The sequence below is a fragment of the Xenopus laevis genome, chromosome 4L (genome assembly GCF_017654675.1).
Source record: "Xenopus laevis strain J_2021 chromosome 4L, Xenopus_laevis_v10.1, whole genome shotgun sequence".
NCBI classification, from domain to species: Eukaryota; Metazoa; Chordata; class Amphibia; order Anura; family Pipidae; genus Xenopus; species Xenopus laevis.
The window spans coordinates 94,809,885-94,954,063 of NC_054377.1; the positions used below are offsets into that span (position 1 = coordinate 94,809,885).

The 144,179-nt window shown below is 38.3% G+C and overlaps 2 protein-coding genes across 2 annotated transcripts in view; both read right to left on the minus strand.

Moving 5' to 3' along the window:
• Positions 1-16,580: 16,580 nt before the first annotated feature.
• Positions 16,581-98,295, minus strand: sec16b.L (SEC16 homolog B, endoplasmic reticulum export factor L homeolog). Its single transcript, XM_018258482.2, has 26 exons — positions 98,196-98,295; positions 96,187-96,511; positions 95,044-95,150; positions 94,874-94,946; positions 91,355-91,424; positions 90,546-90,666; positions 89,214-89,371; positions 81,838-81,899; positions 81,234-81,369; positions 80,145-80,372; positions 78,042-78,139; positions 71,275-71,356; positions 71,050-71,167; positions 70,271-70,382; positions 68,232-68,337; positions 67,304-67,438; positions 62,856-62,969; positions 53,244-53,313; positions 52,803-53,027; positions 38,384-38,460; positions 35,718-35,837; positions 34,479-34,568; positions 30,110-30,185; positions 27,823-27,902; positions 27,661-27,744; positions 16,581-17,384 (listed from the first exon to the last, which is right to left on the minus strand). The coding sequence occupies exons 2-26, from the start codon at positions 96,480-96,482 to the stop codon at positions 17,310-17,312; spliced, it is 2,913 nt and encodes a 970-aa protein (XP_018113971.1). The 5' UTR covers positions 96,483-96,511; positions 98,196-98,295; the 3' UTR covers positions 16,581-17,309.
• A 21,631-nt stretch (positions 98,296-119,926) lies between these two features.
• Positions 119,927-144,179, minus strand: part of LOC108714350 (histo-blood group ABO system transferase 2) — a 29,475-nt gene continuing 5,222 nt past the window's right edge. The window contains exons 2-4 of the mRNA XM_018258487.2: positions 124,169-124,297; positions 122,598-122,729; positions 119,927-120,785 (exon numbers count right to left, since the gene is read on the minus strand). Of these exons, the coding sequence (XP_018113976.1) occupies positions 120,101-120,785; positions 122,598-122,729; positions 124,169-124,297 (946 nt within the window). The 3' untranslated portion in view covers positions 119,927-120,100. The remainder of the gene's footprint in view (positions 120,786-122,597; positions 122,730-124,168; positions 124,298-144,179) is intronic.

The window sequence follows — 144,179 nt, forward strand, 5'->3', positions numbered from 1 at the left end:
ACATAAAACTTGATCCTAAAACCCCCAGATATGTGTTCAGACTTTTAATAACCTGCCAAATTTTGTAAAATGGTTGGGATATTTAGGGGGCGTGGTCAAAAAGATTTTGAAGCACAGCAGATCTTTTTGTCGCTCTTTCTTTTTTTCAAATGTTGGGAGATATGCTATGAGAAATCCTGCCCATCCCTTAAATCAGCAAGGTGCCCTCCCAAAGATACCAGGCTCTATGACTCCCACATATATACCTGATGGAGACCTTGATTAAAGTGGTTGTTTACCTTTAAAATGACCTTTAGTATTCTGAGATCATTTGCAATTGTTTTTAATTTTTGATTATTTGTGGTTTTTGAGTTATTTCTCTTTTTTTTTTTTTAAAGATGTTTATTTCTGGTTTTTAAAACACACAACAAAAACAGACACATACAAGGCTTTTATCAAACTTTGTGGGTGAACCTCTGGCAATGTAGGTCAATTTAATAAGTGGTAGCGTCTTATTTATTAATTCCCGCCACTGTTTGATATTGGGAGGGTATGGACTCATCCACCTCATCACCACCAGCTTTTTGGCATAAAAGAGTGTAGCCCGTAAAAGATTCCTGGTTTTGTTCAGAGGCACCAACTCCTCTACCACCCCCGGGAGATCAAGATTTTGGCTTAAATATTGGACAACCTCTGACCAAAAGCGAGAAACTACCTCACATTCCCACACTATGTGAAAGAATCCTGCATTGAGGGTTTGACATCTATGACATTTTCCATCCGCCGACCTACCCATTTGTTTCAATCTAAGAGGAGTAATGTATAGCTGGTGTATAGCCTTAAATTGTATCATTTTGTCCCGAGTGGATATCAAGGACCCATATATACTCCCAGTAGCCTCCTCCCATTTCTCATGATCAAGTTCTGGGATATATTGAGACCATTTAGGATAGGACTTAGTTGGGTCCAGGAGTAGCCTATATATATATCAGAGAGCAGTTTCTTGGTTTGTGGATCCCATAGTCTAGATTCAAGTTTTGAGCTTACCCAAGTGACAGTTAAGGAACCAAATTGAGCCTTAAAGGCATGTCGCAATTGCAGATAGCGATAAAGTTGAATGGTAGGATTGAGTAACTTCCCACTTAGCTGTTCTAATGACATGAACAACTCTCCATTGATTAGGTCACCGATATGTCTGACGCCCAAGGTCGGCCAATACTGGAAATCTGGCAAACTGTTGAAATGAGGGAGATTAGTGTTCTTCCACAGAGGAAGTTTAGGAGAAATATGTGAAGGGGGCAGATCTGCAGGTTTATATCGTTTCCCCCATAAGCGTATGGGGAGTGCCATAACCTCTGGTAGGTGAGGGGAGGAGTTATTTCTCTTTTTATTCCATTTTTGATTATTTGTAGTTTTTGAGTTATTTCTCTTTTTACTCCAGTCGGCAATTTAAGCAGTCTGGATGCTACTAAAAAGTAGCAAATGACTATAATTTTTTAGCCTTACAGAGCATCTGTTGTTTAGGTGGGGGTCAGTGACCCCCATTTGGCTACGAACAGTCAGAAGGAGAAGTCAATAATTTAAAAAACTATAAAAGAAAAAGAAGAAAATGAATGCCAATTGAAAATATGCTTATAATAAGCCATTATATAACATACTAAAAGTTAACTTCATGTTGAAGCACCCCTTTAATGTACTGTTAATATAGGCATCCACAATTAGCACTGTATAAATATATACTGTACATACAAGTCAAATCCAAAGTAGGCTGAAGGCAGGTATGTTTGCTTACAGTTTTTGAGATAAGCATATTTGTTATAAAAACATAATTTTAGCTGTGGATTTTTCAGAAACATTCGCTATAGTTGTAATTTGCTAATGTTTTTCCACAAAACCTTTCAAAGCAGGTTGTTTCATTATTAATATGTATTAAGTGAAACATTGGAAGTATTTTACAGGTAGAATATGCTTAATCTTTTTAGAAGAATTAGAGATAATATGATATGATTTTTTTGTGTTTTTACCGTTTTTTTACCCTTTTGTAGTCACTCATACATAAAACTACGCTTGCCTCATTCAGATAAGGGAAATGTAATTCGAGATAGTACTAGTTGAATATAATATACCCCTATATGATCCCCATTTTCTTCTTCTTCCTACCTATTCTATTTACTTTGGAGTTAACTGCTTAAGCAGGGAGGGAACATCCTGTACTCTGTCAGTTATAAGTAAGGTTTTTAAGATGCAAAATGAAAAAGATGTTCCCAATGACTCTATTACGTCAGTGTTATACAGTGATCGTTGGAAAGCTATTTACCTCTCACAAATCCCAGTAGCTTTCAATTATCCAGGTTGAGGGCATGACATCTTGTTCGAATGGCCTCTTCTTTCTGCAGCATTCATGTTTCCATTATGTTTCTTCTCTGCTTATTCTCCGGCCAAAAGTCTCTTTTCCCTGGGGTCTGTGATCTGGTGTTAGCTCTTGTCTTAGAAATAACCTGACATGTCAAGGCCAGATAGATGTGTCACTGCTATGAAAAAGACAAGGCAGCTGCTAAAAGAATTGGTGAAAAACCAATAGAAATAATAGTGATCTAATTTTGGCTGCACACAGAATAAACGTATTTATCCTTAAGCCTTAACTGTACAGTCCTGCAATGTGTTGGGTACCCACGGGAGACTCAAGGAGCAGTGGTTGCAGGGGCATTGCATTTACAAGTGAAGTGAGATGAAGTTGTTGGTAGTGTACAAATACAACTAAATTTAAATGCAAGTGAAGTGAGATATCAAAACCTGCCAAAGCTCTTTTCTCTGCTCTTAAATGTTGTGCCAGTTCACCCTTCCTTTGACTGCTCCTTCTTTCCTCATGCTCTCCAGTCATATCATAACTGGTTTCAGTTTGGCACTGGGTAGCAGGACATGTGTTATGAAATGTCACCTTACAATCATATTTTAGTATCATGAATACCAGTAAACCCCAAATTTCCCTGTGGTGAATCACCAAGGAGAAACACAAACCATTCTTCAGGATCTGACTGTACTTATTGAGATGCATGCAAAAACGAACATAGGTGGAAACCATCAAGTTCATCTTCATTCACAGCAGTTGAAATGTCTGTGTCTAAGGGCCTTACTCACTTATAGATGTCTAAGGGCCCTAACAAAATGGGCCTGATTAGCCAGGCCAGTCAGTTTGAAGGATGGGAGGAAGACAGACAAGAGTCTTGTGTTGTACTGCTCCTTGAAGCAATAAAAAACTGCCTTTGTTTTCCATATACTGCTGCTGCATTAAATAAAAGTAATTTATTTCTCTTTAAGAGACTAGATTTTTGCTGTCCTGGTAAATTGCTTTGTGGGAAGACTGACAACAAGAAGACCTAGGAACTCACAAAGTATGAAGTGAGGTCAGGTTTTACATCGTATAAAGGCTTTCTGCTGGAAGTTCACTAGGGTTTAGATGCAACCTCCAATTAAAGAAGACCTGTCACCCTACGAAATAATTCCAAATTATTTTTTATGTTAGCTGAGCTAAATAAAACTTACTTACACTACATTTATTATTTAAATTTTGTTTCCCTTAGTCTTGGAATTACACAATCACATTTTGTGGACACTGTTATTAAGACAAGCTGTGTATCACCCCAAAAATCTTGTTTATGCTCCTGAATGGGGACCTAATGCCCATACACTTTTCCCTACACAGTTATAGAGTGGGAATATGGGGAGAGCAATGACATCTAGGAAGTGCTGAATGGATGTGAAAGTAATTGACTGCCCCACCTTTATGCCTCAGGCATCGAGGCGGGACAGGTAATATTTGATTGACAGCTCAGATATTTAAACACCTTTATAACAGGTATGGATGCTTTAATGAAAAAAACTATTTTGATTCCCATGTTTAATTTGCAAACTAAATTTGTTATATAACTTTTTATGTGTAGGTGACAAGTCCACTTTAACACAGAGCAGTTGAGCATAATGAACAGCTCTAGGGATAGTCACAGGAACCTTAACATAAGTATATATATCTAGCCTGCTTGAATAGGAAAGAGGTAAGTCAAAAGGCTGCAATACTGTATGCCAGATACTTGGATCAAACCCAACAGAGGGAAGGGCAGGGGAATGATACCTTACATTATCTCAGAGGTGGCAAAAACTGAGTGACAGACTAGAAATGCCAATGTAAAAAATGCCTTTTCATGAATATAGCATTAAGTGACAAAATATTGCAATCAATGTTTCATAAATGTGCAAAATGTTGACAGGTCCAAAATGTTGAAATTTGACATTCACTAAACCTTGCCAAATAGATCATTTATCCAGAAAGGCCCATGGTATGGAAGGCTCCTACATGTAAATCTGCCTAGCAAATGAAAAGGGTAAATATCCAAAAGTGGAAATAAGTTGCCTGTGAGCTAAAACAAAAATCTGTTCCAAGAAAGTCAAAACCAGTGTTATAAACAATAATATATGATTATTTGCCTAGCTCATATTAATTGATCAATTTTCATCATACATCTCATAATAAACACCTAAACCATATGATATACATGTGTAGAAAACAAAAAATTGCCGTTTTAAAAAGAAGAGTCTGTTTCGGAAGAATACGTTTAATAAAGTCTTATAGATTAATTTATGGGCAATAGTCAAGATGAGAAGATATCTTTTGACTGCCCAAACAAAGAGAAGTACATTTGTCCCCTTCATTATCAAATACAGAGGGGTAGCAAATGTCCCTGGTACATCCTAAAGACCGATTCTGTACTCCATAGATATGTGGTAGGTGAAGTTTAAAATGCAAATTCAAAATCAACATTTTTGTCCAGTCTAACCTCTTTTTGACACTTTTTGAAACCAATCATAGTCTTGCTGTTTAAGAAACACTACCTCTTAAAAGATTGCTCAAACACTGGAATTAATGGGACAATTATGAATATCAGTTAAGGTTTAAGGAAATAATAAATGCAACACAGGTTTTTCTTTGTGTGCAAAAGAAAAAACAAGCATTCTATCCTTCTTGTAATAATTTGGCCTTTAGATGGCAATTAATATTCTAGGATAATTAAGGAGAGATATTTGCTAACTATAACGGCGATCCTTATTATAGAGGCAAAACAATCTTGTTGGGTTTACGAAATGTTTAAATGATTCTTAAGTAGATTTAAGTTATGCAGATCCAGATTACTGAAAGATACTTTATCCAGAAAGCCCCAGGTACCATGCATTCTGGATGACAGGCTACTTACCCGTAGTAAAAATGTGAGGCAGACAATGAATGGCATATGTGGACAATGGATGCAGAGCATGTAGGATCATACGCCATCCAGCTAATCAACTTGTAGTCAAATATGTTTCCTAAAGACTAAGAACCAGCAACCATTGGCTTTTTAGTGGCTGGTGAACTGCAACTGAATGCACTGCAGATAGTCAATGGCTTTGGTGTATGTCAGGAAGATGCAGTTCATCAACAGCTGAAGAGCCAATGATGCCAGATGCTTAACATATGTAAGGCATACATTTAGTTTTATTGATTTCTTTGAAACCCATAGAGGTATTTGTAATGCCAAGAGCATACATCTTTGAGTGGCTAATTAGGGCCCATCTGGCATGACATGGATTGTTTAACCAATTTGCTAATAGCATTTCCCATATCAAAACATTTAAAAAACAGTAATGAAAAGATTAGCGATGAAGAACATCAGAATGTGACACTCTGAGTCTCAGTTCAGTGCTTAAGAGTCATTAAATTTAATCAATGGTAATACACTCTTCTTTTAAAAAAAAAAAATCAGTATTCCACTGGAGTTTCTTCTAAAATGTGTTTTTTTTTTAAATATCCATACTGTATGTAATTGAAAGTTACTTTCTATTCTGTAATAAGACTCATTTATTCCTTTTCAAAACCATTTGGAACCCTTTAAAGTTTACAGAGGATAGTAATTATACTACAACTTCCAGCACACGCCAACCGACTACCTGGAATAGCAACATAATGGGAGGGAACGTCCAGCACAATCAGGATTGCATTCTTAAAGCAACATTGGTTAACAAAACTTGTTCCAAGCTCTTAGGGGCTGGTGGTCCACTTACAGACTTGAGTATCTGACCTGTGTACACTTGGATCTTTGAATGTTGCAAAGCATTTTAATTAAGGAAGGGTTTACATAAAAAGTGGCAAGCTTCCAGAATCTGTGCTCATTTTGTGGCTTGATATGGAACCCTGTACCTACTGCCTATGGAGTTTTGCAGTCCCAACCCCACATTGTCAGAAGAGTAGTGGTAACTATACCTATTGTGCAGCTCAATGATAAGCAGCCAACTGTGGCAGCCAACTGTGGCAGACCAAAAGTCTTTAGAGGAAAAATTGCTTTTGTTTCACTCAGCAGCACTGAGAATGTAAACCAAAGCCATGTTTTCATTACAAAAACAGTTTAAAAATAGCTAAGCAGCATAATATACAAATTCAGTATTTCTATCCACCTCCTATCAGGTCACAATGTACACACAGCCAGAGTTTCATATGCATTTAGCCCTCTCTCCCTATGTCTTAATCCCTGCAAAACTGACCGAGTATGGGTGCAAGCTTAATGTTATTAGACACATGAGGTTAATCAAATCCAACAGGTCAATATGTAGCATTTTACTCTGTTAAAACATCTTATTACCCCACTGTGGGGGTTTGTTAAGGTAAATCACCCCCAACAACACTATTTGGTGCTACAGTACACAAATTATTTTGGCAGATATTATTGGCACAGCATATCCTGTAATATAGAGGTAGCCTACCTAAGGACTCTTACACACAGGCATTTTGATATGCGTTTGATACAAAGGTTTGACCACAACTTAATGCATTAGCTAATTGATTACATTATACTCTGCCTAGTTTTACTCATGAGTGTTCAGAGTTGATCTTTTTTCAAAAACGCACTTATCTGCTTCTACCAAGCATGCATTGAAGACACGTAGAAAAACGCCCACATGTAAGAGGCCTTAGGCATGAAATGGGGTAATGTTTAGTGATGGGCGAATTTGCGCCGTTACGCTTCGCCGAAAAATTTGTGAATTTCGTGCGAAATTCGCAAAACGGTGAAAAATTCGCAAAAAAAAAAATTGCGCAAATCGCGCAAATTCGCGCCTGGCGAATAAATTCGCCCATCACTAGTAATGTTACAATTGCCTTGCCCCATTAATAGACAAATAGGAGATATCGGTAAAGAACAGACAGACCTAGCAGTGTTACCATGGAACTGTACCAATAAAATAAGAGGTTCAAATGCAATGTGAGAAACATAAAATTAAGGTTACTCCATTTGGTAGCAAAAACAGGGCAAACAAGAAAAATCAGGGTTAAGAATAAGAAGGTAGTGCTTGGAATAAAGTGCATTGTGGCAAATATGATATTATTCTGTTAGCTGCCTAGTGGATCAGGTAAGATAATGGGTAGAGCCGATGGGGAAATTCCTGCCTTGTTGGCAGTCTGACACTTTCAAATGAATGGTGTTAAAATATAAGATGTACAGTATATGTACAAATGGATGTACAGAAATCTAACTGTATTCCCAGGCATAACGGCTAAACTGCAAGGGCAGTAAAACTTTACAGATGCTAATACAACTGCTTAGACAAATGTTGCCATTTTGAAAATTGTTGGTCAAAATTTGCCCATCAGTATGTTACTCACAAAGGAACATGAGTCTATGGTCTATACTTGATGCTCATGCATAGTGATGAATCTGCCCTGTTTTACTTCACAGGAATATTCACAAAACTTCTGAAAAATTTCAAAGTAGCAAAAAATTTGCAGAACAATAAAGTCTATGGGCAACTTTTTTTGTTTTAAATAGTTGAAAGAGAACAAGGTGCTCCAGAATGAGATATAAAGTGACTCACCGAACAGTGAAAGTGGTCGGGGTGCACCAGACCCCCAGTACAGCAACGAATATGGAAGCAGAGCTGACCGGCACTCAAAACGGATCCACAGGACCAAAGGAATTCAGTTAAAAAATACTTTTATTTGTAGAAAAGTTAAAAGTATATCAGCATCTCCATATACCCTACGCGTTTTGCACCCCTAAGAGCACATAGTCATGGGCCTTTTTTTGTTGTGGCAACAACTTTTTGTAGCAGAATTTAACCCTTTCAGAGCTTTAATTCAGCCACAGCAAAACTAATTTGTTTTGTATGCACATTGAGGCAATCAAAAAGCAAACACAACTTGTATGCAGTTTAACAAGATGGACATAGATTTGGGTGAGCATTGTAAGAAAGTAGCAGTGCATACTGCTTTGCCACTATAATGCTGGAATAAGCTGCCTTGCTTGTATATAACATGGCAAATTGGGTGCAAATTTAGTACACTGCATATAACACTTGCTTTATAAATAAACCCTTGCTTTGCAAAATTACAGCCAAGGAACTTTTAATACAACTTCAACAAAAAAGTAAATAAGGCGTATTTACTCAGAATGACCATAATTTATTGGCTAGACATTTATTCCTGCACTGTTGTCTATTTTGTGATTGGATATGGCTGCTTAATGAATGGCCCCAAGGCCTCAAACTAGTGCAATACTTTACACAAGAAAATTAGCAATTAGCAATTAAATTGTGGCTTTCTTTGTGTATATGGATGGAATGGAATATTTAAGGGCTTGTTTAACATGCAAATTGTGGCAATTTGCACTCGTTTAGTAAATTAACCTTTTAGTGTTTAAAATATTGGTCTATGGAAATGTTACATTAACTTAAATCACAATTTGGCAAGTTAAGCCTTCAAAACAACCCTCAGTGAAATTTGATTTTAGTTAAGCAAATAGAGAAAATATGAGGCACCACTGATCAACTGCAACATTCAAAAAAGGCAACTAAAAAAGGAATAGCTCTTGAAATATTTTCCATCTATGTCCTGTGTTCCTATACTCACCTTGTATGTGGTTCATCCTTAACCTCATCATATGTTGAGCTCCAGGTAGCATGATCCTTGACATTTTGTTTGAAAGGGCAAAGTAAGTAGAAGTGTCCTTTGCAGTCTAGGGATAACTTTTTTGGATGCAAATTCATCCACCTAAATGTGTCAACCTTGCAGGGAAATTTTGACAAAATTGGTTTATGGGTGGCTAAAAGAAAGATGACATTAAGGGTTTTTTTTTTTTATCAAAGGTCAAGTTATGTTTTTCCTGAAGAATTCGAGTTTTTTGGCATAGTTTCAGTAAAAACTTGGACCAAGAAAACCTACAATTTTTCAAGATTTATTATGCCCTGAAGCTGCAAAAAGCTTGAATCTGAAAATTCTGTCATAAATTAATATTTATGACAGAATATTCCGAATAACCTGTTAAGGTCACATAGAAGTCATTTGCAGAGTTTCCTTGAACCATATGAAGATGTTTTTTCGATGGTTTGCGCTCGAAAACTCTATCAATTTGAGCTATTCGATCTTTTTTTAGATCAATTCGAGTATTCCAGTCCCCCCCCCGTTTGCATTGATTTGAGTTTTTACATTCAGCTTTTTTCATAAATAAGCAAACATTCAAGTCGTGAGTTTATTTGAGTTAGAAAAACCCTCACAAACTCAGCCTTTGATAAATAAACCCCTTAATGTTGGCAAATAGAAGAGGTCATTTTCGACCGCAGGAGCAGTAAGCAAAGTGCAAATTTAAATGCTATCTCCATGGTTTTTGTACTATGATTTAAGCACAATTACAGATTTCAACACAAATCATATCCAATTGCATTGTTGTTTTCTGCAAAGTTGTACATCAGGCTGTTGTCCTATTCTTTTGACACAACTTCACTATGGCAATTTACGAAGCCTACAGTGGGAACCCTGGTGCTACCATCTGGTTAGGAGGTGGCAACAGGTGCAACAGTGTTGGATTCAGAACAGTAGTCGAGCAAAATGCAGAAGTGCAACAAGTGCATGTTGATGAAAGTACCTTTAATGGATGGGTTTTTTTGCTCAACTTATAGAAGAGAAAATTATCAGCCCCACAACTGCATTTGTCATCATAAATGACCCATTATGCATTTGGAACTTACAAATATGCAAGCCACTTATATCTTTTATTCAATTAAGTTAAGCAAATGCTTATTGGAGAAGAACACAGGGTACTTTTACAAACAAATGCTGGCAAAGTAGGGATTGTTTATACTGGAGACGAGATTCTTATGAGGGGGATATGATAAATGTGTATAAATATATTAGGGGATCATACACAAACTAATTTTGGGTTAGATCGTTTTGCTTAGTGTGTGTAAAAACAAAGTTAGATTGGGCAGTATGGCAGTGCCAGTGTGTAGATATGTCAGAGTAAGGGGCTGATTTACTAATAGATTCAGATTTCTATTTTTTTCAAGAATACTGTTTTTTTCCTCAAAATGTGAGAGTTATTAAGTGTAAAAACCATGAAAAACTAATACAACCCTACCACAATAAAACCAGTTGAAGCCCTATGGTAGTCAGTGGGAGCTGTGCTGATCCTATTGGGCCTTTTTTTCAACCATTCAGACTTTGAGGTTTCTGTATTGTTTACATAGTTACATAGTTACATAGTTAAATTGGGTTGAAAAAAGACAAAGTCCATCAAGTTCAACCCCCTCCAAATGAAAACCCAGCATCCATACACACACCCCTCCCTACTTTTAATTAAATTCTATATACCCATACCTATACTAACTATAGAGCTTAGTATCACAATAGCTTTTGATATTATGTCTGTCCAAAAAATCATCCAAGCCATTCTTAAAGGCATTAACTGAATCAGCCATCACAACATCACCTGGCAGTGCATTCCACAACCTCACTGTCCTGACTGTGAAGAAACCCCTACGTTGCTTCAAATGAAAGTTCTTTTCTTCTAGTCTGAAGGGGTGGCCTCTGGTACGGTGATCCACTTTATGGGTAAAAAGGTCCCCTGCCATTTGTCTATAATGTTCTCTAATGTACTTGTAAAGTGTAATCATGTCCCCTCGCAAGCGCCTTTTTTCCAGAGAAAACAACCCCAACCTTGACAGTCTACCCTCATAATTTAAGTCTTCCGTCCCCCTAACCAATTTAGTTGCACGTTGAGTGCAGCGTTCAGCGTTTTTTCCCATTCATACTTTCATGGCATTTGTAATTAGTTTAATTATTGTTTCAAAAAGCTCTAATAACACTAAAATGTAACCTTTAATAAATGTGCCTCCGTGTGTAGGTGTGCATCAGTGCGCATGCATTAGACAGTGCTCTTGTGTGTCAGTTTGTGTGTCTTTCATAAACAAATCAAGGCTCTGCGGTACCCCAAGATGTCTGCAGGTAGCATACCCACCAAATTTCTAATGTATGGCAATAAATTTAAACACAATATGAGACTGGATGCATTACTAAGTATTTTTGAAGAAATCCTGAGTATTGAGTTTGTAAGCTATTGCCACACATATAAACTGTAATCACGCTTCACAAAAAGTGCAGTGAAATCTGTAGATCTGGTATCAGGCATTATAACACTTTTAAAAGTAAAACCTCATCAACAATTAGTTAGGCTTAATTAACTTCAATAATGAGAAATCTTTAGTTTAATCAAAGTTTTGTTTTACACAGAAGGAATATCCAGCTTTTTGTCTAGAGCACACCATTTACTGGGATTTCATCTCATTTGATCAATCCCCTTTATCTCTTTTGATATGACATTAGAAAAAAAGAACAGGAAAGTAAGAGTTTGTTTCAGATTGTTCTCTTTGAGGTATATATCACTCACACTGCCGAGAGGTCTGCAGACATGCTATTGAAAACAGCAAAGTTGCCTCCCATGACTACTCTATGCTGCCTGGCAGCAAGTTAAACAAGAGAACAAAGGGGCGTGGCCTAACCGATGATGTAGTGAGACCAGAGCTCCGGTGCAATTGATCCGATACAGCCGATCCTGTGGACCCTATGGGCACCAATTTACCTCAGAGGGTGCTGGTACTACCCGCAGATGGTACTAGATCGGAGACATTAAAAAACCAGCCGACACAGCGGCCAACAAGCTGGACAAATATGTGCGACATTCGAACCAAGATGGAGCAGCTTGAGCAGAGTTGACCCGCCACCTACACCCACTCCAGATCCGTCTGGGCCTGAATTTTCACAGCCACCAGAACCGACTCTCCAGGAGGTCCTACAGGCAATTCGATATACACGGACCACAGTGGAGGTAAAGATTGACACTACGGTGGAGGAGGTGAAGATTGATCTGGTGCTGCTTCGCCAAGATCTCCAAAATCTGAGAGAGCGAACAGCTGAGTCGGAACACCCAATCTCTGACCTAGAGGATGATACGAGAGAGGTTCCACATGCGATCGCTGAACTCCAGAACCAGTTGAAACTCTGCAAGACGCAGGCGGACAACCTAGAGGGGGGGCAGAGACGCAATAACATACGCATTGTCGGAATACCCGAAAAACAGGAAGGCGCTGCTCCTGAACTATACCTGGAAAACTTTTTTAGAAACCATCTGGGTGCTGACCAACTATCACAGATGTTCCTGGTCGAACAGGCTCATCGTATCCCGTCACGCCAAACTCCTCAACTACAGGGATCGTGACACCATTTTGAGGCTGATGCGCACCAAAGAGGACCTGCAGGTCAGAGATGCCAAGATCATGATCTACCCTGATTACACCATGGAAGTTCAGTGACAAAGAGCCAAATATAATATATTTTAATATACTGAAGTCCAGAGGAAGCTCAGAGAAAAGGGCATTCTTTATTCTACAATTTTCCCAGCTAAGCTTAGAGTGGTGGATGGCAACAACACCAGATTTTTTGTGATGCCACTGGAGGCAATGCATTGGCTGGAAAGAAGATAAGCCACCCATGCATACCATTCGCTACTTGGTGTGTGAGTAACTCTGGGGAAACATGGCTATTCCGCAGTTGAGGTGTTTCTGCCCTTTGGGATCGTGAGTATACAACCTTATAATATGATGTGCCAACCTGTGTTCCTATTTACCCACTACCACTTATACCTCAACCAGAAAGATCTTCCATTGATACCAGCTGATTGCCAGTGGGGACATTAGCCAAAGCCCGGAGGACTGGGGGGGCGAGTGCTAATGCTGAAACTTTTGTTTAATTGAAGTGTGTTTATGCTATAGTCGCCATGTCCCAGGCGGTGGCTATATGGGTTCTGTTAGGGGTCAAGGCCCACCCCAGGTTCCAGGGTGGGCAGGGAGGGCTAGGGCATTATGGGCTTCCCTGTGGTTTTTCCCCTTTCACTCCTACCCTTTTATGTATATATACAGCACCAAGATACTGGTGCAGTGTAAAATCTTCTTATTTAACTATGGCTAAGGTAAACTTGATTTCATGGAATAAAATGAAGAGGGCCCTCTTATTCAATGCATTGAAACAATGGTCCCTGGCGATTGTGTGCCTCCAAGAAACCTCCATTTAACTGGCCAGAAAGTCCTAGCGCTAAAGAGGGCATGGGTCGCTCAGGCGTACCATGCCACCTTTTCCACTCATGCGAGAGGGGTCTCTATCTTAATTAAAAAAGGCCTTCACTTTGCACTCCATCACATACATGTGGATCACTATGGTAGATATCTTATTATGCATTGTACCTTTTGCTAAACAGTTGCTCAGAGTCAAGCAAGCCAAATGGAGATGGACAGTGCAATGAACAGTGAAGGTAAATAAGAGAGTATGGTTGTGCTTCCCCAGCTTGTCTGTAGTAGACTGGAAGGGTGGATAGGGTTAGACTCTGCAGGGATACACTATTGAGTTCCTATTGAAAGCAAAATGGGTCAAGTGTGGAATGCACGGCTAGAAACCTTCACTAACCTCTTGATTATATCCCTTTCCAAAGCCATAAATCATGTGTGTTAACATAAGTTAAGTGCACATCCCCCAATCTGCCTGCTGTCAGCAGTGGGATAGAATAAAATAAACTTGACTAAGCCCTGGCACAGCACACACACAGAATAAAGAGAGAAGGCGCACACCCTTAAATCAAACTACGGGGTGCTAATCCATAGGTGACTCCCCATAAGGCTCTGCCTTTTTTATTTTTTTTTATTTTGTGCCCCTGAGTTAGACCCTTAAGATCGAAACGCGTTGGGCTCACCTTCTGTTTTTCAATTATATTTTGTATATTATTTTTGCTTATTTTTTTCTTCTTTTTGTAATAAATTTATTTGCTTTTCAAATCGGTTGTGCTATCCATTATTTTTAATACTGGCACAGCACACGACTGATAGATCTGCCAGTCATTATCAATATTGAAACCCACTTTGTGGGAGCAACACTAAAGTAGAAGATTATTGCCTGGGTAATGAATAGAATATACTCAAGAATTTTTGTCTCAGAATATATAACAATATTCCTGAACACCGTAATCCGAATGTGGACCCAAATTCATTTTAGTTGATAGCACTGTTAAGACCCTTTTTTTTTAGATAACCCATATGATTCTCATAATTTTTTTTTACGTCTACTAGTTCTGTCCTGTATATGCAAGCATATCGTTATCATGAACATTCATTTTATGGACTGTTTTTTTTGTTAAACTACAGTTGTGAATATGATGATCCATACTTGATGCACCTTACAGGAAAGCATAGTCAACATGAGATTATAATGCTTAGACAACCCATAATGTAAACCTTTTGCTAGCTTTATGCCAGCTTTATGGATTGTTCATTCTTCTTATTGGTTGATTTCTTTTAGGTGCAATACAAGTAGTGTGGCAACCAATCCAGGCCATACATGAAAATTGGAGTATCACAGGATTCTGTCCAAGTGCTAATCGCGCCAAAAAATTTTAGGGGACCATATACTTGCCTCTAAAAGTGCCAGGCTTAATATATCCATTTTTTTTTACAAATTCCAGAGGTTTACCAGGGGTAAAGTAATTCTATATAGACAGTAATGCAATGGGTCTTCAGACGAGTATCATGAATCCCCAATAAACTTTTACAAAGAAATGAGCTGATATTTCTGTTCTGTGAATAATATGATCATGCTATGAAGCCAGAATATTCTTTGAGAAGACTTTAGAAGGATATCAAATACTAAATCTAAATTATTACTTGAACAGGCATTAGAAAAAAAAGTTGACTTTCATTATATGGATTTAACATTCTTCATAAATCTAAAGGATACAATTGTCTCATTAATGTGTAACGGAGTGATTTATACAGGGTTTCTAGTTTGCATTGCTTGGATATTTCTTTGGAAGTTTCTGAAAGTAAATATATAACTCCCCATTCAATTATAGTATAAACTGCTAAGGGAGTTATTGAATATTGTGACTATATATAGGGAGGTATTTATTGAAGGTCGAATTTTAGTGGTATTAGAGATTTTCGAAAACCATGAAAAACTCATTTCCACGAATGTCAGCCATTTTTCAAAAGATCCAAACTAAAAAAGCACAAGTGGGAAAAACTTGCAAACCACAACTTTTTCACATTGTCGCACAAAAGTCAGCTTCAAAAACACTAATAATAAATAAACAAAATAATATATAAAAGTGTTTTAGATAGGAACATTTGTCTTTAGAATCATATGAAACAGTAAAATGTCCAGATCATGTGGTTTTAGCTCTCTTATTTTTGTTCTTTATTTGTATGCTGTATGTTTAATTCCAGTCTGGACTCTTCTCCCTTCTCGGACACCACTATGTGTATCAATCCACCTGTCCTTTCAGGTTATGTATGATAGTGCCATTGTTTTGCATAATGTAAGCATATGCCTGGCACTTTGTTGAAGAGCTTATGAAGAAGAAAGAGGGAAATGGCACTTTGGAAAATACAAATTTGAAACCCAAAAAAATAAGTTTAAAATGGTGATCTGACTAGATCCTTAAAATAAAAGGAAAAGCATGTCTTTAGAATTAAATGTGAACAATGACATGTCCAATAATGTTTCTCTCTATCTTATTGTTCTTTAATTGCATTTATATGAACAGAAGTGTAAGTTCAATTCCAGTCTTGCTTCTCTGAAACCCCCGTATCAATCTGCCTGCCTTTCAAAGGTTATGTGTAATAGTGTCTACAATTCTGCATAACATAAATATACACCTTTGAGTACGACCACTTCTAGCACTCTGTTGTACCTAACTGAAGGTATAGGGAAATGCTTTATTTGTTTTTTAACAATTTTATTCCTTAACAAAAGCACAAGGTGATGTATCCTGTAGAAAATGCTGTGATCCTAGGACAATGGCATGTGGACATTTTCACGACATTTGAAAACACCAAAAAATAGCTTTTTATTGTATTGTACCTGTTTCTAGCCAGCTGAATCTAATAATTGTACAAAAATGGGGAAGGAAGCATTTTAATTTTCAATGCTATTCACCTTGCTAAAAAAACAGTTATTTCAAGGGTGTCAATACAAAAGTATTTTCAGTTGTTTTGTCACCCAAAACATGCTGTGTGCCATTGCTAACAAGTTAAATAAATACTGAGATAGATACAGCCAGCTCATAGCACCCTTCTACTGCCAACAGCTAGACAAACTCTAGTTTGACTCAGTATTGGGCATATACAAAATATGCAGAATGAGCCTGCCAAAATCTTGGGTCAGAGATGTGCAAACAGCATTCTGGAAGAAATTGTAGGAAATGTTAGTATTTAGTATTATATAACTTTAATACATTCTGAATGATGTATCTGGTAGGCTCCTTATTTAAATTTAATACAGTAGCACTTCTATTTAATTGGTTGGTCAAAGTACAGTTATATTTTATAAATTAGACCACAGAATAAATACACTGAAATAAGATGTGATTTTTGCAGCACAGCCTGCATTGCAGTGTATTTGCTAGGGTGCCATCTTGTATAAAAGAATCAATTAATACATGCAGGCACAAAAGAACAAATAAAGAAACAACCAACTTTTTCAGAATTCATACAGTACCTGGCAAATGTATCATTTAGCTGGCCCAATTGAATATGAAAATAATAAATCTATATACTCAACAATTTTTAAAAATAATAGCAATCCTGCTTCTTCTGGTCAAAACAGCAAAGTTAAAATGGTAAAGGGTAAAAATAATTGCTTTTTAAAATTTGTATATACCTGTACCATATTTGCAAAAAGGAGGGTTTAATTTCCCTATATATTGTAGTAATGTGACATAGGTTCTTCTGCATGGTAAAACATGCAGAAGTTCTTTGGTACTTTTGTGTGTCTTGAAACATTTTGAATGCTACATATAAAGTAAATGTTAATCATAATTTAATAGCTTTATAGAATAAAACCCATTGTTCTTTATGCTGTGTCAAGTACAACAAAATCATTGCACATTCTTTTTCGAAAATGTCTATATTGCAGTCCATGGTGATCTCTGAAGTTGGTATCACTGGGGCTGTACCGGGTACCGTCTTTGAATCAGGCGCTTGGGATTGTTTACAGTTTGCCTATCCAAAGGAAACTTTAAGAGAAAAAGATAGTATAATAAGATAAATAATATCATAATTTCTGAGCAGCAAACCTCTTGTACAATGAGCATGTTTTATAATAAAATTGCAGTGGCAAGCATCAGTCAGCATTCTGGTTCTCAGTAATATTGCATATGCCCTAGGGCTTGTACAAAATACTGTGCCAATGTGCAGCATTAAGTATCCCTTAGTATCCTTCAAAGGAATGCAACTAATAACCACCTGACTTAAAGGGGACCCGTTACCCAAAAAAAATTATTAAAAATCCTATTTTAATACATTAGTCAAGAAAAATGAACTTTAATTACACTGTATACATTATTTGAATCTTGTTTCCTTTAGTCTGGGAATTCATAATTATAGCAAGCAGGCAGGAGCCATTTTGTGGCTGTTATTAAGACAAGCCTTGCATCATCTCTGAATCTTGTTTGTGCACCAGAATGGGGGACCCGATGTCCATCCCCATGCCCTGGCTACACAATTAAATGGTGAAGAGAATGGGGGAATGTGTGGAGAGCAGTGACATCTAGGAAGTGCTGAATGGAAAGTGAAAGTAATTGTCTGCCCCGCCTCTATGCCTAAGGCATAGAGGAGGGGCAGACAATATTTGATTGCAGCTGAGATTTTTAAATGAGCTTACCACAGCTATAACTGCTTTAGTAAAAAATAGAAATTGGATGTCATGTTTAATTTGAAAAGGATGTCTATTATACAGAATTTTGTGTCTGGGTGACAGGTCCACTTTAATGTACATGAGAACTAAGTAAATGAAGAAGAGTCCAATGAATCACATGTAACAGCCAAGCAGTGATGCAGGGAAACTCACAAATTTTAACTTACAGAAGTTGCAGTTTTATCAACACTTGAATTCAATTTTTTTGTGTGAAAAGTCACAAACTGGAATTTGATTTTTTACGTGTCAAAAAGCTTTGGCATCTAAAAGCTGGCGACTTCATGTTGAAGTCAAAAGGAGTTTCTGTAGGCCAAATTTAGGCAATATTTTTCAATTTACATTTTTCAATTTAGTTGGTAGAAAATGATGAGTAGAATTAATTTCTTCATGTTTCATCGATTGAGTTTGAGATTAGAATTGTTTTCAGAAATAAGCACACATTTGAGTCTGGCAAGTTTTCAAGTGTTTCTGATTGAAAACTTGGAAATTGAAACATTTGATTTGTAAAATATGCCTCAATATATTCTCACCTTACCATTTTACTTATACAATATTCATAAATATATTCCAGTTGACTTAAATTCTATTTTTATAAACATTCCATTTACCTCAAAATGTTTATGTGGTATTTCTTTTTCATTAAATATTCCTTTTACTTTAGGAAAATGTTAATATGTACAGTCTTTTGCACTAAACACTCCATTTACCTTTACATAAAATTTAAGTGATATTATATTTTATTAAACATTCCATGTAATTAAGATCATATTTACCTCAACATTGAAATCTAAGCACAGACCTTTCTTAAATTAAACTACTCGGCACTTGGACCAATTCATAAAACCTTCCATTTACTGAACATTGGATTTCACTAAATATAGGACTTTTGATTCAGTTTATCTGGATATTTGATTTAACTAATCTCGTTTGGCACAATTTTCCTATTTGTTTTTACCAAATTATTTATTTGCCAGAATATTCCAGCATTCTCTTGTTTTTTAATTCTGAAGTATCTGTAATTTCCATCTGGGAAAATATTAATTTTGCCTGAACATTCAATTTCACAAAAAATATTGGTTCCCTCTTATCTCTATATTTTGTTTACCTAACCATTCCATTTACATAAACAATTGATTTGATTAAACATTCCTTTATTAATAGGGGCTGATTTATCAAAGGTCAAATGTTAGAGTTTTTTTGACCTCAAATGAACTCAAATGACCTCAAAACTCGAATTGTATCTTAAAATTTGAATGGCAAAAACATGAATGTGCAAGCTTGGGTTTCGTAACTCGAAAACTCGAATTGATCGAATTAGGTTCTTGGCCATAACCCTCTGAAAAAAACTTGAGCATCAAGCAGGCTGTTGACCTTTTCAGGGACCTCTGCAATAGACTTCTACAGAACCTGGACAGGTTTTACATGGCGTATTTTAAGATTTGAGCTATTTCCAGGGCCAATTTTTCACCCGAAATTGTGAGTTTTGACCAAAAATACTCAAATTTTCATGGAAAAACAACCAAATTAAATCTTAATAAATCTGCCTCATAATATGCAAATTAGATAAAGAGCCAAACACCAGAAAATAAAGAAAATGTGACATTACACATCATTGGTACAAACTGCATGTGTTTCTTCAGAAACTATAATATGATTTATAAAAACGAAGCTTCTGCATAGCCATGGGAGCAGCCATCTAAGGCTCCATTTACAAATCAGGAAAGGGAATCTGTAATTCAAAAACCCATTATCTAGAAAGCTTCTAATTACGGGAAGATGGTTTCTCATAGTCTCCATTTTAAACAAGTAATTCAATTTTTTACAAATGAAAGTATCTTGTTTTTGATCCCCACTAACATATAATTAATCCTTATTGGATTAATCATATCTTATCCTACTGAGTTTAATTAATGCTTTAGTGATTTTTTAGTAGAATTAGGGGGTATTAATAAAACTTGAATATTTCTCATTATTTTAAAAATAAATGTTTGACCTAACTCCCAACCACAATTTGGCCTAATTTACTAAAAAATCATAAAGAAAATTGTGTGAAAATACCCCCAAAAGTGTGCACTGACTGGCTGATCCTATGCCTATTAATGCATACAGAATGAGACAGACAATCTGAAAGTAGGGAGGGAACTGAGAAGGGAAATGCCATGTGATGCTTCCTGCTTTAGTAAATTAAGCTTTAGTAAATTAAGCTTTGCCCAACATATCTAAGGTTGTTTTATTTGTTTTTATCAAGTTTCGAATTTCAAATTCATGTGTTTCTCTGAAAAAAACTTAAATGTCAGGAAGGCTACAAACATCTCCAAATTGGTCACTGGACCTCTCCCTTTGACTTATACATGAATTCGGCAGGTTTTAGGTGGCTAATAGTCGAATTTGAATTCTAAAATGGCCAGAGTATGATAAATCTCGAAATATGAATTACAACTTTTTTAAAAAACTCGAATTGAGTTTGGATAATTAAAAAAAATAATTAAAAAATTTTCATTTGAATTTTTAATTCGAGCCTTAATAAATCTGCCCTTTAAGGTATAGTGATCCAAATAACAGACTATAAAAACATTTCAGATGGAAAATGTAGGTCCCAAACAGAAAATAGATCCTATACCCAGATTATCAATGCTAAAACTGATGTGGGGATCTGTTATCCAGAAACTCAATATCCAGAAAGCTCCAAATTAGAGGAAGACCATATACCATATACTAAATAAAACATTTGAAACGTACTTCCTTTTGCTCTGTAATAATCAAATAGTACCTTATACTTGACCCTAGCTAACATATAATTAATCCTTATTGGAGGCAGAATAATGCTATTGGGTTTAACTAATGCTTAAATAATTTTTTAGTAGACTTAAGATACAGAGATCTAAGTGCCAGACAGATCCCTTATCTGGAAAACCCCAGGTCTCGAGCATTCTGGCTCTATACAGGCCCTATACCTGTAGTGTATTTGTCAGTGACTTTACCACTGAATTAATATAGAGGGTGCTTTGCTGCACCTGCAGTAGTTTCTCTCCAATGCCTGTTCTGCTATGTCTCTCTCTCCCTCACACTCTCTCTCATGTGCAGGGCTGCACCCTGATGTTTGGTGTGTTAAGTTAGATATTCCTTGCTGAATAAACATGCAGAAAGTTGTTGCTAATGTGCCACTTGTTTCTGGAGCCTAAAGGGCAAATTCACTAAAAGGCAAATTTTCGCCAGCGAACGCTCCACCACACTTTGCTCCACTTCACCAGTCATAAATTTGTTACCGATACACTAATTCACTAAAATGTAAAGTTGCGTCTCAGCAGCCGAATGCTGGTGAAGTTTCACTAGCCTTAATTCATCAGCACAAGCATTTCTTAGTGATCTTTCACTAGCATTCAATTCTGCCTAGCGAAACTTCGTTAGTACTCTTACACTTAGGTCAGTTTGAACAGGGCGGGTACATATAGCTCGTATAGACGTCTTTATTAGAGATGTTAGTTAAAATGCTTGAAGTGGCTACTTATTATTATACATGTCCAAGGAAGCAAAATAAAGAATAAAGAGATCCTAGCCTAGACATGAGACAAAAAGACAAAAATCTTTTATAGTTAGGACTTTTGAAGGCAATCCCACTTTAAAAAATCAAAAAAACGCCAACGTTTTTTACAACTTTTATGAGTTTCCGGCATACAGAATATGATGTCACTGACATAAGATTGAGGAAGATAGAGCTTTATTTTATCAGTTTGCCTGGTCTAAGGTGGAGAAGGAGACTCTGGTGAAAGAGGTAGGGTTCTGTAAAATTTGCACTCTAGTGAATCAGCAGAGTAACGGTTGTTCACCTGAGTGAAAATTTGCCTGGCGATAGGGTGCAATACGGCGGTCTCTTTTGCTAGAGAAGTGTCATCTACACCTGTTAGTAAATTAGCGATGTCCCTGCAGATGAGATTTCTGTTGATCTGTCTAAATTACAAAACTGCTCAGAAGAGCACTCTTCAACACATTCCATCTACTCTAGCATTCTGATTATCCGTACATTCCATATGACTACACATTCCATTTGACTAAACATTCAATTTAATTAAGAAATCTTTGTACTTTATTATTACATTTTCGTAAAAAAATAGTCACTATATTCAGTTTTTTTTCCGCAATACATTTTACTTTTAATTCTACTTTTCTCCACATTCCATTTTTCTTATTAAGTGTTCTCTGTACCTGAATTTTCCGTTTTATTAAACATATCATTTGCCAGAATATGTAATTAATAATGAAATGTTTTGCTCTAAATATTGTTTTGTAAACTTTCCATGAAAATAAGCATTCCTCTCCACTATCCATTCAATTTACCCACATATTCTGATTAGCCATACATTACATTTTACTAAATATTCAATTTACCTGAATATATGAGATGGGTTAGATTCACTAAAAATGATCAACAGCTACTGCCTAACTATAACACAGAATAGTGTGATCCTTCAGATCACAACTCCCAATTTATTTGTTTGGATATACCATAGAGAAGTGAAAGGGAATAGGCGCTTTGTAACCTGACATACACATGTAAGATGTTTGACATAAACAAGAATTAGGTATCTGGCCACTTAGATGATTTAAGTGGACAGTATACTCCCTTATGCATCAATAGTTCAATAAATAGGTTTGTGATAAACAACTTTTTGTTTTTATTAATATCTAAAATGTTTGCTTTAAACAAAGTAACATATGAAAGTGAAAATTAGGTTGAAGATTTAAGGAGCATTGGCTCCACTGCTCTAAGTTTTTTTTGGAGGCTGATAGAGATGGATCCACTCCCTTCCGCGGCTCTGTTTGTCTTATCTGAACACTACAACTTCTGTTTGAGTGCTTGAGATCAGCCAGAAGAAAGTAGGCATTTTTAAGTCAAACTCTGCATACCTGCACGCACTTTTCAGTGCGCATAAACTGAGCTGTGGAAGGAGGTGGATCCACTTCTCTCAGACTGCAGAAAAAATGCAAGCTTGTTATCTTTTTCGATAAAGAGTTCATTGTACAGAGACTTTGCCCATAGGAACCAGGACTTTTCCCATAGGAAACAGGAAGTAGAATATTACTTTTGTTTTATTTTCAAATTTTGTACTTTCTTAACAAGTTCTAAATAAAAACAATAGACAATGTCCTTTTAATGAGAGAACTCAAATAAGAGATGAATAAAAAGATATGTTAAAGGCATGGACCTAAACCTTATTAGTTTGTGCATCCATTTTTTAAAGCATTGAGAAGAGCTACAGGAGAGAAAACACTGGTGCAAAACAGCAAGAATAAGATTTATATCAGAAAAAATGCAGTATGTAGGAGAGGCACGTTTTAGCATTAGATTTTTTTTCATTTCTACAGTAAATACTGTAAATAAATACTTTTTTGACCTTTTCTTGATGTATCTCACTGAGTTCGGCTCTAATCACATCTATTGAACTAGGAAATTTAACTTGGTGAGCCATCCTAAACAGCAAATAAATTTAGAGCTTTTCACACAAGTAAATTATGTTGACATTTTACTCTGTGCTATCAAAGGTAAGGCCACATGCGATTTCTGCCCAAAAGTGCCCTCTTCAGGACTCTGGAGGGGGTAATTAACATTTGTGCTAATGTGCACCACTGCATTTACTTATAGCAACCAATTAATTACTGCCCATGCAGTAACTGAAATCAGCAGCAAACTTGGTCACTCCAGTCAGAAGAGTGGTGTAATGCCATATGAATGTATGGGTCTTAAAAAATCCCATAGAACAAGAAATTAATCTGGCTGTTTATACAGTCCTTTCTGGTCCATATATGGTGCAGTTATAAACCAATGGTTAAACAGCTGGATTACCACAATTTGGGCACTGTTTCTTGTATGGTCTTCTTGTACACACCAAGGTGAAATGTAATACGGCAAAAATACTGTAGATCATACAATACCATTTTAGAGGTATGGGACCTTTTATCCGGAATGCCTAGGACCTGGGGTCTTCCTGGATAAGGGATCTTTCCGTAATTTGGATATTCTACTAGAAAATCCTATAAACATAAACCATAAACTCAAAAGGCTGGTTTTGCTTCCAATAAGGAATAAAGTTTGGATAAAGTGCAAGGTACTGTTTTATTATTACAGAAAAAAAGTAAATAATTTTTTAATATTTGAATTATTTGGATAAAATGGAATCTATGGGAGACAGCCATTCCATAATTCTGGATAACGGGTTTACGTAGAACATATCCCATACCTTTTATGAATTTCTGGTTAAGTAAAGCTATTTTAGGGGTTACTTCATGTGAATAATACAAGTAGAAGATAAAACCAAATAACATGTTATAAACATTATTAGAAAGGAGGAAGGGTTAACTTTTGCCTCTGATCAACATAAACTTAACAATGTTTATATTGCATTGGCATTAGAGCTGTATAATATAAAACTGATTCAAATTAGTGATGCATTATGGTGAATTGAGGCATTGAGACAATGTGCAGTTTAATTCTGCAAGGAAATTGGGAGCACTGAGGATGCAGTGCCGTGCATGGACATTGGGGATGTGCCTTTTAATATCCAGTAAATTGTGGAGGCAACTTTCTGTAGACACACTGGGGAATGTACAGTACAATACCATATGATGCCAGAAAGATACAGTGGGCTCAAAAAGAATAAGGAGAATAGGGCATTAGAAATACAATGTGATTATGGAGGTTTGAGTGATATGCACTGGTGATGCATTTGGCTGCTGGTGGGTTTTAAAGAGGTGTTAATATCAGATATACAAGTCCGATGAAACATAAACTGAACAATGTTTCTGGCTGCCTTGAAATTTAAGAATTTATTTTCCCAAACAGTTCCCAAACTACATCTCAAGTAGCTGCAAATTATGCCCACTCCCAGCAAAATGCTGCTTAGTTCTTTGATCTGTATGATTTCAATCAATCAAGCAAGTCAGTCTTTAAAATAATTTTAACCCAATTTTTTTAATCCAGTTGCCAAGGACCCCAGTCAGAGAAACCACTTTCAAATTATCCCCTAGCTATTTAATAATAAAATTAAAAAGCAGGGTCCCATCTACAATGGCTTTATCCTTTATCTCCCCTGAGGACTTACGTATTTGATCAATTCCAAAAATGAAGTCCTGTTTTTAGACTTAAATTCAATCATATCCTTGACTACTGTACTAAAACATAAACCTAAAACTTACATATGTATATTGTGAGGATAGTGTGTATGTGCAATAGTGGAATATTTCTGTCCACTGTGTTTAAAAACACTATAACTATTGGCTAACGTTTATACATTTTCTTATTTTTACCATACAGTTATTGATTTTAATAACATCCATGACACCACAGAGGCATGTGTGGAACAAAACAAAATACACTGAAGAAGTCCACTGCTTGCAAGAGTTATGAGTTTAATAAACAGGCTTGAATTTCATTTTGTTAGGATGAAATTTCCATGTGTTGCTAAGGCAGCCATTTTGCTTCCTAGTTTGAGGTGATCTCTGTCAGTGATTAATGGCCCTGGTGATTGACAGTGATACGTTTCCGATGCCCTCCCACCCCAAACCCCTCTTGTTTTATGTAAGCTAAAAGATTATTGTTCAATTAATCTGGCGTGATTGCTTTTTGTTGAATTCTTAATTATGTTTGCACAGCTAGTCATGTGTTGATTAGCATTTGTAAGACTGCTATCATTGCACAATTTTAATCCTCATTTAAAATCACTCTTTGCTTTTTTCCAGCAAGTTTAAAATAAAAGCAAGCATTGTATATCTTTTAACTGCAATTTATTTTACAGCTCTTAAATATCAATATGTTTTATAAAACCCAGGATTCGTTTCCAAGACATATTTACTGTAGATATTTTGGTCTCACTTGTATTTATGTGACATGCCATATCTTTAGAGAAAAGGGAGATATATACAAATGTATAATGAATAAATCATAAACACAATAAAATGCAAATATTTAACTTGTTAGTGAAGTTGCAGAAGGGGATATTAATAAATTGCATAAGGCGAGGATCCTCATATTATTCTTTAGCTGTTGGCTGTCATTTGGTAGCTGTTGCCCTTCAATAGCCAAATTAAGTGGTTATATAAGCTGATTGCATGCATGCTGTTCATTTTCAATAAAACTGTTATTCATGATCTATTCCTACAACTGGCATTGCAGTAATACCAATCAGAGCAACTGGCCAGCCTTACACCAGTGAGGGCAATATGGGCAGCCCTGTATACAGTGGTTATGCAAAGACTGGTCTTAGCATGACATGATTAAGAGGTAATTCTTTTATGAAGCATTTGCTTGGAGGCACTTGTAATTGATTGTTTACCTTGATCAGACTAACAGAGAAAAGGAAATAATTTAGGAATATCATTCAGTAGTCTGTAATCCCAGCACACAGTATATTAATACATATTTGCTGGACAGACATATGTGTCAACAAGCAGAATGCAATTCCAGGCTTTTGACAAGTTAAGATTCAGTTTTTCCCACGCTCCATTTGCACCCCATGGTTCAAATGGTATTATAGGGACATGGAATAAAATAGCAATACCAAAATTAGAAAATGCTTATTGATCTTAATTTAACTTAATTAATAATGGTGTATGACTAAATTATGAATACTGTTAGATTGTAAGCTCTTTATTTACAGGGCCATTTTTATCGGTTATCAATTTGTATGTTCAATGTATAATACATGTTAATAATGTTATTATTATTAATAATAATATGTACTACTTAATCATGAAGAGGCTTTAATAATAAATAGCAAGCAAGAAGAAGTGAGTAGTATGCTTAAAAAGCAATGAGTACACTAAATGTTAGGAAAAGTTTAATTATGGGCTTTAATAAATAACCTCTTTAATAGGAGAGACTCATATATTAACTCTGGATCGATTAATGGGCGGCATGGCAGTACACTCTATTGCATTGCTAGCTTGGGGCAATGGTATTCTGACTTGAATTGATTGTTCTATATAGGAAGGTTTCCTGACATAATTGGAAAAATCGGAAGAGCGCATGACTATACACGGAAGGAAATTTCAATAAACGGTACAACTCTAGCAAAGTCTTTAAATTGTAGAAATGAATGTGTAATGAGTGAAGATTTGAGGAGTAGATTGTTAGAACAAAACATGGTTTGCTGAATGCTTGAAAATGCATTCAGATGCAACCCACAATGGCAAGTGCTAAAATGGCAGCAATCTGTTGACACAATTGACATGATTTGATGCCATTCATTTAAGGTATTTGTGTCCGAAGCATCATTGCACTTAAACATAGTTGCCTTTGGCATTGCTGTATCCCTCCTGTCTCCTTCTCTGAATTGTGTGCAAGTGTTCCTATTGATGCTGGAGAATCCTCAAGCTACCACTGCCTTGAATGTGGCAGTAACTGCAGGGAAAATACACTGAATTGTGAGAATAAAACATGGCAAGTTGAATCCAAAATTTGCAGAATGCTCATGCACCCATAAATGAGCCCTACAGTGTGAAACATTGCTGTTAACTGCTTTAAATGTTAGGGCTACACACACAAAGCATCAAAATAATTAATCTTACATTCTTTAAGTTCATAACACAACATACAATATTACCTGCCAAGGATTATACAAGGGTACAGCTCCCGAGGGCTGATTAGTTTGCCATTCAGGAACAGATGATGGATGTGTTTGACTCATCTAAATTAATAAAAAATAATAGCTGTCAATATACTCCTCTTAATGACTGAACCCTACAGCACCAAACCAAAACCTTACCATGTTCTCCAGATGACCTTGGTTTTCTGATAATACTGAATTGCTATTGTTGTTCTGTGGCTCTTCAATACCTTTTAAGCCTGCAAGAAGTAGAGTATAGTGTATGAGGTTTCCTTCAATGTGCTTAGATAAAAGGGCAGGACTATATTGTATGTGAAGAGGCTGTCATTATTTTACCTCCCACAGGATCTAGTATGTCAGTGAGTCAAATTTTAAACTCTACATGTCAGCATCAAACTAGAAAATGTCAAAGATAAAGTTCTGCACATCACATCAAAGAAAACTGTTCTTGCGTTTGAGAAATATTTATAAAGATAGTTTATTATGATGTATAAGTTCTAAACAAAATTGGTGCCTAGTGCAGAAGAATTTTGATCTAATCCAAAAATGAGTTGATAATGCTATTAGAATATTTATATGGATTTTTTAAGTTAAGTTGTTGACTCAAGGATGTGTTGGGTAGATGCAGTGGTGGAACTACAAGGAGGTTTGACTGCCATCAGTGCAGCACAAGAACAGAATTGTAATGGATGGGATAGGTTTATCAAAGTGTGTAGGAAGAATTAACATTTTCCCAAATGCATAAACATTCTGTAGCATTTTTTCCTAAGGAGCAGGGAAAAACATTATTTTCTTGTTGCATTGTAATTGTTAGGGCATTTTCCTGTTTTAAGTAAAGGAACACATTTTGCAGGACTATAGATTTTCATGACTCTCCATCTTGGTCAAATAACTGTTTAAAGCCAGACTGTCAAAATGTATTAGATTCAGGAGAAATTTCATAAAATATTTCAGAATTTGGTAAAAGCATTATAAATTATATAAAAATGCAAAGCTCTATCAAGCAAAAAAATCTACCATTAATACATTTCCATTCCAAGAAAGTCCTTCAGGGTATTAAAAAATACGTTTAACATATTTCACCAAGGACAACAAATACTAGGAAAAATGGGATTATTTTCAGACAAATAGAATGTTTTTCATAATAACCAACTGAAGAAAGAAAGTGCACACACCATTAAATTCACAGGTTGCTACATAATATTGCTAGCTCACCACAAAACTGCCACTTTCACATGGAACCCATCATCTTTTTGTGCAACAAGGTGGAATATGTTTTCATGCTCTGGCTATGAGTGATTCTTCTGAATTTAACAACAAACCATAAGTAGCACAACTGTCCCCCTAAATCTCTCTAGAGACCACAGAGGTTAGAAGAGAGATGTCTGTGGTGATCAAAAATGTAAACTTAAATAGACAGGGCATGTATGTCATATTTCAAGTAATGTACAATTAGGTAGGGTTACAGACACAAGTAGGTGGAAATGCTAGTGCAGAAATGCATGAATCGAGGCTCATCTCACCCAATGTGAATATGGACAGTTATTTCTGACTGAATTTGCTTAGATCACTGCACAAACCAAATCTTCTCAGAGTCTTCCTATAATTTGATGGAAGAAGCCTTCGCATCATGGGTATCTTGTATTATATATTTCTAAGATTTATGAATTCATGTTGTGTGGATGAGGTGCCTGGAGCACTTATCATATTTTTATAGCTTTGTTGTTATGTTGCAGAGTTTCTGTATTTTTCTATAGAAATTGTCAGGTCTGAAGAACTTAAGGTCTCTCCCACAATTACTTTGAGCACTGAATGTCAATATTAAATATGAAACAGCATTCTTGCAAGTTGCCTTTTCCCCAAATTGTTCAATAAATATCTTGTGTAAAAAATCTAATGTATTCCTTAATTTTCAGCAGAGCTTGCAATAAGACTTTTCATTTCAGTTTTGTGTTTGTATTGCTACTGAAATATTTCTCTATACTAGAATTGCCTAAGGCCCCATCTTTCCCTGAAGGCCTAAAAATTAATCTGATTATCAGAGTATATTATACTACTCAAAATTATAATGACTTCAGTAGATTCCCGCAAAGATACATAAGGGAAAACTTAGTTCTTAGTCCTTTGTAAAGGAAGAAGGTAGGTACAAACCTATGTAGTCTGGGTACTGAAAACTTTCCAGCAAAATTACATACTGTGCCCAGATTCACAAATTTCATCCTATGAAGCCTTATTTTTTTTAGAATTAACTTTTTTAGAATTAACTTCTAGGTTGCTGTCATGTTGGAAACTTCCAACCTGTCCACAATGCTTTCCAACTCTTCTCACCAAAAAGGTTCTTAAAATATAAAAAATATAATTTTAATTATATTACACCGTAAAACATTTTAAATAATAATTAATAATAATTTTATTCACTTAATTTTTAAATGTCTTTAATTTCTACCTGTGCCTCTGGAGAAGAGGTTGCTTTTGGTAAGTGGTGGCTGTAAAGCTGAAAGACTGGCTGCATTTGGGCTCACCTGAGAAAGGACAGAAATTAAAATATTATACAGTTTGTAGAAAACAGGGGGCACTGAATTTCTGCTGAAGCATTTCAGTCTGCAGGTCACTAATTAAATCCAAGTCCGACCCTTGGAATGCATAGTTGCTAGGAGCGTTGCCTCTTTTAATTGGAGGGTTAAGAAGAACTGTCATCATGATAAAAAGCCATTTAATTGTAGTGAATGTTTCATTCACCTGCCTCACCGTATGTATTATTTTTTTAGAAATATTTACAGGTAATAGATCAACGTAGCAAATCCAGAAAGATCCCTAGCCATTTGATCTACTTATGATTCATCAAAACCTTCCTGACTGTCAAGAACATTTTCCTAAAAATGAATTAAAGTTTGAATGAATTCCAAAGCTGATACTTGTGTCAATCTGACAGAACTGTTTTCAACTGCTTCGAGCAGTCAAATGGTATTCTGCTATATGGGACAGTAAAGCTCATAAGGTCAGGAGAAAAGGAGAAGAGCAGAAAAGAAAACAACATATACAGTGCTGTCTATATATTTATGCTGTAATCCAATTGCATCACCCAGCACAGCCTAACAAACATGTGGCATACATAGTCCTCATCACATAAATAATCAATGACTTTCACAATATCATTTAGTTTATGGCAGGTGTACTTATCTGCTTATAATACACAAAAGCCATGAATATCTTGTAAATTATATCCTTATAAACGGTGAGTAGTGATGTCATCAGTTATAAACGGTGAGTAGTGATGTAATTTCTGTCACATGACTCACTAAAATTTGTGTATTATAATTAATAAAGTACCCCCAGTTGTAAAATATGAGGATATTATAAGTTACCTCGGAGTTCCATGACCTGTATAAAAACACTCGGCCTTCGGCCTCGTGTTTTTATATGGTCATGAAACTCCTCGGTAACTTATAATATCCTTATATTTTACAAGAGGGGGTACTTTATTCACTATATAATACACAAAAGCCATGAATATCCTGTAAATTATATCCTTATAAACGGTGAGTTCTGATGTCATCAGTTATAAACGGTGAGTTCTGATGTCATTTCTGTCACATGACTCATTGAAATTTGTGTATTATAATAAAGTACCCCCAGTTGCAAAATATGAGGATAATAGAAGTTACCTCGGAGTTCCATGACCTGTATAAAAACACTCGGCCTTCGGCCTCGTGTTTTTATATGGTCATGAAACTCCTCGGTATCTTAGAATATCCTTATATTTTACAAGAGGGGGTACTTTATTCACTATATCATCACAACTCTTTACAATATAGCTTGTAGTTATAATGTACACACACCTAGGCACCACAACAACCTCCACACTGATTCCTACTGTGTCAGCTGGATACTTAGACACCACTCTTATGCATATTCATTTGCTAGCAGAAAGATTTTGTAAGGGTCATTGACAACCACAATTGCATCGTGCAAGCTACAATTTTTGGACACAAATCCCCTTGCCACTATTTTCCCAGAATTCCTGCATAATTACAGCCTCATGGGGAGTTGCACATGCAGCAGTTGCATCAAAATGATTGCAATTTCTAGCATTTGGAGTTAATGGGGAGTTAATGGGGAGTCATGGAGAGTTGCATCTGAAGAAATTGCATTATGTCACGGTCGGCACCCAAGACCAGAACAAATGCCAAGCACCCTGGTCTCGGCTCGTGCTTCACCTGTAGTGTGACCACCTTTGGCCTCGGGAGGAGCCCTTAGCTACTTGGATGCCACCAAGACTTAAACGAGAGGTGCAAGGCTAGAGGATCTGGATAGGCAGAGGGGCACGACTGTTAGCAAGAGTCTTTAGGCGAGGGTCACGGTACAAAACAGGAAACCAGAATCATCGTCAGTACAGGCTGGGTAGAGGCAGGCAGATGTCAATCATAATCAGGCATGCAAAGATCAAAACCGGGTAATCAATCAGACATGAGGGTTCAGCAGAAGGGTAGTCGATATTCAGGAAAGGGTCAGATATAGGAGTCAGGATAATCGTACAGCCAGGCAGGGGTCAAAACCAGAATCAGAATCAGAATAATAAGCTCACAAAGCACCAGGAACAAGATCCTATCACAGGCAAGGTCCCACAGCCCTAATGGACTTTAAATAGTGTTTGAATTTTGCGCCATTGCGTGCTGGCTTCATCACGCCAGCGCGCCTGCACCTTTAAATTTCACAAGAGCGTGCCCTAAGTCACTGGCGCCTGCGGCCTAATGGAAGCCGCTTGACGCGTCGGGCGTCCCCGCCGAGGGGGTGGCAGGCGTCCCTGCCGTCCCCCCACTAGACCACCAGATACGTTCCTCACACGCAATCTCTAGCATTTAGTGTTAAAATGATGCTTGTGCGTGATTCTTTGGCACAAATCTGCAAACAATACTTGCATCCATTTAGGTGCATTTTAGTATAGCTGAATATGGGCATATCCGAAAAGTAAATCTCAGCCCTAAATGATTTAGTTTTAAAAATCACAAAAGATATATACATATACCTGTAAATCTTTTGTGATTTTAAAGCTAAGGGGTCATTTATGAATCAAATGCAAATTGCAAGGTGGTAAATCTGCACACAATTTGCCATTTCGTACCAACAATACATCATTTCCCAGATTGCCAGCATAACGTCCAAGTACCCACAAAATAGTGCACACTGCATCATACAAGTTAACTAAATAGTTCCAGCCTTGGTTCCTTTCAAAGATGCCATGGAAAGCACACATTTGCATTGACCCAAATGCTATTCACAATACTTGTGCACAATTTTTACCTTGCACCAAACTGCAGAATGTGTACTCTTTTCTATATAAAGTGCAAAATACAGGGTGCAAGGACAAAAGGGAACCCTAGTCTTGAAGAGGTGTTACTTCTAGGGCTCAAAGACTTGCACTTAATGAAGTAAGGGTGGAAGATGAATAGCAGAAGTCCTAAAAACTAAGTTTAACAATAACATACAGAACTCAGTCTAACATTTTTTTTGGTTGCCACGGAGTGTCCCCAACAAACATGCAGTTTCAGATGTAAGCTGGAAAGAGGCACAGACCATTTGAATATCTACATATAATAGTACCATCTGTAACATACTGAACATTTATTTAAAGGGGTTGTTCACATTTTATATATATATATATATATATATATATAGATATATACATATATATACTCTATTTGTGATTGTTTTGTAATGTTGCTGTTTTATGATTTATTTTTCACCTTTCTGGAGCAGCTCTGGGAGGAGAGTTCACAATTATGTAAACTGTTGATACTTTCTTTATCTTTGGCCCCTAATCCAGGGGTCCCCAACCTTTTTTACCCGTGAGCCATCTTCAATTGTAAAAAGAATTGGGGAGCAACATGAGCATGAAAAAAAGTTCCTGGGTGGTGCAAATAAGGGCTGTGATTGGCTATTTGGTAGCCCCTATGTGGACTGCCAGCTACAGGAGACTCTGTTTGGCAGTACACCTGGTTTTTATGCAACCAAAACTTGCCTCCAAGCCGGGTATTAAAAAATAAACACCTGCTTTGAGGCCACAGGGAGCCCTAATCTTTTAATTTTGGAAAAAACTGTCAAAAATAACTGATAAAAAGTATTTGAAATGTGAACAACCCCTTTAAGGGAGAAGCAAACCCTTAAGTTAAAAAAAAAGCCTACCCCCCCTACCCTACATAGACCCTCCTCCTTCCTCCCCCCCCAGCCTAGCTGCTACCCCAGGCAAATGCCCCTAAGTCTTTACTCTGTGCAGATTCTGTCCAGCGGAGTTCACGGGCGCCATCTTCTTCTCTTCAATAAGAGAACAACTGCACATGTGCCGAAACTCACGGAAATTGCCGGAAGATTACTGAATCGGCTGAAAATGGTGCCGTGAACTCTGCTGGACAGAATCTGCATCAAGTAAAGAGCTAGGGGTAGGTAGCAGCTAGGCTGGTGGAGAGGAGGGCAGGGGGGTCTATGTAGTTTAGGGGTCCTTTAAACATGAGCTTCCTCTTTAGCAACCTAAACATTTTTTCTCTAAAGGTAAATGGATGCAGAAGCCTGGATCTAATTTCCAGCATGTAGTATATCTAAATTACAAAGTTATTTATAATCCTTCATAAATGCATGCTTACAAATCCTCATAATTTTAAAATTAAATACAACCATGTACAACCTCTTATCTGTCAGAGGCAAAAAAAATACCAATAAGATGTATCTCCTTTGTGGCACATTTCCTTTTGTTGTGCTAAACAATACAGATGTTATAACATGTACAGTAGGATTTCTACATAATGTTTAAGCATTCTTACCTCAGGTTTGGTTTCAGATACTTTTGCTGGAATTGCTGATTCTTTGGATGGCTTTGAACGGAACCACCCAAACCAGCCAAAGCTAGAGCCCTGGTTAAGCAGAAAGGGATTCATTGGTTATGTATTGGTACAAGATTCAATAATCATACCATACATGTTATTGACAGTACCAGAAAGGGATTGCCTTATACTTTGTTATCCAGATGCTCTGGACCTGGGGTTTTCTGGATAAGGGGACTTAAAATGAAATCAGATCAAGATACCTTAAGTCTACTAAAAATCATTTAAATAAATAATTAAATAAACTCAACAGGATTTTTTTGCTTCCAATAAGGATTAGTTATTTCTTAGTTTGGATCATGTGCAATCTACTGTTTTATGATTACAGAAAAAAGGAAATAACTTTCAATAGTGTGAATTATTTGATTAAAAATGAGTCTATAGGAGATGGCCTTCCCAGAACTTTCTAGATAACATGTTTCCGGCTAATGGATCCCATATCTGAACAGGAAACTATAAAAAGTAAGCATTGCTGTGACTGTACTGGAAACCTCTCAAGTTCCTATATGGTTCACTGCTTATTTCCAAACTGTTCACTCAGTCATCATCAGAGGGAATCTCAGAAACACCCATGTCCAGCCTTTTCCTACAAGTGGCTGCTGGAAGAACAACGGCTGGAGGAATACACACACTGGGTGCCTGTAATCTAATTAGTATGGAGACGGAAGATAATTGAGTGGAAAAATAAGAGTGCACCAGTGACAGCTAAAGTGAAATGCTTCCACAAGGGAAGAAATTTAACTTACAAATAACCAATATGTCTGCTGCTGGTTTTGTGCTGTTTTTTTTAGCTATTGTATAGTCTTTGATTAATGATTCCCTGTGAGCTTGTTTGGAATAAAAGAACCCATTCCATTTAACAGAGAACATTATGAATGAATTTAAAGATTTATCCAAGTAGCATCTCCCCTCTCGGTGTTGATGTTTGCCTGCATTGTAACATACACAAAGCTATTTAAAATTTAATCACAAACACTGTGCCGCAAACAGAACAAAGGCAAACTCCAGGGAAATGTAATCAATGTTAATTTGGCCCAAAGCAGAAAGGTAACTGAATGAAGAGGATGGAGGCACTTGGAGCATTATTTTGCCGAGTTACATGAACCTTATTGAATATGACAGCATTAACTGCATATGGGAAAAGCTACATATATAAACTTGTAGCACACATTAAATCACCTTCTTTCTGTCAATAGACTCCTTAGATACAGCTTGGTCCTCTGTTTGTTCCTCCCCATTATCTTCTTCCATAGAAACAGTGGAGCTCTCTGACACAGTCCTAATCCTTCCTGATGGGCACTGCAGTAAAATTGTATGTTTACAGAAGCACACCATAAAAATGCTAAAATGTGGCAGTAAGATCTATTGAAAGAACATGTTCATACATTTACAGATGACCTTGAGATAAAATATGTGTAAAATTGCATACGCTATTCTTTCAGAAGACTGGATGAACCATTTTCTGTGGCATTTTCAGAAAAGTACCTGGATGAACCATTTTGTCATGCCTTTTTTCACTGAACATCTGAGCATTTTCCTGGAGACTAAATTGTTCTTCAAGAACTGGTATGTAAATTGCTCCAAAACCATGATAAAAGCAATATAAAACACTCACTCTGCCTGTTAAACCTAAAGATCCATCATGTTATGGAAAAATAAATGTATATCCTTTTTATGTGTCTTTTTAAAATAAATATTACTGTACGTGCATGTCTCTACAAGTCAACAACGCTACTTATTCGTCTTATATGGGATTGCTGTCCCCAAATAGGCTGTAAAATTACTTCCTTAGCTTCTAAAGGTAGGCAGGCGATCTTGATTTTGGAGATTCTCATAATGGAAAATAGAATTAATTATATATAAGTATGAGGCATTGTCCATTTATTTTTTGTAGAAGAGTAAATTATGAGGGCATAGCTATGGGTGTCCATATTTATCATATGGCATCTGAGTGTGGTATAGGTTAACCTCCCTTGCCTCTGCAGAGCCCCTGTCCATAGAAATCAAAAGAACTACTACTAGTAGTGATGAGCGAATCTGTTCTGTTTCACCGAAAAAATTGACAAATTAGCAGGTGATTAAGTGCGGAAATTCACCTCAAATTCATGCCTTGTGAATAATTTTGCCCATCACTATTGCATAGATTTAGCTGAACTAAACACACCGGCATCAAGAAATGGTGTAAACCTTGTGTTATTTAGCAACAGTGTGATAGTCAATGCTGAATACAGGCATACTTTGAATGTGTAAAGTTTGCACGCAGTTGAAGCTCAATTTGCTGGGCAGGGAGGCCTGGGACTGTAAAGGGGGTCCTTTGGAGGGTACAGGGGCCCTGATGTGGCAGCCCTGGTGGACCCTGAACCCCCAGTCCGACCCTGTTGCAATTTATGTCGTTTTTTTGCAATCCAACCAATGTTTTTCCTTGAAGACACAGGGAAGCAGTTCGGGGAGATTAGTCGCCCCAAAGAAGAGGCGATTAGTCGCCAGGCAACTTAATCTCCCCGAATCTCCAGGTGTGCCCTTACCCTTATACTCAAAGTATACCTGCTAGAATAATATTAGAATAATATTAGTGTGTCTTAGTGTGTCTTGCACTGCATGGAGCTAATTCGGGAGTCTTGTCTAGGTCAGACTTTATCTGCAAAAATACATCGGCCTCAATCTGGGCAAGCAGAGATTTTTGGACACTGTAGGTAATGAGATTGGATCCAATCTGCATGCTGTTTGCTAGCAGCTCTCTCTGAGGATCACAGTTATAAATTATTAATGAGACTTGCTTCTTCCTTTATTACTCAACCAGACCAGGAGGGTTTGTGACCTTTACTGCAGTACTACTGACCTCTAGGGAAAACTGGTTGTTTGAAAACACAGGCAACAGGGGCAACAACGTGGCAATAGTAAAGACTGCAAAGTACAGAATATTTTGCTAGCAAAGAACTGAGAATACAGTCAAGAATTGTGCTGTACACTTGACTCACATTCTCGTACTAAAACTCTAGTTCCAGCTTCTGAGTCTGCTAGGCTTTTTATTAGAAACCAATATCATCTGTTGCACTGCTCCAATCTATCCATTTAATGAGATAGCAATTACATCTAAAAATAGAGTTGTGCATGGAGCCTAGCACAGAACAGTGCTCAAGTTAGTGTGTATAAAAGGAAATATAATCAGCATGTTAAGCAGAGCACAGAAACACAAAGATAAAGTAAGTACAGTTCAACACAGTGTCACAAATGGATCAATAGTTATTCCACTGGTAATAAACCATGTTTAATCTTTTTTTTTTCATTTGCTAGCTAATAGTCTTCCATAATACCACAACCTAAAGATTACATTTTACGTGATGACTTTATCAATAGGAGGGCCCTTCAGCAATAACACTTCTCATATTTTCAGCATAATACTACAGTTTTAATATAACTGTTATTGTATTTAAATATCTGAGCAATAATAAGTCCACTTCAGAGCATAGCCGAATGGTTGTTTGTGGGCATTGCTCTGCCACTGTGATCTTTTGGTCTCCAGAACAAGATCTGCTGATCACTGATCACTGTATAATGAACTGTTCCAATACTATCCCAAAAAGCCTATAACATGCCCTTCAACAAATACCACCTATTACTTGTAAATTCCTGTAGTGCATGAATAAAAACATTTGTGATATTTACAATTATTTATGAATGTTAATATAGTTGAACACTTTGTTTTTTCACGATTACCAGTCAACTAAAATGCTAAATTCAACCATTAATGAGAAGTAAAATACAATGAAAATGGTGGGAGCTTTAATTTAGTGCGTCATTGCTGTCAAATAATGTTTATCAGATCTTTCAGAAAATTGTTTTACCTGCACAGAAAGGTTGCTGTTATGAATGTAGCTGCTCTGGCAAACAGACTGTGATAGGCTTTCCATGGCTGTGCTTTCTGGAAAGGAATGGCAAAGAGTTTAGAGGGTCTGTAAGCAAAACATTTTTAGCAGCTTCGGGTATGATAAATCATAAAAAAAGTTAAAAAAAAATCTAGATTTTTCTGAAAAAAACCTTGAACGCCAGGCGAACAAATCTCCCCAAAACGCCCTGTGTGGACTTACCCTCATACTTATTTCTAGATAGCCTCGCTTATTTGTATAGAGCTTCCCCATTATGTATACAATGCTTGACTACCTTGAAGATCATCATTCATAAAAATAACACATCTTGATATAAAATGTACAGTATTTATATAAATATTTAAATGCCCTATGGGGTGAATCACAGGCACAGAAAAGGTCAAAACTGATACTTTGATGATTCTTACAGCAATTTTCTTGAATATGTTTTGTGCTGGCCCAGTGCTGGAAACTCCACAGTCAGAACATTTTATCTCACTATGCTTTTTAATTAAAGGAAGACCTACAATAGAATGCACATGGCTCTGCTCTGAATCTGAAAAGAAATCTCCTACAATTTCCGACGTAGTAACAATTGCCCCTGCACAGTAGGGAAATGAACTTTGCAGCTGCAGCTAAAGAAAGTACAAATGTATGTAAGTGGAAAGATAAAATTGACCACTCCTCCATTAGAACTAGGGATGTCGCGGACTGTTCGCCGGCGAACTTGTTCGCGCGAACATCGACTGTTCGCGCTCGCCGAATGTTCGCGAACGTCGCGCGACGTTCGCCATTTTGGGTTCGCCTTAGCTGGTGCTTTTTTTTGCCCTCTCACCCCAGACCAGCAGATACATGGCAGCCAATCAGGAAGCTCTCCCTCCTGGACCACCCCACACCCCCTGGACCACTCCCCTTCCATATATAAACTGAAGCCCTGCAGCGTTTTTTCATTCTGCCTGTGTGTGCTTGGAAGAGCTAGTGTAGGGAGAGAGCTGTTAGTGATTTGAGGGACAGTTGATAGTAAGTTTGCTGGCTAGTAATCTACTTGATACTGCTCTGTATTGGAGGGACAGAACTCTGCAGGGATTTGAGGGACATTTTAGGTTAGGTAGCTTTGCTGGCTAGTAATCTACCTTCTACTGCAGTGCTCTGTAAGTAGCTGCTGTGGGCACTGATCTCTTCTGATCTCATCTGCTGACTGCTGTAATAACCCAATAGTCCTTGTAAGGACTGCTTTTATTTTCTTTTTGTTTTTTTACTTTGCTACTATAAGAGCCCAGTGCTATTAGTCTAGCTGTGTTGGGGAGTGGGACTGGTGTGCTACTGTGCTGCTCCTAGTAGTTCAGCAGCACCAACCCGAGTAATTTTTTTTTTAATATACATATATATATTTTTTATTTTACTTATCTTACTGTTCTTTAACGTGTCCAGTGCTGTTTGCTGTTCTTCATAGTAGTGCACCAATAGTAGTGCACTTGCAGGCATTATTTGCCCAGTGTGTTCTTCAAACAACTGCCATCTAGCTGTGTGAGCTTTTTCACATTCTGTCTAAATATCAATAATAATACCGTCTCCAGAAACACCACCCGAGTGACGTTTTTCAAGCAGCAATAATATATTCCGTATCCACTGCTGTAGTAGTGTATACGTTGACCTTGTAGGCATTGTTTGCCCAGTGTGTTCTTCAAACAACTGCCATCTAGCTGTGTGAGCTTTTTCACATTCTGTCTAAATATCAATAATAATACCGTCTCCAGAAACACCACCCGAGTGACGTTTTTCAAGCAGCAATAATATATTCCGTATCCACTGCTGTAGTAGTGTATATGTTGACCTTGTAGGCATTGTTTGCCCAGTGTGTTCTTCAAACAACTGCCATCTAGCTGTGTGAGCTTTTTCACATTCTGTCTAAATATCAATAATAATACCGTCTCCAGAAACACCACCTGAGTGACGTTTTTCAAGCAGCAATAATATATTCCGTATCCACTGCTGTAGTGTATACGTTGACCTTGCAGGCATTGTTTCAATTTGTTTGCCCAGTGTGTTCTTCATTTTCAAACAACTGCCACCGAGCTGTGTGAGCTTGTTCACATTCTGTCTAAATATCAATAATAATACCGTCTCCAGAACCACCACCTGAGTGACGTTTTTCAAGCAGCAATAATATATTCCGTATCCACTGCTGTAGTAGTGTATACGTTGACCTTGCAGGCATTGTTTCAATTTGTTTGCCCAGTGTGTTCTTCATTTTCAAACAACTGCCATCTAGCTGTGTGAGCTTTTTCACAATCTGTCTAAATATCAATAATAATACCGTCTCCAGAAACACCACCTGAGTTGTTGTTGTTGTTTTAAAATAATGCCAGGCAAAGGCAGGCTGCCACGCAGAGGCACTAGGGGCCGTGCTGCTATGCTATCCTGTGGCCCTAGGAAATTGCCCAGTTTTAAAAAGGCAATGACCCTGAACTCCCAAAATGCTGAAGAGGTAGTTGACTGGCTTACACAGCACACCCCATCCTCTACCGTTTCTAACTTTACCACAACATCCTCATCCTCCACTGCTATGGGCACCCCACGTAACACTTCCTCCACCACCGGCGCCCCTTCTTCACTGGAGTCAGAGGAGTTATTTTCACATGAGTTTCTTGAACTGAGTGATGCGCAACCATTATTGGCTGAAGAAGATGAAGGAGATGAGGACGTTACACCAGATTTAATTCTGGCAGAGAACACAACAGAGATGGACATAATGAGTGATGAGGAGGTTCCCGCTGCTGCTTCCTTCTGTGAGCTGTTAGAAGAAATTGATGCATCTGAGGAGAATGATGATGAGGAGATTGATGTTTTGTGGGTGCCCAGTAGAAGAGAGCAAGAGGAGGATAGTTCAGATGGAGAGACGGAGAGTCAGAGAGGCAGGAGGAGAATAAGACTTAGAAGAAGCAGGGAGGACAGCTCGCAGTGAACAGTAGGGCAACAACATGTATCGGCACCTGTGGTCAGCCGGCCAACGCACCCGCCATTGCCGCCAACGCCGCCAACTTCTACTGTTACCGCCAGATTGCCAGCTTCAAAAAGGTCAGCAGTGTGGGATTTTTTTTTTAATGTGTGTGCCTCTGACAAAAGCGTTGTAATTTGCAATGAGTGCAGTCAGAAACTGAGTCTTGGGAAGCCCAACAGCCACATAGGTACAACTTCTATGCGAAGGCACATGAACGGCAAGCACAAAGCACTTTGGGAGCAACACCTCAAAGGCAACAGACAAACTAAAAGCCACCCTCCTTCTGGTCCAGCATCTTACTGCTCTACCTCTGCTGTCCTTGACCCGTCTGAACCACCCTCCACTCCGCCTTCCACCTTGACCACCAGTTCCCATTCCCAGTCATCTGCCCCCAGCCAAGTTTCTGTGAGGGCCATGTTTAAGCGTAAGAAGCCAATGTCTGCGAGTCACCCCCTTGCCTGGCGTCTGACAGCTGGCTTGTCTGCACTCTTAGCCCGCCAGCTTTTACCATACCAGCTGGTGGACTCTGAGGCCTTCCGCAAATTTGTAGCAATTGGGACACCGCAGTGGAAGGTACCCAGCCACAATTTTTTTTCAAAAAAGGGAATACCACACCTGTACCACCATGTGCAGAGCCAAGTCACCGCATCTCTGTCACTTAGTGTTGGGCCAAAGGTCCATATGACTACTGACGCATGGTCCTCCAAGCATGGTCAGGGCAGGTATGTCACCTACACTGCCCACTGGGTGAACTTGGTAATGGCTGGGAAGCAGGGAATGTGTGGCTCAACAACAACAGTGGAGTTGGTGTCACCGCCACGGATTGCACGCGGTTCTGCCACCACCTCTACTCCTCCTTCGCTCTCTACCTCGTCTTCTTCCTCTTCTTCCTCCTCTGCTGCTGGGTCCTCCTCCTCCACACCTGTGCACCCCCAGCTCCCCCTAGGCTATTCGACGTGCCAGGTACGCCGTTGTCATGCTGTCTTGGGGATGACGTGCCTGGAAAGCAGAAACCATACCGGATCTGTACTCCTGTCATCTCTGCAGTCACAGGCCGATCGGTGGCTGACCCCACACCAACTGAAGATCGGAAAAGTGGTGTGTGACAACGGAAGCAATCTGTTGGCAGCACTGAGACTGGGCAATTTAACACATGTGCCCTGCATGGCACATGTTCTGAATTTAATAGTCCAACGTTTTGTCTCGAAGTACCCAGGATTCCAGGACATTCTCAGGCAGTCCAGGAAGGTGTCGGCCCATTTCAGACGTTCCTACACAGCCATGGCACGCCTTGCTGACATTCAGCAGCGGTACAACATGCCAGTCAGGCGTTTAATTTGCGACAGCCAGACTCGCTGGAATTCAACGCTCCTCATGTTGGAACGTCTGCTGCAACAACAAAGAGCCGTCAATGAATACCTGTTTGAACTGGGTGGTAGGACTGGATCTGCAGAGCTGGGGATTTTTTTCCCACGTTACTGGGTGCTTATGCGCGATGCCTGCAGGCTCATGCGCCCTTTTGAAGAGGTTACAAACATGGTCAGTCGCACCGAAGGCACCATCAGCGACCTAATACCCTTTGCTTTCTTCCTGGAGCGTGCCGTGCGACGAGTGACAGATGAGGCTGTAGACCAGCGTGACGAGGAGCAGGAAGCGCACGATTTCTGGTCGGAATCACCAGAACGAGCCCAGGCACCTGCTGCAACGCAGGGAGAGGTGTCAGAAGTGGAGTCAGAGGAGGAAGGTGGCTTTGTGGAGGAGGAGGACCAACAGGAGCAGGCTTCCCAGGGGGCTTGTGGTGACCTTTTGGGGACCCCTGGTCTTGTACGTGGCTGGGGGGAGGAGACCGTGGATGATGTAGTCCTTGATAACGAGGAAGCGGAGATGGATACCTCTGCATCCAACCTTGTGAGAATGGGGTCTTTCATGCTGTGATGCCTGTTGAAGGACCCCCGTATCAAGAGGCTTAAGGAGAAGGACCTGTACTGGGTCGCAACGCTACTAGACCCTCGGTACAAGCATAAAGTGTCAGAAATGTTACCAACGTACCACAAGTCCGAAAGGATGCTGCATTTACAAACCAGCCTGCAAAACATGTTGTACAATGCTTTTAAGGGTGATGTCACTTCAGGAACTCATCAACATTCCAGGGGCAGAGGTGCCAGTAATCCTGTCACGAGCGCACCTGCAAGGACAAAGCACTTTGGCCACTCTGTAACGTCAGACATGCAAATGTTTTTCAGTCCAAGGCAGCGCCAGAACCCTTCTGGATCCACCCTCAAAGCTACCTCGACCGGCAGGTAGCGGACTACCTGGCATTAACTGCAGATATCGACACTCTGAGGAGCGATGAACCCCTGGACTACTGGGTGCGCAGGCTTGATCTGTGGCCAGAGCTGTCACAATTTGCCATGAACCTCTTGTCTTGCCCCGCCTCAAGTGTCCTCTCAGAAAGAACCTTCAGTGCAGCAGGAGGGATTGTAACTGAGAAGAGAACTCGCCTAGGTCACAAAAGTGTGGATTACCTGACCTTTATTAAAATGAACGAGGCGTGGATCTCGGAGGGTTACTGCACGCCGGAAGACTTGTTCTGACTCCCCATGCAGCTGTCCTTCTCTGCACGCCTCATGACTCCACACACAGCTGTCCTTTAGCGTCCTCCTCCCTCCGCCACCGTTACAAACTAGGGTGCAAACCCTACTGGTTTCATTTGAATCCAGGTAAATCCTGAGTTTTTCTGGCCTCTGTGCTTCAGTGGCTGCAACCAAAAAAATTTATATTTTCAGCATTTATATGGCATATTTTTTCTGGCCTCTGTGCTTCAGTGGCTGCGACAAAAAAAAATGAATATTTTCAGCATTTATATGGCATATTTTTTCTGGCCTCTGTGCTTCAGTGGCTGCGACAAAATTTTTTTATATTTTCAGCATTTATATGGCATATTTTTTCTGGCCTCTGTGCTGCAGTGGCTGCGACAAAAAAAATGAATATTTTCAGCATTTATATGGCATATTTTTTCTGGCCTCTGTGCTTCAGTGGCTGCGACAAAATTTTTTTATATTTTCAGCATTTATATGGCATATTTTTTCTGGCCTCTGTGCTGCAGTGGCTGCGACAAAAAAAAAATGAATATTTTGAGCATTTATATGGCATATTTTTTCTGGCCTCTGTGCTGCAGTGGCTGCGACAAAAAAAATTTACATTGTTAGCATTTATATGGCATATTTTTTCTGGCCTCTGTGCTTCAGTGGCTGCAACAAAAAAAACATAATTTTTCAGGAAAGTACACATGCCTAATTTTTCAGGGTTCTGCAACAGTGGCAAAATCGCATCTTTTATGGTCACCGCAGGTGATCAATAAAGTAGACCAAAACTGGACCCACACTGCAGAATCAGTGTTTTTTGGTTCACTTCACTGTACATTGAATTACCTCTGCCTGACCGTGCACGTGCGCACAAGCACGGTGACTGCTAAACACACCACTACAGAAATATTGCCACCAACAGGACGAACATCCTGGAGGTGACAAGCTCAACTAGTAATTAACAACTATTATTTGCTCACTTGACGGTATCATTCATTAAAGCTCTTTGCGTTTTTTTGCGTTGCAGTAAGCGCCGCGTTTCGTCTTTGCGTGTGAACAGGCTGTAACCTTTAAAGCAGTTTATTACACAGGTTTAGAAATGTAGTGTGATTTCTGCCCTTTACAGCACAAAACGCAGCGCTGTGTCAACAATGTATTTTTCAGAAACATTGATCCCCCTCTGGCATGCCACTGTCCAGGTCGTTGCACCCTTTAAACAACTTTAAAATCATTTTTCTGGCCAGAAATGTCTTTTTTAGCTTTTAAAATTCGCCTTCCCATTGAAGTCTATGGGGTTCGCGACGTTCGCGAACCGTTCGCATTTTTGACGCAAGTTCGCGAATATGTTCGCGAACTTTTTTTCCGACGTTCGCTACATCCCTAATTAGAACATGAGATAGAATTGAGGAGTCAGCAACAGGCAAGAACAGCTCTAATAACAAAATCAAAGCAGGACAGCTGGGTTTTAAATTAAGCAAAATGAGTTTGCAAACATCATATACAGCAGGAGTTTTTTTTCGGAATAGAGCAGACATTGTACAGATAGATATTATTTAGAGCAAGGGGGAGAAACCTGATGGTGGCACAAAAACAGGAAATAAGTATGAGGTCAGAGATATTTTTGAGGATGTACAGGTATGGGACCTTTTATCCATACCTTAAAGTCTGCTAAAAAAAATGTAAACATTAAATAACCCCAAAAGGATTGTTTTGACTCAAATAAGGATTTGTTATATCTTAGTTTGGATCATGTACAAGGTACTGTTTTATTATTACAGAGAAAAAGAAAATATATGAATTATTTTAACATATTTTGTCTATGGGAGACAACCTTCCCAAAGTTCTGAGCTTTCTTGATTCGGTTTCCGGATAAGGGATCCAATACCTATACTCGTTATTTTATGGAATGGGATGGATAAAGGAGTAAAGTAGGAGTAGAGTAGATGGAAACTGAAGAAGCTAACTCTAGAAGGTTCAAAGACCCGTCAACCAAATTTTCATAAAGCGCAAACAAAGCAATCTTCACAAATTATTATTTTAGGGGCAGATTTATCAAGGGTCGAATTTCGAAGTAAAAAATACTTCGAAATTCGAATATTGAAATCAAAGTATTTTTCACCGAATTTGTCCATCGAATGATCAAAGTAAAATCGATTAAATCGTTGAATCGAATGATTCAAGCGATTTTAGCTTACGATCAAACGATTTTACTTCGATGTGTAAAGACTTAGAAAATAGTTGCAGACGGTCCCCATAGGCTAACATAGCACTTCGGCAAGTTTAATTTGGCAAAGTATTGAAGTCGAAGTTTTTTTAAAGAGACAGTACTTTGATTATCGAATGGTCGAATAGTCAAACTATTTTTACTTCAAATCAAATTCAAAGTAAATTCGAAGTTGTAGTATCCTATTCGATGGTCGAAGTCTCCAAAAAATTACTTTGAATTTCGAATTTTTTTACTTCGAAAATTCCCTCGAATTCACTTCGACCCTAGATAAATCTGCCCCTACGTAGTGTACCATCAATAATGAAAGCCTTTGAAATGTAATTACTTGGCAGTGACGAGAAAGAAAAGTAGGGACTATCCGGAAGCAGAGAGAGACACCCTGATAAAAACTATATCAGGGGAACATAATAAAACTCAGCTTTTGGTGCTTTGTAATAATAAACATTGGTATATAAAAAATAATAAGAAAAGACCACAATTAGAAGAATATCCTGTATTCATCTCTTTACATTTTTTGGAGTTTATGTGGGCACAGAATCTGAAGGTGTACTTTGTGGTCTTCAGTGTCAAGAGCTCCTGAAAGGTCAAGTTGTATTAGAAATGAACAATGGCCTTTATCCTTGGCTGTTTCTAGATCACTGGTAACCATGGCAATGGCTATTTGGAATTATAATGAAACTACTGAAAATACAGTCTAATTTTATACAGGAGTGTTTTGTGATATTCCCTTTTTTCTGAATTCCAAAAACAAATAGATATTTAAAGTATTATCTATGGCAGCGATGTTCCTAGGGTAACAAATTCTTTTGATACTCATACTGTATCAACTTCTGGTAGTTTTGCCATACAGGTTATATTCACCATTTTAATATAACCAGAATCTACAGTGGCTCTTTATTGTTCTGGTTCCTAAGATGTGGTGCTGCCCCCCCCCCCACCAGTGATAGAGGAGGGGTTCAGCCGGAATGCCAGTTCTGGAAAGGTTTGGGGTGAAAGTCTTTCTTTCCTACAGTAGATACTGTATATCAGAAAGCCCAGCTTGAAGGTTAGTTAGGGTGTCCTATATATAATTGGAGCTATGGCTTAAGACCAATACAATGTTAGACAACCACTATCTGGAGATTCAACATTAATCGTCTGCAGATGTTCAGGCACCTTTAAAGGCACCTGATAAAAAAATTTCAATCCTGTCCAATTGATGAGAAGCTATCCAAGGGTTTACCATTATCGGTCGCCTCATATCCTACCATACACCCTGTTAAGGTGGCCATACACAAACATAATATCTGTAGGCATATGCCCACCATAACAGGGAGAGAATCTGAGCCATTTGTAAGGCTTTAAGGGAGGACCAATATATATTGGACTGACCAAGTGTTGGAGAGAATACTTTATACCAGATTTATAGATGATTTATTGTTTATTTGGAAGGGAAATATGGCATAAGTGGAAGAATTGCATTAGGACTATTAACCTTAACGACTGGGATCTCAGGTTTACCTCCAAGATCAATTTAATTAAAATAAATGACCTAGATGTCACTAAATTCATTAAGGATGGTAAAACTAAAAGCAAGCTCTACAGACAGGTACTGAGAGGAATTATTACATGTGGATAGTGGCCAACTTTGCCAGCTCTATAAAACAATATTCAAGAGGACAATTTGTAAGAGCAAGATGGAACTGTTCAAAGAAGAGAATTTGCCAAAATTATGCAGGTAGATTAGTAGAAAAGGGCTCCCAAAAATTTACCAGTTGGGGAAATATCTAATAGAGCTCTATATAGGTGGTACAATTCATCACTAGGCCCAGAGATATATCCTATTTGTAGATACCAGTGATAAGCTAACAGGTAACCTCTTCTTCTCTGGTCTGGGGCAACGTACCTCCTTATTAACATAAGTGCTATTAATTGGGTTTGTGCTGCACATACATAATTTTTGCCTGTCATTTTAATGGAGTTGTTTACCTTTGAGCTAATTTTTAGTACGATATAGAGAGTGATATTCTGCGACAATTTGCAACTGGTTTTTAATTTTTTTTATTTGAGATATTTCGATTTTTATTCAGCAGTTCTCTAGTTTGCAAGTTCAGCAATCTGATTGCTACAGATCAAAGTACCCTAGCAACCATGTATTGATTTGAATAAGAGACTGGAATATGAATAGGAGAGGCCTGACTAGAAAGATGAGTAATAAAAAGTAGAAACATCAATAAATGTGTAGCCTTACAGAGCATACATTTTTAGATGGAGTCAGTGACCCCCATTTTAAAGCTGTAAAATAAATAAATAAAGACCAGTTTAAATGTTGCTTAGAGCTGTCCATTCTATAACTTACAAAAATGTAACTTAAAGGTGATCCACCCCTTTAACCACAAAAAAATCAACATCATTTGTTATGTGTTGAGCTAAACAAGCAAACAGAGAAATTTTAGTCACTCCATAATTGTTCCTTTTGAGGTAAATAATTAGATTACCAGGAAACAAATAATTTCCCTGCATAACTGATTCCAGCTAAATATATAAAATAGTCACAACAGAGGGTCATGGGAGGGAGTTGTATAATGGTGATCTAATTATCTACCTCTCAAAGAACCAAACATGAAGTAACTTCAGTCTACCTGATTGCTCTATTTATATCAAGAAATAACAAATACCATAGTTTTGTTGTGATTTTTTATGATTAGAACAATATGCAACAGCACTAATCATTGACCTTCTGTTGATCAAGAGGGTATACTGCCCCTTTAATCAGCAAGCTTCCGCTACCTCATTTCAGTCAAAACCAAAAGTTCAGAGAAAATAAAAGAGCCAGGCAGACACTATTTTAAAAGGCAATTACGTTCACAAAGAAATTAGTAATTCATGTATACTGGAAATTGCTTTGAATTACATCTTCTTTCTTAATGAAAAAGCAGTTATTGGGTAGAGACCTCTTTAAAGTGAATGAAGAACTGGGTCCAGATGGTACATATTCCAGATACGCAGAGAATTTAATGTAGAAATAGCCTGACTGTTATATTTAATATTCAAGGACTGTATAACCTTTGGCACAGTGCCGCAAAATTGGCAGAAAGCAGAGGTGTTTTTAAAAGGGAGTGAGCTCACTACCTGGGAATCATAATTTGTGAGTTTAACTTCAATACCATTGGAAGGATTGTTGAGGGACACTATTCAGTTAATGGCAGAATATTTGAGGCATCATAGTTTTAGGAGAAGCAGATTATGTGAGATATAGCTTTTCAATTAAATATGTTTAAAAGTGCCCAAAAATTCAAATGACTGAATTACAGAATGAGGGCATATTAAGATATTTACTAAATGAGTGGTCTATGGGACTATAAAAAATCCGGAAATAAGGAGATAAGCTTTTCTTATCAAATTGAATCTGGCTGATTATCTGACTGCTAAATTTAGGTTTAGCAAAGTTTAAATTACTTTTTTTTTTTTAAAGAAAATTTTCATTGCATATTATTAAATATTGACCGCTGCCGCTAATGGGTAAAGGGTACAGGTTAGACATTATTAACTCCAAAATTTAATTGTTTGTTGCCATAACTCCATCTATTATGGGTATGGCCAAGAAGCTTTTAATTGTATTCAATTGTCATAACAAATGCAGAGTGTGTTGGTTCCTAAGATAAGGGACCTAATACCCCAACAATGACATGGTATGGAATTAGCAAGATCAAGTCAAGCTATTACATTATCTAGAGGACCCCCTTGCTTAAACAAAGTGGGTAAAAGGACATACCATGCATGGTTACTACTGGGCTATTTTCTATTTTTATGTTTAATGTGTTGCAGGTATTGGATTGGTGATGGCCAGGCGCGAATTTGTGACAAATTTTCGCGTTTCGCCACCAGGCGAATAAATTAAAAAAAATGCCACGAAAACTTGCCCAAAAAATCGGCGGCATCAACAAATTTTATCGACATTATTCGGACGCCCAATTGACTTTAACCTCGGCATCAAAATTGACGTGAGCTTTAGAATTGACTCGGGCATCAGAATTGACGCAGGCATCAAAATTTACGCTGGCGTCAAAAAAATGGGACAAATCCGCCCATCATTAGATTAGATACCTCATCCAGAAACCTGTTATTCCGAAAACTCAGAATTAAGCGAAGTCCATACCCCATAAAGTTAATTTTAATCAAATAATTCCAATTTTTATTATTTCACTGTGATAATAACACAAAACGTTGTACTTCATCCTTATTGTAGGCAAAACAATTCTATTGGGTTTATTTACTGTTTAAAGGGCAAGTCAACCCCAAAATAAAAACATTGAACATTGTCAGTGGTTTTAAAGGTATTTGTAAAACCAATTGCTATTGAAACCAGCATTTGCTTAACTCCTGTTGTTACTTTTTAAACAAGTTCCCAAGCAAAGACAGGTCTGTTAATCAGCTGCCTTGTCTTACATTGTATCAACAGTCTGAGGCATCAGGGCAGAGAATATTAAGGGACAGACAAACACTGCTTCCAAAAGAAATACATATACAAATAACTTTAAAACAATAGAACATTTGCAATTAATGTAGATTGCAAAGTTGCTTAGAATTCTGTTTTCTTTTATTAAGAAAATTTTTATTTTGGGGTTAACCTTGCCTTTCAAAACGACTTTCATTATGTTGATCCAAATTATGGAAAGGTTCCTTCTCCAGAAAACACAAAGTCCCAAGCAGGCCCGGGTTTGTGGAAAGGCCACCAAGGCCCGGGCCTAGGGCAGCAGGATTTTAGGGGGGGCGGCATGCCTCCCAATCACATCCACATTGGTTTAGAAGCACTGGGGATGTGCAAGAAAAACAATAGTTTTTTTTACAAATTCCTGTGTGCCAATCCCAGTGCTCCAGACCCGATGATGAAAATTTGCATATGTGCATGAATAAATGGGAGGGGACAGGGGCAAAGAACGTTAGCAGGCCTAGGGGCATCCGCTATGTAAATACAGCCCAAGTCCCAAGCATTCTGCATTCTGCATAGCTGTTTTTATAGATCAAGAAATGATACACTTGATAGACAAGTCTCCCAGCCATGCTGTTTTTAAACCTGTTTTTTTGCATTAGTTGCAAAGTAAAATTAACGTTTACCATCATGTAGGCTATAATAGTACAGACATTTTTCAATGTACTGTATTTTTCAAAGCTTTTGTTTTTTTTTTAATTCTTTTACTTTAGCTTTTCCCCAGTACAGAATTGTTGTCTGCTTCCTAGATTTCCAGTTTACCCTAGCAAACAGGCTTTAGTTTGAAAATCAAAAAAGAAAATAAATAAGAGTTTAAATAAAGTGTAGCTGTTTTTTATGCACTTAGTGCAAAAATAAACTGAAAATACTTTCATTGTACACATATCCCACATCATTAGTTTTTCAGATGAGGTGCTTGTTTATCAAATCCCAATGCCGCTGAACCATGTACACTAAACTACAGTTTATTTGGAAGTTTAACACAGGTGGTGATTATTAATAATCCATCCCTAACCTTAAGAGCTATTAACTACAGTTTATTCCTGTTGAGGTATTGCATTTCAAAACAAATGTATAATCCATAAGTGATTTGTGATGTCAAAAGAGAGAGAAGATCAATTAAAAGAATAGGACACAAGCAATAGAACACAAGCAATGAACAAATACGAAACAAAAATTCCAAAAAATACATCATTAGGGATGTAGCGAACTGCCGATTTGGTGTTCGCGAACGCCGTTCGCGAACACCGGCAAAAAATGCGAACGTTCGCGAACTTCGAACACCGCTAAAATCGTTAGATTCGAACGATCGAAAGATTTTAATCGTTCGATCGAAGGATTTTCATTCGAATCGAACGATCGAAGCCATTCGATCGAATGCTTTTCATTCGATCGAATGCTTACAATCGTTCGAACGAATGGAAATCATTAGATTTTTAGCGTTCGAAGGAATTCGAATGGTCGAATGGTCGAACGATCGAACGCGAACTCAAAATGCGAACGTTCCCAAACGTTCGCGAACATTCGGCGGACGCGAACGGTCGAAGTTCGTGCAAACTAGTTCGCGGGCGAACAGTTCGCTACATCCCTAATACATCATTGGGGTGGACTATATGAGGGTCGAGGTGTGCAGACCTAAAACCTACAGCATAAAAAAGGTTTCAAAGGATATTATCACCTTGATTGTATAGGCTGGTGCAAACTGGACCAACAGAAAATTGGTACAATTATTTGTTTAAAGAAAAACAGCCTTGCACATTTGGTGGCAAAAGGTGTACTTAATAATATACCTTGATTGTATAGCTTATACAATCAAGGTGAGAACACAAGCAATCCTACTTATTGTACATTGTTGTACATAGGTGCTTGCTGCTTCTTTAAAAGTAACAGAGAAGTGGAACATGATTGTCCTCGTTCCATTAATATCAGGCTCTCAGAAAACCCGACTGGCGATTGTAGGAAGGTGTATCTAGTGTTGAGAACACTCTGAGAACTATTTAATGGCAAGTGCTGATTGATTTATTCAAGTTAGGCTTCGGTCTCTTGAATTACAACATGCTAACTGTTTTACACAGTAGTTAATGTGTTTAATATGTTTGTAGAATTCACAGTACCTTGCTGGTGCTCCTGTTCATGGGTGCAATTGTGCTGGGGTACTTCAACACTCAGAACTGGCTGAGAAACATCTAAGCTATAATTAGGAACCTCATTAGGTTCAGTGGCTTGGAACTGGGGTGTACTCTGAAGACCATATTCCGCCTCGGCCTCCAAATTCTCTACCTCAGAATTTGGATAAGCCATTTCTTCATTCGGATATACTGCACTGCGATTGACAGGATCTGGAGTATAAGAACAGTAAACAATCCTGTAAGTAAAAATAAATGTCTCTGTTGCGGGTCTGTTTTGTATTTTGTATATTCCAGTCTAGCCAATTTTATTCTTATGTTTTACAAAAAAAAATGTTCACAATTTATTGTTCATGTGTGCATACTATTGGAAGGGATTGCTGGATTGCTGTCAAAGAGAGCAGATTATGTAGATTATACTAGTCTTACCTGCATCTACCACTTTGTTATCTTGGGTAGATTCATTTACAGGGGTTAGTCTTGTTGCAGAAGCATTCAACTGAAAGAATGAAACATAGCATGAAGCAGTAGATAGTGTAAATGCTGCTGCTGACTGTTTAACATTGTAGCTCAATAATAGTGGAGACCAAAACAACATAATCTTGCATTATCCTTCATGCACATAACAATCAGCTCATGTCCCCACAGCTGGTGGTTGCCCCGAAAATTAAACCTCCTTGGTCATGTAAAAAAAGACCCCTGGTCATGTCTATAATATGTTAGAGGACATTATAGACAGTTAGTAAGGTGTGTTTGCACAGAAAAGATTAAGTAAATGAGCCAAAGCATTTGGAATAAAGGCTGAATCAACTCAAATGGTTCTTTACCATGTGGACAGTGAGGCTGTGGAATTTCATGGTTACATTTAGTTTCATATGAATGTGCATTTATTATGGATGCACTGACCCTTGCTTTTCAGGGATTGGACAGATTCCAGCATCCAGAGGGATGGATTTGGCCGAATACCAAACCGAATTTGAACTATTCTTCTGCAGTGGAAAAGCTGGCGCACAGGAAAAAATACCTGATGCGAATGCTAACGCCTAAACGAATGCAAAATCGTAGCTCATCTGTCAATTTTTTTCAGTTATATTGAGTTCAGATTCGGTTCAGCCAGGCTCTTTGTTGGATTCAGCAGAATCCCGATAAAAATAGCTCATATTCATCCGAATCCTGAACTGAATCAGGGATTTGGTGCATCCCTAGTATGTATGTTTCTATGTGTGTAAGCAAAGGGAATGTTGTAGCATCAACAATCACTATGTCACATTTTGGATAACAAAATAAATAATTGAATGTTAATTCTGTGGTCTGGAAAAAAATGTCATATTTTTTTGCAAATAATTGATATTGCAAAATTAGTTGATTCCTAATTCTGAATCTGTGGTTCTCAATATTTTATTGAAATACTGCACCCAGCATTTGCTATACTGTATATCTTGTGGTCCTCAGGCTGCTTTTCATACATATCAATCTATGACAGGCCAAAACCGTCTTTTTGAAATATCAGAAAATTCTAATATTTATAAGTTCAATTAAGTTTGTTAAACAATGCCCTTTGCTTTTATTCCACAGAACATGTAATAGTTATCTGACTGACCTGCATGCAGTGAAAATGTTACCCATCTGTTACTCAGGCTGAAGAGAAATAAAATTGTCTCTATCCATTGTAGAACCTTCTTGATACAAAACCTTTGAAACACATATCTGTGCCTGTTCATGAAAGCTTTAATAATTGCAAATATTCTGTTTCAAACATAACAGTATAAAAAATGTATACAGTGTGTTATTGTCATGAGTAGGGAAACATATTTTCCTGCAACCTTTGGATATTGTTTCGTGGAAGTTCAAAGAATGTTACAACTGTTACAATAAACTCTAGGGAACAACAGAAAACTGTACTGTTTTTGTGTTTGCAGGCTGTTAAAAGAAATAAGTGCACAGAGAACCACAAAGGACAGCAATCATTTTATATATATTTGATATATTGATATATATATAAATCAATAGATCAATAGAGCCTCGTGCACACATTGTATTAGGGTTACAGGCCCTGGTGCCAACAAATAATTATATATTAAAAATAGAAAAAAGCTATTGCACACAGTGACTTAAGCAAAAATCTTTATTTACAATAATTAATTTTAATTTTGTTATATATGTATACAGTATATATATCTATATATAATATCTATCTATCTATAGTGATGGCACTCACAGGATTTGCACAACAAAGTCAATATCATGTGTGTATAAATAAAAGGACACTATATTACAAAAAATGGGAGTACTGAATAAATTATTCCAGTTAATGAGTATATGTTGAAGATTGATCATGCACCCCAAGCAGAAACGAGGATAGAGTTGAAGTCCCAGAGTGCGTCAATTTTGGGGAACTATTTTATACATGTAGCGCTATAGTAAAATGAGTGGCACCGTCTTGGGGCAGCTGGGAAATTGACAATATGTCTAGCCCCATGTCAGATTTCAAAATTGAATATAAAAAATCTGTTTGGTCTTTTGAGAAATGGAGCAGCAATTTTAACTGATTCATTTTGGAAAAAAAAAAATTTCCCATGACAGTATCCCTTTAACCAGAGAACTTAGTTTATTTACAACTTGATCCACACAGTAGTTTATAGAAATAACAGAAACATTGAGCAACATAGGATAGCATATACTCACAGCACCTTAGAACAACATAGTCCCTGCAGGCAAGGGAACACACAGTGAAGTAGCATGTTAAGGTACACCCAGCTTTCAGCCTTTTCCCTAAGTGGAACCCAGGGAAATCTCTACATCCCTAAGTCTGCACACTTAGTCCCTACTTCTGGGCAATTAGTACCCTTGGGCTGCTCAACTAAATAACATATCTGTCACTCCTAGAGTGACCTATTACAGTGTATAGCTTATCCTTTGCTAGGCCTAATGTACCTAGGTTCCAGTGCCCATTCCCTTCCTGCCTGCTCAGGTAAGGGCTAAAGCAAAATGGACCAGACAGCATGGTTCCCAAGATCTTTATACTTTGGCACAGTGCCATCTAGCGTACACTGTGAGAACTACAGGGGCTTACATAAGCAAAGCTAAGACATAAGGTCCCCATTAGGACCCATTTAGGCATCCATATAATGTGCCTACCAGTAATATATGAGGGTGTCTAAATTTTCACATCCCTATATAGAGAGAGAGAGAGAGAGAGAGAGAGAGAGAGAGAGACATAAGGTGCACACCATAGACCATTGTTTTACCCGGGTATCTGAGCTAAGAGACAACACAAGCAATGTAGAAAGAACAGCACTCACAGGACTTGCAGAATCAATCTTGCAAAAGCTTATTTTGCTCAATATACAGTGGTGTGAAAAACTATTTGCCCCCTTCCTGATTTCTTATTATTTTGCATGTTTGTCACACTTAAATGTTTCTGCTCATCAAAAACCGTTAACTATTAGTCAAAGATAACATAATTGAACACAAAATGCAGTTTTTAAATGAAGGTTTACGTTATTAAGGGAGAAAAAAAACTCCAAATCTACATGGGCCTGTGTGAAAAAGTGATTGCCCCCCTTGTTAAAAAATAACTTAACTGTGGTTTATCACACCTGAGTTCAATTTCAAAGGTTATAAAGCCATTTCTAAAGCTTTGGGACTCCAGCGAACCACAGTGAGAGCCATTATCCACAAATGGCAAAAACATGGAACAGTGGTGAACCTTCCCAGGAGTGGCCGGCCGACCAAAATTACCCCAAGAGCGCAGAGACAACTCATCCGAGAGGCCACAAAAGACCCCAGGACAACATCTAAAGAACTGCAGGCCTCACTTGCCTCAATTAAGTTCAGTGTTCACGACTCCACCATAAGAAAGAGACTGGGCAAAAACGGCCTGCATGGCAGATTTCCAAGGCGCAAACCACTTTTAAGCAAAAAGAACATTAAGGCTCGTCTCAATTTTGCTAAAATACATCTCAATGATTGCCAAGACTTTTGGGAAAATACCTTGTGGACCGACGAGACAAAAGTTGAACTTTTTGGAAGGTGCGCGTCCCGTTACATCTGGCGTAAAAGTAACACAGCATTTCAGAAAAAGAACATCATACCAACAGTAAAATATGGTGGTGGTAGTGTGATGGTCTGGGGTTGTTTTGCTGCTTCAGGACCTGGAAGACTTGCTGTGAAAGATGGAACCATGAATTCTACTGTCTACCAAAAAATCCTGAAGGAGAATGTCCGGCCATCTGTTCGTCAACTCAAGCTGAAGCGATCTTGGGTGCTGCAGCAGGACAATGACCCAAAACACACCAGCAAATCCACCTCTGAATGGCTGAAGAAAAACAAAATGAAGACTTTGGAGTGGCCTAGTCAAAGTCCTGACCTGAATCCTATTGAGATGTTGTGGCATGACCTTAAAAAGGCGGTTCATGCTAGAAAACCCTCAAATAAAGCTGAATTACAACAATTCTGCAAAGATGAGTGGGCCAAAATTCCTCCAGAGCGCTGTAAAAGACTCGTTGCAAGTTATCGCAAACGCTTGATTGCAGTTATTGCTGCTAAGGGTGGCCCAACCAGTTATTAGGTTCAGGGGGCAATTACTTTTTCACACAGGTTTGGATTTCTTTTCTCCCTAAATAATAAAAACCCATTTAAAACACTCTTTTAAAAACTGCATTTTGTGTTTACTTGTGTTATCTTTGACTAATAGTTAAATGTGTTTGATGATCAGAAACATTTTGTGTGACAAACATGCAAAAGAATAAGAAATCAGGAAGGGGGCAAATAGTTTTTCACACCACTCACTGTATATATATATATATATATATATATATATATATATATATATATATATATATATATATATATATATATATATATATGTACAGAGGTACATTTATTCTGATATATTATCCATCCTGTATAGGTATGGAATGTTTTACCCAGATCCATTATCTAGAGAGTTCCAAATTACTGGAATGCCCTATTTTTACAAACAATTCTTTTCGGCTGATTTCTTTTTTTCTCTAAAAGTATAAAGCATTGCATTTAACTTGCCTAAGCTTTAATAAATCTGATATGATTTTTGTTTAAATGTTTTTAGTAGAGTTAAGGAATGTTGCTGCCTTGCAGCTCCTGTTTTCTGCCAGGGCACCATTATCATGGATTTGGTATTCCCATGGCTGTATGTTGGTGGATCCAAAGGCACCAAGCTACTACCCTCCTGATATCTGTGTCTCCTCCCACACTCCAATAACATACAAGCAGGTTAACTGATTCCTTATAAAATGGACCCTAGTGTGAGTGAATGTAATAGGGACCTTAGATTGTAAGCTCCACTGGGACAGGGACTGATGTGAATGATGTATAATCTCTGTATCACACTATATAAATAATGAAAAATCATAATAACTACAGAAAGAACCCTATCCTGCAAAGCCCCAGGTCACAGGCATGGCAGACAATAGATATCATACCTGTATATTATTGCTATAATCACATCAGCACTGTGGTTTTATGTGAATTATTAATATCTGTAATTCATATAGTGCTCACATATTCCGCACAGCCCTGGAGGTGCTGTGTGCATAAAATACTTAAGGCTATGCTGTATCTTGCTATATATATATAAGTGTACTTATCATTTACTTAGCTTGATTGTGTGATCTGTGAGTGCCTACTGTTATTTCTTATCACCACTTTGCCATCATGCTAAGCATTAGATAGAATAATGTCAGCCTGCCTGATATGTGGAAGGATATAAGACAGCAAGGTCCCTCGTATATTGCTGAACTATAAATCCTCTCTCTGCCACTGGCCAAAGCCTTTCTAGTCAGGCAGTTATTGGATGTACAGTACTGTACTCAATGTGATGTGAGTTTTTGTAATCACTGGGTTAATAGTGATAAAGGAATGCAGGACCCTAAAGACCAGATCCCAATTTAAATTCCAAACAGCAGAGCTGCAGAAGAGAAAGTTACATCATTAAAAAAAACTAAGCACAATAAAACTAAAAATGTATGTCCAGGTGAACTGCCCCTTTAAATATTCAAATAAAACATGTTCCTTTCTTTATGATCTCTGCATTGATTATGTAGTAATATGTGGCAAGATTGCTGCTATCTTTTTCAAGCTAAGCACTACAAAGCATTTGTCCCTGCTTGAAACATAGCCCAGTTTATTGATCTTGTTCAGTCCACTCACAAATCCTTTCTAAGACATTCAATATACTTCTGGCTGTCTTTTCCTTGACTACCCCAATTTCAGCTGCTGTCCCTGGTCTTCTTGTCTTAAGTGCCTTCTGCTTCTGTAATTAACTCTAAGACCCCAGTAGGCAACCTTGTTCTAGAACTGAAGGCCCTAGAGGGGGGAAAATTATTTGTGAAATATTATTAGGACAAAAAAATTATAAAGAGGTGGTATACAGGTGATTACATTTATTGGCTAACTAAGATAATTATAGCAAGCTTTCAGAACATTTTAGTTCTTTTTTCAAGCTGAATAAGGAACAAAAATGTTCTGAAAGCTTGCTATAATTATCTTAGTTAGCAAATAAAGGTATCACCTTTATACCACCTTTTTGTTATTTATTTGCCCTATGACATGGTACAACAACTTTATCTGAAATATTATTGTTACCCACTCTTGGTAATTTTCAATGCATTAGCTTAGCTGTAACAGACAGTTTTTGCTTCAAAACTCATTTAGAAAATGGAAAAAACTTTTTTTCAGTTTTGTATGAGCTGCTTTTGTATGAGCCGTCTTTTTGCTTCTGCTGCCTACTGAGAAAGGGAAACCAGTCTCCACAGAAAACAGTTCAATCGCAGTCCTTGAAGAACAGATATCCAGATACATTAACATGAAAATGTACATATGATCATATGTTTCTGTTTATTAGCTTACCAGATTCTTCACTGAAGGTAAGAGATGCACCAAATTCTTAATTTTTGGATTTGGCTGAATACTGAATCCATCACAAAGGATTTGTCAGAATACCAGATCAAATCTGAACCCTAATCTGCATTGTCTAATAAAAACATTTGTATAATCTGCAAACAAAGCAATTTTAGCTTCAGACAGGCAATCAGGATTGGGTGCATCCCTACTATATGGGCTTTTTAAAGTGGTTGTTCACCTTTAAGTTAACTTTTAGGGGCACATTTACTATGGGTCGAATATCGAGGGTTAATTAACCCTCGATATTCGACCGTTGAAGTAAAATCCTTCGACTTCGAATATCGAAGTCGAAGGATATACCGCATTTCCTTTGTTCATACGATCGAAGGAAATATCGTTCAGCAATCTGGTTTCTATTGTCCAAATTACCCTAGCAACAATGCATTGATTTGAATAATAGAATGGAAAATGAATAAGATAAGGCCTGAATGGAAAGTGAGTGAGAAATAAAGCAGCGATAACAATTACTTTGTAGCCTTACAGGGCATTTTTAGATGGGGTCAGTGAAGTGCCAGAAGAAGAGGACAAATAATTTAAAAAAAGTATAAAAAATATATATGAAGAGCAAGTCAAAAGTTGCTTAGAATTGGCCAATCTGTAACATACTAAAAGTTAGTTTAAAGGTAAACCACCCCTTTAAAGGAGAAGGAAAGTCATCTTGCACTTGGGGTGTCAAATGTTATTTACTTACTTGAAACCCGGGGCCGGTGCTCCTATCAGCAGAAAACTGCACCGGCCCGGGGTTATACCAGTGAGCACCATGGAGCGATCCTCTTTCATCATTTTCTTTCTTCAAATTTCAGTATATGTTTGTAAATCCATATGCTTCTGACCAACACAGCAACCAGCAGTAGTAAGAATTACACTTATTTTACACTAGGATTAGGCTGCTGCTGCTCCTAAAGAACTGCCTATCTATGTCCGTGCGCTTATTGTGTTTATAAGAGACTTTAAACCATTTAACCCTGTTTGATTAAAATATATAGAAAAGTTGTATAGAATTACATTTTCTTTCATTAGAAATGTATTTTTGGATTAACAACCAACCCCTTTAACGCCTTTCAAGTTAGTAAAAAGGACGTGCTATATCCAATACATTTTCTTTTCTAGCTACAAATCATGATAAAGAAAGCACAATAAACATGAACCATGCAGTTTCTTTCATATAGTACAAAGGAAAAACATGCAAACTGCACCCTTCTGTCTGACACTGTCACAATGTAACCATCAGCACTTTTCATTCAACAACAGTATATTTTTAGATAGAAAGTGCTGAATAAAACCCCACTACGGTTATATTTTAAAGATCCTAACAGCAGTGACCTTCAAACAATTGCTCTTCTGGTGTTTTGGAAGTACCTTTCTCACCATGACATTCCGACATGTATGTGAAGACACGCTGGCAGTTGTAGTTTAGCAACAGATGGGGGTTGTTTTACAGAAAGGCAATTTTATTCAGAATCAACCAGATTAAAATGATTGTGGAATTTATTATAGCAAATATTGAACTCTATAGAATTGGATTCCATTCAGAACCCATCAGAATAAACTTTGAGAATCTGCCTATCAATGTAAAATGCTGTATTATTTCCTGTGAGCAGGCTAGTAAGATTAGCAGATGATGGTGTTTATTACAGCTGAACAGGCATGGCACAGGAAAAAAAAAATAGAATTATATATATTAGTGTCTTAAAAAATACATACCAACCCAATTGGCTTTAATATGCCATGTAATTATTACATTTTATTCACAGAATGCCAACACATTATGCAGTGCTGCACACATGGTGAATTAATCAACACTATTAAAAGAACTCTGCTTTCTACGTATTGCTTTCTGTTTAGGTAATTTATGCAATAATGAGCCAAATATTTTCTGGACAAGAAGTGAAAGAGATTAAAGACAAGAGGACACATGTACGTCTGTAAAAACAGTGAGAAAAGTGCTATTTCCATGTTTTTTTCCCCACAATGCTGCATTTTTTCACAGAATTCCAGCATCATTGTGATCACAAAGGGGCACTGCACTTGATGCCATTGTGTGTGCCTACTGCAATTGCTTCTGATTCTAATTAATGCAACTGCATGTGCACTTTGTGGCAAATCAGGCTCAACTGTGTTGAATGCTTTCAAAGTCTGTCTGACGTCATTTTGTGTGTTTGGTCATTTCTGGTATTTGCTGTGCATGTGCAGCCTATTCTTTTGGTGCAACTGATCTGTGCCAATTAATGCAGAGCACTGAGAAAACCCTGAAGCAACCACCTGATCTGGAGGTGGTGGTAGCTCCAGGGTTGCCCTTTGTCAACAGGCACAGCATCGCTCAGTTTGGAACCAAAGGCAGGAAGGAATAAGTGACTCCAACCATTCAGTAGTGCACAGAGCTCATTTTGATGCAAGTACCTTAATGTAAGTGGTTTTACATGCAACTGACTGCTGGGAAATTGCAGGGATTGTGGACACATACTGTACTTGTGGACATACATGAGTCCTAAGTTGTTTTCCACCTGTATCTGGCACTTGTCTGTGCTAAAATGAGTGCAATCACATAGGAAATACAGATCTGCACTTCTTTATGTGGTTCCTTGCAATGGAATGCATAAAACAACTACCACAAAGAACTGTATGATAAAGCCTTCATCTGTAAGAACCCTAAAGCTGGCAAATTTAATCAATCAAGCTGAATTATAGGTAGATGTCTCATCACAATTTGTTTGGACTTTGTTGGACTTGGAGTCAGACATGTTGGTAGAAAATCTTCAGCCAGAGATCATTTCAGCATGCATGTGTACAAACAGCTGTGAAAGGGATTTATTAGCTACTCATATGATACAGTCTTTTGGGTGACTGTTAAAGGAACCTTGTTATGAGTAATGTGTCCCAACTTGATTGTAGCTAAACTGGTAAATGATCTGCCAGTTCAGCTATTAAATGTAAGTGTAGCGAGCTTTATATAAAAAGTAAAATATAGTTATACTGTTTTCATTAGACAAACACAAACATAAAATACAGAAGGCTAAGGCCCTTTAAACTAAGAAAATATTACATGACATATTGTATTACATTGACATCATTGTATAAAAAAATCAAAATTCAACTTACCTGTAACTGCCTCAAAAGAACCCTAAGCTGACTTAGCCACTCTGGATCCAGGCTTTGTTCTAACTCAGGTTTGTCCAGAAGTCGTGGGTCAGAGTAACGCAAACGATCTGATAGCTGTGTGTAAGACAAAGAGAACCCCATGGCTACACATTGCAATAGTTATTGGTGTTTAAAACAGTTTTTTATACCTTGAAGAATATATACTGTAAATATATGTTTGTGTATGTGTATGTGTATGGTTAAGGTTTGGATTCAGTTTGGCTAAACCCAAAGTCATGTGACTTTAAATGTATATAGACAGGTAAATACAAAAATATTTGTTCACAGATGTATGTAATCTTATAAGACATCTCTGCTATCCCAGCATTCCAGACATTTTATACTTTATAATTACAGTTTTGAATTTTTATTCTGTTTTGGGGTTTTTTTTACATGTAAGCATATTGCATCTTGTCTTCTCTACACCTGGAGTCAATAATAGGAGTGCTGTGTTAGTGCTTGCATTAGACTATTCTAAACACAGATGCTCAACCAAATATAACACTTCCATAGCTTAATTATATGTCCATAAGAATACAGGCAACATCTCTATTTTACTAAATGTAAAAAGGGAAAATAAGAGACAGAGATAAAAAAAAAGTATCAACTAAATGTTTGGCAATAAAATATATTAACCTATTCTCAGTAGATTAATATGTGTGCGTTTGTGCCTGTACATGTTCCAGGTGACTGGATAGAGTTCAAGTGTTAATAAAGGTTCAGGAAGACATAAACACAAGTACATGGCATTTGGTTGTGCATTAATCTTGTTGTTAGACCCTACTAGCAACGGGGAGGAGAATAATAGAACCAGAAATCTACATTTACCAAGATAAAGGTTGGAATATACTGTGAAAGTGCAGAGGAACCTGACATGTTTATTTACACAGATCATAGAATGCAGTTGTGGAGTGTAGTAGATGCACCTAGAACACATGTGTAGGATGAGTATACCATAACTTTCTTACCAATAAGGCTTCTGGTTCCAACTGCATTAAAGGCAGATGATCCTACATTTAGACTGTGAGTGTTTTTTGCAAACACAAATGCCATAACCTACAGTATCTGTAATGGGGGAATGTAATAATAGTTGCCAAGAGAAAAACAATTTGCACCAATAAGAATTACGCAATGTAATACTTTTCCTTAAACTGTTATTGCATTTCGAATTTTAATAGCGCACTTTTAAGAAGTGCTTGAAGGTGTCGTAACCTTTTGTGCAAACATAGCAACTTTTTCAGTGGGAAATTTTATTACATCCACTGTGCATTGGTGCAAACTATAACATTTGCAAACATTCTTCCACTGTCTGAAGAGGCTGCTAAACAGGTTCAGGGTTCGCAAAAGCTATATTAAATTTGTGCAAAGGCATAACTTTCGTATTGCAAATAGTTTTTACATTACCAACTTTTATTACATTCCCCCTTAATTCTACAATAGAAATGTAAAAAGTGTGCCAATTTGTGCCAGTCCATTTACTACTGAAATAATTGTGTAGTATAAAAAGAAGAGACGTGGGGGTATTATATAGATAGACCTATTCTACATTATACAGGTATAAGACCTGTTATGGATAAGGGATCTTTCCATAATTTGGATCTTCATACCTTAGCTCTACTATAAAATGATGTAAACATTAAATAAACCCAATAGGCTGGTTTTGCTTCCAGTAAGGATTAATTATATTTTAGTTGGGACCAAGTACAAGGTACTGTTTTATTATTACAGAGAAAAATGTAAAGAATTTGGATTATTTGGATAAAATGGAGTCTTTGGGAGACAGCCTTTCCGTAATACGGAACTTTCTGGATAACGGGTTTCCGGATAATGGATCCCATATAGGTCTTTGGGAGCCAAATATAAAATATGATCTCAATTTATAAAGGGCCTCGTTGGCCCGGAACATTGCCTTATCTTGTATGATTTAGGCTTAGGGTTGCCACCTTTTCTGGAAAAAAATGCCGGCCTTCTTATATATTTATCTTTTTCCCTGTTAATAACATTGGGATCAACCATCATATTTACCGGCCAGGCCGGTACAATACCAGCCAGGTGGCAACCCTATTTGGGCTGAATAAATCTATTGTGCACTGCTACAACTCACACAGTCTGCTGCTGGTATTTTCTTTGACATATGGATATGACCCTGTGGCAGGAGTGGGTCCTCCAGGACAGCACCTGACACTATAAAAGTGTTTCTTTTTAGAGGTAAGCACTCTACAACGGTGTTTCCACATTCTGTATACATTCCGGCCAGCAGCAGACATTGTTTGGCCCATAAGTGCATACACTGGGAGGTTTTAGCACACAACTGCTAAACTATGCACTTTTGCACCATCACATTTTTATATGTGTGCCATGTTGGAAAACAACAGACAGAGATTGTTCCAGTGCATGTTACTTAATGCAAGGAGGGTCTATTGTTGCTTAGCAATGTGATGTCATGTTTGACCTGTAACCCTGTGTGGTTTTCTTCTTCCTCTTCCTGTGTATTCTCTCTCTGTTGCAGATATGTTTTTCTCAAGTGTTTATGATGAGTTCTATAAAGCAACCAAATTACTGTTCACACAGAAGTTGGTGTGTCTGTCCTCACTTACAGAGAAGCTGCACATGCAGTTCAGATCAACTCTCTGCTAACATGCCACTGGCCTTAGGCTGACAAATTGACATGGATCTGGCTCTTATTCATACCATCAGGTGAAAGTCTGTAAACATCCACTCACTCTCCTTTTCTGTAGAAATAAATGAACATCACCACCAATTATAAAAAAGACAAATGAGCCAGCACCATGGCAGATGAGCAGATTTGACAACCGCAGGAAATCTGCATTACCTTGGGTGACAAATCTGAAAATAACTCTCCTTTCAGTAACATTCAGGTCACCGCATGTATGTTTTTTTACATGCGCCAATCTGTCTTAATTGTGGGAAAATTCCATCTTCTGCATTTTTCTGAGATTAAGCTTAATGGTGGGAGATATCCGAGCAACTCTTCTGCCTGCCTTACTGGTCTCAGACTGTCTGACTCTCTGGGTGCATGTGTGCGTGTTGCACATGTAGGGGGGTAGTTGAGTATGAGGTGGGGATCGTGGGCCTAGTTGGGGCAGCTGCTTGCCTTGGGCACCCTCAAGCTGAAGCCCTGCAGTGCACACAACATAAAGTATTTGCTTATCAAAATTAAGTGCAGGCCACAATTTCCATTTCAGTCTTTTATCTAAGATCTTACCATTTTATATCATAAATACAAAATCCATGGGCCTTCCCCCAATATATTTTAAAATTAAATTCAGATCACTCACACTCAAATGTAAGGCCCTTAAAGGGGACCCGTCACCCAAAAAAATTATTTCAAATCCTATTTTATCATGTTAGTCAAGCAAAATGAACTTTAATTACACTGTATAAATTATTTGACTCTTGTTTCCATCCGTCTGGGACTCATAATTATAGCAAGCAGGCAGGAGCCATTTTGTGGACAGTGTTATAAAGACAAGTCTTGCATCATCTCAGAGTCTTGTTTGTGCACCAGAATGTGGGACCTGATGTCCATCCCCATGCCCTGGCTACACAATTAAATGTTTAAGAGAACTGGGGGAATGTAGGGAGAGCAGTGACATCTAGGAAGTGCTGAATGGAAAGTGATTGCTTGCCCCACCTCTATGCCTAGGCATAGAGGAGGGGCAGGCAATATTTGATTGACAGCTGATATTTTTAAATGAGTTTACAACAGCTATGAAAGCTTTAAAAAAAAAAGAAATTGGATTTCATTTTAATTTGAAAAGGATTTGTATTATACAGATTTTTATGTCTGGGTGACGGGTCCACTTTAAAAACAAAGCCCCTCCCTATATTTCAGCTTTGATCTCAAAAAACTCTTCTCATCTTCACTTGATCCCATTCCCAACTGCAAGACTTCTCTTAAGCTTATTCCTGCCTCTGGAATTCACAGATTCTGCCCTACATTACAATGCCTTCAAATACTATCTTAAGGTCCACTGCTTGAGAAAGGCATTATTCAATACACCCTGACTGATCAGAAATCAAATTGCCAAAAAAATATCACCAATTATATACATCATATAATACATCACCATTTTTTGTGGTCCCCTGAAAGACATTAATTGGGGGTTCTGCTGTATTAGGGGTTTGATTTAGTGGATGATTCAGTGCATCCCTAGTACTGATTCACTTGATACTATGATTTACTGTTATTAGAGAAGTGGCTTCTTTTGTATAAAACAAGTTGGTTGTATTAATGCCTTATTTAAGCACATTATTCTGTAGATAAAGATTACCATTTCTTGCACAGTACATTAGTTGATTACAAAGTAATTTGCATGACCAGCGACAGTAAGTCCGATTGTCAATATAAGCTTATCCACATCTTGCACAGTAAGCATCTGATTCACCTTGATTAGCTCTGATATCAGTACCACAGATCCAGAGTGAGCCAGGACTGCAGAGGCAATACACTCACAGTAGTGCAAAGCTAGAGATGTCAACCCATAATCCATCAGTCGAGCAGCATAAAGCAATTTATACACCTGCAGGGCAACAGAGTAAGATAAATAAGCGAGAGTAATAAACCCAGGGGGGTTAGCACATTTCTATAAAAACAGATCTGCCTTTCTAAATTTTAGTTGTCCGCTTAGGAACAGCACTTCACTTCTTATTACGTCTCTAAAGAAACCTCATGTGGCATCTATAAAAAGACACTTTCAAAATTTCTCTTTCATGAATTTACCTGGCCTCTTTATGCTTTTTAAACAGGCAGTCTTATTTAATAGTTTTACTTTGTTATGCTCCCATTAAAGGGCACATAGCTGGAGGAATGCTAATAGGATTATTCTTGTTCCGTATTATGCATATAATGTGTAATATAAAGCAATAGCAAGAGAAACCTGCTACATTTTCCAACACACCACAGCAGGAGGTTGCAGGGATAGCTTCTCCCTTTGAGAACCTTCTATGAACATGTCTCCTATAGTCCTGTCCTATAAAATGGCTCCAGGCTTACTGACTGTGACATCACCAGGGGTACACAAAATAAGTACTTGGTGTGGGCAAAAACATCAGCAACAACAAATAACACAGTGCAAACACACTGAAATTGCTCTGGGATGATGACTATAGAAATAATAGAAAAGAATATACGGATATATAGATAAAATGGAGTCTATTGGAGATGACCTTTCCGTAATTTAGAGCTTTCTGAATAACAGGTCCCGTAGCTGGATAACCTCAGAACCTGCAGCCCCAATGTGTTAAGCATACCATTGCTGCCTTGGTCAGTGGACTAGTACATGTATCTTGTGCAGTTTACCTTGATAGGTTTACCTGAAAGGAAGGTATACAGTGCATGGATGTCCTCAAGCATTGGCAATATTCCAGAATTTCAGTGCGTTGGATGCTCTGTGAGCTGGCAAACTTCTGAAAAGTCTCACTGAAACAGGAAAGAGAAGTGCAGTGATCACAAAGCAATACTTTGGGGGAAATGGAGGTTATGTAGACATATCATGAGGTGGGGGAGATAAAAAGAGATTGTTGAAACAAGGAAACATGAGAAAGAGAGAAAAGAAACAATCTATGACTATGACAAACATGAGAATGAAACTTCCCCTAGAAGAACAAATCTATAGCTAAGCATTGCCCTCTAATGGTATCAAAGTATAAGGCGATCCTATGCAGCTGTTTTTCAAACTGCTCCTTCATTGAGACATACAGTACATATTTCACGTGATTTTATTATGTTGGTAGGTAAATGCTGCAGAAATACACATTTTCAATAATGTGCAAAATATACATAATATTAATTAATATTAAATGGATATCCAGTGTCCCACGTTCAGCACTGAGATCCATCACTCATTTTCTATCACATTTATTTGTTGGTTTCAAATTTTGAGGGGGTTATTTACTAAAATACGAATTTATCTCATATTTTATTGGAAAAAAACCACAACCAAACTCCCATGCCAGATTTTAGCTTATTTATAAATAAACTCAATTTAATCGGATTGTGGAAGAACTTGATAAAATCGAATGAAACCCTCGGTTTTTCCTTGAATTGCTCAAATATTTGTGTCTTTTTCCCAAATTGCTCAAATATTTCTGGCTTTTTCTCAAATTTCTGCATTTTTTCTGGTTTTACCCGAATTGCTAAAATTTTTCTGGCTTTACCCGAATCGTTCAAATTTTTCTGGCTTTTTCCCAAATTGCTTAAATTTTTCAGGCTTTTTTACAAAATGCTTAATTTTTTTGCGTTTTTGCCAAAAACCCCAGAAAAAGTCAGATTTGCAGGCTCAACCCAACTCAGACCACGAAAACTTCATATTGAGAAAGGTGCCTCTCCCATTGAATTATACAGGACCTCGACAGGTCTGAGATGGCAGATTTTCAGATTCATGCTTTTTATAGCATCGGATTTTAATAAATAACCCCCTGAATTGAAAGTGCTCAAAAGAGGTCACCAACATAATTGTCATCTACGGAGAGGATGAATAGTGTAAAACACAATTCCAATTTTAAAGGAGATTCCTAAAACAATATGCACAAAAAACACAAAAAGGTAATCCCATACTTGAGAAAAGGAAAAGAACACAAAGCAGAGCTAGTGGCAAGACATGGGAGGTAACAAAGGCTTATATTATTTCTCCTGGTATCATATGGAGTATAAACACTAGGGTCAATCACGATTTGCTGTAAAATACTATGTACTTTAAAAGCTTTAGCTTTCAATCATGTAAATCAGCCAATAGAAATATTTATTTTTCTACTACCCTTTTAAAAATAGCTTCCATGTGCAACACGGAGGTGCAGTTTGGATTCCAATCTAAAATAGAATCCCTTATCCCCCAACCTAAAATGAACAGTGAGTTTAATATCAGAGGTGCCTGTGTGAGAGCAACAGTCTGTGTGAAAACAAAATAAAGCAGTGTATCCATACACGTCAAGTCATGTTTACTCGCCCATTATCGAGCTTTCAGGGGACTCGTATTATTGTAATTATTTTGTATGATTGATCAGTGGTGCTGAAAGCACAGTGCAGTTAGCTGGTGGTGATCATATATTATAAGGCTAATCTCAACGCAAGCAGATTCACAATATGACAGATGATGGGATGGGTCAGTGACAGCCATAAATAGAATCAAATAACAACGAAAAGCACTGGCCACTAAAAGCCATAAAGAGGAACTTTGTACCTTGAAAGAACAGCTAACATTTATTAACAAGAAGAAAAGAAATATGAGATTTATAATCAATAGATATATCTAACATGTTTGAAAAAGGGGTCCTTTAGAGCTTCAAGTCTGTATAATAAATATATAGAAGATTAAGTGAAGAAGAAGTGAAAATGATCCAAGGATAGCACTTACTTGTGGCTGCTTCCCAACAAAACAATATGATCTGAATATTCACGTTTATGGCCATAAGCAATTCCAGCTGTCAGGTAGCAGCAATGACCAGCCTCTATAGAGCCTTTGAGAACTGAAAAAAAAATTGTCAGATGATACTGCAGAAATCCATAGTTTCAAAACTGTATTTACAGGAAAATGGGCCAGTCCAGCTAGGCCTTGTAGCATAATAGAAGGATAAATATATTAGAAGAGGCACTTTGCTCATGCAACATAAAAAGGCTGCTTTTTTTCCACTGTCACTGATAATGCAAGAGGGGCTGACCACACCATGTTACAACAAGAGGACAATTAACCTTCAGTTTAAGGATTTTTATTATACAAAAATACTGATATACCAACCAAATATCGATATCTTCAACCAAAACCCAAAGCTCTTTTAGAGGCAAATTACTATTTGCAATTTCTAGAGACGACGTGTTACCTAATCACTTTATAGCTTGTAAATTGACCTCACCTTATTATTGTAGCGTTTATTAAATTAATTTTAGAAACAGAAGGGATCACTTACTTGGTAATATCATACTCCCTAATACATTTAGAGGTCTATGGCTGCAGCGGTATGATTCTCATTTTGTTAGCTGGACTCCCTCACACTGCCTCATCAATTTAAATTAATTAAAAACACCTTTGTGCTGTTTCAATTAGGACTAAAACTCTTTTAAAAAGATTAAAACAATATTCAACCATTACTTATTTCATAAATGTTTATAGCAAATCTTGGCAGGTTGCTTTTTTACCTAAATTGTCTCCCATTGTAATAACAGAACGCTGATTTGTTTCTGAATCTCCAGCTGGATTGGACAGAATAACAGCCAGATGAGGCCTCCAGTCACCCCACTTGGGATCCCCGCAGCTCTGGAAAAATATTGTAAATATTAGTAATAATAGTAATAACATAAGAACGTCTTGGTGTTAGAAGATCAATCAGCTGGTGTACTGTAACATAAAATGACTAGTCTTACCGTAGCTGCCTGGGGTATCCTCCCTGCCATAAACTGGAAGAGTGTTTGCAGGGGGTCGTTCTGAGCTAACGTGCTGGTGAACCTAACAAGCAGTAACAATAAGATCATTACTTTTTACAGAATTGCTGATCATTACTTTTTACAGAAACTGAGGAGGAAACAGGACTGAAAAAAACACATGCTGAATGGTTGAATTCAAATGCAACTAATGTCTGGTCAATTCCACCCTGTGGAAATAATGGTTTTTCAATATTTTCCTGTGCAGTCAATAACCAATCAATTTTCTCAAAAGTAATGGCTTGAACTTTCAAACTATTTTCTTTGTAGGTTATTGCAAATCTTATAACCCTTTCTTGTCAGTCAATCTCTTTCTTTCTGTTTATAAAATAAGGTATAGTGCTCTCCCTTGCTGCGAAAAAAAGAGCTATTATTTCCATCACTTCAGATCATCTGCCAAGTTCAAATTTCTGTCAAGATGTGGACCACAGGAAGAGGTTTAGGCAATATGTTTCAGGATTGGCCTGCCTGCCAGTTTTCTAGATGATCTACCAATATGCCCAAGTTCAAGTGTGCCCCAAGTCTAGGACATCAGCACTTTCATATTTTAACTATAAACCTATTTAACCTCTTCTTGTTAGAGTGGGCCCTGAATGTCAAGTCCTCTGGTGGGCTTTAGAAGGCCTAGTCCAACCTTGGTCTGTTTGAAAATAACCTGTATTGGATTTGCATCATTATGCCATTGGCTTTATACAAGTCTGTACTTTAATGTCACTCAGCTTTTGCCTTCCAAAGTAGTGCCCTGCTGAGAGACACAAAGGGATTTCAGGCTCTCTGCTAAGTACCTGCTGCTGTGAAATATGCCACCTGATATGATTCAAGGAAGGTATTGTACTCCCATTGTTATATCCAGTGTTTCTTGTTACCTTCAGACTTTGAAATGATACTGAAGCTTCCAAGAAATATATATATATATATATATATATATATATATATATATATATATATATATATATACACATAAATATGTATATATATGAACTGAAACTAAGCATTTTAAAACCATTATTTACCTGGGTCAAAGTGAAATGGAGGTTATGAAAATAAGGCAAAGACTTGGGGGCAGATTTACTAAAGTGCGAATTGACTAACGCTGGCAACGATTTGCCAGTGTTACCGCCCGCAGAGACTTCACCAATGGGCGCAGGCATCACTTCGCTAGCAAAGGAGATAGACGCTAGTGGTGATTAGCACTTTTCGCAACTTTCCGCTCTGGCCAATAGACTTTGCTCCGCAAATTCACTAAAATGCGGGTTTTACTGAACATTACCTCTTTCGCCAGACTTGCCTTTGCCAGCTCAGACCAAGCAAAGTGCAATGGAGTGGAGAGAATCGCCTCAATCTTCAGTTATTTATATCATTTATGTGAGTGGAAAAACTTCTAAGTTCCAAAAACGCTGGCGTCTTTTCAGTACCCTAACTAGAGAGGGGCAGGCCCTGGTGCATGACGGGCAGCCGGGCCCCAGCCCCCCTCTGTACGGCCCGCATTTCAGTGGCAGTCGGGCTGCCGTGGGGCCCTGAGGGGGTGCGGGCCCTGGCCCGTTCACACCCCCTGCTCCCCCGGTAGTTCCACCACTGCATCTTTTCCTTTTTTCAGGGTGATAGGCTGCAAAAGTCCTTAAAAAATATTTTTGTGTAACCAGTTTCCCCCATACATTTTCTAACATATGGAACATTATTTTACAGTGGGCTCATGTGTAGGGCATTAAAACAACTCTATTGAATTTATTAAGGTTCCCTGGACATGTCTAGTTATCAGTGTCAATGTAATGTAATAGATGCAACATGTAACAGAAAGAGGTCCATTCAACTTAAAATTTCCCGCCCGTATGCAAATTAGCCTAAGCGCAAGACTTCTTACGAATTAGCACCAGGCAGAATTGAACACTAGCGCATCTTCGCTTTGATTTGATCGCATTGCCAAAGTAACTATAGCGAAAATTCACCAGCGTCAATCAGCCAGGACGAAACTTCACATTATAATAAATTAACATTGTCCCAGCAAATTTTCGCCTAGCAAAGTGGTGTGATGGGTGCGAAGCCGCTGACGGCGAATTTTTGCCGCTAAGTAAATTTACCTCTTGATAGGTTGTAGCATGAATGTAAAGAGTGTCTCCAGTCTGATAGGTCTTTGCCCCACTTACAAGCCTGACATCAGAGAAGGCTTGTCAGCAGAAGTAGTAGAACTGGGGTAACTCTTAGTGCATGCCCGTGTCCTGTCCATGTGTAGTGCCCTACATAGTAGGCACAAGTAGCAGCTAAGTGCAAGCAATTTACTAAAAGGCACAAAACATTTATACCTCTTTTATCTGTCACCAAATTTTTCACTGGCTTCTGGCAGACACAATCAGGTTGGAATTGTTGGGGATATTGTTGCATTATGGGTAAAAACAATCTGCTTATTATTAGCACTTCAGTGCTTTTTGTTAATAAACCATCCTGGGACAGTTTAAATTGTAAAATTTTAGTCTCTGGACCCTGATTTTATAACTTCCCCTAAAGTAGACCTCACACTGGTAAAGTCTGGGCACCCCTATTTTAAAAAGTATATTACATACATTGTAGGATTTAAAAAAAAGTGACACCTGTGTCCCCTCTAATTTCTTCTAGACATTGTACAAAAAAAAATCATTTTTAAAACCACAAGAAAACATTTTCCCTGTACGCTGAGGTGGGTTGCCTAGAATATGTTCCAAAATATGTGTTTTCACACAAAATGAATTGTGCACTCAAAATTCTTTGTTCTTGCACAAGTGTGTAGCTTAAATGGAATCTTGGCTGTAAAAAAAGCTGCTGTGTGCTAGATTCACTTGAAAGCCCTGTTATGTTGGTGTCATAATGCCATGGTTAAAATGCACATTGCCTTATTGTTTTCCTTTTTGAATTGAATAGGCTGGTACAATAACACTGTCACAATAAACTACATTGTATCCAAACTGGCATATTGTTTTCAAATTGCCATGAACGGTAGCACTATACAATGCACTGATGCTTTAAATCACATCTATTGACTGATAATAATATCAGATGTGAGTGCATGATTGTTTGCATTTAGTGTCCTTGGCTTGTAAATGCTCTGAAACTTTTCACGTATTTGGATAAAATAATAAAAGTACTCCTTTTTTTTTTAATAGGTTATAAACCCTCTGGAGAAATTAAGGTAAATATGCTCAGTGTTCTTTTGAGCACTTTTGCAGTTTCATTTCTTTTTTAATCTGTTTCTGAATTATTTAACACTTTATGCTCTTGTTCTCTGGCAGCTTTCGCACAGCAGTTCTCCCTGAGGGAGACATAGGGCTTAAATGAATATTACCGTATATACTCGTGTATAAGCCGACCCGTGTATAAGCCGAGGTACCTAATTTACCTAAGAAAACTGGAAAAATGTATTGACTCGTGTATAAGCCTAGGGGCCCCATGTCAGATTTCAAAATGTGAATGTGACCCAGCCGCAACAATTGGGGGACACTGGGCAGGTACCTGTTACTGTCTGTGACTGACTGTGTCGCCGACCGGATTTCATGTTTGCTTCCCTCTGCCACCCCTATTTCATGTTTGCTTCCCTCTGCCACTTCCCCCCCCATCTGTCGCTCTCCCCACCCTGGCTGCTCTTCCCTCTGTCCTTCCCTCTGTCACCTCTGCTCTTCCCTCTGTCCTTCCCTCTGTCACCTCTGCTCTTCCCTCTGTCCTTCCCTCTGTCACCTCTGCCCCAGCCGGACTGCCTGTGACTGCCTGTGTCGCCGCCCGGAGCAGGTCCAGGAGCTCCGGGCGGCGCGTCCTTCCCTGCCGGCGTTCGCTTTCAAAATGGCGGCGCCCATGGCCGCCACGTGGGTAGCGGCCGGCGCCGCTACCCACGTGGCGGCCATGGGCGCCGCCATTTTGAAAGCGAACGCCGGCAGGGAAGGACGCGCCGCCCGGAGCTCCTGGACCTGCTCCGGGCGGCGACACAGGCAGTCACAGGCAGTCCGGCTGGGGCAGAGGTGACAGAGGGAAGAGCAGAGGTATGACCCGCGTATAAGCCGAGTTTGAGTTTTTCAGCACATTTTGGGTGCTGAAAAACTCGGCTTATACGCGAGTATATACGGTAAGCTCTCCAATGAGAAGTCACCATACATAGCTAGTGCTCTTCCCAATCCCAGCACTTTGCAGAATATCAACACAGAAACAAAATGCTGAGGTGCAATGTATTGGATATGCAGATCAGTTTTATGATATACTGGCGAAGCTGTCTGTATATTCAATTAACCTACTGACACTGCATTCATCATGGAAAGGCAAATCCTGTTCAAACTATTCAAAAGACAGGGTCAGGCCTGGGCACCTGTACTGCCAAGCATCCACCAGGATATCAGGTTCTGGGGATAACAATCATGTTTTTTGTCTTTGCCAGTTTTCCTTTAAATAACTATTTTTTAAATACCTGTATTAGTGGCATGTCAGGATACCATGACTTTTTTTCAATGGGCCCTGACCTTAGTGAGCCTTTTCTGGAGCACATAGTATTAACTGAATTCTAACTTTCCAGGTTCTGCTTATGCTTCATTTATTCCCAGCAGTGAGAAAGATAGGAAAGGGTTAGTTTAGGAGTCTGTGATAGGGTCATAAAACTGACTGAGGCCAAATTTATTGTAGCAGATAAATCGGAGAATACAGGGAGGCTGATAATTATTTTTTTCTCAGAAACAACTACATAGTCTAAGCTGTAACAGTATGGATATAGAGATGTTCCGCATACACACTGGGGCTCATTTATCAACACTGGGCAAGTTTACCCAGGGGCAGTAACCCATGGCAACCAATCAGATTGCTGCATTCATTGTACTGCTTGCAGCTGACTTTAAAAAGCTAATCACTGATTGGTTGCTATAGGTAACAGCCCATGGGTTGATAAATGAGCCCCACTGTCTCTCTGTCTGTACTATACTCTGAAGTCCGTCTGTGTCTACTGTATTGCTCTGTGCTCTTACGCAGCTTGTACCAGCAATAACAATACAAATAAAACACACAGGAGAAGAAAATTGCCCACATAGAATTAGTTCTTAAAGTGGACCTGTCACCCAGACACAAAAAGCTGTATAATAAAAGTAATTTTCAAATTAAACATGAAATCCAATTTAAACGTTTCATTAAAGCATTCATAAATGTAATCTCATTTAAAAATCTCAGCTGTCAATCAAATATTTGCTGTCCCTCCACTGTGCCTTAGGCATATTGGCGGGGCAGACAATTACTTTCACTTTCCATTCAGCATTTCCTAGATGTCACTGCTCTCCACACATTCCCCCGTTCTCTTTACCATTTAATTGTGTAGCCAGTGCATGGGGTTGGACATCAGGTCCCCCATTCTGGTGCACAAACAAGATTCTGAGATGATGCAAGGCTTGTCTTAATAACAGTGTCCACAAAATGGCTCCTCCTAGCTTGCTAGAATTGTGAGTTCCCAGACTGAAGGAAACAATAATTTATATAGTGTAAATCAAAGTTCATTTTGCTTGACTAATGTGATAAAATAGGATTTTGAATAATTTTTTTGGGTGACGGGTCCCCTTTAATGCGTCTTTTTGGAAGCAGCCAATCTGATTGCTGTGATATCTCCATGTATAAATTGTTTCCCAACGTGAAGTGGCTGTATTAATCAGTTACATCTGAACAATGAACTTCTCAAAAATGGGGATACTAGGGTTTTTTCAACAATTAGAAAAGGTTTTAGGTCTTGGTTCTCTGGTGGGCCATTAGTGTCCCAGACTATACTATGCCCCCAGACAGAAGGATATACTTCTGTCTAAGAGTATTTCTGCACTCTGAACCTCTCACCAGATAGAAAATCAGCTGCAAATATCTGCAGTAACAAAGTGCTGGGTGTCGTAGACCAGCCTGTTCTTACTGTGCCTTTTTACAACAGAATATGTCAATAAAAACCAGCGTAAAAACAATGATGGTGTGTATTTTCTTTTTTTGCCACCTTATGGCCTATTTAACATTGTTATCTTTATGGTATAACCCTTTCAAGCTAGTAGGAAAAATTTAGACAAATATTTAGTAAATTCCAGCGGTATAAAAGATACAACAGTGTAAAAAGTGGCCATGGAAGATCACTGTTATTTACAATTTGAAGCATTCACTGCTTTTTATGTTAAAATATTACAGAGAAAAAAAGGAATGGGCAGCTTAATAAATATGCCATTTCTTACACAGAGATGTACTTGATCAGATGTCAATGTGTGGTGTATTTAATTAACATTATCTAACACAGTTTAAAGGGCAAGTCAACCCCAAAATAAAATGTTGCCTATAATTCTAAGCAACTTTCCAATACACATTCATTAAAAATGTTCAGTGCTTTTGAAGTTATTTGTAAAAACAGTTGTTATTGAAACAAGCATTTGCTTGACTCCTGGTTGTTACATTTAAACAATGTTGAACAAGTCCCCAGCAAAGACAGGTCTGTTAATCAGCTGCTTTGTCTTACAGTGTATAAACAGTCTGAGCCACCAGGGCAGAGAATAGAAAGGGACAACCACTGTTTTCACTAGCAATACATATACAAATAACATAAAAACCATAGACAATTTGTAATCATGTACTGTATATTGGAAAGTTGCTTAGAATTCAGTTTTCTTTTATTAGGCAAAATACTATTTTGGGTTGGCATTCCTTTAAAAAATAGGCCTCCAAATAAGTATGTTTATGAGAAATAAAGCAATGCTTACCTCCCCATGACCCAGCTATAGGTTCTTGGATCCATTTTGCTTGATAGAAATAAGGCATGTCCCCACATCTGAGCCTTCATTGCCCAATCTAATGCCTCCTTAAAATGAACAGAATAATAGTTAACAAACTACAGTAAAAACAATAAGTATGATCAGAAAACAAAAAACAATAGCAGCCAACTTGCTTGGAATCACATCTCTCCTAAAAATCAAGATACAGGTAGAGAACCTATTATGTGGAAACCGGGGCCTGTAATTTGGATCACCATACCTTAAGTATGCTAAAAATTATTTAAAGGGATACTGTCATGGGAAAAAACATTTTTTTCAAAAAGAATCAGTTAATAGTGCTGCTCCAGCAGAATTCTGCACTGAAAACCATTTCTTAAATTAGCAAACAGATTTTTTTATATTCAATTTTGAAATCTGACATGGGGCTAGACATATTGTCAATTTCCCAGCTGCCCCAAGTCATGTGACTTGTTCTCTGATAAACTTCAATCCCTCTTTACTGCTGTACTGCAAGTTGGAGTGATATCATCCCCCCTCCCCCCCAGCAGCCAAACAACAGAACAATGGGAGGTAACCAGATAACAGCTCCCTAACACAAGATAACAGCTGCCTGGTAGATCTAAGAACAGCACTCAATAGTAAAAACCCATGTCCCACTGAGACACATTCAGTTACATTCAGTCACAAAAATTGGAGCGCTCACCTCTAAAACAAACACCGTTGAAGTGCCAGGTGCTGAACTAGAAGACCCATTCCTGTCCTCGAGTCACATCAATCCATAGACAAAAAATAGCAGCACACTGTTAAGTTGCAAAAGTGCTCAAGTGCATAATTTACTTAGCCCACAGCATACAAAGGCAACGTTTCGAGCCAACCAGGCCCTTTATCAAGCCGGCTTTGTCTATACATTCAGTTACATTGAGAAGGAAAAACAGCAGCCTGCCAGAAAGCATTTCTCTCCTAAAGTGCAGGCACAAGTCACATGACCAGGGGCAGCTGGGAAATTGACAATATGTCTAGCCCCATGTCAGATTTCAAAATAGAACATAAAAAAATCTGTTTCCTCTTTTGAGAAATGGATTTCAGTGCAGAATTCTGCTGGAGTAGCACTATTAACTGATGCGTTTTGAAAAAAACATTTTTCCGATGACAGGATCCCTTTAAACATCAAATAAACCCAACCTAATTGTTTTGCCAACAAAACAGATTCATGCAGCTTAGTTACCAACTATGACAAAGTACTGTTCTATTATGCAGAAAGATAGAAATTATTTAGCAAAATTAGAATTTGCTTAAAATGAACCGTATGGGAGATGCAGCTTTCTAGATAATAGGTTTCCAGACAAGGGATCCCATACGTGTACATTCTTTATTTTTCTCCCATAATTTTACACTTGTTCACGCTCGTGGCTGAGGAGGGGGCAACATAGGAGCCCTAGGCAACATGGGCAACTTGGTCCAGCACTGGTTACACACCTCCCTGAAACATTTTGTATGGTGTGAATTTGATGTAATGCTGAACTACATGGAATAAAGTACACACTTTTGATAGCAAGTGGAATTACGCATTTTTTTTAGAAATTATTATATGATAAAGTTTCCAAAGGCTTCTATGTATGCAAGCCTGGAATTTTTGTGGAAACTCTTAAGAATGTTTAAAGCAGATTAAACCCGACATGCCCATTGGATTGAATGAATATTGTGATCGCTGCTGAATAAGAAGGAATGAGAAAATTTGAGAAATTGGATATGTATCAACAAATCTTAATTTGCAGGAAACATTTTCCCATATGTTTTTCATTTCTTGTTTATATTTTCATGATCTCAGGATTAGCTCAAATAGATAAAGCATTTCTAATAAACACCGGAAGTCACATTTTCATAACCTAAATAAATGCAGATACCATTCATAAAGAATAAAAAACATGAACATAATGAATAAAAAATCATTGTATATGAAGAAGGTCAATTTGATAAAAGGAGAGCGAAAGGTCACATGTATTGGAAAGAAACAGCTTAACCAAGCATTGAATGTCAGTATGTCAACAGTTGGATGATAAGGTAAACTGTGTATCTAGTAAAATAACTTGCTTTTTTCCTGCCAAAGAACAGCAGCTTGGTAAATTTCTCCACAGATTTTGCATAGGTCTCTGTGGCAGATGGTGTTTCCCCAGTTAAAAGATCAGCTTGGAAGCAGCCTGGTATCAGTTGTGGGTCTTCACTTAAGCTGATGAGGTTGGCACCTTGTTCCTCTCTATGGTACCTTTCCATTTTACAGTCTTCTAGCAGAAGTTCTGCCACATCTGACCCAGCAATACACTAGAGAAAGAAGAAATGCAGGGATTTAGCAATATATCATGCAAATAATAGATACATGGCTTGGGAAAATAGGACTTAAAGCCCTGAACAAAATTCACTGCAGGTGCCCTGTTCAGTTACTGATGCAGGTATAGGATCCCTTATCCGGAAACCAGAAAATTCTAAATTATGAGAAACCATCTCAATTTCAGTAACAATAAACAAAATGGGCTCATTCACTAACTGTAGTGCTTCCATTTCCTAACTGCTTATCAGCTATTTTAGCAATTATGCCCCTCTCTTTCTAAGAATGCATAAAGAACATGTAAGCCTATAGTTAAATGGGGGTGCTCGGGTGCTAAATGCTTCAGCAACTTCCTGCAAAACATAAAAATAATATACTCTTGATCTCTGGGATTGGCCCTCGTGAAGGAAGTGAAGGAAGCAGGGCTGGATTTAATGCTGGTGCATCCCTAGGCCCTCTAAGTGGAACCTCTGTGGGAATATCTCTATCCCTAGGTCAGTAAACTTGAGTCCCTACTGTGGTGGGTGGCACCCATGATTACTAATCCTTATGTATAAAGATGCTCACTAGCTACCTTAATCCTAACTCTCACTAGTGGGGTCCTATTTATCAAAGGTTGGATTTTAGTGGGTTTTGAGGTTTTTGAAACCACAACAAACTCTAAAACTACGAATGTCATGAGATTTATTAAAAAATCTGAATCAAAAAGTATGGATGTAAAATTACACTGAATGATATGCTGAAAACCTTTGACATTAATGTTTCTTTTAGGCGCATCTTTAAAAGCCGTTGGGCTAGGTGAGCTTTACTTTGTATGGTTTGGAGTAGAGACAACATGTAGTGCTGCTTATACATACCCCGTTCTGCCGACACATCTGCAAGAGTATCTGCCATAGCAGAGCTTCATCCCTGCTTCTATTCTCCTGCATCTTGAGGCACTGACTCACATTTTGCTGGCAAAACTTGATAATGTCCACTTTATGTAAATCTTCCCTGTAGAGAGCATGGAACATTAAAAGTCTAGCCCAGAATACATCCTTTTTCTTAGTTGCGCAACAATTTTTGCCGCAGTTCTGCAATTTTATTCGAGGGCGGCGAAGTGCAGAAATTTGCTGCCAAACCATGTCTGCTGAATTTATTCACCAAACACTACTTGTCACCTGTTTAAAAGCAAACATCTTATTGGTTGCTATTGGTTATTGGTCCTGGGCACCCTAACCCCCTTATAAAATAAAAGGCACTAAGTTTGCCCAGGGGCAGTAGCCCATAGCAACCAATAGCATATTTGCTTTTAAACTGGAGACCAGTAAATGCATACAGTTGATTGTTATGGGTTACTGCACCTGGGCAAATTTAGTATCTTTTATTACATAATGCCACTTGTGCCTATTACATATTTTGTTAGTCTTTTCCCGTCTTACTATGTACCTCAAAAATGACATATAATTGGTACAGACCTACCTTTGCACAGGGCCTGGAAAGTTCCTCATTTCCCCCTGTTCTACTGTGTCATGAAGAAGGACCTGCAAGTCCAACATAAAATATGTCTTAAATACTTCACACAGACAAGATCCACATTACATGTTTTAATTTTGGTAACAATGGTTAGAATAACAGTAACATCTTCTGTGTTACAGAATTAAATAACATAGCATTTATACAAAGTTCTGTAAAAACATAAGATTCATATAGACAATAACCCTTTTTAATTTGCGCTGAAGCCTCTATTTCTAATTTCACATTAGAGGTACCAATGGCCTTAAAGGAATTCAGTCATCGTGATTTTTATGGTGACGTTTTTATTACTGTTTTACACTGAGCAAATAATTTATTCTACCAATTAAATTCTACCAATTAAATGTTATTCTTTAGCCGATAAATCAATTTTTTATAGCTTTTTATTTTTTATATTTTTTATATTGGTGTGTAAGCAGCCATCTTAGGTCACTGTTTCTGATCCTGTGCTTTCAGAAAGAGCCAACACCGCACAATATAGCTGCTTTAAGATAAGCTATTGTTTCTCCAGTAGTAAAGCACAACTTAGATTTCTCCTTCCTGGGTGCTATTCTCATATCTACCACTAAGTGGGGCGTGAGAAGACATAATTAGCAATGCAAATGATTTATGAATTTGCTGTGATCTCTATAATGCTAAAAACTTCTTTAGCCATCAGGAAACCTGTTTTTTGGAAGGGTGAGGGGGTGTGGGATGTCAGAAATCATTACCTTTCACTGTATTTAATGTATTTAGGGCAAACGTTCCCACTGCCTCTTGCTGCAGTTATACATATTTGGGGCTAAAGTTCCAACTGCTTCTCACTGTAATTAATGTATTTGGGGCTAAATTTCAAACTACCTCTCACTGTATAATATATTTAGAATCTGGAGTTTTTGTTCACTGAAGTCATTGTACTAATATTTACAAGTGCATTAAGGCTAATAACACAAGGGGCAGTTTTTCCACAGGGTAGAGAAACACATGAAGCCTCCCTAAATTATTTATAGGTAGTTTTGCCTGTTTTCTCACTCACTAAAATTCAGTACCAGCATGTGCTATTAGGGTAATGGCAGACGAGGAGATTAGTCGCCTGTGAGAATATTCTTTTCTGTGGGTCACTCTTCCAAAAGTTTCCCAACTGGAAATAATGCAAATCATCAGTGGGAAAACATATGCAGGTATGGGATCCTTTATCTGGAAATCCGTTATCCAGAAAGCTCCAAATTACTTAAATGTTGCCTCCTATAGACTCCATGTTATCCAAATGATCCAAATTTTTAAAAACGATTTTCCTTTTCTCTGTGATAATAAAACAGTACCTTGTACTTAGTGATGGGCGAATTTGCAGCGTTTTGCTTTGCCGAAAAATTCTCTAAAACGGCGAAAAATTCGCGAAACGGTGCCGGCGTCTCGTTTTTGACGCCGGCGCCGGTTTTTGATGCCGGCGAATTTTCAGCGGTGAAAATTCTCGGGCGTTTCACGAATTCGCGCCTGGCGAATAAATTCGCCCATCACTACTTGTACTTGATCCAAGCTAAGAAATAATTAATCCTTATTGAAAGCACAACCAGCCTATTGGGTTTATTTAATGTTTACATGATTTTCTAGTAGACTAAGGTTGAAATGTAATAAAATGCACAAAGAGAACAAATTCTGAATAAAAATTTGCATGTCACAGTGAAATATTTTTCGTTAGGCTTTTATTGCATTGCAAATCTTAATTGTGCATTGCGAACCTTTAAGACTCGCTTGAAGGTAGCATAAACTTTTGGAGAAAAACGTAACAACTTTTTCATTAAGAAGTTTTATTACATACACTGCACATAATAGCCAACTATACATTTGCAATGGCTATCCTATTGTTGTGTGAGGGCCAAAGTGTTCGCAAAGGCGAAATTGTTCACTTTGCAAACATTTATTGACATTGCGAACAAATTGTGAGCGATGTTTGCGTTAGCAACCAATATTACATTCCCCCTTAAGGTATGAACATCCAAATTATGGAAAGATCTGTTATCTAGAAAACCCTGAGCATTCTGGATACTAGGTCCCATACTTGTAATTGTAATTTACCCTAAAGCACTAGATTTGAGGCTGTTACATCAGATCCCTTATGGAAATAAAGGCACAGAGTGTAAGGTACAGTTTTCCCAGGTGCAGTAACCCATAGCAATCAATAAGATTTGATGGTGTCGTATATAGAATAGACCTGTAGCACACTTTGCACCTTTTAGTATATATAGCCCCACAGAAGGGTTTTGTTCATAGCATTCCACTGTGCCATGCAGGAAAGCTTTTGATAGGATTCCGATTGCTGCTGTACTGCAGTCATTTTTAGGATCAAATATGCACACATGATATGGTACAGAGGAGAGCAGGAAAATGTGCAAGATAATATTTTAAGAGATTGAGAGGAGAAAATGTTTGTACAGATCTGTCAGGTTTCTAGCAATTAGTATGGCAGGTATGCTTTCAGTTTGCACTCATGCTTTTATGCTAGGAAAGCAGAAAATCACTCAGATTCTAGGTCCCTGTCTGTCAGCAACTTAATTGTCAAGTAACTGCCAATCTGGGTACAGAAGCAAGAGCCTTAAAACTGAATAACCAACTGTTTCTGAGTCTCGGTCGTGTCATGTATTTTGCTCTGACCATGTCTTGACAGCTTTATAGCGATCACAGTCAATTTGAGACCAATGAGAAAGATCATAGGTGTGCAGGAGAGATTGAATGCATGGTAAAAAGTCTCTGCATTCTACTGGTGATTAGTGGGGATGTTGTTATTAGTGGAGTATATGCTATAGAGGATAAGTTCAATCTTTTTAGTCATATATTTTATATACGTATGTTGGAGTGGGGTAGACTTTTTTCAATCTGCATGTCATATCCCCATGCTTATTGGCAAATACAAATACATTGGTGCTGGAAAATTTGTGAACCCCTTAGAATGTATTATTTGCCACATACATGCCATTTTTTCTAAATAAATTAATGAACAAGTACATGGTATCTATTATACGGAAACCCATTATCCACAATGATTCAAATTGCAGGGGGGCTATCTCCCATATTTTAATTCTTTTTAATTATATTTTTAAAAATGGTTTCCTTTTTTCTGTAGGAATAAACAGTACTTTGTACTTGATTCCAATTAAGATATAATTAATCCTCATTAGAGGCAAAATAATCCTGTTGGGTTTATTTAATGTTTACATAATTTTTTAGTTTATGGAAATCCCATTACAGTAAGATACCTTACTCAAAAAACCCCAGGCCCTCAACATTCTAGAGAACAAATCCCATACCTGTATAATGTTTTTGACTCATTTATATAATTTGCACCACTGTAAGTCCTGCTTATGCATAAATGGGTGCTTGGACTGTATATTTACTCTACACAGTGTCGGACTGGGATGCCAGGGGCCCACCTGAAATCCTTAGTCAGTTGGCCCACTTTCCAAACTATTATTTCACCTCTCCTCAGTCAACCTCTTTATTTTCCTAGTCTTTTATAACTACTTAATATGCTTTATTATTCCATTATCAAGCCTCTTTTTTACCATAAAGAAATAGTGAATGCCTGTGAAATAGGCCACATGATTAGAAGCAAAAGGGCCCACTGATATCTGGGGCCACTGAGAGGAAGGAGGGTACCCGAAAAAAAAAATTACGATCTTTTTTAGTCTATCACCCTTTAAATAGGAAAAAACGACAAATTTATTTTGAGGAACTCCTATGTACTCTATTGCACTTCATCTGGTCTGAGGTGGCAAAGGCAAGTCTGGCGATAGAGGCAACGGTCAGTAAAATCAAAAACTTATTGAACTTGCATATTAACGCTCTTTTGCCAGACCGAAAATTTGCATGGCGTTAGGGTGCGAAGTTGCGCCAGAATTTATCTCCTTGGCAAAATTATGCCAGCCAAATTACGCCAGCTACCGTTAGTAAATCGGCGAAGTGCCAAAATGACGTCACGTAGTGACTTGCCACTTCGCCCTAAATTGCCCCCTATAAAACCTTGTATTACGTTATTGTGCCTCAGTTATTTAGCAAAATACAGTTCTTGTTACTACAAGGGCATCATCTTTACCAGCACAGTCAAAATGTATCCCCATTAAAATCTCTTCCATGACAAGCTACTAATGAGAATATACAAATCTTTAACCACACAAGTATTTGGTAAATGAATAGCTGCATTTGCCTCACTATAGGGTTCGTTTACTTACCCTGATGCAGCTAGCAAAGTGCTATTTCGGACACAATGCACATTTTTCCCATAATTCCCAGAGGGGTTTCCTGGTCAGGAGGTGACGGTAGCTCCATCTGCACATAGCAGAGCATCAGAAGGAATGATCAGATTGCATTTGGACATAAGTACAGCTATGGGATTCTTTTTTCATTTTTGTTTAGAAGATGAAGAGCAAAGAGGTGGAAAGTGCAAGTTGGCCATTGCATCTATGGACGTAAATGAGCCAAACTATATAACATGCTCTGGATAATGGATAAGTTAAAACTTAGGAACCTTGTATCATAGAGAGGCGCATTCCTTCTATATAGAAGAAGAATAGAAGTGTGTGATGTAGCTGGCAAATTGTTTCAAGGTAAGTACCATATACTGTATGCTTCAGTAGTACAGGAATTTCTCAGCAGTTTATCCTTAAAAACCAAGTCTACACCCTGCTTTGAGCCCTGTAGAAAACAGATTTTAACTAAATCTTAAACCTTATTTAGCTAGAACACTACCTAGGGGGCACATTTATAAATGTTCAAATTCAAGTTTTTACCACAATTCATGTTTTTTTCTACTAAAACTACTAAATGGTAGAATGAATTACTTGCAAAGTACACAGTTTAATTTAGTGATAAAAACTACACCATAAAAATCATGACATAATCCCTTTAACTCTTGTGGACTTATTACTATTTATTACTGCCCAAATTGTTCTCCATGAAACTGAATTAATAAGGTAAAAACAGATAAAGATGTTAAATCTGTTCTTACGAAATATACTGTATACATTTCGATGAGACAAAAATCAAATGTCTGTTATACAAGTATTATAAGAGCAAATTGTTACCTTGGGGATTAGATATAAAGAAACCTAAAAAATTAACAATTTGTAGAATTTGAGGGAAGACGCAAGAAAATATGAAAACAGTTATTAAGGGTGGTTATTTTGGATTGTAAGTAAAAATGTGAAATTTGACTACACTCCAAGGTATCCGCATTATAAATATCATAGGGCCTATTTAAAAAATACAACTAAATTGTAAAAAATCTACTAATTAGAATGTTTCCCATACAAATTATTTTATAATAAATGATATATATTTCAAACTATGAAAGAACAACCTTGGACAAAATTACAAGTTCAAATAGTTAACAAAAGGACATGTCTATGCTTCTGTACAAATCTGGGACCTGGCATAATCATAAATGGAAACCATCACGATAAAATATATTTAACACACAATCATAATCAAGTTCATGTTCACTTGTACCCTGTTATCTGTATCTCTGCACTTGGACCTTTTGTCAGTTTTAACAATGATGTATTAGAGCAAACTGCTGATCCAAAAACTGACTCTGACACAAAGCTGCATGTAGAGAGACAAATTGCTGAGAGGGGGGTGATAGAGAAGAATAAAGGTACAATATTTTTAATTGACTACTTTTATTACGTTTCTAAAATCCATGAGGTGCAGCCTATATTAAATTTGGTTAAGAATGCCTAAAAATCCTAATAAATGTTTTCATGATTTCGAAAAGTGGAAACTACTGTCATGAAGTGTTGATTTTTCAGGATAACATGCCAGTGTACAGTAATAAAATAACTCCTCCCTGTTATGCAAAGGAAATGAAAAAGACGCCTTAAAGGGGAACTGTGATGAAAATAGAAATCTTATATAAGCTTCATCTTATGGAAATAAGAAAAGTTCTAAATATAACTGATTATCAATGGTGTACTGTTTCTGAAATAATAAAGCAATTCAATGCTACTACAGTATGTCCCTCTTAGCAGTCTGTTTCTCTTCATTCTCTCTTCAACAGGAGGCAGACTCAGATTTTTATTGACAGTTAGGTCTAATGTATCCTTTAGGGGCTCCCTTTGCCTAAAAGATGTATTAGAGCTCACTATGACCTATACTAGATATATTAGAGCTCACTCTTTCAAACTAACCAGAAATACTCTATCTCTCTAATTACAGGAATTGTACTGGAGTCAAATATTTTGTTAGATTTTGTTTGTGGTTATTTTGATACCCCCCCTTTTAAAATAAAGTTAGACCTACTCGTCTACTGCATGAAGAGAGAATGAAGAAAGACAGATGCTGAGTAGTGAAGAGTAACTTGCATATTTAAAAAATGGCACAACATTTTAATTGATTATATTTTAAAAGATTCACATTTCCATGAGATAAACTTATATTAAATTTGAATTTTTGATTGTTGTTCTTTTAAGATCCAACGCAAGCCCCCTCCTCTACTCAATTTCCCAGTTTCTTGCTTGTGTGACAGGGACCACACATTGCATCCTGTTCTCAGCCTCTCTGCTCAGCTAATGACTGTGATGCATGTGCAGCGAGAGTCCTACTGCCAAGCAGGACTCCGGGTCCCAATGCATTTAACATCCCAACACAAAGTTATGTCTTAAGGAACAGATGCAGATTACAGACACTTAAAATTACAAAAAGAAAATTACTCTGGGGATTGCCTTTTACAATGTGTCAATTCTCTTCAGAAGTTCCCCTGAATAATATCAAGATTGTCTCATAACAGCATAACAGTCAATGCCCATACATCATGTGTAATATGGTAACTAAGGGGGCCTAACCCAAAAATTACAGATCACCCATGAAGTGGATGACCTGCAATTTCACATGCACCCAAAGGCCTACTACAAAGGAAGCAGAACCTGGCCTGCCCATGGCCACAGGGTCCTCTTTAGTTACAACAGTGATCACGTGATTTACCAATGTTGTGTTTACCCAGGTTTTTCTTAACCATTTTGTGTGCAAATGGTGTTGAAGTGCAAGGTGGCAGCAAATTGGTGGTATCAGCATGTGATTTACTAGGTCAAAGTCAGTTACATATGTAGGTATGACAAGCTAAGGGACCCTGGAAGTAATTTCTCCTCCATCTTCCTAATTGCTTCAAAAGGATATTTACAAATTATTACATTTATCATTAAAAAGGGGCAATTTCATTTTCAAACCATCACGAAAACTGTTAAATCTGAAATGCCCAATATTTCCATTAATAATAAATCTGCCCCTGGTTTATTTACTACTACTGCTGTATTTGTATCTTCTACAGTAAGTGAATGAATTTACTCCATTACCTCAAGGCTGTGTATCTCCACAAGTGCTGGCTGTCCCTCGTCTGGAAAGTTGGGGCACACTCTGACGAGATGCCCTCGGGCACCAAAGCACACAGTAACGTGAGGGAGAGAAAATTTGAAAGGAGCTGTTGGCTGAGGAGTGCATTCTGAGATCTCTTCTAATAAATGCAGTAACACAATAGAAGTACATTAGGACATTAGCAGGAATATTCACCATATGCTTCATCATCCGAACATGGATTAACTGCCAGCATTAACTTGCATCAATTGTTTTCTGCACTGATGGGTTTATTTTCATTCTGTTTGCCTACATGTTGAGTTTATGTTAGACAGCCTTGTTTAGTTTCATATCTGTATTTATTAATACAGTATTTATTACTGGGCTCCCATACTAATACTTGTATATCTAACAATAGAAAATGAATGCTGATCATATGCTGCTTCCAAATTTCAAACTATCATAGAAAATACTTGTTTGGTTTTGCCAAGTATTAACTTCTTAACAAAGCCTTTTTCAAATATGAGAATAGACTTATTTTATTCAACACAGAATTGTCTAATTTACTCATTACAAACCCTAAAACCTGTCAGCATATTGTCTCTTTAAAAAAGTCACTATAACCTCATATGTCCTAAAAATTTTACTTTAGTTAGAATAATGCTGATTTAATTTTAAGGTAGGCTTTAATAGTGAAAACTAAGAGTGATGTCCCTACTATGGAGAGCACTATTTACTACCAGTGGGTCGAGCCAATCAAGCTGGAGACATCAGAGAACTCCTTTCAACTGCTTCTGGATTTTTGTTATGGGTTGTAATACAAATCGGTAGTTATGGCAGGTAATAAGTAAGGTCCTAACCAGCCAGTCAGATGCACAATGGTAGCTTAGGTCCTTTAGGACGCACACAGAACACTCCATCTCCTGTGGTCAATGACGTACCCAACAATACCTGCCCATGTCATTTGTTGGACAAACACAAAATGTTTCAGTGCCCTTGATATATTGAAAATGGATTGAGTGCAGACAAACTCTTGTTTTAGCCTTCAATAAAAATCCACATAGGAGCTTGACCTAGTAATGACTAGCAGAATGAAGCCATAATTGAACTCACCATAGCAGTGACAAATCACTAGATTTTACCTAGGGATTTCAAATAAATACTGTAAATCTATGTCAGAATAAGTATTCCCTACCCAATCCTGCAGAATACTGTAATGGTTTATTCAATGGTATGCAGAAATCCAACTAATGGTATGTTTGAGATTAAGGAAGTCTGTTTGAAATAATTATAGGAGAAATGTGTGCACCAACAGGAAACTGTGCCCCACTTACCTCCTTGCCTTGTGTTCCAGGGATCAGAGTCTTGCATGTACTGGCTTAGCTCATAGCTGCTGGATGACATCCCAGAGTCTCGGTACTGAGATAAAAGACTAGGTGCTGTTGAACTTTGTGACTGAGCAGAAGAATATAAGTATATGAACAAAGATCCTTAAGATTGACAAATATGTTTAGATACATTTAAGTAGACATTTTAGATAAGAACAAGCCAAACATCAACTTTTAGGGGCAGATTTATCAAAGGTCGAATTTCAAATTCATGGGAGTTTTTTAAAAACGACTTCATAAACATGAAGTCTATTAAAAAAATAAAATTATAAAACTCGGCTGAATTGGATCGACCCGAATTCGATTTGCGTTTTAAAAATGTCAGGAAGGCAGCAAAAAACATCAAATTGATCCCAGGACATCTCCCGTTGACTAAAACAGCAATCTGGCAGGTTTTAGATGGTGAATAGCTGAAATTTAGTTCTTAAAAAAGGCAGAGTATGATAAATCTCAAAAATCGAATTAGAATTTTTTAAAAAAACTTGAATCGAATTTTAACGATTCCCTCATCGAATTTGACAGATTTGGTCATAAAAAAACTTGAAAATTCTAATTCAAAATTCTAATTTTTAATTCAACCCTTGATAAATCTGCCCATAAATATTTTTTGATTTGCAGTTCAGAGATGATGATATTAGAAAACAATTGTATATATTGAGAATATTGAGGTGGAAGATAAGAATATCAGTGAATCTGACACCAGGTTGGGTTTCTGCGAAATGTAAAGTATATTTCAACCACGGGTAACATCTCACCTCAGGTTTGTCCTGCACATCTCTGTCTTGTTCTTGCCTTAGGACCCAGCTATCACCATAACCTTGAATCCTGTGTACAAGTTATTAGTCATAAAATGTTATTTTTTTTTCAATGCTGCACAAAAAGCTTAAATCTATGATAATCAACATATTTTACAAAATGGAATTCAGCAGATGTATTTAAACACTGAAAAACCATTCCACTCTGAAAATTGCAACATAATTATCTTAAAAATGATATTCTCCAGAAACAGACTTGACAAGTCAGTAAGTTCAAATAAGTAAATCATGTACCAGGGCTTAGAAAAATATAAAGAGCCCATGGTTTTGTTACTAACTGTGACCTTTGTCTAAGGAAACAAAAGCAAACTGTGGTTTTTGGTTTTGTTTTATCTGCATGGCAGGAATACGGGAAAAGTAAAGCAGGCACAATTTTGATTGCTTGTGCCTTCTGGAAATCAGGTATTGGGGATCATAAACTGCTATTTTTTTTAGAAAGTGCCAGTATCCTTTTAACTGTTCATTGATACAATATGGTCAGCTGGAATGTTTCAGTGTCACTCACAAGTTTAGGGGTATATTTATCAAAAGGTGAAGTTAAAGATCGCCACAGGCCTCTCTGTTCATTTCTATGGGAATTTGAGAGGCATATTTATCAAAGGGTGAACTTTAACTTTCACCCATTATTTTCTCCCACTCTCACCAATTAACACACTTGTTTTAATTCATATTTCTGCATATTTTGTCAAATGTCCCTTTTTTATTTCACTCCTTCTTGACCTTTGCCTTCTTTATTACACCTCTCCATGTCTCTCCATTCCTTCTCTGTCATTCCTTTTTACCGAGTCTCAAACTTATTACTCAGTCTTCTTCCAGAGCTTTACTATTTTTTATCCATATTATCACCCACTTCCCAGTGCAGCCACTTTTTACTTTCACTATATATTCTAATTTATAGTGCCATTTCTGTTCACACACCTTTATTCCTCTTTTCTACTGCTGTACAATTTTTTACCTCTATTTGCTATTGTCTTTCTCGCCTGCTAAATATTCCTTTTCTCTCTTTGTTCTCCACGCCCTCTTTTTTTCTCTTCCCATGCTTATCAATGTCCATCCATGTCCATCTTGTTTCTCTGACAGGACACGGCTATCAGCTGATCAAAGAGCATACATGCACATGCAGCATAACTGTTAAGTGAAATATTCATGCCTAAAAAGAGAGCATGAATAGACAGAACGGAGTATGTCACTTGTGATAAAAGGCAGACAGGGAACAGATGGGAACAAGGCCCAAGCCATGCCAAAACTGATTATACTAGGAGGAAAATGTATTTGGCTAAGGGAGCATTAAGCCTCTTACCAATTAAAAGAGTATTTGTAAATGATTAAATAGATAGTTCACATAACAATTCATTTTGTAGAATGATTTTATATAATCAACTTTGAAATTGGTTTTATTATTTCTAGTTCTCCAATTATTTGTCTTTCTGTTTTACCTCTCTACAAGCTGAAACACTAACTTGTGATAGATGAATTGTAAGGATAGATCTATATAGCAATTATTTGTTTTCTTACTTCATCTTGGCATGGTTAAGGTAATGTGTTCATGACTAGCTAGTGAGAGTGAGTTATACGTCATTTAATAGGTTTTTTTTTTAATGGATATGTTCAAATTCATAAATTCCATTTTAGTTGGCTGTCTGTGTTGGTTGTCTGTGTATAATTTATTAGTAGGAAATAATATGCAATATACCAGTCCCAAGTTCCCGAGCTTGCCTCCTGTTCCAACTTTTGGTCTGGTTCATTATACCCAACAACCAGTGTTGATCAACCCCCTATTAAGGCCAGTAACTGAGAACTGGACTTATTTATATTCCTGGCATGATCTTGCACACTTGTACTACACCAGTCTAAAGGGCGAAGTGGCTAACACTGGCGAAAATTCGCCAGCGTGACATCATTTCGGCACTTCGTCGATTTACTAACGGTAGCTGGCTTAATTTCGCTGGCTTAATTTCGCCAAGGAGATAGACTCTGGCACAACTTCACACTCGAATTTTCTGTCCGGCGAAAGAGCGTTACTATGCAAATTCACTACGTTTTTGATTTTACTGACCGTTACCTCTATCGCCAGACTTGCCTTCGCCACCTTAGACCAGGCGAATTACAATAGAGTAGATATGAGTTCCTCAAAAAGAAGTTGAACATTTTTCTAAGTTCCAAAAAACGCTGGCATTTTTTCCTATTTAAAAAGTGATAGACTGAAAAAGATTGTAAATTTTTTTTTGGGGTACCCTCCTTCCCCCCTACATTTGCTAACATATGGAACCTAAACTATACTGTGGGCACATGTGTAGGGTATTATAACAACTTTATATAATTTTGTTAATGTTCCCTGGCCTTGTGTAGTGTAATGTATTTGCTGCAGCATATACGGCCATTGTTCTTTAACTGCACGCCGTATGCTAACGTTAGCGTAACTTCGAACTGCTGAGCGTAATTTCGTTGGCGTAATTTCGCCAGCATTCGGTACCCTGTGCGCAACTTCAGATCTTCATGAATTAGTGTTGTCCAGGCGAATTTACGACTGGTGAAGTGTTGCAATGTGCGCAAAGCCAGCGCTGGTGAATTTTCGCCGGTTAGTGAATTTGCCCCTATAGCTCCTACAATATGCCACAATTCCATAAGCCCATGTTAGCCAGTATGTGGACACCAATCTGCTATCCAGTTGCTTTATTACACTGATATTAATTTTTCATTTCAAAGCTGAAAAGGGCAGATTTCAACATAAGAGAATTCTAAACAAAATAAAAATGACTAAATAGATTAAAAGCAAACTGTCCTAGTATTACCTTGACAACTTTATATATATATAAAAAATAATTTTGAGGTAAACGTTCCTATTTGCTTAATGATAGCTCTCCTTAAAATGGACATTGTGCTGGCTAATTATAGTCTTTAAACAAAACAGAAGCTATGGAAAGCATTTGTTCTGTGAGTAATACAAGATTAGACCAATGTCAGAAAGAAGAGAAATGATTATTTCAACTGTTTTGTTTGGTAAATGACAGAAGTATTCTTAAACATGTTAGAGGGAAATTTATACTGGGGGGTGCTATAAAAATGTAGCTTTCTATTCAGAATACATTTGAGTTCTGTACTATAGTTCTGCTTATAAATGGGGCATATTTTACTTACTTTATTCCAGTACATTATGAAAGGTAAAACTTCTGCCTTGCAGTGCTGGGGTTCAAAGTTTGATTCTGGGTATGATCTGCAAAGAGTTTTTTATTCCTCCCCTCTTAACCCATAAAGAAAGGTTAACTTTCTCCTGATAAAATTGACCCTAGTGTGTGTAAATGTGATTGGGACCTTAGATTGCAAGCTCCACTGGGTCAGGGACAATCATGATGCCTTATATCTTTAAAGCGAATCATGAAATTAAGTAACAGATAAATAATAATACAATGATGATGATGATGATAATGACAAATCTCTTATAAAGTAAGAGCACTTTACCAGTTCTGAGAATCAGTATGGGAAATATGGGCCCACTGTTCAGTATGTTTTCTTTGGGTTTCTCGCAGCCATTCTGTGGAGAAATTAAAAAAAGTACCTTGTATATAGGATTGTGTTAATTCAAATGCTGGAACACAAGCCTGCTTCTCACACTGTTTTTCATACCGTACCTTCTTCTCTTGGCATAGCCCGGGAGTGGCCATAATAATGGTCTGCGTTGGTATTGTTTCCCCAACCAGTATTTTGAGAAAATACATATCTTTCATCATATCCCTGTCTAAAACAAAAGTATCAAGTCAGAAAAGCTGGGGTATAAAAGGCCAGTTTCTTTCTCAAGGTCAAACTATAATCCAAATAAGAACTAATCTGTAACTGAAACCTATCTGTTATGGTAAATACAATACCATAGGGATGCCAAAATACGAAGATAAATATCCTACATGAATCCCTATGCTGTCTGTAACCGAATGTTATGTATTGCCCGAGTCAGAGACCACACGAGTAGCCAACAGAAATACTCAATAGCACAAAGTGGATAAAGGAGGAACTATTTATACTGATCTGATACTGATATGTATAGTGATACTACTTCTCACACTCAGGATTCCTTGGGATTTCAGACTCAATAAATGTGTGTTTATTATACAGAGTACAGTTATTCTAGAATACTGTAAAAGGGGTTGTTAACCTTTAATACAACTTTTAGTATGTCGTGGAATGGTCCATTCTAAGCAATTTTTCAACTGGTCTTAAGTATTTATTTCCTATATTTTTTGAATTATTTGCCTTTGTTGTCTGACTCTTTCCAGCTTTCAAATGGGGGTCACCGACCCCATCTAATAAACAAATGCTCTGTAAGGCTACAAATGTATTGTTACTGCTACTTTTTACTAGTCTTCCTTTGATTAATGCCTCTCCTATTCATATTCCAGTCTCTTATTCAAATCAGTGCATTGTTGCTAGGGTATTTTAGAACCCTAAAAAATAAATTGTTTAAAATAGGCTCTTTGGGAGATGGCCATCCCATAATTTAGAGCTTACTGGATAGTGTGCTTCAGGATAAGGGATTGCATACCTGTTATGTAAGTTAAATAAGAGCAGATATGTAATAGGTTTTTTTTTACAGACAAGAGATCAGAAGAGGAAAATTACCAGCAAATGAGCAAGTGCAGTAACCACAGAAACAAATTAGCAAATAGCTTTGATTAGTGCAGCCAGAGTAATAATGCAAATGACTAATCGTTTACTCTAGGTTACTGTCCTGGTGCAAGTTACACCTTTGTTTTAAATCATTCCAAACAAAACTATCTTACCTGGACAGCGGCCTATAGGGGATCGTATCACTTCTTTCAGTCATCTCAATCTGAGAGGCTGGGCGACCCCAATTTTCATACATAGGTGCAGCTGTTGCATGCTGGGAATAGTAGTCTGTCCAAGGGGCTGGCCATGGGGGCTGACCATTTCTTGCATGTGGTTGAGGGTAATATCCATATTTGCTGTTTCTAAATTGGTGAGGAACTCCCTGAGGATACATCCCCCTCCAATGATCCATCCCAGCATCTGGCCTGCCTTGAGACGGTCTGAGCCAAGGTGCAGCTCCATGGTCCATTGCAGCCAAACAAATATTTTATATGTATCCTAGAAAAGATGCTGTATATTAGATTGCTTTTCCACAACCACAGTTCCTTCCCAGAAGAAATTATCCTCAATCCTATTATAGGCACAATCTCAACCTACTGCTCATCCACAGCCACAGTCCTTTCCCAGAGGCTGTTACCACCACTGTTATTTAGGGTACCCTCTCCCTCTAATAAACCAGCTACCCCACAACTATAGCCATCATCAGAGGCTGTTATCCCGACTGCTACCATTGACAATATTTGGTGTGCCTGTTTCATCCCTGAAATTCACTTCACTACTACTATAGACACCATCTCATCCAATTATGCCTGACATCACCCCCTTCATTTAGATAATAAGTTCCACAGAGAAGGGCCCCTCTTTACCTCTTGTATTGGTTATTGTTTATATTCTGTATGTAATCTATATGTTCAATGTATACATTGTCTATGAAGACTCTCATTTATCCAGGTCATGATGTACAATATCTAGTAGAATTATGCCAAGGCAACTGGACATTTAAAGTTTTTCTTAAAAAACGTTTCACCTTTAATCCAAGTGGCTTCTTCAGTTCAACTAAAGAGTGCTGAAACATTTTCAAGAAAAACTCTAAGAGGCCCATTTATCAAAGGCTAATATTCTATTGAATGGTTTCAACCCGAAAATGTGAATCGTATTCGATACGATTTTCTCCCGGAAAAAAACTCCTGACTCAAATGTCAGGAAGGCTATAAACATCTCCAAATGGCTCAACAGACCTCTGCCATTGGCTTGTTCATGAACAGGTTTTAGGTGGCAAATATTCAAATTAGGAATGTTTCCATGGTCATGGTGTGATAAATCTTACATTTGAATTTACATTCGAATAGGTGGATCAGAATTCGAATGTTGAATTTTTATACGTAAATATTTCGCATTTGAATTGCCTTGACTTAATTCTACTAGATACACTGATTGATGGTACAGCACTGAAGAATATGTTGGTGCATTTTTATGGTCCTTTTTCAAAAGCTATTGTCACACACTGGTATAAAAGGCACCTTTTTGCCCATCTATACCTGCTATCTCACAATCACAATCTTTTCCCAAAGGCACCATCTTTCCCAATACTAACTTATCCAACCGCCACGGTCCCTTCCCAGAGACTGTTGTCTTCCACTGGACCTAAAGTCACCATCATTCCCAAAATGAAATATTGACACTGCCTGCACAATCATGATGTTTCCAAAACTCCCAGCACTCTTCCTACCTACTCCTACTGAACTGCAAATCCCCACTATTTGCTGGTGGGTCCTCGCAGTTACTTCTGGCCTAACCCCCCCCCCATACTCACACATACACTAAGAGGCATATTTATAATGTGGTGTAAAAAACAGCAGTATAATACACCACATATCACCAGGCTTTGCTGTGTACAAAATGGAGTAAAAAAGAGTGCAACCTTTTTGCTAATTTTTTCTTAAAGCGACTTCCACCAGAAGCAATGAAAAATAACGGCGGCAAATGTAGTGTAAAATAAAATACACCTTGATAAATTCGCAGTTTATTTCACAAAGCTTTTAAACCGTTTTTTGGCAAATTTCGTTTTACACAGCATAATAAATATAGCACATAATATTTGCAGCAGCTAAAAGTAGGAGAATAGTAGGAAGTACGTTCATATTTCTTTTAGTGTAAGAGAAATAATTAGTAAGAAACTTACCTGTATAAGCAAAGGCACAGACTGAATGTGTGTTGTTTCCAAGTCCCCAGTCAAAGTCCGTTTGCCACATGAATGTTTCTTGCTACAATCACTGTGCTTGCTGGATTTACCTATCTGCCTTTTAACATTTGGGTCAAAGTACAGCTAAAAAGCGAAACAGAGACTTGCTGTAAGCCGGTTACTTGTAGCACAGTGAGAAAGTGTCTTATTTCAGTATGAAAAAGCTTTCAGTACATTTTCATTTTTGCTAAAGATCCCCTTTGGTTGGCTTCTTTTTCGCAAAAATAGTTTATTACAATATAGAAAAATATATAAGAAATAGCTGTAAGTATGCATATTGTTTGAATGTGATGCTTTTGAAATAATATCTTAAAACACTTGCATCATCTGTGCTCGGCTCTCCTCGGTGCCCTGGGGAGACAGGAAAGTTGTCATTGCAGGTTTCCATGGTTTGCCATGTGTTATACTGCAGAACAACCTGCAGATGAGGTACAATGTGCCACAGAGAGTGAAATCTGATATGAGTTGAGTATTTCCAAAGGTAATCACTTGATTTCCTATTCACCTGTCTTTATATGTAACTAGTGATGGGCGATTTGTCCAGTTTCGCTTCAAATTTACAGCGAAATTCGCAAAACAGCGAAAAATTCACAAAACGCATTGAAGTCAATGGACGTCAAAATAATGTGAACGCAATGTGAATGCCCGCGACAATTTCTATACCAACGCCTACTCTGTCAAAATGCATTAAAGTCAATGGGTGTCTGAATAATTTTGACTCATGATCATTTTTATGCGCGTGACTATTCTGGCACGCGCCCCATTTTTTTGACGCAGCAGACTGTTCATCTGTGAATTTTTGCCTGCAGTTTCGCAAATTTATTCTCTGGCGGGTCTAGTGAATATATTTGCCCATCACTATATATAACCACCCTATAGATGCAGTTATATGTCTGCATTGTCTAATACAGTGGAAGTATATCCACCATCTCAACATTACAGACCAAGCTTGTGCTGAACATATTTTATGCCTATTGTTTTAATTAAGAAGCAGGTTTGGGGTCCATTATCCATAAACCTGTTATCCAGAAAGCTCAGAACTATAGGAATCTAATTTCATAATCCGTGTGCCCCTAGTTCAGCATTTTTACATGTGTCCCCCCCTCGCTCATAGGACTGGCCAGATATGGGATGACTTTGACGTAGTTGGCCAGCTTAAATATATTGTAATATATGGACAAACAATCCCTGTGTTGTTTAAAGGGTAAGGCAATTTTCAGTAGCAGTATGCACAAAATGTCTCTGTCTTAAATATATTGATAATGGGTTGAGTGCAGAGGACCTCTTGTATTTGTATATATATATATATATATATATATATATATATATATATATATATATATATATATATATATACAGTATATATAGTCGTGTTCCAAGGTATGACGCACTCCAGGACTTCATAATGAGATCAAGCAAAGTGAAGTTTATTTGTCATAAATAAACTTCACTTTGCTTGATCTCATTATGAAGTCCTGGAGTGCGTCATTCCTTGGAAAACGACTATCTGCACTATATATGACAGCACCTAGGCAATAAAACTCTGCTGGATTGGAGTGCACCACAGCCTGAACTGTGTATATATATATATATATATATATATATATATATATATATATATATATATATATATATATAATCCACGAGACAGCCAGCACTCTCGATAACTGATTTAAATTGCCTGGGTGCAGTGTCAAAATTCAGAGACTATGTCTCGCATCTGACAATAAAACTTTTTATTTTTATTTAAGACCTGTGAGTGCGGATCCTCTTCTTGTTTGGTAAATATATATATATATATATATATATATATATATATATATATATATATATATATATATATAATAAAAAACACAATAAACTGCAGCTCATCCCTTTTTTTATTGGGTGCACGTGGGTGAGGCTTGATATACAAATTACACAAAGTTTAACCTCAGCGTGGTGTTTATACAAATGGCCTGTGGGTGTCACTGTGCATACACAGGACTTTCTGTAGATCTTAAAAGTGAAAGTTACAGGGATGAGCTTATTGTGTTTTTTATTTTATAGTATGGGGAGGTGGCTCTCTCCTTAATGCTTGCTCTCCCAACCCCCATTCAATGGTGTCTTTTTATTATTATTTTTTTAAGGCTCATCTCAAAAAGTTCCTGTGATATATACATGGCAAAAAACATTAAATACAGTATATGGCATCTCAGAGATCGGTAAAAATAAGAAAAAACAAACATTTTATTATATAGGGATGGGATCTGTTATCCAGAATACTTGGGCCCTGGGATTTTCAGGATGAGGGAGTTTCCCATAATGTGGACCACCATACCTAACAAAAATGAATTAGGATTATTTTGCTCCCAAAATGGATTTATGCAGCTTAGTTACCATCAAGTACTGTTTTATTATTACAGAAAAAAACTAAATAATTAAAAAAAATATTTGCTTGAAATTGAAACTATGGGTGATGGCCTTCACATTATTTGGAGCTGTCCGCTTAAGAGATACCATACCTATATTTCTAACACATCATCAATGGTCACCTGTAGTAGTTCCACACTAGTAAAAATGACAGCCATGGCCACTATGAGGATGGGGGCAGACAGGAGCCCAGTCCAAGTGGGGGAATTAATTCACAATTAATGTGAAAAAATGATTTACACTATATTACAACCAAACATCGTATTTGGTGTATATATTTGAAATTAACAATTAAATTTCCTCAAAAATTCCAAAGAGGGAGGGGAAATGATGCTGGGTCTAAAAGTCAACTGAACTACTGGGTCTGAAAACGTGAGCAGCGCTGAAGCAAGTAGCGAAAGCGCTACTGACTGGGAGTGGGAGTTTCCCCTTAGTAAACAGTGGCGTAAATTCGCCAGCGTGTTCGCGCCTGGCGTCTTTGCGCAAGAACGGGGGTGACGTCATCGCGCAGCGCCCATGCGCGCCTGTACACAGGAACGGCCTTATAAGGCAGCGCCTCCCACTGAGCTTCCTCTTGGCGCCCATAGCAGCTACACGCACAACTTCCCACCCACCCACCCAGTGATAAATGATTCCACTGTTGTGTTGTTATGTTTTAAAACAAAAAAAAAAAAATAATGATAAAGGGGGACGAGGTCTGATGTTGTTCATTTTAATGTATATATGTTGGATTTCAGTGTTCTTCTCACAGCGTGGCGGTTATTGATCCTTTGCCTGTATTCGGCCTAGTATAAAAGGCGACACCACATGCCCACTGCACACAGTGGCCGGCATTCGGGGTAAGATATATAAGGTCATATACTTGACAGTTAACGAGATACGTTTTGAAATGGCAAGGATCGGGAATTAAATAAATATATACAGTATAAATAAAGCTGTGGCCGACTTTCACCCACTATTCTGTTTCAGTGTGTTTTATTCATAAATTAGCATCAAAGGGCTTATCCCTAGCTGGGGCATAAATGTTAAGTTCCATAGGTTTAAACATCTTCACAGTCTCAGTTTTTTCTCAACTTAAGCTGAACTGGTGTTTAACATTTTACTCCTTTAACAAAAAAATATAATAAACACCTTTATAAAAAAAAAAAGACACTGTGATTATGAATGGTGCCAGGCAGTTATTACAGCTGCTGTGAGATTTTTTATTACATTCATAATAAAAATTTCCATTTGTCAATTCATTTTCTGCATGACATTCAAATTATGTAATCCATCATGCGTTATGGTAGGGTATGAACATAAAGTACCACAGTCACACAAGGCTGCAGCCTCAGCTCAGCAGAACTATAATTACACAGCACTCACTGCTCCAGGTGAACTGAAAGCTTTTGTCACCAACTTACATGTACATAGTTGAATGCTTCCATCCACAGCAGTATTTTTCCTATGTCACGTCATCCGGCAGAACCATTTATACAAAATCTGAAGATCCCATTGGAAACCAGCCAGTGACTGCTAGTAGCCATATTGAGAATGTCAGGGGAAACTTCTCTTTCTGTGCCATTTCCCCTCTAGTTCATCCTTTAATCGCAGCAGAGTTTTAAACCAAAATATATTATTTTAACAATAATGTACTGTTGTAAGCAAAAGATGTTGGTATACAGCGCTTTGGTGTTCCTGTATTAGTTTGTTTGGCATTAATGGCAGAACTCAAATTTTGCTGTAAGGGATTATACTGGTTTGAACCAGCAGTTCCAAATTGTTTATCACTAGCTATGTTTAAATGTGTAAACTTAGGGGGTTATTTACTAAACTCTGAATACAAAAATCACGAAAAAATTCAAGATTTATTTTTTTATAAAATCTGACTTTTAAAAAATCACACATTTTTTGAATTTATTAAACCCAGAGGATGAAGTCAGAATTTGAATATTTAGCATTTCAGACCTGTCGAGGTTGCATATAAGTCACTGGGAGAAGTCTCAATGATTTTTTGATGTGCACTGGGTTTGTGCAATACACTAAAGTTTTCGGAGTTTCTGGGTGAAAATTTCGAAAAATCTGTAAAAATTGGATGGAAAAATTCCTAAAAAAAAAGAAAATAGGATTTTTTCCAGTAAAGCAAATTTTCAAGAAGATGTAATAATAAATAAGTGTAAAAAACCTGAGCGGATTTGAGCAGAAAATATTGAGATAAATAACTTTGATAAATAATTAGGGATGCACCGAATCCACTATTTTGGATTCGGCCGAACCCCCAAATCCTTTGCAAAAGATTCGGCCGAATACCAAACCGAATCCGAATCCTAATTTGCATTTGCAAATTAGGGGTGGGAAGGGGAAAACAGTTTTTACTTCCTTGTTTTGTGACAAAAAGTGACGCGAGTTCCCTCCCCACCCCTAATTTGCATATGCAAATTAGGATTCGGTTCGGCCAGACAGAAGGATCGGACTAATCCGAATTCTGCTGAAAAAGGCCGAATCCTGAACCGAATCCTGGATTCGGTGCATCCCTAGGGAAAATACATTGGAGCTCATCTATAAACTTTGTGCAGTGCAGAATGGTTCGAACAGTGAATATATTTGCCATTTGCATGGTTATATATATAAAGCTGGATAATGGAGGTGTATTTAATGTGCAAGCTGAACTTTTTACATGTGGCAAAAATGACAAATTGCAAATATTTATATGCACACTCTACGTTTGAGTTATGCCACGACTTTGATGGTGGAGAAATTTTAATTACTGTAAACACTATTTTCACACACAACAACCTCACACAGTGGGAGCACTCACGCAAACACCCGCCTCATTTGTAAAAATGTATGCGCAATGTGAATTTGCAAAAAACAGAAAGCCGGGCACAGCAGTGCAATATTTTAGCTTTCAGGGAAAAAAAATGGGCATACAACCAATTTGCGAATAAATATGTGCTGCTCGAACTTTATAAATGACCCCACTGTGTTTGACATAAATAAAGAAAATGTAAACCTAAACAGCTTGCTACTATAATATCAACTGCTTTCAACTGCAAATACATTTCTGTTTATTATGAAACTGTTTGTTATAAGTTTAATTAACTGAGATCTTTTATATTTACTTTCTTGGGGTATAGGCATAGTGGCTTTACATCCATTGAAGAATATTGAATCTAATAAGCATAGACCTGTCTGACTGCAAAACAACTACAACTCAATAACATATGGCTGAGGTGAAATATAGCCGAGGTCCGCTGCTCCCCAGCTCAACCAGAGCTGCTCTGAAACAAGAAATGCTTATTTATTGCATGAACATATGATACAAGCATTATATCAAGCATCCTATATTATAGTAATTAAAGGAATTGTTCAGTGTAAAAATAAAAACTGGGTAAATAGATAGGCTGTGCAAAATAAAAAATGTTTCTAATATAGTTAGTTAGCCAAAAATGTAATGTATAAAGGCTGGAGTGATTTGATGTGTAACATGTCAGTCACAACACTACTTCCTACTTTTCAGCTTTCTTGGTTTCCACTGACTGGTTACCCTGGTTACCAGGCAGTAACCAATCAGAGACTTGAAGGGGGGGCACATGGGTCATATCTGTTGCTTTTGAATCTGAGCTGAATGCTGAGGATCAATTACAAACTCACTGAACAGGAATGTACCATGTGGCCCCCCTTCAAGTCGCTGACTAACTCAGAGTTATAGAGCTGAAAAGCAGGAAGTTGGATTCTGGCTGTTTTATTAGACATCTTTTCACTCCAGCCTTTATATATTACATTTGTGGCTAACTAACTATATTAGAAACATTGTTTATTTTGCACAGACTATTTAATTACACAGTTTTTATTTTCACACTGAACTATTCCTTTAATGGGCAGATTTATCAAGGGTCGAAGAGTAAGTTTGAATTTGAATTAGAATTTTCAAATAGTTTTTTTCGTCAAAACTCAAAAATTCGAATTGTGAATAATCCAAACCTCGATTCAAATTCGAAATTCGAGATTTATCAAACCTTTACCCTGGGATCAAATTCAACTATTCGACTCCTAAAACCTGCCGAGTTCATATATAAGTCAATGGGAGAGATCCAGTGACCCATTTGAAGATGTTAATAGCCTTCCTGACATTCGAGTCAGGAGTTTTTCTTCTGCAAAAAAAACTCGATTCGAGTTTAGTCGTATTCGAATCAAATTTGATTCGAGTTTTCGAGTCGGTAATATTAGTTTGAGTTTTAGACGTTCAAATTTTTTCTTAAACAACCTCCCAATTGAATTTTGAGTATATTCGAATTTATTAGAGTAAAAAAAAATTCACATGAATTCAAAATTCGAACTTTGATAAATGGGCCTCTAAATATATCCCTTTTTTGAGTACAGTGATAAGTTGTTTTGTGGTCCAGTTCAGAGTGCAGGGTAACACTGTATTATATATTAAATACTTTTAAACACTTTCATTTTTTGGTGAATCTGTTCCTTTAACTCGTCAGTAACACAATAAATACTGTATTTCAAAGTAAAACTGACTCCTGTGCTGAGTCCTTGATGAATTTGTTGCTTTAACATGTTTCTCTGATTTTACATTTTCCTTACACTAGTTTTTCCTGGGCCCCTGAACTATATAAAATGAGGGTTCTACTGTACTGTATACACAGTAGCATCACAGACTCAATTGTTCTGCTACTGTACAGATAATTATAATTTAGTCCTACAGGATGTTTTATGTCGCTGCAAGTACCAAGCCATGCCTGTGACAATACAGATTGCCTATGTTTCCCATTTACATGCAATTCAGTCATGCATATAATTAAAGACCCTACACATAAGAGACCCCATGAATTACATTTTGACACAATTATAGATATTTGCAGAAACTGTAACTGGACTAATCAGCAGAAATGTAGTAAATATGTTTTTTTCTTTTGGATAGATTTTGTGTATATATATATATATATATATATATATATATATATATATATATATATATATATATATATATATATATATATATATATATATACTGTATATACCTCAATGGTGCTTGCCTTGTGGGGTTTACAATTTCAATACCCTATCATACACACAAAGACTAAGAACAATAACATCAGGAGCTGGATCAGAGCCCCAGAGTTGAACCAAAATCTGGGCTACAGTAAACACGGCTATCAAAGAATGTAGTCTTATAGAAGCAATTTACTGTTTAACAATACAAATAAAGAGATGATTTGCAGACCAAGTAAAGTGCAAACAATTAGCACAATAAGCCATGTTTTCTGTATGTCCCTGATGAATACAGTACTGCCTGCCTATAGTACAGCTCTGTATTCATGAGGGGCTCCTGTATCTATGATGGGCTCCTTAAAGGGATCCTGTCATCGGAAAACATGTTTTTTTCAAAAAATTTCAGAATTCTGCACTGAAATCCATTTCTCAAAAGAGCAAACAGATTTTTTTATATTCAATTTTGAAATCTGACATGGGGCTAGACATTTTGTCAATTTCCCAGCTGCCCCCAGTCATGTGACTTGTGCCTGCACTTTAGGAGAGAAATGCTTTCTGGCAGGCTGCTGTTTTTCCTTCTCAATGTAACTGAATGTGTCTCAGTGAGACATGGGTTTTTACTATTGAGTGCTGTTCTTAGATCTACCAGGGAGCTGTTATCTTGCGTTAGGGAGCTGCTATCTGGTTACCTTCCCATTGTTCTGTTGTTTGGCTGCTAGGGGGGGGGGATTCATGTTGAAAAATTTTTTTTTTCCCATGACAGTATCCCTTTAACTTAGCGGGCTTAAAAATTGTGGAGTACCAGCAAGCACAGACTAATTACTTGCATGACTCATGGCAGGCAGTAAGGACAGCACTACCATGCACTCATCACCACTGCATTCATCAGCACTGCACTTTTCAACTCATACTGTATTTTTTTTAGGTGTAGAGCAGGGGGTGAATGCAAGAACTCAAATAACACCTGCTACATTGATATGGAGAGTAGAAAGAGACACACGACAGTGGAGAGTTTTAGGGGCAGTATTCCTCTTATTGAATAAATTAGGTTTGTTCTTAACTTTCTGCATATGCTTTTTATTAAGAAATATGTTTAGTTTATTGCACTAAACAAAGCAAATTTGAGTGCACTCAAAACAAAGCCCCATTACACTGTGAAGCCTTCTGTATAAACACACCCCTACCTTAGGGAGAACCACATGATACAGGGAGCTTTTCAGTGTACTGTGGATTTGTTTTTAAATGTACTCATATGAGCAAGAAGTAGAATGTGACTTTATTCTCAACTTCAGAATGCCGTGTTAAACAAAATTTGCCGAAAAACTGGTGTGAAAAGCAGTGTAAAAAAAATGGCAAGTTTATCAAGGTGTGTTTCCAGTGGAAGTCACTCAAAAAAAAAAAAACCTGTAAAAAAAATTACAACATTTTTTACATGGCAAAGCCTGGTGATGCATGCTGTTTTTTACACCAAATAATACATCTGCCCCTCGGTGGCTCTTTTATCATGCTTTGTAAAACACTGGAAAAGAACATAACCGGTGATGTTACCCACAGCAACTAATCAGAAACTAGATTTCAACAGTCACCCTAGTTAGAAAACAATAGCAACGATCTGATTGGTTGCCATGGGCAACATCACCTACATCTCTAGTGTTTTACACAGCATGATAAATAGGCCCCTTAGTGAGAGGTACTTTAGTTCTACTTAAGATGATTATTGTAATCTCTGTTAACATGCACATTCTATAGTAGATGTTCAATACATATTTCTATTCCGCTAAGGCTTAGTTAGTAATCACTGTGATTGTGCCATAGTTCTTAATACTTTCTTAATAAATATTACGTTCTTAATAAATCTAGCAAAATAAAAGTTTCCGTAAAGCAGGTTATTCACAAGACTCAAAACCTGGGGATTTCTGGATAAGGGGTCTTCCCGTAATTTAGATCTCCATACCTTAAGTTTACTAAAACAATCATGTAAATATTAATTAAACCCCATAGGATTGTTTTGCCTCCAACATTATATGTTAGTTAGGATCAAGTACAAAATACAGGTTTCTTCGTTTTTAAAGAAGTTTTTAGACTAAAATAAACTTAATGGGAGATGGCCTTCCTGTAATTCAGAGCTTTCTGGATGATAGGTTTCTGGATAACGGATCCCATACATGGAATAATAGGTACTTTCAGGGAAACACTATTAAAAATTATTTCCCCATTACATTTTTGCCGTATTCTCAAAGATAAGATCAGTGTCACATTTTTTCACATTTTTGTGAAAGCGTTTCAAGTCCTTTCGCCAAAGGCAAAAAAATATTAACAATGTGACTCATCTATCAAACCTTCTTCACACTTTCCTTATTGGTTTTCTCATCAGAAACAAGTCGGTACCAAATTCAGTGGAACATTTGTGACAATTTAAGTCTATCAGGAGCTCAGACTCTTATAAGAAACTGCTCTATCATGTGTGGCCAAATCTAATTTATTTGACAGGTGGGATAGTGTTTACTGGTCATAAATGGCTAAAAGTAGGAAACCTGTTTTTTTGTGTCCATCTTTCTCTGGCCCTGTCTCTCCAATTCAAATCCTTAATCCACCCCAATGCCCACAACCACCATAGACAGCCCCCAGTGAAGCCTAATCGCTACCACAGTAATGTCTAGTCCAATGATGTCCACAACAATATATCATAAACTGAACATACCTTCCTAAAATATTTTCCATGACTTTAAAAATATGACCATATGTACACTGTGCAGCTTTGTATAACTATTTATAGATTTATAGCTACTGTAGATGTAAAATTATTGTTGTTCTTTGCTGACACCTGGTGGACATAATGAATAATTATATTCTTAAAACCAGGCACAGAAAAAAAATACATAGTTGTGCTGGTACCATTTTTCTTTTTTTGTGTCTCCTGAACCTTTGCTACATTTCCCCTACAACACAGAACCTGTTTCTAGATTAGAGGCAAATACATTTTTTTCTTCGCACAAAATATTTGCAACTGGACTGGAAAAAAACAACCCAAACTGAAAAATAGCCTCACTGAAAGAAATGTTTATTCTGCATAATAGCAAAGATGATGTGGGCTAAGGTCCAGGACCGGCAAAATCGTTTCACAACACATACGTGTTAAAATGTGAAAGCTTAGTTCAGCAGCAGAAAGCTCCAAAAATCCTATAAAGTGAACAGGGAGCACTTGAGTTATTCTTTAGTTCTCTATGAAAAACTGGCATTTCACCCTTTGATAAAGAGCAAAATACAATTCAGCCAACACTCACCAGGAACTCAAATCTCCCATTTAGTAGTTTAGGTGCACGTCATTCGGTGTCCACTCCAACCGACTCTGAAAATCCACACACACTGTAGCAGACAGCACCAACAGGAATATCTGTTTAAAAAGCCTTTATTTTGCTTTTCTTAGGCTTAATGATCAGGACAGTTACAACGTTTCAAGCCAAACAATGGCCCTTTATCAAGCTAATGTTACACACATGTTGAAACATTTTATACTATATATCATAGCGCCATCTTGTGGCAAAATACTGGAAAAGCATTATAGTACAATTAAATTTTCAAATATTCACATTTTGGTTGGTGGAACCATTCTATGAAGAAGAAAAAGAAGAAGTGAAATCAAAACACTATTAATCCATAAACACTCACTTCAAAGCAAACTAGTTCAGTGTGGCGCTTATGTAGTATGATTGGCAAAACTGCCTTAAGTAAAACTTAACTTTTAATAAATTAGGCTAAAAAGAGAGAAGAGCGCCCACGAAAGACAAACCCACTGCTAGTAGCCCATAAGGCCCATAAGACTTATGCCCCTGAGGAAGCTGATGTAGTCAGCGAAACGCGTTGGGCGGCATAGGTGGACAGTGGCAGCCTAGCTCCCACTTTGTCCCTACGTAGACAGGCAGGTTCTTGCTGAGAAACTTGGGGCATAAATGGAAGGGTGGGAGCGGGTAGTGTTTGCACTCTAACCCATGGTTTATACTACTACCGTCGAAGTATTTTCTCTATCTGATTAAGATACCACCGTTTCCACCATTTGCTGGTTTTTAATTGAATGTTTTTTAGGGACATTGTTCCTGCACTGCGGCCTTATGGGCTACTAGATAATGCTTTTGTGGATGCTTTCATGTTTAATGTGAAACGTGATGTAGCTGAACTAGAACGAAAATATAGTACCATCGCATAATTTAAGTATAAAAGAATTTGAGGCTTTACAGGAAATTAGAGAGTAAATGATTGGGGAGCACCGCCCATCAAGCACAGAGGATGGTGTGCAGGGTCAAATAGTGATAATAATTACAGAAAGAAAAAAAGAGAGCTGACCCACAAAACTGCACCCTCCCATCCGTAAACACCAAGACTCCAGTGAAGCAAAATTAAAGTAAAAAACAATTTGAGGCTTTACAGGAAATTAAGAATAATCAATCACTGATAATAAAATCGGCAGATAAGGGAGGAGCATTGGTGGTGATGGATAGGGAATTTTACATAAATGAAATTAAACGCCAACTTGGCGATACAGAAACCTATAGAAAAGTCACCACTAATCCTCTTTTCTCTATAAAAAGAAAGATTGAATGTCTGTTAAATCAGGCCTTAGAATTGGAAGTGATAGATCTTACTTTAGCACAATTTCTTCAACAATCTGTTCCGGTTTCACCAATTTTTTATATTTTGCCTAAAATTCATAAATGTTTGGAAAGACCGCCTGGTCGACCAATTGTTTCATGCATTAACTCTATATTATCCCCTTTGTCTATTTTTGTAGATCAAGCTATCAGAATGTTTTTATGACAGTGTCTCCTCTAAGAGCCAAGGATACTATTGGAATTAGTTCTTGTTAGTAAAATGTATAATTAAAATATAACAGAATCTTACACCATAGATCTTTTTTGAAAGCCACTAATGATTTTTTGACAAAATTACATGATATATCTGATTTGCCACAGGATTTTGTGTTGGTGACCTTTGATGTGGAGAGCCTCTACACCTCCATCCCACATGATGGGGGTGTGGAGGCTGTCCGCATCGAGTTGGAACAAGATGAGACCTTAGATGGATCTCAAAAGAACTTTATATTGCAGTATTTGGAAATGATACTGTACAATAACTATTTTTTGTTTCAAGATGATTTTTTTATCCAGATCAAAGGAACGGCACTGGGGTCCAATGTGGCCCCGTCCTATGCAAATATATTTATAACAATTTTGAGGTGAAATATATATATACTAATGAGTTGTTTATGCAACACTGTAAATTATGGTTACGTTTTATCAATGATGTATTTGCGCTGTGGGCGGGGCCACTTGGGACCTTGACAGAGTTTCACCAACAGATTAATTCAAGATTACCACATATAAAATTTACATTGCATAAAAGTGAATCAGAGATAGCCTTCTTGGACACCCTTGTGCTCAATTGTGGTGGTAATTTAAAGGTGGATCTTTTCACCAAACCCACGCTTTTACATTTTGATTCTTTTCATCCGTTTTCAACCAGGAAATCACTTCAAAAAACTCAATTTCTACATGTGAAACGTATTGTGACAGATGAGGATAGATCAAATAGAAGGTTGGATGAAATGCCACAAAAATTTCTTGAGAGAGGATACCCCATCTCCTTGTTAAAAGAACAACGCAGGGATGTGGATAATAATAGAATGGGTATCGAGAACAGAAAATTTAAATCTAAAAATAAAAGAATTCCATTTGTTTCTAAATACACTGTATTGAGCCAAGAGGTGTCCAAGGTAATCAATAGACATTGGAGCTTATTGAGAGATGGCTTACCAAATATTGAGGCTTTTCATAATTCACCCCTCATGTCATATAAGAAAAATCGAACCATTGGATCCATATTGATCAAATCTGATATAGGGGGTAAACGGCTAAAACAAGGTGTACTACGTCCAAAAAATAATGGCACTTTCCCCTGTTTATCTTGTAACTGTTGCTCCAACTGTCAAAAGGGAGACACATTATGTCATCCCCGAAAGGGAACCGATCAAGATCAGGGGATATTATACATGTACATCTACTTTTGTGGTGTATGTTATAAAATGCCCCTGCGGATATTTATATGTGGGACAAACCACACGAATGATAAGAGACAGAATCAGGGAGCACAAATCTGCCATTAGATTAAAAAAGGTAGAGCAGACGGGTTGCATGTCATTTTACAGAGAAAGACCATGGGGTTCAACAACTTAAATTCCAGGTTATAGATAATGTACCGATATTCCATAGAGGAGGTGATAGAAATAAAGAATTACTCAAAAAAGAATCCTGGTGGACACGATATTTAGATACAATGGAACTCCATGGCCTCAATCGGGAATATGATTTACACTCCATATTCCGATAAAATTGTTTTTAATTTGGTTTTATTTATGTTTTGATTTTACAGATATTGGGACACAGGAATCGTCTTGATAATTTGTGGATAGAATGGTTCCACCAACCAAAATGTGAATATTTGAAAATGTATCTGTACTATAATGCTTTTCCAGTATTTTGCCACAAGATGGACTATGATATATAGTATAAAATGTTTCAACATGTGTGTAACATTAGCTTGATAAAGGGCCATTGAAACATTGTAACTGTCCTGATCATTAAGCCTAAGAAAAGCAAAATAAAGGCTTTTTAAACAGATATTCCTGTTGGTGCTGTCTGCTACAGTGTTTGTGGACCCTTTGATAAAGATTCTTTGTGCTGTCAGCTTTAGCCCTGCAAGCTTGAGAGCCTTTCTGAAGTCAATTATCTATTGTTGGTTGTTGTATGATAATGCTTATCATTATAATGCATGCTTCTTATATGGTAGAATACTGCATTTTCGATTAGTCACACTATGGGGCAGATTTACTAAGGCTAAAACGACTTCGAATTTGCTTCGACTTCGATTCGATGTAAAAATTGTTCCACTATTCGACCATTTGATAATCGAAGTACTGTCTCTTTAAAAAAAACAGACTTCAATACTTCGCCAACTTAAACCTGCCGTAGTGCTATGTTAGCCTATGGGGACCTTCCTGAGCAATTTTATAAGTTTTTTATATTCGAAGGAAAATCGTACGATAAAATCGTTTGAATCGTACGATTTGAAGTACGATCGTACTACGATGGGAATACGATCGTACGATGAATAAAATCCTCCGACTTCGAATTCGAAGGATTCTATTCGATGGTCAAATTTCGAAGTATTTTCCACTTCGAAATTTGACCCTTGATAAATCTGCCCCTATATGTTGAAATCTGATTTTAGGAGGATCCTTGTACTAGGGGAGGTGTGTTTATGTTATTGAATTGCCTTTAAATAGGATTTGATGTCAGTAGGTATTATGATGCTTGAGAAAGAGAGGGGAGCCTCGAAACGTTGCAAGATTGTTTGGTAAAATCATTTTTGTTATCCATACAGACAAGTGTCTGCTGATTTTGAAATTTAAAAAATAATAAAAATGTATTGTTCAATCACAGACTGACGTTTCGCCCCCCTCCGGGGCCATTCTCAAAGTGCCTAATTAGGGTTAAACCTGCCTTAAATACATAGACTGGCGGGAAGACAGCTAACAAATTTCTGACATGTCAATATCATCACTACTAAGCGACTCCCCTAAAGGATAAATGTAAAATATAAGCAATGCATAATAAATAAATTCAGAACTTTTATAAAATCCTAGTTAAGACATTCAATTTGTTGCACCTATCTAATTTTCTACCTGAGTATGGATGTGTGAAAACATTGGTACGTATTACACTCGAACATTAATTACATCTCCCACATAAGTACATGCCATCCTTCAATGGTGCCAACAATCTCTGAGGACTACTACTTGTACAACGGACTACTACGTTTGTAAGATAAGAGTGGGGGTTTGTGGAACTCTGAAACATCCAGATATGCCCTCCGTAAATGAGGCCAGTGTTTATGAATAATGTGATGTATCTTACATACGATTGGATGGTATATATAGTTTCCACACATTCCCAAGCAGTAACTAGTTCACTAGCTAATGAAAGCATAGTAATTGCAATATTGGAAATAGTTTTTTCTTTAGAGATTCGAGGAATTTGATATGGTTGTGGAAGGACCCAATTCCCACAATACTTTTAAGAAACTTTAAAGCACAGCAGAGGCTTTGTTGTGTTCTGGCCTATCATGGCAGAATGGACAAGGAAAACTAGAATTTACTGGTAAAGTAAAGAAAAAAAAAATATTTAATGCCGTCAAGTCAACAGTCTCAAGCACAAAGCACTTCTGAATTGGTTGATAACCTTTGTATCAGTGTGTTAAAATTATGCTCATGTGTTTCCATCTTTAACATTTTTGTATATTGAAAATTTATTAGTTCACTTTTTTTTTTAAACAAACACAGTATTCAAGCACAGGTAATAGAACATATCAGCAGGACAAGGTCAAAGTCAACACAATCAGCTCATGTAGTTGGAAATCTAATTTGTCATCCGACCCCACCCATGTTACTTAGGATCTGTCACCCTCTCCTTTTTATGATTGATAGTGACTCCACTCATTCAGCAATTGTGGACATACATGGGTAAAATTGACAAAGGGTAGGATAAAAAAAGGTCATCTAGGGTCTACTTAGATACTATCAAGGGTATAATTGACACCGTCCCTAGCATTCACCCTCTCTCAAATTCCGACCAAAGGAGCTACAGCAACCCATGGTCATAACTCTTGTCCTGAAGTTAAGCCCTGATCAACCTTATCCACTTAACCGAGAAACAAACCCTTTACCAAAAAAAACCCTATTCCCCACCCCACGTAGACCCCCGTCCTCCCCCCCAGCCTAGCTGTCCCACCAGGGAAATGTCCCTAACTTTTTACTTACCCCTCGGTGCAGAGTCACAGCATCTGAGTTCACTGCAGCCATCTTCCGGGTCTTCACGTCTTCTTCAGGCACTTTGAATGGGCCGAAATGGGCAGAAATTGCCACAGTTGTCAAAAAAACTGTAAATTGCTCGAACTGAGCATGCGCCGCTTCGCCGGTCTCCGCCTCAGCTTACTGAAGACCCAGAAGATGACTGTGATGAACTCTGATGCTCTGCACCGAGGGCTAAGTAAAAAGTAAGGGGCAGCTAGGCTGGGGGGAAGGAGGAAGTGGGGTCTATGTGGGGTGGGGGGGTAGGTTTTTTTGGGTAAAGGGTTTGTTTCTCCTTTAATGATGAAGCCAAACATCTTATTTCATCTGTTGCACCAATAATACTTGAATGTAAAAGAGGAGACCTAAGCGATTTGTGCTGAAACCCAATGCATAAAAGAATGCATTCAAGATAATCATGCCCATGGTTTCATTTGGCCTTCCTCCTCTCCTGTTGGGATTGGCTTCTTCTTTGTGAAAAAGAAGGACTGCAGACTTGCATCGATCACACAAGTTAACATGATCAGGATTAAAACTGATGGTCTTTGACCATTAAAATGGAAAAGAATTTTCAACCTTGACATTAAAGGGTACAATTACAATCTATTCCAATATGAGTATATGCTATCTGCCAGGGAGGACTGTGCAAGGGTCCAAAAACATTTAGTTACTTCTCAAATTCAAACAGAAAGCACAGTAACTCACTTCAAACATGTATTACTGTAAAATCAGCACAGCATCAGATACAATATTGTGCAATAATGAAAATGAACATATAAATATTCACTCATATCATACCACAAAACAAACTGTCATGGATTAAAAATGCAGTCACCTGACAAGTGTTGGTATTATGGGGGGCAGATATGTGATACTTACCACATTTTTTGGCTACAAAAAAAGACCACAGTAGTTATAACAACTCAATTAGCCCTTTACACTGTGGTGGGCAATTGTTACTCCATTAACAACCCTGATTTTTCTAGAGGATCTTTATAATGCCATAATCGCTGAAGGGGGTTCTAGTGCCAAAGAACATTCCAGGGTTAAGCATTATGGTCTAATGCAGGTTTTCCACCAAAAGTTTTTCCCATAAGTCTGGTATTGAGTATTCCATACCCCTCCCCATGAAATCCTCTTACTGTAAGGCCCTGCTCTGGATCCATCAGTGTCGTGAAGCAGTTTCATTAAACTGTGTGGCATCATTGTGCTTGGACAAGACCTACCCCATCATTACACCACTGGATCTACATGGATTTTTTGCTACTACACCTTTACGCCTACTTCTCCTTCAGAAAGCACTGACAGGACATACCTGTGCTTTTGCTACTGGGGACGAGAAGTAAGTACAGAGCAAACAACGGGGTGGTTTGCCCCTGCATGATAAACTGCAGTATGGGTTGTTCCTGTGTTAAAAAAAGGCCATATATTTGTAAATTTATACAAATAGTGAGCTGTATGTGTCTTGTGCAGCACAAAGGGATGGATTGTTGCTGCTGTATCTCTTTATGTAACTTATTACAGCATTACCCTATGCCAGTCAGTTTTCAACTACTAAAGGAAAACTTTACCCCCAAAATGAAAACAATTTATATCATACCATATTAAAGAATCTTACAAAACTTTAATTATTTTATATATATATATATATATATATATATATATATATATATATATATATATATATATATATATATATATATATATATATATATAGACAAATACAAGAGTCCTCTGCACTCAACCCATTATCAATATATTTAAGACAGAGACATTTTGTGCATACTGCTACTGAAAAATGCCTTACCCTTTAAACAAAACAGGGATTGTTTGTCCATATATTGCAATATATTTAAGCTGGCCAACTACGTCAAAGTCATCCCATATCTGGCCAGTCCTATGCTCAATTTTCATCTGATTCATTAAGAATTCTATGGTTTAATTATACATTTTATAAAAGGGACGAATATATATAAGTATGTGTATATATATATATATATATATACACATACATACATACACACACATATATATATATATATATATATATGTATATGTGTAAATATTGCCCTTCTACATCTCTTAACACCATTCCGTGATAAAATGTGTGCTGCCTCAGAGATCACCTGACCAGAAATAATGCAGCTCCAATTGCAACAGGAAGAAGCGTAGAAGCAATAGAGAGAACTTTGTCCAGTAATTGGCTCATGTGACCTAACATGTATGGTTTGTTTGTATGCACCGTAAATCATAGGATCCCAGGGCGCAGCCCTTATTTCTTAAAATGGCAATTTTTTGATTTAGGATTACCCAGCGGCACATACTACTACAAAAAACATATTACAGGTATGGAATCCATCATCCAGAAACCCATTATCCAGAAAGCTCCGAATTACAGAAAGCCTGTCTCCCATAGACTCCATTTTATCCAAATTTTTTAATTGATTGCCCTTTTCTTTGTAATAATAAAACAGAATCTTGTATTTGATCCCAACTAAGATATCATTAATCCTTATTGGAGGGAAAACCAAACAGGTTTATTTAATGTTTACATGATATTCTAGTAGATTTATGGTAAGAAGATCCAAATTATGGAAAGATCCGAAAAACCCTGAGCATTCTGGATAACAGGTCGCATACCTGTATTATGAAAATTGTATATTTACATAACGCAGGGTATTACATATGAGCTGTTTTATGCAATAAGTCAAAACAGGGGTACTTATGTTGTATCTTTGAAAAGTTAAGATCAGAGGGCCTGAAATGAGTGTTAAATGGTGGCAGGACAAATATTCCCTGATGAGTTGGAGAGGGTGTGTTCATTGAAGGAGTAAGGTGTTCTTGTATTTTAGTCTAAAGCACATATGTAAGTCTAAAGCTGTCCATAGACGTGCAGACTTTCTACAAAGGATGATTGTTTGTTGTAATCTCCCAACCTACAACTAACGTAATTTAAATAAAGTAGTAAAAAGAACAAATAAAACAAATGAACAAAAAGACAATCATACGAAAGTTATGCATGACTTATAGTAGTGACAGTCACCCATTGATATCATCAGATAGGCACTACATGCAGAGATATTATCAGAAGCCAACAGAAATCTTCTAACCTGTCCGATCGACTAAACGACCAATCGCTACGGTACAAAAAAATGTCGGTACAATCCACACAGTTCAAAAATTGTATGAACTTTTGTTTTCTACATCTCTAGCTTTGCGTCTGTAGCCAGCTTTAGGGGCAGATTTAACAAAGTGTGAAATTAGAACTCACCACTAGGGGTGGGCGAATTTGACCCGTTTCACAACACCTCTACTCTCTCTCTTTATTCCTAGAGGCATATTTATCATAATAAATGAGTCGAGTTCACCATAGGAATGAATAGAGAGTGGAGGAGTAGTGATGGGCAAATTTGGCGCGTTTCGCCGAAAAATTTGATAACTTCCTGAGAAAAATTAGCGAAATGGCGCCGGCGACCATTTTTTACGCCGGCGTCAGTTTTTTCGCGCCTGGCTAATAAATTTGCCCATCACTATGGAGGAGTTTTCCTGTGGTGAGTTCTAAATTCACACTTCGATAAATCTACTTGGCACGCCTGGGAAAGGTAGTAAGAATAGTGTAGTGGTGTTGCATTTCTCTGCTAACCTTGGATATAGTTTAAATAGAAAACAATCGGTAAACACTGCTACAATTCACTGCTAATCTGTATACTCCAACTGGCAGGGTCCAATAGTAAATTGACCGGGTGCGGATATCCCTTGGCGTTCCACGCCATGCAATTTAAAAGAAATGGAGCACCGCAGCACCGGCTACTTTAAAAAAGAGTTGTATTTATTTTTTATATTGTTAAAAAACACACAGCATGGTTTGCCTGATGCATAAAAGTCAAGAATGCTCAGATATATAGATAGAATTTGTAGCCCCATCTATTGACAACTACCAAATATTGTTTAGCACACCTGATAAAAACGTGTATATAGAAAGCAGAATGAAAAAAATAATCATATATAAATATCATAAATAATCCAATACACCTCATGTAGATTCAATGAACATAATGGATCTCCCCTTTTCAAAGGAATACTTACCCTTTCAATAACCTTTACGGCCAAATCGGAGATACCACATTTACTGCACATACTAAAATGTTTTCCAATAGAGGATTTATTATCTCTACTATGGTATTTAAATGCTCCCAAATTCCCTCTTTAAAGAGGTTGTTCACCTTTGAGTTACTATTAGTATGATGTAGACTAGAGTGTAATATTCTTAGACAATTTGCAATTGGTTTCCATTTTTTATTAATTGTGGTTTTTGAGTTTTTTTTTAGCTTTTTATTCAGCAGCTCTCCTGCTTACAGTTTCAGCAGTCCAGTAGCTAGGGTCCGAATTACCCTAGCAACAATGCATTGATTTGAACGAGAGACTGGAATATGACTAGGAAAGGGACTGAATCGAAAGAGGACTAATAAAAAGAAGCAATAACAATACATGTGTAGCCTTACCGAGCATTTGATTTTTAGATGGGGTCAGTGACCCCCATTTGAAAGCTGGAATGAGTCAGAAAAAATAAATAATGAAGACTAATTGAAAAGTTAATTAGAATGGGTCATTCTAGAACATACTAAAAGGTGAACCACCCATTTAAAGGAGAATTCAACCCAACATAACAAAAACCCCTACCCTCCTTAGTCCCCCCCCCGCAGAGATGTTAACATCTGTAAATTAATTTAAGCCTGTAATTACCCCTCATTGCAGAGTGAGCTCATGGGCATCATCTTCCGGCGCTTTGGTAATATTCGGGTCTTCTACCTACTATTCTATAATTTTCGTCACTTTCGGTGCATGTGCAGTTATCACAAATCGCTTACTTACCGAAGATTACAGAAGCGCTGAAGATGGCGCCCATGAGCCATCTCACTCTCAACTTTGAGCACTCATCTTTGTTCTTTTATGCCTATGATTAAGGGCGGAAACACCCAGAATGCATCAAGAGAACCATGCTGTGTGTTTTTATGATATAAAAAATAAAGATACAAGTTTTTTTAAAGTAGTCCCGCGCTGCGGTGCTCCATTCTTTTTCTTGAACCTTGGATATACACCTATTGTCCTCCAGCTCAGAGACATGTTTTTAACAGAAGATTGCCTCTGTATACTTTTTAAGCTAATGGCACATTGTTTGATCCTGGGTGTTTTGCCATCCAAGCATTTAAAGCTTGGCAAGGTGGCAACAAAATTGTTCCCTACTGAAGTTAATGGCAATGTTTCCAAGCTATTGTCACCCAAACCACAAGTGCATTTGTGGATCCAAGTGATAGTCATTAAGTACAATTACATACTGTAATGGCCTAAAAATGCAAGTAAAACACTTAAATCAGAGTATGACTGCACCAGGCATTTTTTTATTCAGCAAAACTCCACTTCTGTGCTAAAATCAACAGTTTTATGGTGGGCAGCATGTTGGGTTGCAGGTAGAGTTGTGAGTCTGAGTTGGTAAAAATGTGGGTCCCTGGACAAGAAATTTTAGTCTTTTTCACTGCCACCGCTATGGGCCTTAGTTCCTGACGTCTATGTGATTCTTGTGCACAGCCAGGAATCTCCTCTTTTTCACCAGGTCACCATTAGGTAAGTTAGTATCCCAGATATATTCAGGAGATAGGACTTTAGTGGGTTTATTAAAGAAAAGATACTTATTGAAATGAGATTCTTCTTGCCACACAGCTTCAATGTTCTTTTTCTTGTCAGCAACAATGCCTTTGTGACAAAATGTGCTAAGTTTATTAATCTCTTCTACTGTCCCCCCATAGAAAGCAGCCATGTAGTAGAAATCTCCTTCTCCATATGGTATATAGGCTGCTGATTCTGGGTTCCGGTCGTAACTCAACTCATTACGTTGAGTAAGGAAAAATCCAGGGTGTATAGTGGCCACCAGGTCCCCTAGGATCTCTACTCCTACATGGTCATTAAATACCATATCCACATCAGCACACACCAAGTAGTCCACCTCCTTTGGCAGCCGATCATGGGTCAAGTTAACCAGGATCTGCATACGCTTCATCGAAATATCCTGCCAGCGTTTATCAGCTTCAACCTCCAGTAGGTTCAAAGTGCGTCCAGCACCCAAACTTATTTTCGGTACTGCTGCAGTGTTGTCAGTGAATGCATAATATGTTACACTGTACCCAACCATAAAATGTTGTTCTGCCGATTCCAAAAATGGAAGGAGAAATCGAATATACCTAAGAAGAGACCACAAAAAGCATTTAGTAGAAAAATTGACTGTACCAGTAAAATTACTATTATGCAATTTGACTCACAGGTTGGGCATTCTGGGAACTGATCACAACGTGTAAACTTGTTGTTTTAATGATTTCAATGACTATTTCATTTTAGAGTTGTATTTCCTGCTGGCGATGAGGCAAACCTGGGGGTTCAAGAGGATTTCTCAGCTATATGACTTATATCAGGAAAATGTTCCTATAATCATATATCAGGAAAATGTTTCTATAATCATAAAGTGAATAATGTAAAATATAAATGATAAAATATAAATGATATAAAGTCACCAAGGAGTTACTCAAGGCCAAGTGCAGGTCATACAGGTCATAGAACTCCAGGGTGACTTTTAATATCCTCATATTTTACGAAAGGGGATACATTATTCATTATAGCACACAAGTTTCGCTGAGTCATGTGGCAGAAATTACATTACTAAGCACCAATTATAACTGATGACATCACTAAGCACTGATTATAAGGATAACATTTACAGGATATTCACAGCTTTCATGTATTATAATACCATAAAAGCTGTGATATTTAGCTTTGTAAAGCATTATCTGCCAGCTAATAAGAAAGCCACTTTGTTTAGTTGGATACCAAAAATATATAATGGGGAAATTCTTTTTGTCAATTTTCCTAATTGTCACCTGCATCTTTCATGTCCAACAACTCAATTCACTGGAAGGGGTACCAACATCATCCCAATTTCAACTGCAATTTCAACTCCAGAGGCTCCACAGCACTCCAGAATTACACCTTTACTGAGCAACATATTGGAATAACAACATAATCAGTAACGTAACTAAGTGGTATCGGGCTGGGTTCAAGCCAAGCTACCAGGCCCCCCACCCCCCTCTCGGAACTATCTTCTGAGCAGATAACGAGCCCCGAGGGGCTCCCCCTGCTCCCCCGATAGTTCCGCCACTAAACATGAATTCTTTAGTCCATAAAGCATATATTCAGTAGGGAGACAGGATATCTGTTGCTTTAAAGGGATACTGTCATGGGAAAAAAAAAAAATTTCAAAATGAATCAGTTAATAGTGCTGCTCCAGCAGAATTCTGCACTGAAATCCATTTCTCAAAAGAGCAAACAGATTTTTTTATATTCAATTTTGAAATCTGACATGGGGCTAGACATTTTGTCAATTTCCCAGCTGCCCCATGTCATGTGACTTGTGCCTGCACTTCAGGAGAGAAATGCTTTCTGGCAGGCTGCTGTTTTTCCTTCTCAATGTAACTGAATGTGTCTCAGTGAGACATGGGTTTTTACTATTGAGTGTTGTTCTTAGATCTACCAGGCAGCTGTTATCTTGTGTTAGGGAGCTGCTATCTGGTTACCTTCCCATTGTTCTTTTATTTGGCTGCTGGGGGGGGAAAGGGAGGGGGTGATAATCACTCCAACTTGCAGTACAGCAGTAAAGAGTGATTGAAGTTTATCAGAGCACAAGTCACATGACATGGGGCAGCTGGGAAATTGACAAAATGTCTAGCCCATTGTCAGATTTCAAAATTGAATATAAAAAAATCTGTTTGCTCTTTTGAGAAATGGATTTCAGTGCAGAATTCTGCTAGAGCAGCACTATTAACTGATTCATTTTGAAAAAAATTTTTTTCCCATGACACTATCCATTTAATGATTAATACCACAAAGGCTCAATAAAGGTTACTTTTTGTAAGGTCTCGAGTGCCCTGGAGTATTTGGAGTGAAATCATTTTTGTGCAGTATAATTTTTATATTCCAACCTAATTTCTGCCTTTTTCTCTTACTTTTTCACTGCAAGCACAAACAGTCCAATCCTTTTGCCTTTAAACTGGTTGTTTAAAATACGAAGGTCATATGTTCCATCCCATATAATAGGTGCGAGCCAGGGAGTGAGGACTTCGAGAGCAGCTTTCCGTCTGAAAATCAAATGAACTGAACAGGTTGGCAATACTTGGAATACATCACATATACTGTATCTGCTTTAGATCAGTGATAATTAATAGGCAACCCAAAAATAATATGCTCATTATGAACTTTCTGTCGTGATTATACGGGTATGTCTTGGAAATTATGGCTAAAAGGAATATCAAAGTGGGAGCGACCTGAAATTTTCAGCACAGTGCAATGTTCAATGACTTTTTAAGGGCCCCAGCAAAGCTCTATATGTTGTTTAGATGACCCTGCTAGTCCACAGATATAGAGATGATAGAGATATATGGCCTGTCGGGGGACTTTTGTGTTTGGTGGCCCCCTGGAGTGAGGTTCTCTGGCAGGCAGGGACCCCAGTCCACCTTGTGTCCATAGGTACTCCTTCCTTCCAGTTCTTGTATGACTTGGAAGTAAGATGCATGCATATGTAGGTCTACGTGAACATTATTTCTCATGTAATTTTATAAATATATATTTTGCATGCTCATAAAACAGGTCATTGGCTAATTTAGCTAAAAAGAAGAAAACATTTGAGTGTTTCATTACACAGTATTTGTTTTGGGTATTATTGGTGGGAAAAGGCACTCCAATTTAAGAAGGAAGGGTTTTATGCCACCAGCTGCAAATAAACCAACTTGGGCTATCAGGAGCAGATGTCAGTGGCTGTCCTGCAGATAACCAGTCTGAAGACAGTTGCCAGAGGTGAGTACGAGACCTCCTTTGGATTCTGTAGGTCTTGGGCACTTGGGGGGCTAAGGAGCCAGTGGTGGAAACAGCAGAAGCCATGGTTGTTGTCAGATAGGCCTACCAAGCTAGAGCAGGAGATAAAAGAGGGCCACACTTTTCAGAGGGCAGTTGGGAGGGTGCAAACAGGTCAATAGGCATGGAAGACCACTGATGACTTAATGGGTTACAGTCTTGGAAGGTGAAGTGTATGTGTGTGTGTGTGATGGGATAGCCCAATATAAATATCAAAAATTGTGCATATCCATGACATGCATGGAATGAGGTTTACTTTTCAAAGGATTTTAATCCAACGATTATCCTTCGACCAAAAAAAATGGTTGAATAGTCGAACGATTTTTAGTTTGAATCCTTCGATTCGAAGTCAAAGTCGTAGTCGAAGGTCGAAGTAGCCCATTCGATGGTCGAAGTAGCCCAAAAAACACTTTGAAATTCGAAGTTTTTTACTTCGAATTCTTCGCTTGAAGTTAATGAATTGGCCCCTTAATGTCATGTATTTTGAACGTACAAAATAAATAGCTGAAGGTATATCAGGCTTCAGAAGTGCTATTTCAAATTCAAAACACAAGTTGCCATTACGTTTTTAAAGGCACTGAATACTCACCAAATTCTGTACAAGGATTTATATTGACTGAAACCAAACAACAAAAGAAAATAGAGTTCTAGACTGGAGACAATGTACCTTATATTTGGGCGACGCAGCAGAAGTTTCCTTTCATTTTGTTTTATTTCCATTAAATGTTCATTCAAATCATCATTTCTGGGGTCTTCTAATTGTTTCTCCTGAAACACAACCCGTGTGTTCTGCATTCTAAATAACACAGAAAAGGAAAAAAAATGTGTTTAGTCACCGAGAACACATGTTGCAGTTAGGGTAAGATACTGTAATACAGTGTACAGGTTTGTCCTATATAAAGAACTACAAATATATAACAAAGTGCTGAAGTAGGTAAAAATATGGTGAGCAGAATAAAGCTGGCTGAATCATCGTACTATCGAACTTTCCTCATCTCCCGACCTGCCACTAACCATTCAGATAAAGTAGAAAAGAACAGGTCAGCCGATGTTCTGCCCCACAGCAATCGTACGAAAGTTAAGTCCGACAAAAGCTGGTGACAGTCTCCCTCTGAAAATCGTACGATCGGCAATATACGCAGAGATATCGGCAGCCAACAGAAATCTTTTAACCTGTCTGGTCGACCAAACGACCGATCTCCGCCGGACGAAAAATGTTGGGACTCTCCACACACTGTCCGAAAATCGTATGAATTCTCGATTTGTACGATCAGATCTTTGCATCTATGGCCAGCCTTAGTCATGTGAACGTCTGCACACGCACAACTGCGAGCACATACACTTTAGCGCAAGGGAACTCTGAGTTCCCAATGCATTTTACTATGCGGCGGGTGGCATGCGGCGGGCGGCATGCCGCCCCTAAAATTCCGCCGCCCTAGGACCAAGCCTTTGTGGCTTAGCCACAAATCTGGGCCTGGTCAGAAGAAGCAAATAATTTGAAAACTATAAAAAAGAAAAAATGAAGAACAATTGTAAATTTGCTTAGCATTGACCACTCTATAACATACTAAAAGTTAACAGAAAGGTGAACCACCCCTTTAAAGATCTTTTCTCTAAGCATGTAATACACAAAACAAAATGAATATTACTTCCTAAGAAGAATATGGGCTATGGCAAAGGATGAGATTTGTCGCACGCAGGAAATCTGTGCAGCAATCCAAAATTTAGTGAGTGGCAAGGCCTTTTCAGGATATGTCACCCGCCATAGTACAGATTTTCAGCAGAAAATATGCTCTTAGGATCCACTAATACTCAATTGTGCAGCAAATAGCTTTGTTGTTTATTGGAGGAAGCACAAGAAACAATGGTCAGTGGCACCTGCTTAGTACTGGAAAATCCCTGGTGAACCCTAGCCTGTTTGGGTTTGCCCCCAATTTATGCAGCACAGAGCATTAATGCAATAGTACCTTTTCCAGGTTCTACTTTTTATGACTATGAAGATTTTCATTCATCCAGGTCATAGTATATCTAGTATAGGTCAATCTAAAAACAACTGGACTTGCTGAGTAATCAATGAAGACGTTTCACTACTCATCCGAGCATCTTCTTCAGTTCAACTGACTGGTGTGGGAAATTCTCGGCATATAAACTCTTCCACTAATCCATTTACAATGGCACATTGTAAGTCTTCAAAGAGGTGACATCTGAAGAAATTCACAGAGGTGTTGATTCTGTGTAGTTGTGATAGGATTATCCAATGTGTCATGCAACTCCTAGATACAGGTGTTACTTGTGAGAGTTGCATGAATGGATGTGTGAAGTGTTCTGAATCCGCCATAGTGTGGCACCAAGGGAGTTAAATAGATAATTTGGGATTTTTTTTAAATTGGGATTTTTTTTCTCCAGCCTTTGTTTTCCCTGATGAATTCTAGACAAGACATACAAGCAATACATATTATGGTGTTTATACAAATGGCCTGTAGGTGTCACTGTGCACAAGAGTTATACTGTGTATACATAGTACTTTCTATACAGTTTAAGGTGTTAGAGTTGAAGTTCCTGTTGAAGTGTAATGGCTGCATGAACATGCTAATGAAGCACAGTTATACTATACTCATCCTCTGCTACCAAAACATAAATTGGCGACAAGATGTCTCTTCTACCTCTGCAGCAGCCTGCAGCTTTTCTTCCAAACTCTGGTGAGCCTACCATAGCTTTTACTGTTTGGATCCATACGTTTTAAAATTACATTATTGCTGCTGAGGGGAGATTTCTGCTGCTGGAACGCGTGCTTTACTTATTCACTGCCTGGGAGCAGAGGGACAGAGTATAATTTATACATTACCATTACCTGATGAGACTTATGAAACTGCACTTACTGCTATAAAGAACATTTTTGTGCTAAGAGTAAATGTGGTTGCTGAAAGATATAAATTCCGCCAATGTGGACAACGTAATGGCGAATCCACAGAACAAATTGTAGAAGCTTTGAGAGAGCTGGTTGTTACCTGTGACTTTGGGAATCTAACAGATAAAAAGCTAAGAGACCAAATAGTGGAAAAAACAAACTCACCTCGCATTAGAGAGAGATTTAACCCTTGCAAAGGCTATTACAGTTGCTAGTCAAATTGAAACAGCAGTGGCAGAGGCTAAAACTCTCAGTCAGGGAACTGCTGGGAATGTACAGACTGTATATTCAGCACTGTGGCCTAAACATATGGAAAGGGATTCCCCTACACAGCAAAACCGTGCAGCAAATACAAATAAAAAATAATGCTTTCATTGTGGTTCAACACAACACACTGCATATTATGCTACATGTCCTGCAAAAGTTGTTCAGTGCTGCAAATGCAAAATAGGACATTTTGCTAAGATCTGCCGTAGTTCTGATAAGGAGGTTTATTAAGTCACTGCTTCAAATGTTACAGTATTAAGTGTGGATAAAGTTGATACATTTATTCCAGACTAGTTTATATGCACTGTTATTGTCAGTACTGCTTCTGCTGACAAGGGACACTCAATTAACCTGGTGCTTGATACAGGTTCAGCTGTTTCTATACTACCAAAGGATATTTTCTTGAAATACTTTGCAAAAGATCCTCTTGTTGCACCTACCTTGAGACTGGTCAGTTACTTAAAGTTACTTTAATCCTTGTGCTTGGTTGCTTACCAATGACTATACAATTCAATTTGAATCAAATACTGCAAAATGTGACTTTTACATTATGAATAAGGGTACTGCTATACTTGGAAGGGATCTCTTTGCTGCATTAAACCTACAATTAGTTGATGGTCTCATTACTACAGCATCAGTGCCTGCCACACAGCCAGTGTCTAAAATTTCACCACAAAGCAACACTTCACTGGGTTGTGCAAAGAACTTTCTACACAAAGTTAAGTTGCGACCAGATGTTAAACCAGTACTGAGGCGATTGCCCTACTCTATAAGGGAGACTGTCTCACAGGAACTAAAGAAACTGGAAGAGCAAGATGTGATTGAAAAATCAGAATCCTCTGAATGGGTTTCACCAATTGTTGTAACAATGAATAAAACTGGAGGTATTCGATTGTGTGTTGATCTCCGTGAACCTAATAAAGAATTTGTTATGGATAATCATTAGTGATGGGCGATTTGCGCCGTTTCGCTTCACCGGAAAATCGCAAAACGGCGAAAAATTTGCAAAACGCCGCCAGCGTCTCGTTTTTGACGCCGGCGCCCGTTTTTGACGCCAGCATTCGTTTTTTTTAAAAATATTTTTTGATGCCGGTGAATTTTTGCAGCGAATTTTCGCGGGCGTTTCGCAAATTTATTCGCTGGCGGCGAATCGTGCAAATTCGCCGCAAATTCGCGCCTGGCGAATAAATTCGCCCATCACTAATAATCATCCCTTGCCACACAGAGGAAATATTTTCAGAACTCCGAGGAGCAAAGTTCTTTTCCACCCTGGACCTTCAGAGTGCTTATCATCAAGTATTACTGCATGAGGAAAGCAGAGACCTCACTACATTTATCACCCACGATGGTTTTTTTCTGTTCAAGCGTGTACCTTATGGTCTGGCTTCAGCACCGAGTTGTTTTCAAAGACTGATGTCTTCTATACTCAATGACATACCTGGTGTACAATGCTACTTGGATGATATAATTGTCTACACTCCAACTATGGATCTTCATGACAAGTACCTAAAACATTTTCTGAAATGCATTGATTCTGCAGGACCAAAACTGAACCTTTCCAAATGCCAAAACAATGTGTACAGGTGGGCAGGGAGAGTAGCTTGATGCGTTTCGTGACCAATACGTCACTTCATCAGAAGCCTAAGCACCTCCCTTCAAAGAGCACATTTATAACCACCACCAGTAAAAGAGTAGACACACCAATTAAAACCATACATTTTTGGAAAATACACATTCTACTGAATCTAAAATGGGTACCCATGCCTTTCTGCTCCAAACTACTGAGTCGCAAGGCTTTCCCAAAATTGGCGGTTTTGGTGAAATATCTGAAAATTGCCTCAAAGCTTCAAATTTCCAGCATCATAGCGCCCATGTATCATTACGTACCACAAAAAAGCACCCATACCATGATTGCAGGGGTCCTCCAAACAGTTCGTTGCCCACTGTGCATAGGTTTACCAAAGTATCTGGCATTTAGAGGCCCCTAAATGAAGTTAGCGCATACAAATAGTCCTGTGGATAACTTTAGCTACTGAAAAATCAACACATGACTGCATTTTTTTGTGGGGTAAAAACACAGAAATATATGTTTACCACCAAAACCATATATTTTTGGATTATGGGTACCCATACCTTTCTGCTCCAAACTACTGAGAGTCGCAAGGCTTTCCCAAATTTGTCAGTTTTGGTAAAATATCTGAAAATTGCCACAAAGCTTCAACTTTCCAGCATATTATTGTCCATGCATCATTACCAGCATAAAACATCCTAAATATGAACACGGGGGTCTACTAAACAGTTTGATGCCCAATATGCATAGATTTAACAAACTAGGTGGCATACAGAGATCCCCCAAGTCCAAATAGTGCATATGAATTTTGACGTATGACACTCTGGCTACCACAATATAAGCTCCTGGTATATGTATTATGTGCCATGAGACCCCTTAACAGTAAGAAAACTATATAATTTCCGAAAGAACACATTCTGACGAATCAAAAGCAGGTAATTACAATTTTCTACTGCAAACTACCAAACTGCAAAGCTATGCTAAACATAAGGCTTTTTTTAAAAAAAATTCTGAAAATAGTCACAAAGTTTGCATTTTAACCTATTACATACCCCATAACATACCAGCAAAAGGCATTCTAAATATGAACACTAGGGGTCTACTAAACGGTTTGATGCCTCATATGAAAAGATTTACCAAAAGAAACAGAGACCCCCAAATGAAAATAGTACATGTGAATTTTCACGTATGACACTCTGCTACAATAAAAGCACCTGGTATGTGTATTATTCTCCATAAGACCCCCTAACAGCATGCAGACCCTAGTAAGCCATATATTTTCAGAAAGTACACATTCTGAGAAATCAAATGTGTTAATATGTGTTTCTGCTTCAAACTGAAAAATGGTAAAGCTATGCTGAATGTAATGACATCAAATTTCTGAAAATGAATTTTACCCCCTTACATGCCCCACATTTAGTAACGTATCATAAAACATCCTAAATATGATCGACAAGGGTCTACTGAACACTTTGATCCCAATATGCATAGATATACCATATATACTATGTGGCATACAGAGACCCCCAAATGACAATAGTGTATATAAATTTTCACAGCGGACACGCTGGGCTCTACAATACAAGGACCAGGTATGTGTGTTATGTGACATACGACCCCCTAACAGTACAGAGACCATATTAATCCATATATTTTCAGAAAGTACACATTCTGACAAATCCAATATGGGTAAATATGTGTTGCTACTCCAAACTATGTGTTTCTATGCTAATCGTAACGGTTTTTATCACATTTCTGAAAATCGTCACAAAGCTTGAATTTTACCCCATTATATGCCCCACATTTCTAACGAATCGGCATAAAACATCCTAAATATGAACAACAGGGGTCTACTGAACACTTTAGTGCCCAATATGCATAGATATACCAAACTATGTGGCGCACAGAGACCCCCAAATGACAATAGTGTATATACATTTTCACAGCTGACTCGCTGGCTGCTGCAATATAAGCACCTGGTGTGTGTATTATGCGACATTAGACCCCCCCAACAGTACAGAGACCCTAGAAAACCATAAATTTTCAGAAAGTACACATTCTGACTAATCCAATTTGGGTAAATGTGTTGATACTGCAAACTGCCAAACTATAAAGCTATGCTGAACGTAACGGTTTTTATCAAATTTCTGAAAATCGTCACAAAGCTTAAATTTTACCCCATTATATGCACCACATTTCGTAATTTATCAGCATTAAACATCCTAAATATGAACGACAGGGGTCTACTGAACACTTTGATGCCCAATATGCATAGATATACCAAACTACTGTATGTGGCGCACAGAGACTACCAATTGACAATAATGTATATACATTGTCACAGCTCACACTCTGGCTGCTTCAATAAAAGCATTCAGTATGTGTATTATGTGCCATAAGACCCTAGTAAAGAGACCCTAGAAAACCATATATTTTCAGAAAGTACAAATATAAAGTCGAGTCCCAGGATTGAGGTCTCCCCAAAGTCCAGCAACGTTTAAGGCTCTCCTCTGCCTTTACAAATAGCTTCACAAAAAAGGAATTGCTGTATCCCTCAAAGGGAGGGGAAACGACAGAAAGTTTATATAGTGTAGTATTCAGACATCAGAATCCCAGATTGAATATTTTAGCCTGGAAAAATAGGTTTTACGGATAGAAATAAGCAAGCAACACTTATGCAGAGCTGAAAATGCAATAAAATGGCTAACAATGCACCAAAATCCCCAATATTTCAATACAATCACTGAAATAACATACAAAAGGTATTGCACAGTACGGTTAGCGAATATGCTATTCGCAAAGGCAATAACAAAAAAAAAAAACTTTCAGCCAAAAACACAATGCGATAAAGAAAAATAAAAAGCCACAAAACGGCGTATGTGTGTATGCAAGTGTGTGTGTGACCCCCCCCAGTGGGTGTGAACTCCCATCCCCCAAAAAAGTATGCGAGTGTGTATAAGTGTAAATCTAAGCATCTATTAGTGTAAATAGTGTGTGTAAGTATATTTTGTGTGTGTTACACTAACCTGGGGTGTGTAGCTGCAGATCTGTGTCCATGATGGCAGGAGGAGTGGAGGAGCAGGAGGGAGTCACCAGAGCCGTTGGGCGTCACTAGAAGAAGGAGGAAGTGCAGCAGCAGCGCACAGACACGTGCGCCTGTTTCATCTATGGGGGCCGTGGATGATCGTGCCCCAGGTGCCCCTTTCCCACCCGCTCCGCTCATTGCCTAGGGGCTTCTGAGCGAGTGGGGAAGGAGTGAGCAGCATTTAAAGCCGCTCCTGCACTCCCCCGCATGCATATACTGCAGAACGTAGAATCTACATTATGTGGCATTTCAAGATACTTTTCCACAGAACGTAGATTCTACGTTCCGTGGCACTTAAAGGGTTAAATAATATTGCAACAATTGTTCAACTAATCTTTGATTTTGCCTAATAGGAAAGAATAGGAATCCAGATTTTGCTATGGAGTGCTATTATCATATATACCAGTAGGAGGGATGCAGGAGAATTTTTAGCAATGCAGGGAGCAGTTATCTGGTTACCTTCTCATTGTTCTTTTCATGGGCTTCCAAAGGGGGGGGGGGTGAAGGGAGGAGGCAATATCACACAAACTCGTAGTGCAGACTGTGTTGCAGGTTACAGCATAAACAGTGACTGAAGTTTATTAGGGCACAAATCACATGATTGAGGGTAATAATGATGCTTGATCTGAATGTTATTAATGGGAGAAAAAACTAAATAATTAGGAAGGCCGGCATTTTTTGCAGCAACACTATTAACTGATATGTTTTTAAAAAATATATGTTTCCTGATAAATACTTTAACCATGGTCGTGATGATGTGAAATGAGGGTATAAAAACTGATCACTTCAACCTTAATAAAGGCCGGACAAACAAATATTTTTGTTTTATTTGCTGAAGACCTGTGAGTGCAGAACTTTTGATGTTTGCATCTGAACGGCTGTTTTTTTACTTTGTTTGGTGTGCACCTCTAATGTGTATATAGTTCCATGTGCAAATTCATTTATTTAAAAAATAAGGTAGCTTATTGTGGCTGTAGAAGGTATATCAGATACTAACTTATATGAACTGATTCGATTATATTTAAAATATCATATGTTATTAAGCATGAGAATGAAAACAGTGGTGTAACTATAGAGGAATGTTGCAGGGGGGATGCAGGCAATGGGGGGGGGTTCCAGACCGCAGGGTCAGCATACTCATAGCATAAAAATTACCCCTCCCCACTGCTCTTCTGTAAATAGATGCACAAGTATTTGGCAGCGCAAGGGGGTTGTATCGTACACAGGATCTATCACCCTTCTATGATATTTGTGATTAAGACTAGGCAGAATAGTAACATGTTACTTTTCCTAAAAGATCTTTACAGTTATTGGAGTACAATAAGACAATTGTGGTCTACATCTAACCTAGAAATTGTGGTTGGAGTTTAGCTTCCTTTGTACCATGAAAGGGCAAACAGGTGTGAGGTACTGCCAGGGCCGATGCGGCCATGAGGCAAGGTGACAATCTTGCCTCAGGCGGCACAGAGCGGCCAGTCACCAAGGGCTGCAAAAAGCCGCCTCTGGTAACTTTAAGAGACGAGTTTCCATTTTTAAAATGGAAATTGGGCTCTTCTAGTGCAGCGGGCACAATAGCACTCACTGCACTAGCGATGCAGCCCGCTCCGACGCTGGAAGTTAGAAGAGCAGAGCAGGAGGGGGGACGGCATTGGGGCTGCTGCATCCGGTCTCATTACCTACAAAAAAAAAAATTATTTTATCACCTACTAGGTCTATCCTTCCCTAACCGGGCCTTAGGTCAGTCTATCTAAATAACCAATTGGGAGCAACAAATAATTATTTTAAGTGTCCCTTTTGTTCAGGCCAGTAGGTGCCTCCATCTTTGGCAAAGGTGGGAAGGTGATGTCTGTTACTCACTTTAACTTTATTCAAGACTGTCACAGATTTTCTAAATTGGATACAGAGATTGCCAAGTATAAACTGATGATAAATAACCCATAGGCAGCAGAAGTTGCTTTTATCTGGGGGGACCAAGAATAAGACAATGTGGCGCACGTAGCATATACTGTACAGTATACTTATAAACAGTAACAGGCAGCAAGGACTTCCTCCCCAAGAACATTATATATTGTGAGAGGCAGTGGGTACCTGCACCACAGCACATTGTATATAGTGAAATGCAAAGGGTACGCCCCTCCCTCCTCATTCCATTTTTCCTGGCCACTCCATATCAGCATTACAACCGGGGATCTCTTCCCATCCCCGCCCATAGACCAGAACATTCCTCCTTACCAAAACCCTTTAACACCAACCCCGAAGCCCATCTGCCTCATCTTTTTTCTTTGTGTCCTTGCTTGACCGGAGGCTTCCTCCTAGTTGGTTATATCCCCTGGGCAAGTAATAAGCTTCCTGAGGTGGATTGGGCATGAGTGCATTTGTCTTCTTCCCTTTCTTGTTTAGGCAGGGATAGATAGGTGGAAGCAGGAACCAGATTCGATTTTGCTGATTTTTACCTAGCTTCCGTATGAGGCCGTGTCATGGAGATGACCTTTCTAGGTAGCCTGTGACACTAAGTTCTGTTTCTCCCCTCCGTCTCCCTTGTGCTGCCAGTGAAACGCCATCCCCGTTTGCTAATCAACAGCAGGAGAGAAGTGCGGCTCTGCTCAATGTTGGCTCTCCCCTTCAGTACAGCGACCGTTTTCCTTAAGGCCCGGGAGCATCTGGGAGGGTCAGGAGCTAGGCCATGGCCGTTTTGCTTGTGGGTTAGGAAAGTCTTTTCCATATTTGGCCAGGCTCTACTACTTGAAAAATGTTTTGCCTTCTTCAAACCGGCACGTTTTTCCTCTCTTTCAAGAGGTCTCTGACCTCATCAGAGCCAAGTGGCAGAAGGCTGCTAAAAAGGTTTATTTTGTGTCTCAGGGGACCAGATTCTCCAAACTGTACCCTTTCAGAGATTTAGAGGTAAAAGAGTGAGTAAAGAAAACCACCCTGCCGATTGAAGACAGTTTGGCTCTGAGGGATCCAATGGACAGGCGGGCAGACTCAGATCTCAGAAAAGGATTTTTAGTAGTAGGAGCTGCATGCAAACCAACGGTAGCTCTTTGTGGCTAAAGCCATGTCCTTTTGGATAGAGGGAATTGATAAAGCCTTGTCAGAGAGTAGACAGGAAAAATTTCCTCTAGCCTGGTGACTGGGTTTATTTCAAAAGAAGCAGTGGATCCCACCAGGTTGGCAGCCAGATCCATGGCTCTGTCCGTAGCCGCTCAATAAGCTATCTGGCTCAGATCCTGGGCAGCAGATGTCTCCTCCAAGAAAAGCCTATGTACCTTGTCCTTTGAAGCACTGTGTCTTCTTGGATCTACACTAGATCATGTTATTGCAAAAGCCTCTGGAAGAAAAAGCCTATTCTTGCCTCAAAAAAACAAAAAGCAGAGGTCTTCTTACTTTAGATCCTACATTTTTCGTGGCTCAGGAAAGACCAGATATGGCCAACAGGTCTCCAGGAGTGGCGGGTTTCAAACCTTTTTCATGGAAAAGGGACAGGCAGCCTTCAGAAGGGATAAGTCTAAGATCTCTCAGTCCACCAAGAAACCCTCCTGACTATCCGTCCACCATAGAGAGGGTAGGAGCCAGGTTGGCGATATTCTCAGGGTATGGCTCCCCCCATTTCAGATCAGTGGTTACTAGATATCCTACGAAGAGGCTATTTTCTGTAATTTGTCTCTGTACCAGCAGATGACCATTTCGTCATTTCTTCATACCCCAGCAAAAGGGAAAAAAGAAAATCCTTGGATCATCATTTACAATGGCTAGTGGAAAAGAATGTTATCACTCCAGTCCTACAGGCAGAAAGATAAAAAGTATTCTTCTGGTAAGAAATATAATTCAGGGGGATGGAGAACCATATTGAATATAAAACTAATCAAGCACCTCAGCATTCAAAAGTTTGAAATGGAATCCATTTTCTCCATCATTGCAGCAATTCTTCCAGGGGATTGGCTTCTGTCCATCAACTTAAGGGATGCATTCCTGCATATTCCGGTGGCAGCCTCACATCAACCTTTCCTTCGCTTCGCCATTGGGGGGGGAAAGACATTTCCGATTTAGATGCCTACCCTTCGGTCTAGCAACCGCTCCCAGGGTTTTCTCATAGATTTTAGTCACCTTAATTGCGGCACTCAGACTAAAGGGAATTTCCATTTGGCATTATCTGGACAACATTCTCTTGTCCACGAGGGACCAAGAAGCACTGCTCAAATATCGAGATCAAGTCCTGAACTTCCTTATCTCTCACGGGTGGCTAAGAAGAGTCAATTATCTCCCATCCCAGTCCCTGATTTATCTAGGACCTGGTTAAACACACGGGAGAATTTGGTATCTCTTCCTCCTCAGAAGATTCATCTCCCAATTCGTTTCAAGGAATCACTTGATTGGTGGACCTCGGAGGAAAATTTGGCGAGAGGTTTTCCGTTAGCTCAACCTGGATGGAAAATCTTAGTCACTGATGAATCAACCTGGGACTGGAGGGCTTGCCTAAATTTGAGATGGGTGCAGGGGAAGTGGCCCTCATGTCAGAGTGGCATTCCCTCGAATATCCTGGAGTTAAGGGCAGTGAAGTTGGCTCTGTTCTCCTTTGCCAAAGTTCTAAAGGGCTCCTCGGTCAAGATTCTAATAGACAACACACAGCAGACTATGTCAAACGATAAGGGGGCACCAGGAGCAAGTCCCTACTTCAGGAAGTCCAGCCCATCTTGCAATGGGCAGAGAAGAAACTGGTCTTGCTGACTCTCCCACCTCTCATGAAAGAACAACCTAGAAGCAGACTTTCTAAGTTGCAACTGCATGTCAAGTCATGAGTGCTCCTTGAATCAGGAGGTCTTTCAGACTCTGTAAGGGAAATGGGGTCTTCCAGAAGTCGATCTCATGGCATCCCATCCCATCTCAATGCAAAGCTTCCAGTTTTCTTTTCAAGGAGATTTTGCCCGACAGAGCAGGGTTCAGATGCCCTGCTTCAGAACCGGTCCTTCAGACTGGCCTATGCCTCTCCACCATTTCCTCTCATCATGAGGACCCTTCAGAAGGTAGTTCAGGACAGGATCGAATTGATCTTGATTGCACCCAACTGGCCACGCATGCCATGGTACCCGTTGCTTCTAAAGTGGTCATTGGCTCCTCCATGGTTCCTTCCAGGAAGGAGGGATCTGTTGAACCAGGGACCTATACTTCACCCGAATCCAGCAGCTTTATGCATTCAAGCCTGGAGGTTGAGCGCAAAAGACTTGAAAGTCAAGAACTTCCAAGGGGAGTTATAGATACTCTTGAAGGCAAGGAAATCTTCCACGTCATCCACCTATCATAGAATCTGGGAAAGATTCCAGCTTTGGTGCATCTGAAATGGCCTTTCATGGGAGGAGATAGCTCTTCTACAAGTTCTAGGCTTCCTCCAATCTGGCCTAGAAAAGGGTCTACAGTATAGAACCTTAAAGGCTCATCCCGCAGCCATCTCAGCTATGTCAGGTACACCCTGGTCTTTGGATCCAACAGTCCAGAGATTTTTCAATGCGATTCTCAAAGTGTGGCCTCCTGGGGTTAAAGCACCACCGACCTGGAGTCTTCCATTAGTCCTGGGGTCTTAATCTATGCAACCATTTGAGCCCCTGGAGTCAGTTTCTTTCTGGCTTCTTACCCTCAAGACCTTATTTCTGCTGGCTATAGCCTCGGCATGCAGAGTTGGTGAATTGCAGGCTCTCTCCTTTGCTCAGGACCACATTTCGTTCCTGCATGACAGTCATTTTAAAGCCAGTTCCTTCCTTCCTTCTGAAAGTAGTGTCAACCTTTCACGCAAGGTAGAACTCTCTTTCCATCTTTCCAGGGGATATGCAAGAGCAAAATAATCTAAAGAAGATTGATCCGGTGCAGTGTCTAAATCGTTACTGTATCAGGTCCCTTTAGAGAAACCGATAAGACTATTTGTTGTTCCAGCGGGAAACCGGAAAGGACAAGCTGCTGCCTCTTCAACCATCAGCAGTTGGGGCAGTTTCTTATTCTTGGGCAGCCTTGGTAGATGTCACAGCATCCCAGGTCTGTGAAGTAGCCTCATGGTCTTTGACTCGACCCTTCATTAAACATTACAGACTAGATCTGCCCTCTTCAAGTAAACATGCCTTTGCAACAGGAGCCCATCTTGCTTTTTCTAGTCAATAAATTTGTTTGCAGCATTTTGGTGTTTGTGTCTTTTCCCACCCTAAGGGAATTGTATGACTTGGTATATCCGGTTGTAATGCTGATATGGAGTGGCCAGGAAAGTGGAGAATTCCTATCATACTTACCGTAATTCTCTTTTCCTGGCCACTCTCCTGATCGACATTCCCCACCCCAGTCAGGTCAGGTGCTTGGTATTCGACAAGGTAGATGGGCTCAGGGGTTGGTAATAAAGGTTTTGGGAGTGAGGAGACATTCTGGTCTATGGGCAGGGATGGGAGGAGCTCCTGGTTGTAATGCTGATATGGAGAGTGTAACAAAACTGCATCACCAATGAAACAAACAATGTGGGCTGGATATGTTCCGCAGGGTTGTATATGAATTAGCAAATACTCAAGGAAAGAACAATAGGATTGGAGTCGTGCCCCCTGTTAGATCAGGAGCAACGTGCCCCGCCCCTCTGCAACCCAGTTCAGAACACCTGCCACAAAAATCTATACGGATGAGACTAACTAAAATATAACTTTTAATATTGCCGTTAAAATTATAAACACATAACACGTGAACCACAAAATTGCTCCACAACCATAATAACAACAAACTCACTGCGTGTGAATGCGCAGTGCCAGACCGTGTCCTAAAAAACAATTAATTAAAACGTCGCAAAGGTGGATGGATGGCGTCACCTACATCCAATTACAAAAACAGTGGCTCAATTAGCTCCATAGTTAGGGATAAAGTGTATAACTGTTCGCTAAGGATGCCCCCCTCCCTTCCAATCCCATGCAGATCACCTGCCTGTCTACGTTGGGAGTATAGGAGCTTGTCTCACCATCCTCCACCTATGCCGCCTTGCCCTACGCGTTTCGCCGCGTGAACGGCTTCCTCAGGGGCATAAGTGAGTTGCGGTCGTGGAGTGACCGTTTAAATATCCTCTCGCCGGTATTTCCAATGTGTGTTTCCGCCGACTTGCATCATTTCCGGAAGTTGCGGTTCAGCTTAGCCCATCCTAATGCGCATGCGTACGCTACTACCCTACTACGTCATTTCCGGCCATTGCGGTTCAGCCTGGCTTCTCTTCCAATGCGCATGTACATGCTGCGCGTCATTTCCGGCCATTGCGGTTCAGCCTGGCTTCTCTTCCAATGCGCATGTACATACTACGCGCATCAATATATAACTATATCAATTTGCTTTAAAGCCAGCAACGCATGCGTGCCTCAAGACGGTCTACAATTATGTTCTTTTTACTACAAAGTCATATGCGCATGCGTATATCATACAGATATAGGAAAATAAATTTATGGTATGAGTCTATGAAGGGACTTATTGTAACGTAGCATCCATGTCATGTGTTTAAGAAAAAATATATGAAAAGAAATGAGCAAAAATAAATCAAATTTAATATAAGTAGCACCACAAAATCATTTTGTTAAGTAAATAAATAGGTAAATAGAAATGGGGAATACGAAACATATGTATTAACGTAGGAGCCCTACAGTGCACTGCTCCCTGACATCATAAAAATGGGGAGAAGGTAAATCCTTCATTAAGGCCATTTGGGGATTTGCTGTTCATAGCATAAATCCATCTGGCTTCTGCCTGCAATAATTTATTATTTGTATCTCCTATTCTCGAGGTCTGTTTTAATTTCTCCACTGCAAAAAACTGCATCACTTTAGTGTTACCACTGTGTTGTTCATTTATATGTACTGCTATAGACGTGTTACGTCTGTGTTTAACGTCCCCCACGTGTTCCAAAATTCTCCTCCGAAACTCACGTAGGGTTTTCCCCACATATATTTTTCCACACATACATTGCATTATGTACACCACGCAAGTACTCTTACAATTAATGTAGTTCTTTATGGTGTACTCCGTATTATCCCGTGATTGGTTAACATTTAATGTTCTTACCACAAAAGGGCATGCTGAACAATCCCCACATCTGTGGCAGCCCTTTATTTTTGATGTTAGCCATGTTGTTTTAGTGGCTTGAGTGTAATGGCTCCTTGTTAATGTATCCCTCAGATTCTTGCTCCGTCTAAAAGTAATAAGCGGAGTATCTCCAATCACCTCCTTTAAATGAGAATCCTGCTGCAGTATATGCCAATGTTTATTTATTATATGTTTGATTTTGTTATGTTCTGCACTAAAGTCACAGATTAGTCTAAAAGGTTTGGTATCATTCTTGCCAACAAGATTCTTAGCTCCGCTATGGGTGTTGTTGGAGGTTAACAGAGATTGTCTGTCAGTTTCCAGAGCCCTTTTATACGCTTTTTTCAGGCAATTGTGACTATATCCCCTCTCACGAAACCGTTCGTACAGCTGTTTAGCCTCTCTTTTGAAATCCTCTTGATTACTACATATACGTTTAATTCTTAGATATTGTCCCACTGGAATTCCAGTAACCGTTCTATGGGGATGTTGGCTGCGTGCGTGAAGTAAGCTATTAGTGGCTGTCTCTTTCCTATATAGAGTAGTTGCTAAGTTACCCTGTTGATCCCGGAAAATTTTGATGTCCAAAAAATTAACCATGTCTTTATGTATTTGTGCAGTGACCTTCAGATTGCTATTGTTGATATTTAGTTTATCGACAAATGTAAAGAATTGCTCTTTGGTACCTGACCATATGATGACTACGTCATCTATATAGCGAAGCCATAGCGATATTAGTTGTGCGTATTCAGCTAGTTGTTCATTAAATACATAGTTACTCTCCCACCATCCCAAAAATATATTGGCATAGGTGGGTGCGCACGGACTCCCCATCGCGGTACCCCTAATTTGATGGTAATATGTGTTATTGAACGTAAAATAATTATGCGTTAGTACGAACTCTAATAGTTCGACAATGAAGACATTGTGTTTAATATACATTTTTATGATGTCAGGGAGCAGTGCACTGTAGGGCTCCTACGTTAATACATATGTTTCGTATTCCCCATTTCTATTTACCTATTTATTTACTTAACAAAATGATTTTGTGGTGCTACTTATATTAAATTTGATTTATTTTTGCTCATTTCTTTTCATATATTTTTTCTTAAACACATGACATGGATGCTACGTTACAATAAGTCCCTTCATAGACTCATACCATAAATTTATTTTCCTATATCTGTATGATATACGCATGCGCATATGACTTTGTAGTAAAAAGAACATAATTGTAGACCGTCTTGAGGCACGCATGCGTTGCTGGCTTTAAAGCAAATTGATATAGTTATATATTGATGCGCGTAGTATGTACATGCGCATTGGAAGAGAAGCCAGGCTGAACCGCAATGGCCGGAAATGACGCGCAGCATGTACATGCGCATTGGAAGAGAAGCCAGGCTGAACCGCAATGGCCGGAAATGACGTAGTAGGGTAGTAGCGTACGCATGCGCATTAGGATGGGCTAAGCTGAACCGCAACTTCCGGAAATGATGCAAGTCGGCGGAAACACACATTGGAAATACCGGCGAGAGGATATTTAAACGGTCACTCCACGACCGCAACTCACTTATGCCCCTGAGGAAGCCGTTCACGCGGCGAAACGCGTAGGGCAAGGCGGCATAGGTGGAGGATGGTGAGACAAGCTCCTATACTCCCAACGTAGACAGGCAGGTGATCTGCATGGGATTGGAAGGGAGGGGGGCATCCTTAGCGAACAGTTATACACTTTATCCCTAACTATGGAGCTAATTGAGCCACTGTTTTTGTAATTGGATGTAGGTGACGCCATCCATCCACCTTTGCGACGTTTTAATTAATTGTTTTTTAGGACACGGTCTGGCACTGCGCATTCACACGCAGTGAGTTTGTTGTTATTATGGTTGTGGAGCAATTTTGTGGTTCACGTGTTATGTGTTTATAATTTTAACGGCAATATTAAAAGTTATATTTTAGTTAGTCTCATCCGTATAGATTTTTGTGGCAGGTGTTCTGAACTGGGTTGCAGAGGGGCGGGGCACGTTGCTCCTGATCTAACAGGGGGCACGACTCCAATCCTATTGTTCTTTCCTTGAGTATTTGATATGGAGAGTGGCCAGAAAAAAAAGAATAAGGGTAAGTATGCTAGGAATTCTCCACTTTTTCATCCCTTTGTCCACACTGCCTCCTCAGGGAGGTGTTTTGAATTCCTCTCCTTCTAATCCTTTCTCCCAATGTTTACCATAGTATCTAGTGATGGGTGAATTTGCGAAAAAAAACACAAAAATGAATAAAATGTATTTTTGTCAGAGCATTTTTTTGTGCAGCTTTTTCCAAGCCACACAACTCATTATTTAACAATACATTGGAGTATATGGCTCTTTTTTTTCAATAAGAAACATGTTGAAAAATTTCACTCATCATTATCCACTTTTTTGCCTTTTCCTCGTTCTCCTACTCTGGTACTTCATTATTATCTCTCTCAATATTATTCTGTCCTTTCATTATTTGAGGCTTTCTTTTTATCTCTTTCTTGCTCTGCAATAGGGATGTAGCGAACCGCCGAGTATGTGTTCGCGAACGCCGTTCGCGAACACCGGCAAAAAATGCGAACAGTTCGCGAACTGTTCACGAACTTCGAACATCCGAAAATCGTTCGATTCGAACGATCGAAGGATTTTAATCGTTCGATCGAACGATTTTCGTTCGAATCGAACGATTTTCGTTCGAATCGAACGAAAATCGTTCGATTTTAGCGATCGAATGGTCGAACGATTTTGACGTTCGCGAACTTGCGGCGGACGCGAACAGTCGAAGTTCGCGCGAACTAGTTCGCCGGCGAACAGTTCACTACATCCCTACTCTGCAATTATATGGTCTTCCTCCTTTACTTTTTTCTGTGCTGAAGAGAAACCCATTAAAGGGATCGGTCATGATTTTTATTGCGTCATTTTTATTTCTAAATGACACTGTTTACACTGCAAATAATTCAGTTTACCATATAACTTTTCATTCCTGAACCAACAATTGTATTTTTTTAGTTGTAATATTGGTGTGTAAGCAGCCATCTCAGGTCATTTTGCCTGACCATGTGCTTTCAGAAAGAGCCAGTGCTGCACTATGGAACTGCTTTCTGGCAGGCTATGGTTTCTCCTACTCAATGTAACTGAAGGTGTCGCAGTGGGACCTGGATTTTTACTATTGAGTGCTGTTCTTATTTTTACCAGGCAGCTATTATCTTGTGCTAGGGAGCTGCTACCTTTTATCTTCCTATTGTTCTGTTGTCAGGCTGCTGGGGGGAGGGGGGGTGATATCACTTAAATTTGCAGTACAGCAGTAAAGAGTGACTGAACTTATCAGAGCACAAGGTCACATGACTGGGGGTCCTGGGAAACTGACAATATGTCTAGCCCCATGACTAATTAAATATAAAAAAAAAAATCAGTTTTCTCTTTTGAAAAATGGATTTCAGTGTAGCAGTCTGCACTTTTACTAAATAATGATCCCCATCACACCAGTGATTAAGCACAGTGCACGCTAATAAAAGTTTAATAAACACTGCTTATTTTGCTTAAACATTGGTGGGTTCATGGTGCTATATATCCTTCTTTAATAAGCGTTCAGTTATGTGTTCTAGGCCAAACCAGACTAGGTGCACACCCTCACTTCAGCATGTACCCATGTATAATAAAATCTTCAGCATGATTCACCTTTCAGCTTATGTCTCTGATCCTTCTACATTTTCTTCTGCTTTTCCTGCTCTTTCCAATGCTTGTTTTCTGCATAATTTATACATTTCTTTCTCCATCTCATCCTGTCTTTTTCTATTTCTGCCTCTTCTCTTCTCTCCCCTCTCATTTCCTTTTACTTTGTTTATCCTCCATTCCCAATGTGCTATTTTCTCATCTCCCACTGTGCCTTTCCTTCCTCTTGTCTTGAGCCCTTGGCAACCTGGCCAATAATGATGTGCGGGTCGGGTTTTTCCAGACCCACACCCTCACGATATCCACCCTCCCACCACCCATGCCCGCGTTGGACTTAAACGTATAAAACTGGAAGTCGGAAGCCGGCCACCTGCAAATAGAGGTGCGAAGTCAGCCCCATACCGACCCACGGGTATCGGGCTGGCCCGCACATCACTACTGACCGACCACTTCACCTGCCCCCCTCATGCATGCAAGTGAATGTGCGCACACACTGAAGAGCACTTTCACACACAGACAGCTGCAAAGGTGGGTGACAAGTGCCTGAACTAGGGGAAGACGGTAGAAGAAGTATGTGCCTGGCATAACTTTACACCCTAGACAAGTTCCTCTTTGCCAACACCTAGTTTCAGCCTTGCTTGTCAGGTACCGTGCTAGCCATGTGCCCAGACACTGTTTTTCCCAAAATGCCTCTATCTCCCTATTCCCTGATTCCATTATGTCAATCTCCCAGTCTGTCCTGGAAATGCTGTATACAGACTGCTATTTCCACTGAAAACAGGTTAAATATACCTTATCTACTAAAACAGAGTTTCTGTTACACAGTGCTGTGTGTGTTGCGTAGCTGGAGTTCAGAGGTCAAAGTCAGAGGCGTAACAAGTGCGCGCTGAGCCCTGGGCCAGACGTAATAGGCGCTCCTGCTTCAGGCCATTCTTCTCCCCAGGGCCCCTCCGAGACCGTGCAGTTTATTGATGCAGTTTAACATAGCCAGTAGGGCTTTGTGATGCTGGAAAAGCAGGACTATCATTAAGACGATCAAGGATCCCACCACCCAATGTTTGGGTATCATGGCAGATCCATAGGGTA

Excerpts from the sequence above, each read along its gene's own strand:
- sec16b.L (XM_018258482.2), bottom strand. The coding sequence starts at position 96,482 with ATGGACCATGGAGCTGCACCTTGGCTCAGACCGTCTCAAGGCAGGCCA. Across the intron at positions 53,314-62,855 it reads TTCTTTTGAGGCAGTTACAG|TTGAATGCTTCTGCAACAAG; the intron begins GTAAGTTGAATT and ends TCATTCTTTCAG. Across the intron at positions 27,903-30,109 it reads CCTCTTCTCCAGAGGCACAG|GCTTAAAAGGTATTGAAGAG; the intron begins GTAGAAATTAAA and ends TACTTCTTGCAG.